This window comes from Medicago sativa, chromosome 2, assembly GCF_051527215.1.
Source record: "Medicago sativa cultivar Bolivia chromosome 2, Bolivia_mono, whole genome shotgun sequence".
Lineage (NCBI taxonomy): Eukaryota > Viridiplantae > Streptophyta > Magnoliopsida > Fabales > Fabaceae > Medicago > Medicago sativa.
The window spans coordinates 53,889,065-54,033,243 of record NC_140750.1 but is presented as its reverse complement, the minus strand read 5'-3'; the positions used below and the strand labels follow the sequence as shown (position 1 = coordinate 54,033,243).

The window sequence follows — 144,179 nt, the reverse complement described above, 5'->3', positions numbered from 1 at the left end:
GCCTTATTCTACCCTTTTTGTGCAGGAAAATACAAGCAAGGAGCACGAAACGTCAAAGTTCAAAGTCCTATGCCATTAGCGTGTCCTACGCTATTAGCGTGATGAAGAAATGCCAAAGTCCAGAGAGTTACGCCATTGGCGCACCTGGGGCGTGGATCTGGAGCACTCTTGAAGAATACGCTATTAGCGTATACTGAGCTATTAGCGTACAAGCTCCAGAGAGCTACGCCATTGGCGCACCTGGAGCGAAGCTGGTCATGAAGAAACACGCTATTAGCGTGGTTTACGCTATTAGCGTAAAAGCTCCAGAGGACCACGCTATTAGCGTAGCTGGAGCGTATAAGCAGGGCAAGGCCAACGTGGCACAAGCCCATTGGCCAGATTATAGGCCGACATACCACGCTATTAGCGTAATTTGCGCTATTGGCGTAGGTACAAAAACACAGGCCCTTTAAATAGCATTTTTACCTCTCTTTTAGGTCATTCACTGTTTTATTAAGATTTTTTCATACATTCTAAGAGAGAGGTTAGAGCTATTTCCAGAGAGAAACACAAAGCAAGTTGTTGAGGAGTAGATTCAACTCAAGATCACTTTGGACACGAAGGATCTTGACATGGAATCTTCATCTTTCCTTCATTACTTGCATAGTTTACATGTCTATGTGTAGCTATTATCTACTTTTGTAGTATTGAGGTAACTAAACAAGCTATTATGTAATCTTTTGATCTTTTAATATATAAGGTTCTGGCTTAATGATTCAATATTGTTGTTATTATTGTGTTTAATGCTTTCAAAGAGATTCAAGATGATTTGGACACAAACTCTTGAATCTAGAACTATAATAACAATCTATCTTAAGTTATATCACTCTTGACAATTTTGTAAACCTTTGATAATTACTTTTAAATCAAGAACTTAATGCTTTCAGATACTTAATCAGGCTGGACACGGTCGATTAAGTTATCCGATCGACTTTGTTATCGTTAAAGGGATTTGGACACGAATGTTTAAACGCTAAATTAGAAATAACGATATCACTTTGGACACGAAGGATGTAGTAGAAATGATTGTGATAATATTGGTTATAAAGCTAGAGTCTGTTAATCGATCGAGATATTGCTGCTGTTATGCTTGGTTGTTATCTTATACCGCAAGCGAAATAGTTCGATCTTCTCTCGTTTTTATTTGTATGTCATGTAGGAATATAGTTTTACAAACAAACAAATTATATCCAACCCCTTAATGTGAACTATTGTGAAAATGCTTATGATTAACGTAACTCCCTGTGGAAACGATCCTATACTATACTAACGTATATATAGATTTATGACATGTACAAAGAAACTACATCAATCAACAAGGGATCAAGATGCCCTAGATTGCAAGATGAATCACAAGTTTGAATGGTATGAACTTAGAAAGACAAGTTGATCAAGAGCTAGGGTTTTTCCATGCATGAGCTTAGGACTTGGAGCTGCTATGAGAAACTTGTTTAGGTGAGTTCCTTAGTTAGTTCTCTTACCCTTTGGGCTTATGTGATTATCTTTGTAAGAATAATATGAAAACCTAGGGTTTTTGTATATAATGGTTAGTTGCCCTTTATGCCATGCTTACATAGCTTGGCAATACTTGCCATACAAATGTTTTAGAGGTTTTCTATGATCACTAGAGTCACTATATGCTTTGGAATGCTTGGATTTGAGGTTTTTGAGTCAACAATATCAGTTTTAGGGATTCTAGACTATCATGACTCGCAGGGGCGAGCAATTACTCGCCATAGCGAGCAAGAAGGGACAAAACCAAGGTTCTGCTCGCCTCCTACTCGCCATGGCGAGCAGCACTCGCCTCCCACTCCCCACCAATCCTTATTTGTTTCGGATATCAGGATGGATTAGCAAGCTTGTAGCCGGATGGATGTTTCAGCAAGTGTTCGTTCGTACCAGCTGCAGCATGATATGGATATTCAAGGATGCCTTTATCATATTTTAGAAAAGTTGAGTTGTAATCTTATTGTACGAACACATTTGTTGTATACGTTATTCATTCGAAGTCTTTATGTTGTAAATTTTTAATGTATCGAGTACTAAACTAACGCACATGCTAGACTTTCTAGATACGTCTAGTATGGGGGTTACAGAACCTCACAGTTGTGTGAGTTTAATTTCATTGGTTTACCACTTCATATAAGACAAAAAAAAAGTCTAAATGTAGTCTAAATGTCAAACTATTTTCAGAAAATGAAATAAGGATAGTTTAACTTATCACTAGTTAAGTCCCACTACAATGATGCATATCTTGTAAATAATCAAAATATTGTAAAATCATTGGCTGACAAAGGTTCAACATTTCTTCTACATAGGATGAACTACATTGAGACTTAACATGTGAGACGACCCGTTATTATTTCATTTTATAACAAAAGTTCAATTATATTTTTTTTATATCAAATGAATTATAGGTGTCAAAATGGGCTACCTGACCTGTTTAGGGCTAACCCTAACAGGCTTCGAGTTTTATAGTGTTGGGCCAAAAAACTCTATTTAAATATAGGCTCAAAATTTACTATTCGAGCTTGGCTCTTTACGGGCTTGGGCTAAACTTGTCGGGACTTAATTATTTTGCATTTTTTTAAACATTAAAAGTTCTCGTGAGCTTAGCTCAGTTGATAGGGATATTGCATATTTATATGCAGGGACCGAGGTTCGAATCCCGGACACTTCTCCACATTAAAAATGTGTGAGCTCTAGCCATTAGGCTACTTGAGAAAGAAAAAAAAAATTACAAACAAATTTCTTATAAGCATTATTTTGTATTTATCAAAAAAAAGTAATAAAAAAATACAAAAAAGAAAAAAATGTTTAGAGTGGTGCAATATCATTCAAGTTTACAACTTTTATATTAAAATTAAGATCTTTCTAAGTTTTACAATTCATAAAATTTGAACTTTTTTGTCAAAAAAATAAAACTTGAACTTTTCCTTTCTAAAAGCAAAAAAAAAAAATTCTTGTGTTTTTTGGTATCTATGCATTGAAATTCCATGTAATTGATTCCATCAAGTAAAATATTTGTGGCTAAAGAAAAATAAAGCTTGTGGGCTTCATTTTTTGACAAAAGCTTCAACCTTTCTTCCGCATCAGGTAATCCGTAATGAGACTTAACATGCAATCAATCAAAATATGGTTAGTTCATTTTTATAACACATGTTCAACCATTTTTATGAATCAGATGAATTACAGTGCTCCTTCACTTGCGATTACTCACACCATGGTTATTTTATATTTTTCAACAACAGTTTTAGCTTTCTTCTGAATTAGATGAACTACTGTGAGACTTAACTCATTATCAATCGATCTTTAGTTAGTTAATTTTTTATCAATGGTCTGACCTTACTTTTAGATAAGATGAACTATAATGATCCTTTACTCATGGTCAATTAAACTGTGATTTATTCCTTTCTTTACAAATGTTTCACATTTATTCTTGATCATATGAGCTATTGTAAGACTTAAGTAGAGATCAGTTGAACTGTGGTTATTAAATTGACTACATTGTTAATGAATACATTTATATTTTTTATTGTAATGCAATAATATTTTTCTATATTTATCATATCTAATTTTATTTTTAAGTATATCTAATTTTAATTTATCATGTTTCCTTTCAAGATTTTATTTAATTTTCTCTTATACTAACATACTACTAAGAAATTATTTTATTTAATCAAATGATTAAGCTCAACTAGCTAATGAGAACGATTAAGCTCAACTGGCTAATGAGATTGTGCTATGATGAATCGTTTAGAAGAATTCAAGTTTGATTCCTGGTGGAAACAATTCTTGGCTATCGTTTACTTTTCTCCCAGCCGAACTCTTGATTACTATGACTTTCGTCCCATACGAACTGAGAGGTTAACACACACACACAAAACTCCTATTTTCACTTCATTTCCTTATCTTTTTTTCTTCAACCAAGCAAAATGTAAAGAAACTAGGGATGATATTCTCGGGGAATAAAGGTGACTTATATTCTTCACTATTTTTTTTAACTTATAATTTCTTTTAGGCTAATAGCATTTAGTCATATTCCTTTCACAAAAAAAAAAAGAAGCATATAGTCATATTATAAAAAAAAAAAATAACGTTTAGACTAATATTGATAAATACATGCATATGAGAATATATAATAATCTAGTTGATAAAACACAAATCAATTGATTTTAAAATATAACATTTAGAAATATTTTTTATTTTATTTAATGTTGAAATATATGTAGTTATATTCATATTAGAGTTAGTTAAGGGTACTAGTGTAGTCACTATATAAGTCACAAGTTGACTCTTTTGTAACTAACGTTTTCACTTTTGTATTTCTTCAACTATTATCAATACAATAACTTTATACGCTTTTTCTCTCCACTTTCATGGATGCCATATTTCTCAACATGGTATCGGAGCTAATCTGGTATCCTCCTTGAAGGATTTTCCGCTGCATTTTCTTGAGAAAAATTATTTTTCTCACGTCAGTTTCATTTTCCTTTTCTTTCTCATTATATTTTTTTCTTTCTCACTTTCTCGAGAAAATTCATTTTCTCTGTCTATGCGATCCTGTTTGCAGTTCGGTTACATCGATCCATTCGTCTTTCTTTTGTTTTCAATCTGATCCAATTTCATCTTTGATTCGAGTTTCTTTCTCAAGAATATTCTTGATTCATGATCAATCGCGTTTTCCAATCTATGAATAATTCGTTTTCTCGTTACGTTAATATTAGTTCTTGCGATTGCGATTGCACTTTTGAGTCTGTTTTGATCGCAATTTTACCCCAAATCCTAGGGTTTTGAGTTTTCTGTTCTCTTCATACACTAATTCATCTTCTTTTTGTTTCATTTCGGATTCAATTTCATGTTCAGTTAGCATTTCTTGTTCGAATTCTTGAACGATCGAATTTTTCAGTTTCTGAATCCTTCGTTCTTTCTTTCGTGATTGAGTCTTTTCACGTTCTTGAAGTTTCTGAATTCTTGAACGATATAATCATGTTTTCATCCCAATTTTCTTTTTCTCTCGATCCTGTTCATATTGTGAGAGTTCATCAACTGCTCACAAGGTGTTTGTTGATATTCTTCAGTGAAGACAAATTGATGTTTGTGTTCAATTCAGTTTCTCTGTTCAGAAGCTGTTTTGGTCCAGAAGCTGTTTTGGACAGAAGCTACTTTGGTTCAGAAGATGTTTTGGTCAGAAGCTGCTTTGGTTCAGAAGTTGTTTTGGTCAGAAGCGGTTTTGTGGTTCAGAAGCTGTTTTGGTCAGAAGCGGTTTCGTGGTTCAGAAGCTGTTTTTGTGTTTCTCTGTTCAGAAGCTGTACTCAGACTTTTTTCAGGAACCGTTACAAAAATTCCAGCCTCTGTTTTGTTCTTCCTGGATCGTTCATGATCTTTTCTTTCTTACTGATGAACTATGTACTACTGGAGTTTGGAACCTGCTTGTTATCTCTCTGTTCTGTGCTACTTTTGATTGCATTATGCAAGTGGTAGCACCCTTTGAAGGGAAATTTGGTTGCCAGTTTTTGAGCAGTCCTTTTACAGGTTGCTTTTGGTTCTTTTCTTGTCTCTTTTTATTTATTAGCTGGTTTATTGATGAGCTATCCACTTTTAGCACAATCTGCGTATTGATGCTTCACTTTATAGCCATCAACCAACACTCTCTTGATTTTCTGATGTTGAATTGTTGAGTCCTCTGATGTGCTAACTACCTTTTAGCACAACTTGAGTATTGTGCATCACTTTGTAGCCATCAAGACACTTTCTGATGTTAATTGTTGAGTCCTCTGATGTGCTAATTACCTTTTAGCACAACTTTAGTATTGTGCATCACTTTGTAGCCATCAAGACCCTTTAACATTCTTTCTCTTTCTTTCTTATCTTTGGCTTCTACCTATGGTAGTTAAGCATTTTGCCCTTTGTTGGCCTTATTGATGATTAGCTTCTGTTGAGTGGTTAAGCCTTAAGTTGTGGCTTCTGCTTAATGGTTAAGTATTTCTCTCTATGGTTTTCTATTGATGATTCGCCTTTGTAGTTTGTGATGGACCATTCTTACCTTCCTTTGTTTGAAGTTCTATTACTGGAAGTTTTCTACTGATGACATACTTGCTGGCTGTTCATACTTGGCTGGTGATGATCTTGTTTTTGTTAGTAGTTGGTCTACAGTGTTCCTTGCATGAAGATTTAAGAGCAGATTCTGTTTGGAAGCTTTCTCTTATGTTTTGAAGCTTTGTATTGGTCTTTTCTTTTTCTGTTTGGTGTTTGCTTTGTAATTCAAACTCAAGCTAAGAGTTCTCTTACCTTGAGTTTGAGGGAGGCTGTTGAAATATATGTAGTTATATTCATATTAGAGTTAGTTAAGGGTACTAGTGTAGTCACTATATAAGTCACAAGTTGACTCTTTTGTAACTAACTTTTTCACTTTTGTATTTCTTCAACTATTATCAATACAATAACTTTCTAAGCTTTTTCTCTCCACTTTCATGGATGCCATGTTTCTCAACATTTAATTTGTTGGGATGATCATGGGGTAGAAAACAATGAGTTTTGTGAATTGTTAGACTAGAAGAAGCAAACAAAAAACAGTAAAGAAAAAAGAATAACAAAATTCCTCTTAGCAATTGAAATGGGAAACAAAAAATCTCATTATGTGTTATTGAGTCTGTTATATTTGTGATTTAATAATTGATTAAACTCTTTTATTGCAATGGAAATGCGTGTGAACATTTTCTTAAAAGTATATAAATTCGTTGTATCTCTCTTATTTCTTTTTGATAAATTTTGATACTATCTATTTTATGAGTTTGATAAGTCAGCAGTATTTCAATGCTCATACAACAAGTATTTCAAAAGACACAGTTGGGAATCAAATCAAGAACTTGATTGAATTTGCATTATCCTAAGCTTTTTAGTTCCCAGCGAAGGTAATATAAAAAAGTTCAATTAATTAAGAAACGTTCCACCACACCATATAACCATTTTTCTTTAACTTGTTATTCTCAATTTATATGTTATATGATGATGCTCGTTAGTCCTTTCATCTGTTAGGTTAAAATGATGAGAGTTAGAATTATACAAGATGGAGTATGTTCTACAAAAGATAACTTATATAACTTTCACTAGGAGTTTTCTTCCATCATGATTGCTGCATTTTCTCATAGCAAAAGATAAATCATGATCTCTTTCTATGTACAACCACCATCACTATCACTATGCCGTTATATATCTTGATCAGAACTTTGATGAATAAATGTGTCAATCAATATTTTTATTCCAACAATAATACTAACTTCTTTTCTTCAGGAAAGTTGACACTAAATATACTATCATTTTTTTTACTCAAACTTGCTTATAACATTTCATTCATAAAAATATTGTTAATACAAACAGGACTGTCAATCAATATTTTTTACTCAAACTCTACCTTTTGCCCAAAAAAAAAAAAAAAAAAAACTCTACCTAAGAGTTTCAATTGAGAACTATGAAGGTGATTATATTGTTGAATGATTTGACCAAACTTGGGAATAAATGTAATTCATGAACTCGTTGCAGAGCCGATAAAGACCGAGAGCTTCGCCAATATCCACATCACAAATTTAAGTAAAACATTTGGTTTTAGCAAGAATGAATTGACCTTGATCATCCCGGATACAAATCCCAAAAACAACCTTAATAAAATTGATTGAAAAGGAGGCACCAATATTACACTTATGCTTACCTGCAGCAGGTTTTTTCCACCTCAATTTTGTCCGAAAACCTAAAACCGTGGCAGCAGCATCAGATGGGACTTCATCGGCTGCAAGAAACTATCCCATCTGTGACAGCAAATGCAGTAGAAGACCGGGCTTATGGGCGACAGCAGCAGCTCTTGTGCAGCGTGCAAGATTCCAATCATCTAATCAAACCTTTACTTGATCAATTGCTCGATAATTCGTATCCACAATGTTGTTCCACGATTTATTGTTTATTGTTACGTTGGTTCTGAAGGCTCCAAATCAAACAACAAAACAGTGCAGTCAAAAAAAAAAAAAAAAGATTTGCCCCAGAGCTACGATTGGTAATTAAAACAGAAACTATATTTTGATAAAAGTTTTGCCGACTCCAAATGATATTGCTACCTGAACACTGTTACAAAATGAGTATGCAATCTTCATCAAATGTATCACACATAACAGAGTTACATGGACAGTTTACTGCAAGATCACGCAACCAAGATCCGATTTTATCTATCTATCAAATCAGATTTTTGACTTTATTAGGCGGCGCCGATAACTTTCAAATGAGATTCCATCGGCAATGAACCCTAAGATGAGTTGGATCAATTAATTCATCAATACATTGTCGATAAGCACTTCGAACTGTATATTCTCCAGTCACCAAATACGCTTATCAATACAGTGTTGATATTCACTTCTAACTGAAAACAGCAATTCCTTTATTTTTATTATTTTTTAAACCATTGGTGTATGTATATAGTTACACTGGTTTTTAGTTTTATGGAATGAAGGTGAAAATTGTTGGTTTCTTATTTCTGGTGGTATCATAGTGAAATATTCATAGAATCCAATTCAAGTATATCATATAGCAGCAGTTTTGCAAAGCACTTGTAAGTAGCAACCTATGTATGTTATCTTAAGGTTGTACAACTTTTAATCTGATGGAGAGTTCTTATAAAATCGTTGCCCTCTAACAAACTATAGAATAACTAAAACTATTTAAACTAGACATAATCTATGATTTGTGTGATCAAATATCATTGTAGAAAACTAAAACTATCTCCTATTTATCCACTGAACATGTGAACTTTGGTTTTCAGTATAAAACTCTAATCCATGACACAAATGATTCCTATCCTTCAAATCACGCAATTACATCATTGAGTTCGTACACCGTAAATTTTAAGCTTGATTAATAAAACAATATCGAGCTGCATTGGCTGAACTTTGTGATCACATGTATATCGTGTGTTTTGTGTTCGCTTTTCTTTCGTATCTTTGAACCAGATTGATGTTCTAACACTAAATAAATTTTCTATTTGTTAAGATTAATGAAAAAAGGTCATAATACCATTGTAGAAAACAAAGAGTGATAGAGATTACGATAAGGATTTCAGTATTTGCATGATAACTCTAAAATTCCATAAGCATGATTCAGTAAATAAATAATTAGAGCACAAAACATAGCGCACAGAAAGCACATACAAGATGTACTGAAGTTCAAATTGATATACTATCATTAGAATACCAAAAACTCCTAGAATTATTTGTCTCGAAAGAAAATAGAGAACACGTGCATAATACATTTAAAATAGAAACCAACACAATCAAAATGTGCCATAGAAAGATTTATATTACACTAAAGAGAACTTAAACCTTAAAACTTGATAATAAAATGATAAATCATAGAAGCCATGCTCATAAATCTTGAGAGTGAAAACCCCTAATTCCTTATTCCTCTGATCGGAGTGATATTTTTATTGTAAACTACTGTCTGAGAACGAAATCTATCAGCTTTAACACCAATGTTCTCAATTACTCCAGTAGTTAAATCAAGACAAGCAAGTTCACTATCATCTTTTCTCAAAAATATATCACCCTTCTTCCCTGGTCCGATAGAATGCTTGATGCCGGACACGGGTCCAACATCGAAAAGCTTAGTCCATGATTCATTGACACCGGGTTCTCCCAAAATTGATATTGATATGTGGAAAGAAGGACTGGTCTTTGCATAAGTTACGATCATAGCAACAAAACCATTTAACACTGTCAAGTGTCTTTCAAACCAATCTAAATCGTGTGAATCAAAGGGAAAGAGAGTGGTAACAGGGACCTCATTGGCCAGGTTAAAAGAAACCACAAATGTTCCAGTTTGTTCTCCCATTAGATATGTGTTTCCCCACCAATGGCAAACCCCATTTAAATACACCATAGAACCTTCCGAGGTCAAATATCGTTGCCGCATATCAACATAAAGTTTCTTCCAACGGTTACTCCGTAGACTATATATTTCCCAATAGGGGCCGGGTGGTGCAACACTATAACAATCATCTCCAATATAAACTACATACTGAAGGACCTTATAATCATCTCTAACATGATCATAACCAAATCCGTGAATATTAAAATAAGTTTCTAATCCGTAAGACAAGCGATCCTTATTTTGAGGAATAATTTTTAATTCCCCAGTCGTCGGATTCCATAACGCATTAGTTAACCCACGGTCATTATCACAGATGCAAAGAGTGCCATTAATACCGGAACTTAAAATACTTACGTTCTGATAATAGTCACGGTTTCCGTCAAAAGGATGTGGCAACTTGATTTGAAGATTGTTCTCATATCTCTCACCAAAAAGCAAATACAACTTCCATTGATTCACAGTACTATCAAAATAGTTTAGAAGGAGACATGCTTCATCATACAGTGAATGATGTTTGGAAACAATATTTTTGTAAAACATGTTCATAAAATAAGGGTTTTCAAGTAAAGTAGACCAAGATTTGCCTAAACAAGTAAACCTATTCAGAGATTTCAAAGGTAGTTTTGAAAAAATAGAGAAGACGATATCATCAGGAACATGGTTACTAACCTTTTGGTTTGTTGGAGCCATAGTTTTCTTTTTTTTGAGGGGTGGAGCCATAGGTTTCTCAAAAGCAAACGGAAGGAACGTGAGAGGCTGTGAACAGAAAAATCAGAGATGCAAAAGATTGATGCGGTTAAAGAGTCGTATTTATATCCGTATGTTAACCTAATCTTTTCAATAAACAATGAAATTTACTCAATTTTCTAATTTTTTTTACTGAATTGAAATATTCACAAAATCAAGGAAATATTAACAATTTGTTAAAAAAAATAAAATATTAACAATTTTTTATTTTTAACTTGTGTTTAGAATTAGACAGGATGTCCTGTTTTTTTATTGCGATAATACTTATAAATTACAAAGAATATATTTTATGAAATTTTGATTAAAATTACAGGAATAGATAATACATATTTTATACTTTCATATTGTAACAAACTATACTCATATTTTTCAATTCCCTAAAAAATCTTATATTTTTAAATGATACTAATAATATAACAGTCTCCAATAGCATAACTCAGTTGGCAGAGACATGCATTGTTATATGCAGGGGCCGGGGTTTGAACCCCGGACACCCCACTTATTCACCTTGAAAAAGGTGAATTCTAGCCAAAAAATAACAAATATAATATGATTTTTCATAAAAATATAACAAGTATAACGTATATTCTTATCTTGTTGAATGACATCAACAAAATCAAGTGGGTGTCTGAAATTCAAGCTCTTATCTAAATATAATATGAGAAATGTTAACTTGTGCCCTTAAGGCACAAGTTAGGGAACTAAAGATAGAAACATTTGATTGAAAATTGTGCATTTTATGTTTTAGAAATTTAAATTCATATATTTTCAAGACAAAATTTATGTTTTAATTCTATTTTTACTTTCTTAACTTGTGTCTTAAGGGCACAAGTTAACATCACCCATATAATATTTGTTTTTGAAGGAATATTTATATTATTTTTTGACAGAAAGATCGATAAGTTAATTAATGATCAAATTCAAATGAAGTGGACCCTAAGTAGCTATAATTAGTTTACAAGTCTACAAAATTCTTACAATACTGCTCTCAATGGTTGTATTTAGAGTCTTTTTTAGCTTGTTTTCCTGCCTTGGACCCTAAGTAGCTTAGGCCCCAAGTTCAGTAGACGAGCGCTATAAAAGCTTCTAGAAGCTAGGAAAGGAGGTCTATGTCTCTTTAGGCCACGAGCACATTCTAAAGAGTTGATAAGCCTTTATTGATGGCTAGCGAACGCTTAACATAATATTGGTAGTCCACAACCCCCAATCACGAGTCTTGGGACAAGGTGAAGTGGCTAGGTTTGCTGGGCAAGAAGTACATATTTATTGGCGTGGTTCATTAGTCCTCTCATTTTGATCCGGCGGCTAACGTTTGGCAACCTTATAGTTCTATTGACGTGTCAAAATCTTGGCTCATTTCGACACGTGTCCCAAATTATGGAGCAGTCGTTCACAAAGCTTTTTTTTTTTTTTTTTATCTTCATTGGTGCGTTATTCTCGATGTGATTTCGCTTCTTCTTAGTTCGATCTACCTTGTATTTTTTGTCCAAGTAACCTTTTTTGTCCAAGTAGCTTGTGTCCAAAGTATTTTTTTTTGTCATAAAGCTTTCCTTTTTTTTTCTTTTCAATTTGTAGCTATGGTTCTATTACTGATTGATCCCATCGTCACTCGTCGTCACTTAACATCTTCATTTGGACTTGACCATGTATGCATGAACATATGACTCAACAATGCATATATTCATACAATATAACACGACATAAACATCATCACTTTATACATATATATTTTCATTGTCGCTAGTCAATATCATAATTTTTCGTCGTCACTTTATATATGTCACACATAATCATTAACATCAATAGAGCAACACCACTTCATTCATTCAACCAACGTCTTGGAAAATTCGCCACTTAAGCTTACTTAATCAATGATTCTTTCATTTATCCATTAACCTATTTCATCATCCTATATCATCTTATCACTATCATTTCATCATTTACAAGTTAACATGGCACAATTTATTATTCCATAAGTCTGTCACTTCCTTGTATTTCACCAAGTTCGTCTCTTTTCACAATTACACCTACTTCAATCAACTTCCATTCTAAGATAGGTATAATCATTCGTAAACATTCAATTGTACTACAATTAATTAAATTTAGGCATTTGGGACACATTCGTATGCGTTAGGAACCTTAAAAGTTGGAAAAATTGGAGTTTCCGAACACAGCAGGGGAAGCACGGTCGTGCTGACCAACATCGAGTGGCACATACGGTTCATGCTCCCCAGGCACATGGTCGTCCGCGACTACCAAGAGAGGGATTCTGCAATTTTTAGTTTTTCGTGCAAAACACTGTTTTATAATATCGTTTTCAATCCAAATCTCGCAAAATTAATCCTAAACACTTAAACCACTTATACTCAATTACATACACCTCAATTCTAACCTAATCAACTTAATTCCACTTCATTGCAATATCAATTAATTCAATTAATAACTTAAACAACTTAACTTATAAAACTCATTTTTCACCAACTTAATCCCACACCCAAACACAAGTCAACAACAACAACATCAAATCATATTCTCTTCAACATAACAACAACTTTACCAATTCTATCACATACTCCAATTCATCAAAACAACTTTCATGGTTTTCACCCATTTCTCACCAAATACACAACAACCCAACAATTTAATCCAAACACCACATTTAACATGTTAGCTTCATGAAATTCAACATAAACACATACCCAATAACATGGCAAGTAGTTAGAACATGGGTTGAGCAATAATTATTAACAACTTCATGATTTTCACATAATTATGTTAACATCTCAAAAGCACTTATTCCATATAACCAAACATGACTTTTAGCACAACAAAAACACAATTTCACAACTTTTATCATATCCAAAATTAACATAATTAGTGGAGCATGAAAATTAACTTAATCATCATTAATTCATGAAAACACAATAAACACAAAAACCAAGAGTCTCTCCTTAATGAACAATCATCCCTAGTGATTATGGGTGTTCGCAGTCTGGCTTGGATCGACTTTGAAGCGAAAACTCATCCCATCAAAAGATAAAATTATATGCGGTTCGTTTTGGTTGTGGATAATTAATTTTTAAAAACCGATCTGATCCGATCCAATTTAATGCGGTTTAATTTGGATCCATTTTTGGATATCCAAATTACAAATTATAACTTTCTTTTCTTATTAATAATAATCTTATAAATTTATTATAAAATAATAGGTTTGATACAAAATGTAACATATGATTTATAAAAAAAAATAATAGTATGAAATAAAATTGATTGATTATCTTTGAAACATATGAAATAGAAACAAAATTGATTAAATTAAACTCATATGTAGTATTAAGAGAATTAAAAATAAAAATAATAATAATTTAATATAATACTCCTATACCTATAAAAATGGAATTATATATTAAAATATATGTATTTGGTTTAGTTCGGTTTTGAAAAATCAATTCAAAATTCAATCCAATCCGAGCGGTTTTTAAAAAATGTCATCCAAACACATCCAATATTATTCAGTTGTGTGTGATTTTTTTATTTATTTGGATCAGTTTGCGGTTTTAATTTGGATCAGTTTGGATTTGAACACCCCTACTGTTTTATCTTGGTTTTCGGGTGTCAAACATTGATTACGTTTGAACCTTTTTAACCTTTGATATCTTATTTTTTCTTGGGAAGGGAAAAAATAAGCAAAACCCTTGAGAATCGATGTCCGGGAGTTGTTTTCGCTACGGGAAGGTGTTAGGCACCCATAACGACTATAGTATCCTATAGGAACCGTCTTTAATTTCTACGCGCGCGCTTTATTTTTAAATGCTATTTTGAAAGTGTTAATTTAAACATAAGAGTTTTCTAAGTGAAGAATTGGAGGGAGAAGAAGATGTTTGCATTTTTATTTTATTTGAATTGAAGGAATTTTGATTCCTTGCCTACGTACCCTTTTAAGGGATCAAATCCACCGTAGTTCTCTTCCAAAAAATGTTTTTGTTTTTGTTGATTGATTTTAAGTTTGGAAAATGAGATTTTGAAGAATGGAGATTGAGAGGCCTTAAAGGCATGAGATTGAAGAAAAAAGTGAGGTTTGATTAGTTATTTTTGAAAAAAAAGGTCAAGTATGATTAATTTTCATTGAAATTTGATTAAGAAAATGAAAAGGAAAATACAATGGGATTTTGATCCCAAGGTTTATTTAGAAAGTGATTTGAGTGATGTTATTCATATTTTTTGGGAAAATGATTTTTTCTAAGTGTAAAGCCTAAGCATTCATCTAAACATTCAATCCTAAACATGCATATCCTAGCCATACATCTAAAGTATCTATGTCATGTGTGTGCATGTGTCGGTGCTTGTGTCGGTGTACATCATTAGAGTCCATTGTCCTTTACATATGCCCTAGTTTACATTCTATGGTCTTGCAAGAAATTGAAAGCATAGAAAAAATATTACAAAAGCCCTAAATTTTTACATGCTAAGTCTTGGCATGAAAATTAAATTGCAAGAAAATTAGAATATGAGATGAGCTTATGGAATGTATGAAACATGAAATAAAAGTGGTTAGTGGCATAAGGTGTGATAGCATGAAAACTATAAGGAAAAAAAGAATCTTGACAAAAGGTAATAAAACTCTTAACCTAAAAGTGGCAAAATACACTTAAAATTTACCATGACATCAAGACACATGTATGACCTATAATCCTCATATCATGACAATTTTCTAAAGGTTTTGTTACAATTAATGATATGAGAATTATAAGAACACATTCAAGTCAAGATTCATGATATATCTAGGCATATTTGCATCATTTATTCACAAACATGCAAACCAAGCAATTAAACCCAATTCACACACATGCAACAAAAAACACATACGAACAGTAGCTAAAATTTCACAAAATCATATGGTATAGGTCACAAACTTTCATCAAAAAATTGGAACTAGAATCAAGCAATTTTCACAAATTTGAAATACCAAATATCACAAAATAACAAGAAAATTATCACATTATCTTTTATCAATTTTTTAATATGCAAAATCATCACAAAAATACCACAAAATTATCAAGACATTTGTGTGAAAATTTTTAGAAGTTTTAAGAATTTTTAGACACAAAAACATATAAAACTTCACAACTTTTAACAAATATAGTAAAGAATTAACAAGAAAATACTACATATTTTTAATCCAGTTTCAACACATAACACCATCACAAAAACATCAAGAAAGTGAACAAGAACCCATAGAAAATTTTTAGTAATTTTTATCAAAGCATTTGAGCATATAGGTGTGTAAATAGCAAGAAGCAGTGACAAAAATAGCAAAAAAACAAGGAAAACACGCAGGAAACCTAAGCCCAAACCCAAGCCCAAAGGGAAGTGGATCCTGGATCCCCCAGGAATCAAAGAAGGCCGTTGGATTGATCCAACTGGATCAAACCTTAGATCTAACGGCCAGGGCGCAAAACCAGTGAACCAAGACTGAACCAGACCGGTTCAGTCACTTATATAAAGGCTAGTGGACCGGTCCAACTCATTTTCACTATTCATTTCTCTCTCTTCTCTCAGACCTCTCTTCCTTCTCTCTAGGTTTCCGCCGTCTTCTCCGGCGGGTTTCACCGCCGCCGGAGACCTAACCACCACTCAAACTCACCAAAACTCTTCGATCTAAAGCTTTTCACCGTTTATTTTTCATTCTAAGCATGAATCCAACACTAGAAATTTCAAACGAAGCCTAGATCTATGTGGATTGGAACCTATTTCTTACGGCTTTTAGTTTTTTGGATCTTTTCGTAACTTCTTCGAATGAAACCCTAACCTGTGCTATTTTCTTCACTGATCATGGATTTAAACCTAGATTTACGAAATAAAAGGTGAATCTTGAAAGATCTACATTTTTAGGGTTTCGTTTCAAACTTTTTTGAATTTTTCAAAGTCTTCTTCGATTCACCGTTTATTTGTGATTGTGAACCTTCGTTGAGCTTTCGCGATGAAAAACGAAGAAGTTTTGATGGTTACCTGAGTTTGATCTGGAGATTCGAACGAAAAAAGATCCACGCAAGCTTCTGGTGAGTTCTTGAACTGAAAATAAATCAGTTGTTCTTCTCTCTTTCTTCTTCACTGGTTCAGAACTTGCTTCGATTCTCTCTTCTTCTCACTTCTCCGAACTGTGATCGCACAATTTCTTCGGATTTGTGCTTGAATTGCAATTCCTTCAATTCGATGATGAAGATTCGAACTCGAATCTCTGAGAATTGCAATAAATTTGTTGAAATTGTGCTGAATTTGTGATGCTGGAATTCTAGGGTTTGAGATTGGGGATGAACTTTCTGGAGAATTGTTTGTGTTTTGATCGTAACTGTTTAGAGAGAGAAAATGTGATTCTGTTTCTGGGACTTTTGATGAGTTGGCGTTGAATGATTGATTCTAGCCTTGTGTAATTGGTGATGTGGCCTTTATATAGGTGACATATGGACTTGAGACCCAATGGATTGTTGACACCTGTATTTGAACCTGTTTGATTCAAAACTGGACTGAATTTTGGACTTGAGGGCCTCTTTGCAATTTTTGAATTCGAAGGACTGACATGCAAAAAATTGTTAAGGACTAAAGGACCTAATTGCAATTGACCTAAAAAAAGGATTTAAAATAAAAGTTTGACCTAAAGGGACTAAAACCTAAATAAAAAAACTTTAAAAGAAATAAAATGAAAAAGGATTAAAGTGCAATTTTAAAAGTTTGAAGGACTGAAATGCAAAGTTTAGAAAGTTTTGAGGACTAAATGGAAAATTAAAATAAAAATTGAATTTAAAATTGGTAACTGGAAAATAACGTAAAGTGGAACCAATAAAAAACACAAAATGGACTAAAACGAACCAATTACTTAAATGAGGTACTTTAAAGTAACCTCTCTCTGTCGAAATTTTGTGTGAAATGACCAAAATGCCCCTGGGGACCAAAACGACTCAAAACAACTCAGATGCAATTTTAAGATGGATTTTATCATGAAATTAAAGCAAGAGCTTAATCAGACAAGTTGAAAAGACTCAGAGACAAATTTTTTAGAAATTAAACAGAGTTTTAACACATGAAAAGATTAAAATGCCCCCTAGGGGCTAAACTGACTCAAAATGGCTTCAAATGCAATTTTTGAAATGGACTTTGACATAGAATTGAAATAAAGACTTATTCAAACCAATTGAAGAGACTCAAACAACTTTTTAAGGACTAAAGTGAGTCTGGATACAGGAAATGACTAAAATACCCTTTTTCATGGATTTTGCAAATAACATTGAAATAAAATGCAGAGAAAGATGCAATTGATTAGAGACAAATTCAAATGACTTGAAATGCAAGAAAAGAAGAATTGAGCTAGTATTTTTAGGTCCAAAATTAGGGTATAACACCTACTAGTGATGAATAAATTTCACACCCATATCTTATAACTCAAACCTTAAGCTAAGCTTTCCTAGCTCCAAACTTCCCCTCTACTTTGATTCTCTTAAGCTTTCCTTATTTTCTCCCCTTGAGCTCTTCTTTCTTCTCTTCCTTTCCCTATTCGCTCTATAGCCTCCGATTTGTAAACTTGACAAGTGATTTAACAACCCTTGTTTGGGACTACTACTAGTCTTATATACTCTCACCAAATGGACTTAGTTTACTTACTCCTGTTGCGCTTAGTCTTATTCTCACTCTAATTCTCTTAATTCTACCTTTTTACCATTTACCTCTATTCTAGTAATTCCACCAAGTTACTACTAACCTCAAAAATATATATCCACCTCTAAATTACTAAAATAACCTTAATTCCTCTATATATAATAAATTTCAATTAACCCAACAATTCAAACACATCAAACAATTAGATAAATAATAAAACAATTAAATAAATAATATCCTAAAAAATTGGGTGGTTACATCGTTCTTGTGAAAGAAACGGGCAAATTGCTTTGGGACAGGAATTTGGACAATGCGGCGTTTGTTAAGGAACATTTTAACTGGTGTGAAGAAGACTTTGACGCTAGTCATAAGGGTACATTTGAAAGGGTAGCCTGGGGATGGGTGTGGCGTGCTTATGCTAATTCGTCATGTTGGTTGAGGTGTTGGGAGATAAATACGGAGCTTTAAGCGACAAGAAGAAGGGTAGGAGAAGTGGCAAAATAAGGCAAGTACTTTAGAGGGTCAGTTGAAGCTTGATCAGGAGGAGAAGAAGGATGTTGAGGATGCTAAGAAGGAAACTAACAAGGCTTTGGAGAGTTTAAAGTATGGTTCCAAAAAGAGTTCGTAGTACATTTCAGAGTTGGAGGTGGATTTAAAAGACGCCAAAATGGAGGTCACCGAGAGTTTTGATAGAGGCTTCGATCGAGCCAAGTCCCAAGTGGAGTTCTTGCATCCTGATGCTGATTTGAGTAGGTTGAATTCATTTAAGGTTGTTCAGGATAGAGACTTAGTGGATGAGCTCTGAGCAGCTTTTTTTTTCGCTTTTGTATTTCAATTTTGTAAGTTGTTGTAACTCGATGTTTTGTAACAACTCTAAGGCGGTGATGCTTCTATTTATATCTAAAATATTCCTTTGTTTTGGTGAATTTATGCTTGTTTTTTTCATCGTTTAGTTTTTTATGAATGTTGTATTTCCTACCGAGTTACTGGCACTGCTCTCCTTATCCCTCTAAGATAAGACGTCTTCCCCTTCCAGGAAGGAGATTATGAGATTCTTCTTTATGGCCTTTCTCTCCTTACCTCTCTAGGATAAGGCATCTTCCCTTTTGGGGAAGACATTTACGAGATTTCCTGCTCTCCTTACCCCTCTAGGATAAGGAGGCTTCCCCTTTAGGGAAGGAGTTTACGGGACTTCATTCTCTCCTCACCTCTCTAGGATAAGGTGGCTTCCTTTATGAGTCTTTACAAGACTTCTTCCTTTTCATACCTCATACTGGATTTTGGAATGTCGATTTTTTATGGAGTCTTGTTAGCAGTGAAGATACTGATCATATCCTTATTACTCCTATATTTGAACCTATTGATCATGATAAAAGAGTTTGGAAGTCGGAGACAAATGGTATACAGTCTGTTAGAAACATATATCAAATCAATCTCAGACAACATCTGGACTTAAGTGTTCAACGATGTGAAGGTAATTCAGAAGTTCTATGGAACCTAATGTGCCTCCGAAAGTGAATTGCTATTCCTACCAGAGTTCGGTTGCATGATAGGAGGTGAATTTCTCAAAGGCGTGTGCTTTACGTGAGGCAAGAGAGGAATATAGTATGGATATTTTTTTCTATTGCTCTAAGAGTAGGCAGTGTTGGCAGCGGATAGATTTGTGGAGCCGAATTCATCAAAAGATACAATTAAATCTAAACTTTGGTGACAATAGATTATGCAGGATTTGGATCATAATTAACAGTCTATTTGGGCTTGTGTTATGTGGTTTGTCTGGAAACAAAGGAATGATTTCATCTGGAGGAACAACGTAGTGACAAAACCCGTAAGAAATATGTAATAGAATTGTTGTAGAGCAACAACACAGTGACAACACAGTTTGGACAAAACTGAAGGTGAGAAAAACACAAGAAGGGGGGTTGAATTGTGTTTTGAAAAATTCTTCGTTTCTCCTAAAAACTGAACACACTGATCAGAAGCTAAGTGAGACAGCTTCTGAAGTGATGATCAGAATCTAAATGCAGCGGAATAAAACAGAGAGAGAAGAAGAACGACACAAAGCAATTATACTGGTTCCTTCCACAATCCGGAAGTAGTCCAGTCCCCCTTGCACTTCCAAGGAGATTTCACTAAGAGTAATATATGATTACAATTGCTCAAGCACACAAGCAAGAGACTTCCTTTGCTCAAGCACACAAGCTAGAGACTTCCTTTGCTCAAGAACACAATCAAGAGACTTCCTGCTCAAGCACAACTGCAAGAGACTTCCTAACTAAACAAAATTACACAGAAAATTGTTTAAGGTTGAACACTTGATATACAATCAGAGGTGCTCACAATATAAATCAGATACAGACTCAATGGACTTAAGAATTTCTAAGATATGACTTTGAGACACAGAAATTCTAAGTGAATGCTGAACAATTTCAGCAGAGGTTCGGCACTTGTAAAAATGTTGTGAGTCTTTCGTTCAGCGTTCTTGCATTACCAAAACTCTAAGTCTTCACTCCTTTATATAGAGGTGTGAAAGAGACGTTGTGAAATTGCCAGCACACCAAAGAGTCGTTGTTGAAGCTTGATCTTTCACCAATGATATTTTGCCTGATTTGGTTGTTGTCCTATGAAGAACAAATTTGAAATCCATTCCTTATCCAAAGGAACATCTTTGCAGGCGAAGCCGTATTCTGAAGCTGATTTCTTGTCTTGTAGCGTGGACACAAAACAGAGTAGTGGAGAAGGTGGTTGCACAGTTCGTACAGAGGTACAATGTCAACACTTTCATCCAAAATTGCAAGCACATGCCTTCAAACACCTTTGAAGTGACCGTTGCAATGTTCCACTAGTTTTCTGCTATGTTTTCGAATCCAATAGACAGCTTTTGCAATGTAGATTCTTCAATCTTTGAATCTTTTGCAAATCCAGTTGATCTTCAGCTTCTGGTGAAATGACTTCTGATGAGGCAGCTTCTTTTGATGCAGCTTCTGATAATGTGGCTTCTGGACCTCTTGTCTTCAGGAGCACTATTCTTCAGGAGCAGCTTGATTTCAGGAGCGCTTTTACTTTCAGGAGCATATTGCCTTCAGAATCATCTAAGCTTCATTTTCTTTTGCTCTTTATTTGTTCATTCAGAACCAATTAATGAAGTAACTTTTTAACTGTGGTCCTGTACACTTGAACAAATATTAGCTAGTCCAATTTACAATTTTTTAATACCTTGTTATCATCAAAACTCTTTGAGGTTCATTGTTAAACACATTTTGTTCCAACAATCTCCCCCTTTTTGATGATGACAAACAATAGTATTTAAAATTGGTCAATTGTTGTTAATCTAATTAACGAGTTGACTTTGGGGTTTCTGAGGTTTGTAAGCTCAGAGTCTGAGGTTTGTAAGCTCTAACTCCCCCTGAGTCTGATAGTTTTTTAAGGTGAGGTTTGTAAGCTCCACCTAAGTTCTATCCAGGTTAATTAAATTCATTTTTCGCACAATAATATCAGAGCTTAAAAAAATTGAAAGAATTGACTTATAGATAAGAAGAATGGTTCAATTAATTTTATTTGAAATTTGATACTTCACCCTTTTTGATACACACTTTTAAAGGTAAAACAAAAAGATAGAAATTTTTCAAAATTTTCAAATATTATTAATGGGGCTCAGAGCCTTTAAATACTATCACATATACGCCCCCTTTTGTCATTAGCAAAAAGACATAAACAAAAAGAAGAGATGAGAAAAACATAAGATTAAAGGTTCAGAGCATAATTCAAATCATTTTAAAGCATATTAACCATCTTCAAAGATTAAATAAACAAGCATAGCAAGCATTATTATCAAAGCAAATAATAACACACAAGGTATAAACAGTTAAATATTTTCAGAAGCAAGAAGAATTCAGAAGCTTATAATATCAGAAGCGAAAAGAACTAAATCAGAAGCAGAGATGATCAAAGAATATTAAAAGCCTAAAGAGACAAAAAAAATAAGCTAAAAGTGTGCAACTATGGGTTTGGCTTATTTCTCTAAAATCTTCTTCAGAAGCTCTTGAACATCAGCATACTTCTTGTCCATATCTTTTCTGTAGTTGTCTTCTCTGATCTTGGCTTCTTGCATATCAGCTTCCAATTTTGATATCTTCAGATTCTGCTCTAGTAGCTCTGTTTCAAGCCTGTCATTTTCTTCTTTGAGCACCTTGTTCTCCTGAGCTAGAGCCAGGTTAGGTGCATCAATCTTCTCCAGGATCTCAGAAGGAATAATCAGATGCAGCTCCTTAGGCAGGAATTCATCAGGTTCTTTGCCTCTGATACTGAGTGGATTCTTCACCCAAGTACCAAGAACTTCAACATCTCCAGTATTCTCTTCTATTCCATTCAACCAATCTTCCAGCTTCTGCTTGGCTTGCTCTTGAGCCTCAATGCAGGAATCATGCAAAGCTGAAATCAGGTTGACGACCCTTTCTTTTATCCTTCTCCATTGCTTCTGATAGCTAACTTGATGACCCAAGTCATTTCTTCCCGCTATCAGTCTGAGAACTTCAGAAGCAATATCTTCCCACACATCTTGTAGTACTTGAGAGTCCAGGTAAATGGTGGGAGGTGAAGGTTGTTTAGAGGGTTTTGGAGGGGCTAAGTGTACAATGGGTAGGTTTGATGATGATTGGTCATTTGTAGTTAAGGATTGGCTAGTTGATGGTTGGTCAGGAGTGGGGTCAACTACCATATCAGAGGCATGATCATTTTGATCATCCTCAGAGTCTGTGTCCATATCACATACACCAGTATGATGGGTGATCTTGATAACTTGTACTGGTGAAGGAGTTATGGAAGCAGAGGTTAGCTCAGGAACAATGTGTTCAGGAGCGGCAGTTTCAGGTGCAGGTTCAGGAATGGGTTTAGTAACTGGTTGTTCAGGAATAATATGTTCAGGAACGGTCTTTTGAGGAATTGGTTGCTCAGGAACAGATGGTTCAGGAACAATTGGTTGTTGTTGTGGGGGTGATGAAGTTGTAGGTGCAGATTGAGGGGGTGAAAAGGCTTTTTCTGGTGAAGGTTTTTGTTGAGGGGGGTCTTCTGAAACAACGTTATCATAAGCGGATGCTTCTGGAGTTGTCTCAGAGGCTTTCTCTGAGGTTGACTCAACATTTTCTGGTACAATCATGTTGAGGGGTTGAATGTTAAGAGGTTGAAGGTGATGGCGGAGGATAGTATCAATGACTCTGTCTCTCTGCTCAGCCATTTTTTTCTATCTTCTGATTGATTATATGACCAACTGGCTTAAAAGTGCTTGACTGAGAGGACTTTTTGTTGGTCTTGGTTGATGTTGAATGGCTTTTTATTGGCTTACGAAACAGAAGACTTATAGGTTTATCATCATCAGAATCAGAAGATGATGATGAGGATTTTGAAGAGGGTGAAGGAGAGTCACTGGATATCTCATGTACTATTTGTTCTGAATGCGTGAAGATATTACTTGTTGTAGAGGGTTCTGAACAATCAGCTGACTTTAATTGATCATCTTCAGCAGTGTCAGGAATTTTAAGAAGTTGTGATGCTTCTGTTATTACCCTCTCTTGAAGTTCAGAAGCAATCTCCATAGCTTTTCCAATAGCTTCTGACACATTAGTAGCAGCTTCTGCCTTCTTGGTAATAAGAGGAAAATCCTTGGTCCTCCTTACTACTTGCTTCCTTTTCTTCTTTGGTATTGCAGGTTGATCAAGAGCAATACCAATACTCAGGACCACGCTAGAGTTGATGTCTTCAGCCACTTCTTCAATTGATGGCTTTGCAGAACCACCAATGTTAAGCTTATCAGAAGTGACCTTAGACTTCTTCGCAGATTTTTCAACCTCTAGGTATTGCTCTGCATTCATCTTCCTTTTTGACTTTCTGCCTCTGGCTCGTGGCAGAGCACCACCATACATTTCCTCTGGTACATCTTCCAATCCGATTCTCTCATTGTTGCCTCAAAGTGTTCCTTGATATAGTACATCTGCACTTCAAGGGGATCCTTCTTGCAGATGGGTGGAAAGTCCTTCATAAGGTCAGACTTAGCAAGTGATTCACTCAAATCAGTTTGAAGCTTGGTGACAACAGTGATCAACTTCATATTCATGAGGGTTTGTGCATTTATGAACTTTCCAGTTTTAGTATCAAGCAGCTCATCTGTGAAGGCTTCAGCACTGCTTAGCTTGTCCAAGACTCCTCCTTGATAGAATATTTCTGACAAGAGTCTTCCATAAGGTACCCAGGTTCTATTCTGCAGCTGACTCTGTTTCAGACACTCTATCAAGTACTTGAACATATATTTTTGCACGTTCACTTTCTCCTTCTTAATGAAGTGCTGGAGAAAGACCTTCTGTGCCAAATTGGGTTTCTCACTTCCACCACATGGAAGTAAGTCCTCATTCTGAATCTTCAGAAGCAGCTTCTTATCCATGCTCAGATCAGCATACTTTCCTGCTTGCATGGAGTTGTACAGAGCCAAGTTTACTTTCTCTTTCCAGAAGCGTTCTTCAGCTGTACTTGAGAGATCAATTCCAGAGTATTTTCCAGAGGCCTCTCTACGGAGTACAGCTTCTATCTGCCATTCTGCAATTCTTACTGGAATACCACAAATGCTTGACCTGATTTCAACACCTGTAAATGGCTCAAGTCCCATTACTTCTCTGGTCTTCCCTTCCAGTTCGGGATAAATCAACACCATTTGACTTTCTTCAGCTATAGACGCAGCTTTGTCATAAATATTAGCTCTCACCCAGAAGTGTCTAACCAATGCTTCGTATGTTGGTCCATTCAACATCTTGAAGTAATACATAAGTTCCTGCTTTTCATAGTAGCTTCTGATCCAACACTCATGGAAGGCGAGTGATTCAAAATCCACCGGATTTTCTATTTGAACCTGTAGTTCCCATTCTTCCAGTTTCATACTTCTTCCTCTGTAGTCATATTCAGGAACCATTCGTGCAAAAGAGTCTGAAACTTCCTGTTGTGAGCTTGATGATGCCATTTGATGATGATTGAAGAAGATTTAGAGAATATAGGGTTCTAAGGTTTTTGCGCTTACTTCGCAAGAGGTTTGAGAGCAAAATGTGTTTGTTGTGAGTGAGTAGTGTGTGAATTGAAAAAGTGTTTAAGAGTAAAAACGTTTGCAATTAAAAAGAAACAAACAAACATAACATTAATGACAAAATTGGGGGCGCGTGAAAAGTACTCTCAAAGCTATTGAATCATCATTGCCCTTTTAGTTATACACCAATACATACAGGCCACGTAAGAAGTTCACAGAGTAACTACCAAGTTAGTGGGCCAGAAGTTACTTTTAAAAAGTAACTCCCAACGTTTCCACTAATTCAACTATTCAGAAGCAATAAATCCAGCTTCTGGACTTCAGATGCTGACGTCATCATCAGAAGCGAGTTTTCCTCAGAACCTCAATACAGAGCTTCTGATGGACTCCTGCTTCTGAACTAACTTCAGAACCTAAAATCCTATTCAGGAGCAAGCAAACTTTAATCAGACACGTAGTGCATGTTCAAATTTTTCTTTATAAAATCAAATCTTTCAACAGTTAAAGGCTTAGTAAATATATCAGCCCATTGATTTTCAGTATCAATGAATTGTATATCTAAAATTCCTTTTTGAACATAATCTCTGATAAAATGGTGTTTGATTTCAATGTGCTTGGCTCTTGAATGCAAAATTGGATTTTTAGACAAACAAATAGCAGCAGTATTATCACAATAAATGGGAATACTGTTAGCAATTATCTGATAGTCTTCCAACTGATGTTTCATCCAAAGTAGTTGTGTACAACAACTTGCAGCTGAAATGTATTCTGCTTCTGCTGTAGACATAACAATAGTTGTTTGTCTTTTGCTAGCCCAGGATATAAGATTATCACCCAGAAATTGACAATTGCCACTGGTTGACTTTCTTTCAATCCTATCACCAGCATAATCAGCATCACAGAATCCAATTAGCTTATAGTCTAAGGATTTCTTATAAAGGAGTCCAAGATTAGTTGTTCCTTTCAAATACCTGAAGATTCTCTTGACAGCAGTCATATGAGATTCTATAGGATTTGATTGGAATCTTGCACACAAGCATACACTGAATAAAATATCTGGCCTAGATGCAGTGAGGTATAACAAAGAACCAATCATACCTCTATACAGCTTCTGGTCAACTTTAGCTCCTTCAACTTCTTTGCTTAAGGTGCACGTAGGGTGCATTGGAGTGTTCATCACTTTACAATCTTCAAGCCTGAACTTCTTCAGAAGCTCCTTTGTATACTTAGACTGATGAACATAGACTCCATCTTTGCATTGATTAATTTGAATGCCCAGGAAGAACTTCAGCTCTCCCATCATGCTCATTTCAAATTCATCCTGCATTAACTCAGAAAATTCCTTGCAAAGAGATGCATTAGTAGAACCAAATATTATATCATCAACATATATTTGCACAACAAGAATATCTTTCCCAAGGGTCCTTCTGAAGAGTGTTGTATCAACCTGTCCTCTTTTAAAAGGTATCAACCTGTCCTCTTTTAAAAGGTATAGGGGACGTTTTCCAGGGGTCTCCTATACGAGCGTCGCCTATGGTCTATGGGGACGTTTTTTCATTATCTTTGGGCACACTTTTACCAAACGTCGCCTAAGCCCTAGGAATAGGGGACAGTTTTTTGGGGATTCTGAGGGGACGTTTTTAAATGTTCCCATAGGTTGCTTCAATTAATAAACGTTGCCTTAAATGTGAATCTTTAAGAAAACCAAAAAACGTCCCCATAGCTTACAGACAACATTTTTAGAGTGTCCCCGTAAAATTTTAGAATTTTCCAATTATTTTAGAAATGTAACTATAGCTTAAAGGCAATATTAAAATTGTCAATTATAACTCAATTAAGATCGAATTTAGAAATACAACCACCAAAGATGTAATATAATAAAATAGTTCAAACATTAATTCAAGACATAATAGTAATCAAAATGTCAAGCATTACTTGATAAGTTTAATGCTTCGAAGTATAAGCCTAGCAAAATAGCAAAACTATAGTTCGGACAAGTTTAGTGGTTTAACTACAATCCAAAATGTGGTTTAACTACCATCCAAAATAAAACACCATCCAACTCGATCATTCAAGTTTATCTTGTAATTCATCACCCATATCGTCCACTTCAAATTCATCACCGATGTCATCCTCTTGAAATTCATCATCTACGTCATCCTCTTGAAATTCATCACTTAAGTTGTCCTCAAGAAATTCGTCCTCAAGAAATTCATCATCTACGTCTTCCTCTTGAAATTCCTCATCTATGTCATCCTGTACAACATCTTCATTGATAACTTGCTGCATAAGAACAAAAAAATACATCAACCATAGATATTGTTGGTTCAAAGGACAATCAAAGACATCATCAAGTGTTGTACCTTGCACAAATAAAAACCAAAACAACAAGTAAAACATAGTCAACATAGCCGCAATTAGGAAACTTGTTTTACACATTTCCATTCCTTATTCTATCATTACAAGCTCATTTTTAAGTTTCTGCAACTTATGACATGTTATGCAACAGAGAAACAAACACAAAATGTAGAAAAATAAATCACGAGTATGCACAAACACCACAAATTGCATAAACAAAATTTATGCATAAAATTCTGCAACACAATCAAAATCCAACTTTGGACACGCATCTTAAACAATTCAGCCAAACGACATAATCATAAGTTCGCACAGCTCTAATTTAGACCCAACATACGCAAATTAACAATTTCAGACACTTGCCTACATTCCAAGTGATGTCATTACCAACAACGTTTTGCATATATAATAACAAGCAAAACAAAATATATGCATAAAATTCTACAACACAAACAGAATCCGACCCTGCACACACATCTTAAACAATTCAGCAAAACAACATAATCATAAATTCGCACAGCTCTAATTCAGACCCTACACACGTAACTTAACAGTTTCAGGCACTTGCCTACATTCCAAGTGATGTCACTACCAACAACTTTTTGCATATATTAACAAGTAAAATATAACTAGTTTAACTCAATTACAGTAACATAATGTTATACCCTAATTTTGGACCTAAAAATACTAATCAATTTCTTCTTTTCTTGCATTTCAAGTCATTTGAACTATCTCTGATCAATTGCATCTTTCCTTGCATTTTATTTCAATGTTATTTGCAAAATTTACATGTAAGGGCATTTTAGTCATTTCCTATGTCAAAATTACTTTCAGTTTTGTAAAAATTTGTTTGAGTCTTTCCATTTGGTTAAAATAAGTCCCTGTTTCATTCGATGTCAAAATCCATTTCAAAATTTGCATGAGAAGTCATTTTTATGCCAGTTTTGCCCCTAGGGGCATTTTAGTCATTTCAAGTGTCAAGTCACTGTTTAAATCTCAAAAATTGTCTCTGGGACTTTCAAATTGGTTTAAATAGGCTTTTGTCTCAATCCCTTGTTAAAAATCCATTTTAATCTGCATCTGAGTCTTTTTCAGTCGTTTTTAGCCCTAGGGGCATTTTAGTCATTTCACACGAAATTTCGGCAGAGAGGTACTTTAAAGTACCTCATTTAGGCCATTTGTTCGTTTTAGTCCGTTTTGTCAATTTTAGTCGTTTCACTTTACGTTGTTTTCCAATTATCATTTTTTTTAATTCATTTTTATTTTTATTTTTATTTTTTAGTCCTAAACTTCTAAAAATTGCATTTTTGGTCCTTTTTTCCAAGTCATCAGGTCTGTACACATGTCAGTTCCTCATTTGTCCACTTGTCCAAGAGTTTGTTACAAAGTTATGCCACATGTCATTTTTTTATTTGTCCAAATTGCACAAGTGTCAGCTATAAAGCCCAGTCATCTCAGTCAATGCCAACAGACCCATTCATTCAGTGCCAACTCACACAAACACATCACAATTTTCTCTCTCTTGTCAGTTAAGATCAAGATTCAGAAATCTGAAGAAAATCTTCGAAGTTCATCAAGAACTTCGCATGAAATTCATCTTCTCCGAACCCTAATCTCTTCAATCCTCCATCAAATCCTTCAATTCACACGCAATTCAATCCCACAGAATCCTCACAGTCCTCAAAACAGTTTCAATTTCACAGGGAACGCAAGAATGCACAAAATCACATAGGAACCCTAATTTTCCTGAATCAACAATTCGAGGCAGACTTATGGATTTCGTTACGATTCTCAGTGAATCCATTGCTGGATTCTCATCATTGAACTGTGCTTCGCAATTCTAGTGCGAATCCATCACCTACAGTGACGAATTCAAGCACGATCACGAAGTCTGGATAGCGCGAAGAGAAGAAGAAAGAACGAAGTGAATTCTGAAACGGCAAGAAGCATCAGAAAACTCAAAAGCTTTCTCAAGAATCTGTGTTCGAATCTCCACTAAAAAATCCAGGTAACTTCGAAAAGACCTTTTCGTTTCACCTCAAATCTTCATCAAAGGTCCATAAACAAAAAATAAACGGTGAATCCAGTGGATTAATAAGCCTTGAGACTCATTCAGTTGAAAAAGGTTGAAAGAAGTTCAAAAAACTTGAAACCGAAACCCTAAAGTACAAATCCACGAAGATTCACGGTTTATTTTACAAATACGAGTTCATGTTCATAATCAGTAGAGGAAATAGTCCAGATTAGAGCCTCATTTCAAGAGATTTCGAAAAGATTTGAAAAGCTTGAAACCGTAAGTTCGAATTGTAGATCTACAAAGATTCAATGAGTTTTAGAAAAAACGAAGTAGATCTTCAAACTCAGGAAGGAAAAACGAACACATCGGTGTAAAAAGCTTTCGAAAATAGTCAAGTATGGAGTTCCGGCACGGTGGTTCCGTCACCGGAAACCTAACCGTCGCCGGAAACTTCATCGGTGTTCATATTTTTCCAGAAAGTCATGAGGTTGAAGATGAAGGTTGGGTGAGAGCTTCTCTCACTAAACCACAATGTAGAGAGAGAAGTTAGGGTTAGAAATGAGGGAAAAACCGGTTCATGGCCTTATATAGGCCACTGAACCGGTTCACCCCATGGACCAACCCGTTTCCTACCCCTACCCGGTCCATTCATTTGGTTTTAAGCCCAATTCCCATGTCTGTGCATATGCTGCTCTTTGCGCCCCCCATCTCTGCATGCTTCTTGCTAATTTCTGCTGTTCATACCCCCTGCATGTTCAAAAATCTTAAAAAAAATTCCAATTAACTCTCCATGGGTTCTTGATGATGTTCTTGATGTTTTTATGACATTTTTGCATGATAAATTTTGTTAAAAAATATATGTAGCTTTTTCCTTGTTTTTTTGTTAGAATTAATCATTTTCTTGTCATTTTTAGTCCAAAAAAACCCTTTAAAAAATTCCTAAAAAATTCATGTAGATTTCTTGATATTTTTGTAGCATTTTGTGATAATTTTCATATGTTAAAATTGGTCAAAAAACAAAGTATTAATTTTCTTGCTATTCTTGTCATATTTTAGGCTAAAAAATAAGTGAAACTTTTGCTTGATTTCAATCCAAATTGCTTGTTAAATTTTAGTGACCTATGCCACTTGATTTCATAAGGTTTTAGCTACTGTTTGTGTTTAATTTTGTTGCATAATTGTGAATTTTGGTAGGTTACTTAGCTTACAAGTCATTAAGTAGTTAAATAATGTAAATATGCTCCAAATTTGTTTTAAAATGTCAAGCAAATCATGTAGCCTTAATTCCCATTCCAAAGCTTGTTTCTAAACCTTCAAAATGTAATTGGAATGTGAGAATTATAAGTCACTTGGTTCTTGCATTTTATGAACAAATTTTAGCCATGTTTGCACTTATTTTCTACCTTTTACACTCTAATATTTCTCTTACTTCACTTCTTTGATATTTGCCTTATGCTACTAACCATTTTCCTTTCATATTTCATATTCACCATAAGCATCATCATTGCATCCCATTTTCATCTCTATTTTCTTTCTTGCAACTTAATTTGTACCAAAAGTTAGAATGTAAACACTTAGGAAATTTTGTAATATTCTTTCATGCTTTTAATTTCTTGGCAAAGAGGCCATAGAATGTATCTAGGGTGTGATGTAAAGGACAATGGACTCTAATAATGTACACCGACACAAGCACCGACACATGCACACACATCACTATATAGCTAGAATATGCATGTTTAGATGTATGTTTAGGATTGTATGTTTAGATGAATGCCTAGGATTCATGCTTAGAAAAAACCAATTTTCCAAACAAATGTGAACAACCTCACTCAAACCTTTTCCAAACAAACCTTGGGATCCAATATCCCATTGTATTTTCTTTTCCATTTTCTTAATCAAATTTCAATGAAAATAATCAAACTTTGACTTCTTTTGCAATTCACTAATTCAACCTCACTATTTCCTAATCTCATGCCCTTGAGGCCTCTTTCTATTCTTCAAAATCTATTTTCAAACTTAAAATCAACCAATAAAAACAAAAACATTTTTGAAAGAGAACTACGGTGGATTTGATCCCTTAAACGGGTACGTAGGCAAGGAACAAAATTCCTTCAATTCAACTAAAATAAAAATCCAAAAACATTCTTCTCCCTCCAATTCTTCATTTAGTAACTCTTAGGTTCAATAACATCTTTCAAAATAGCATTTAAAAATAAAGCGCGCGCGTAGAAATTAAAGACGGTTCCTATAGGTTACTATAGTCGTTATGGGTGCCTAACACCTTCCCGTAGCGAAAACAACTCCCGGACCTCGATTCTCAAGGGTTTTGCTTACTTTTTCCCTTCCCAAGAAAAAATAAGATATCACCGGTTTAAAAGGTTCAAACGTAATCAATGTTTGACACCCGAAAACCAAGATAAAACAGCTGGCGACTTCACTGGGGAGATTCGAGAGTTACGCCTAGTCTTTATTTCCACGCTTGCGCTTGTGTTTTTACTTGCTTCCTTTACTTGCTTTCTTATGTGAATAAATGTTTAAATTCTTGCAAACGTGTGGGGTGAGAATATCAAAAGTCCTGCACCCGGGCTGAGTGAACTTAGGATTTAGGAGGGATATAATCGACAATTCATTCCGGGGGTTGCCTCGTGTTTTGGATTATGCGATCAATCCCACATAGCTGAGGCATTTTGGAGGTGATGTTGTCGGCGCGTGTACGTCGCGTTTAGGCACTTTGCTTCTAATTGTTCTATGACGCTATGAACCGTAGATAACCAAACCCATCCATGGCCATTTTCTAGGACGTAGTGCGGAGGCTAAACCGAGTGTCGTCTCGAGTGTTAGTCGTCACGCGATACTACACTCAAGTTAGACCTTCCACGTATAATCATGGAGCGAGGGTTGTCTCGTGACACCATGAGATACGTCGGAGAGGTTGCAACTTGGGAACCTTTTTAGAACCCGGTTACTATTATCCTAAAACCCTAGTTTCACCGGACGCCGTGTCCACCCATGACTCCTCGACTTTGAACTTCAAACCCACCATGTTTTCTCCGAACTTGAACATAATCATGCATACATGCATACATGCATAAACTTTTTGTCATGCATTGTTATCGAAGGGCTTAGACAAGTTGAATTTGTAAACATTGTAGGCATGAAGATGACTAAGTCCTACAAGTTCAAGGAAGTGGATTTGGCAAGTTTGAGGGATTTGGCACTCAAGATTGAGGATCCGACTGGTTTCCGACGCCGTTACGGGGCTTTACTTCCTATTCTCCAGACTAGTGTGGATGAGAAGCTTGTGCACACTCTAGTGCAATTCTATGATCCAGGGTATCGGTGCTTCACTTTTCCAGACTTTCAGTTGGTACCTACTCTAGAGGCTTATTCTTCCTTGATGGGTTTATCTATTGCTAAGGGGATACCTTTCTCAGGACCTGAAGATCCTCTTCCTCCATTGGTTATTGCTAAGGATCTCTATCTCAAGACCACCGATGTCTCCAAGAATCTTGTCACTAAGGCACATATCCGAGGGTTCACTTCAGAGTATCTTCTTGGGAAAGCCAACCTCAATACCACTTGTCAGGACACTCTTGAGGCTATTCTTGCACTTCTCATCTATGGGCTTATTCTCTTTCCGAATCTTGATGGCTTCGTGGACATGAATGCTATTATGATCTTCCACTCCAAGAATCCGGTTCCTACTTTACTAGCTGACACATACCATGCTATTCACGATCGTTCCAGCAAAGGTCGTGGATACATTCTTTGTTGTGTGCCTCTCCTCTATAGGTGGTTTATTTCGCACCTTCCGCAGTCTTTCCACGACAATCCGAGGAATTGGTGTATTTCACAAAGGATTATGGCTCTCACTCCTAATGAAGTGGTTTGGCTCACTCCCGCTTCTAGGGTCAAGGAAATCATCTTCGGTGGTGGAAAGTTTCTTAATGTACCTCTTCTTGGTACCCGGGGTGGAATCAACTATAACCCGGAGCTTGCTTTGCGACAATTTGGTTTCCCGATGAAAGATAAACCCATCAATCTTGCTACAGCTCCTTACTTCTTTCACTACTCCAATGCTCCCACCGGAATTAGAGAAGACTTCATGCAAGCTTGGACCAAGCTTCGGAAGAAAGAGGTAAAGCATATGGGTGTGAGGTCCGGTATCGCTCATGAGGCCTATACACAGTGGGTGATAAGCCGAGCTGAGGAGGCTGGTACGCCTTACCCCTCTATGAGATATGTGTCTGCATCTATTCCTACCAGGCCCTTGCCTCTACTCCCACCTACCCAGGAGATGTATCAGGAGCATCTAGCTATGGAGAGTCGGGAGAAGCATCAGTGGAGAGCTAGATACTATGAGGCTGAGAACTTGATCATGACTTTGGATGGAAAGGGTGAGCAGCAGACTCATGAGGTCTTGACACTGAAGAAAGAGTTAGCTAAAGCTAAGAGAGAGATTGAGGAGAAAGATAGACTGCTTATGAGGGACTCCAAGAGAGCTAGGGGGGCCCGTGACTTCTATGCACGATACTGCAGCTATGAGTCCGACTCTGAGGACGATGATTCCACTTCCTGTGCTTGAGGATTGCCATTTTCTGTTGTTATTTCCATTTGCTTATGTTGAAATTGTCTTGTAAAACTATATGTTGGTTGTTTGTTTCCCGTTTATGTTAATTGTTGTTTAGTAATGTTTACGAGTTCATAATTTGTCTAGAACCCTTCGATAACCTAAAAAGAGTCTTTTTTTGCATATACATCAGCACATTTCATGCATCATATGCATTCATTGACCACAAAAAACTTCTCTCGTGCTCATTGCCTCCTGGTTTTGTCCGCCGCAGTCTGAAAAGTGGCTCGTGTTCGCAAAGTCTACCAACCAGATAGAATTCATCAGACAAGATTTCACAAGAGAAGGATAATGGCTAACTTTGAAGAAGAAAATGCTCAGCTCCGTGCCGAATTGGCTGCCATGAAAGAAGATCTGGCTAAGGCTCATGACGCTATGTCCACCATGATGGCTGCACAGGAACAACCAGCCACTTCTATTCCAGTTACTGCTGAGGTGATTCCCTCTATCCCGCTATCTACTGTGGCTACTGATGCTCGTTTTGTTATGCCCAACGGCCGTCCTTATGGACTCCCACCATTCTATTCTCCTAATACTGCTGCTGGTGTCTCTGGTTTTGCTGGTCAAGGACAGATTCCTGTGTCTACTGCTATGCCTCAGGTAACCACTGTTGTTACCGACCCTATTGTACACACTGTGCAACAGGTGATTGATGTTGATACTCCGCGTGGACAAGATCCCGCAATGGAAGCTATGAAGAAACAGTTGAGGGAGTTGGCTGGAGAACTCCGTGAGGTCAAGGCTAGCCGGGGAAACAATGGTGCTCCTACTAAAGCTCGTGATCTATGCTTGGTATCCCGATTTGAGGTTCCTAAGAAATTCAAAGAGCCAGAATTTGACAAGTACAATGGGACTTCTTGCCCACATAACCATGTTATCCGGTATGTCAGAAAGATGGCTAACTATGCCGACAATGACGCACTGATGATCCACTGCTTTCAGAGTAGCTTGACAGATGATGCAGCAGATTGGTACACTAGTCTGAGCAAAGATAACATTCATACCTTTGAGGAACTCGCTGCTGCTTTTGAAGGTCAATATGAATTCAATACCCGTCTAAGGCCAAACAGGGACTCTCTTAAAGCCCTATCTCAGAAATCAGATGAAACCTTCCGAGAATATGCTCAGAGGTGGAGAGGGGCAGCTGCCCGTGTTTCTCCTCGACTTGATGAGGAAGAGTTAACACAGACATTCCTGAAGACTCTGAAGAAGGAATATAAGGAGAGAATGATAATCTCTGCTCCTAACAACTTCTCTGATATGGTTACAATGGGAACCCGTCTTGAAGAGGCTGTCCGAGATGGTATTATTGTCCTAGAAAAAGGTGAATCTTCAAACAGTGCACCAAAGAAGTACGGTAACGGACATCACAAGAGGAAAGAATCTGACGTGGGGATGGTGTCTGGTAACCCGTCTGCAGCAGCCATGCAACTACCTCTGCCTTACCACTACATGCAATACTCTCAACACCCTTTCTTCCCACCATTCTACCAGCAATATCCTCTGCCACCGGGTCAACCACCAATGCCCGTCAATGCTATTCCTCAGCCAGCGCAACAACAACCTCCTGCTCAACAGCAACGGCAGCAACAACAGGGTCCCCGACCCAAACCTTCTTTTCCAACAATACCAATGCTTTATGGTGAGCTGCTCCCAACTCTACTTGCTAAGGGGCACTGTGTCACCAGACCAGGCAAGCCTCCGCCTAATCCATTACCTCCCAGGTTCCGTCAGGACCTAACATGTGAATTCCATCAGGGTGCTCAAGGCCATGATGTCGAAGGTTGCTTTGCTCTGAAATATATTGTGAAAGATCTGATAGAAAAGGGACGGTTGACTTTTGAGAACAGTGTTCCTCATGTCCTTGACAACCCGCTTCCAAACCATGCTGCTGTCAATATGATTGAGGCCTTTGAAAGGGTTCATGTCCATCAAGAGGATCCCAGGCTGGATGTCCGCAATGTCGTTACTCCCTTGGTGCCATTACATGTCAAACTTTGCCAGGCTTCTCTGTTCAATCATGATCATGATTCTTGTTCAGAATGTCTGCAGAATTCTATGGGCTGTTGTGTTGTGCAAAATGATATCCAGAGCCTGATGGATGACAAGTACTTGATTGCCAGTGATATATGTGTGATTGTGCCAGTGTTCCATGACTCTCCTGTTGAAAGTGTATCTCAGGTAAAGAATGTTGAGCCTTTGGTGATCAGGCTACCTGGTCCGGTATCTTATACCTCTACCAAAGCAATCCCCTACAAATACAACGCCACCATGGTTGAAAATGGAATGGAAGTGCCTCTGGTATGCCCAGCTACAGTGGATAATGTTGCTAGTGAAGTTACAGCTCTCAGAAGTGGGAAAGTCCGTCCACCCTTGTTTCAAAAGAAGGTGGTGACACCTATTGCCGCGGTAACTCCACCAGTTGCTCCTCCTGTTGACAAGAACACCGGCCCAGCAGGCCAATCTATTGAAGAGTCCAATCTGGACGAAATTCTGAGGCTTATCAAGAAAAGTGACTACAAGATCGTTGACCAGCTGCTACAAACTCCTTCAAAGATATCCATCTTATCTCTACTCATGAGCTCTGAGGCTCATAGGAAAGTGTTAATGAAGATACTTGAGCAAGCTTATGTCGACCACGAAGTCTCTGTGGATCAATTTGATGGGATAGTGAGCAATATTACTGCCTGCAACAACCTAGGGTTTGGAGATGATGAGCTCCCCGAAGCAGGGAAACGCCACAACTTGGCTCTACATATTTCAGTACATTGTGGGTCTGATATGATATCCAACGTATTGGTAGACACTGGATCATCTCTGAATGTAATGCCCGAATCCACGCTAAGGCAATTGAGCCATCATGGAATTTCTCTGAGGGGTAGCAGTTATCTGGTTAAAGCTTTTGATGGATCCCGCAAAGATGTTCTCGGGGAAGTGGACTTGCCCATTACCATTGGTCCTGAGACCTTTCAAATTACTTTCCAAGTCATGGATATCAATGCCTCTTACAGCTGTCTCCTTGGAAGACCATGGATCCACGACGCCGGAGCAGTCACATCCACTTTGCATCAGAAGCTCAAGTTCATGAGAAACGGTAAGGTTGTCACCGTATATGGTGAGGAGGCATTTCTGGTTAGCCAAATATCATCGTTCTCTTGTGTTGAAGCAGGGTCCGCAGAAGGGACGTCATTCCAAGGCTTGACTGTTGAGGGTGCAGAGCCCCGGAGGGCTGGCGCTAGCATGGCCTCACTGAAAGACGCCCAGAAGGCTGTTCAAGCAGGACAAGCTACTGGCTGGGGCAAGGTGATTCAGATCTTGGAAAACAAGCGTAAAGAGGGCCTTGGATTCTCCCCGACATCTGCTGTTTCAAAGGGAACCTTCTACAGTGCTGGGTTCATCAATGCTATTGCTGAAGACGCTGCTGGAAGTAGTCACGTGCCTACATTTGTTATACCAGGAGGCACCGTGAGAAATTGGGAAGCCATTGATGTTCCTTTAGTCATGCATGCTTCCATGTAATGTGTCTTGTTGCTCATGTGTTTCTTGTTTTCAAAATAACAATCCTTTCGCTCTGCCCAAGGCGAAAGTGATATCTTTGTAAGGGCGTGTTTGTTTCGGCATTGCCGTTAATCAATAAAAAGTTGTCGTCTTTCTCACGACTCTTTGTTTTTTACTTTTAGTGCCTTTTTCTTGGAAATAATGGTAATGCCAGAAAAAACCAAAACATCTGTATTTTTCTTATTAATTTCAAAAATCTGCATAGAAAAACATTTTTCTAAAAAATCATCCCAATCATATTATGCAGATTGAACCATAATAAACCCGTTGAACACAGTGACCCTATGGTTCCTCCAAATTTTGAATTTCCTGTATATGAAGCTGAAGATGAGGATGATGAAGAGATACCGTATGAGATCACTCGACTGCTTGAGCAAGAAAGAAGAGCCATTCAGCCTCACCAGGAAGAGATTGAACTCGTCAACCTGGGTACTGAAGAGAACAAGCAAGAGATCAAGATTGGTGCTGCACTTGAGCCAGAAGTGAAAAGGAAGATCATTCAGCTTCTCCATGATTATCCAGATGTCTTTGCATGGTCCTATGAAGATATGCCGGGTCTAGATCCCAAGATTGTGGAACATCGGATACCGACAAGACCTGAATGCCCTCCTGTCAAACAGAAATTGAGAAGGTCTCGTCCAGACATGGCTCTTAAGATCAAGGCTGAGGTACAGAAGCAAATTGATGCGGGCTTCCTCATGACAGCTGAATATCCTGAGTGGATTGCCAACATCGTACCAGTACCAAAGAAAGATGGGAAAGTTCGAATGTGTGTTGATTACAGAGATTTGAATAAAGCTAGTCCAAAAGACAACTTCCCATTGCCTCATATTGATGTGCTTGTTGACAGTACTGCTCAATCCAAAGTGTTCTCCTTCATGGATGGTTTCTCTGGTTATAATCAAATACGAATGTCTCCTGAAGATAGAGAAAAAACATCTTTCATCACTCCGTGGGGAACGTTCTGTTATAAAGTTATGCCATTTGGCCTGATAAATGCTGGTGCTACCTATCAAAGGGGTATGACAACTCTGTTTCACGATATGATTCACAAAGAGATTGAAGTATATGTTGATGATATGATTGTGAAGTCAAGTGATGAAGAGCAGCATGTCGTGTATTTGAAAAAGATGTTTGAAAGACTGAGAAAGTACAAGCTGCGGTTGAATCCTAATAAGTGCACATTTGGTGTAAGATCGGGAAAGTTGCTAGGCTTCATTGTCAGTCAAAAAGGCATTGAAGTTGATCCTGATAAAGTCCGAGCCATCAGAGAGATGCCGGCCCCTCAAACTGAGAAGCAAGTCAGAGGTTTCCTCGGACGTCTGAATTATATTTCAAGATTCATATCTCACATGACTACTACTTGTGGTCCAATTTTCAAATTGCTCAGAAAGAATCAGCCTGTTGTATGGAATGATGAATGCCAAGCAGCTTTTGATAGCATTAAAGAATACCTGTTGGAGCCACCTATCCTTGTCCCGCCAGTGGAAGGAAGGCCTTTGATTATGTATCTGTCAGTGTTAGATGATTCAGTGGGCTGTGTTCTCGGTCAGCAAGATGAGACTGGTAAGAAAGAGCATGCTATCTACTATCTGAGCAAGAAGTTCACCGACTGCGAGACTCGGTATACGATGCTTGAAAAAACTTGTTGTGCTTTAGCTTGGGCTGCCAAACGCCTGCGTCATTATATGGTGAATCATACAACTTGGTTGATATCCCGAATGGATCCAATCAAGTACATCTTTGAAAAGCCTGCTGTTACTGGAAAGATCGCACGTTGGCAGATGTTGTTGTCTGAATATGATATTGTGTACAAAGCTCAGAAAGCAATCAAAGGAAGCATCCTTGCTGAGCATCTTGCTTGCCAACCTCTTGATGATTACCAGTCAATTAAGTTTGATTTCCCTGATGAAGAGATCATGTATCTGAAAGCAAAAGACTGTGAAGAGCCACTGATCAATGAAGGGCCGGATCCCAATAGTAAATGGGGCTTAGTGTTTGATGGTGCTGTTAATGTTTATGGTAAAGGAATTGGGGCCATCATTGTAACTCCACAGGGGCACCACATTCCTTTCACCGCTCGAATAACTTTTGAATGCACGAACAACATAGCTGAATATGAAGCATGCATTTTGGGCATCGAAGAAGCCCTGGACCTGAGAATCAAACACCTTGACATCTACGGAGATTCTGCACTTGTTATTAATCAGATAAAGGGTGAATGGGAGACTCATCATGAGAAGCTGATCCCTTACCGTGACTATGCAAGACGTCTGTTGACATACTTTACAAAGGTTGAGCTACACCATATCCCTCGGGATGAAAATCAGATGGCTGATGCTCTTGCTACTTTGTCTTCTATGTTTCGTGTCAATCACTGGAATGACGTGCCTGTGATCAAAGTACAACGTCTCGATAGACCCGCTCATGTGTTTACTATTGAAAATATGCTAGATCAAGCTGATGAGGTTGTGAATGACAAAAAGCCTTGGTATTACAACATCAAACAATTCTTGCAAAAGCGTGAATATCCATCCGGTGCTTCCAACAGGGATAAAAAGACTTTGAGACGATGGGCTAGTAGATTCCTTCTGGACGGAGAAATCCTATACAAGAGGAACTATGACATGGTCTTATTGAGATGTGTTGACAAACAAGAAGCTGAGAGATTGATGCATGATGTACATGATGGTACTTTTGGGACCCATGCTTCGGGTCATACCATGTCAAGGAAACTGTTAAGAGCCGGCTATTACTGGATAACTATGGAGCGTGACTGCCACAAACATGCTAAGAGATGCCACAAGTGTCAAATTTATGCTGACAAGATCCACGTGCCTCCACACGCTCTCAATGTTATCTCTTCCCCATGGCCTTTCTCTATGTGGGGCATTGACATGATCGGAAGAATTGAACCCAAAGCTTCCAACGGACATCGTTTCATTCTAGTGGCAATTGACTATTTCACCAAGTGGGTTGAGGCTGCTTCCTATGCAAATGTGACCAAGCAAGTGGTTGTCAAGTTTATCAAGAATAACATCATCTGTCGATATGGTGTTCCCAACAAAATCATCACTGACAATGGTTCCAATCTTAATAATAGCATGATGCAAGCTTTATGTGAGGAATTCAAGATTGAACATCACAACTCTTCTCCTTATAGACCTCAGATGAATGGTGCAGTTGAGGCCGCTAACAAGAATATCAAGAAGATTGTCCAGAAGATGGTCACTACTTACAAAGACTGGCATGAAATGCTACCGTTTGCCTTGCATGGTTACCGTACTACAGTGCGCAGTTCAACCGGGGCAACCCCTTTCTCTCTGGTATATGGCATGGAAGCAGTTCTCCCTCTAGAAGTGGAGATTCCATCTCTTCGAGTAATCATGGAAGCAAAGTTAACCGAGGCTGAATGGTGTCAAAGTCGGTACGATCAATTGAATCTGATTGAAGAGAAACGTATGGATGCTATGGCCCATGGACAGTTGTATCAAGTGCGAATGAAGAATGCTTTTGACAAGAAAGTCCGACCTCGAGAATTCAAGGAAGGCGAACTTGTATTGAAAAGAAGGATAAGTCAGCAACCCGACCCAAGGGGCAAGTGGACACCTAACTATGAAGGTCCTTATGTTGTCAAGAAGGCCTTCTCTGGTGGCGCTTTGATTCTTACACACATGGATGGTGTTGAGCTTCCAAATCCTGTTAATGCCGATATAGTCAAGAAATACTTTGTCTAAAAAGAAAAGAACAGCGTGGTAGGTCGAAAACCCGAAAGGGCGGCCTAGGCAAAAATGCGCTTCCCGGTGGATCGAAAACCCGAAAGGGCGATCCAGGCAAAAGTTAGGGACAAAAAAAAAATGAATATGAAAAAGCTCGCTGAGATTGTACGCAACTCAGGCAAGAATGAGCGCCTCGATGAGCCGAAAACCCGAAAGGGCGGTTCATGCAAAAATGAGGTTGACAATAAAAGACGAGTAACTATATCTGGCAAATCACCATCACCCCTTGGGGCATCTGCAACTGTCAATGATCGTCTTCATCAGAGGCTTCTGTACTTGTGAATTCAAAATTTCTATGAAATGTAGCGGTCATCGTGTTCAATGTATCACCAACCAATAAAATTACCATTTTCCAAGCTTTGTAAATCCGTGAAGTCATGCCTTTGGCTGACTCTCACTCTCCTACATCAATTTGAGCCTGTGCTATTGTTTGAAATTCTATTTTTCTTTCTACTTTCAATGCTTTATACAAAATATTTCCTTTCCATTTGATAAACATCAATACCGGAAACAAACATCTTTTGAAAATTGAAAAAAATCTTTTTCTGTCTATTTTGAAAGCAAACCTGAGCAACAGGGTATATTTCAATGAAACATGCATGAATGAATGAATGTCAATGTCTATTTCAATACGTGTTACAAGCAGGTTACTCCCCAGGATGATCTGTGGTCAATGGCAAGAATGAAAAAACAGAATGAAAATGAAAAATGAAAAGAATACAAATAAAGAGCTCGCTAATGTCATACCCCAAATTTTGACCACTTTTTCTTTGTTTTTAAAGTTTTATTCGTATTTCAAACGTCGAGTAATTTCTTCGTCTCGGACGAAATTTCAGCAGAGAAGTATTTTAAAATACCTCATTTTTTTTTTTTGGTTCCGAAAGGGACAGCTTTAAGTGTTTATTATTTTATTCCGTATCTTTATTATCTATTAACTTCCCAGTCATGTTTATTTTATTGTGTTATGTTATTTTAGTTGACTTCTTATCTTTTACTATTATTGTATTTTCGCTTCTCTTAGTTCTCTTTTTTTAGGTGTCTAATTTTTTAGTCCAGTCTTGTTGTCTTTTTATTCTATTGGGCCAAAGTTGGTATCCAATGCTGCAGGATTTCAGTCCAGTCACAAGAGTACACCTCATCAGAAATTCATACAAGGGAACCCTAATTCAGCACTATAAGTAGCAAGCATTTATTGCTCACTGTTCACGGACTGACACTACCCCAATCATTGGCTCAGCCGCAGCCCTCATTCGAAAACCCTAATTTCTCTTCTCTTTCACCCAAATTCAAAATCAAATACACAAAATTAACAAAAAAATAGATGAACATATTAAGAACACAATGAATATGAATATCACTTTCCAGTAACTCATCCCTTCTCAAATCTTCATTGCGAATCCATTAAAATAACCCCATCACCATTCTAAATCGAGTTAAACTTGGTTCGTAGCTGCACCTTTTCATTCATTTTCGAATCCAAACCAGTTCAAACATTCCGATCTGAAGCTTATCTCGTCATAGGGATTGATTGTGATCCGGGTTCGCGAAGAATAACAGCGTGAAACGTTGAAAACAAACCAGATCGATTCGCCCAGCAAGGAATAACAACTGCAGATTTAGTCCTCAACACAAATCGGACCAGAAGCCGAAGCTGAGAACAAAGAAGGAGTTCAAATCAAAGTCAGATCGAGCCTTGCAGGAAGTGTTCAGCTCGAATCCATCGTTCTTTCCATTTGTCTAATTCAGGTATCCGTCCTCTTCAACTCTTTGTGCGTGTGTGCTCTGTTTGATGTTTGTTGCTTTATGTTTCTTTTTATGCGGTGAATCTGTTCTGTTTAGAGAGATGAAGAAGTGTATGAAAAAGAATAGGGTCGATTTGAAGTGGGGTTTGCATCTTTGATTTAATTGTTTGTTGTGTTTGTGCGGTTGAACATTTGAAAGAAGGAGAAAAGTGAAGAGGAACGTTTAAGAGAAGGAAAGAATTGAGCGGCTGATGTTTAGATTAGGTTTATGTGAGTCTAAGTTGTGTTTTAAGCTTATATACCTCTGTTCAATCCAGTGTGTGCGCGTCTAGCAAGCTTATCATGCGCCCTCCCTGTGAATCGTTAGATCTTCGATCTAACGGCTACTGTTAACCCTCACTTTAGTTGGTGTGTGTTTGTCCTTGTTAGTTTTGGTGCGCCTTGTTTCTTAACCGTCAGATCTATGATCTGACGGTCCCTGAATAATCTGCTTTAATGTGTAGTGTTTCCTTATTTTTATACACTCTTTGATTCATCTAGGGGCTATGATGAATTTTCTGTTGTTTAATTTTGGACCCTCTGATCCATCAGACGGTCTAAATTAACTCAGGCTGAGCCAATTTGCTTTGTTTGCATTTTAATCCTTTCTTTATGCCTTATTTGCATTCTAGTCCTTCTTTTAAAATTTAAACCTATTTCTTTTAAACTCATAAATTGTTTTTTCACTATGTGTCATGCATTTTTTTTTATACTTTAATCCTTATAACATGCATCTTGTAGTTAATTTTGCTTTAATGTTTGTTCTTAAAATTCGCATTTCATGCATTATTTTTATACCTAATCTCATGCATTTTTTTTTACTCTATAATGTCTTTTGTAAATTTTGCTTTAGTGTTTCAATTTCCACTTTGTGCTCTATTTCGATTTTAAGCTTTTTTATTATCTTGATTTAATTCGTTTTTTATCATCTTGATTGCTTTAATGTGCTTTTTTTATTATCTTGTTTGCTTTAATTCTAGTATCATCTCATGCATTTTTATTATTGCAATTTATTTAAATTCCATGATGATTAGTGTGTATAACTAGGAAATGGATGTATATTCTTACCATTGGTTTGTAGCTTGGCAAAGAGGCCATAGAATGTATCTAGGAATTTTTTGTAATAATGTAGGTAACACAAGCACCGACACTTGCACCGACACTTTATTTACCGCTTTATCTCGCTTTATTTTTCCGTTACTACGTTAGCTTTCCGTTAGTTAGAAAACTTTTTTATCTCAAAAATCAAATAAGCGAAAGTCAAATTATTTTCTTAATAAACCTTGGGTCCAAATCCAAGTTGTTTTCCCTTTATTTTCTTAATCAAATTCCTAAATGAACTTTAATTAAACTTAGACTAAATTTCTCAAATAAAATGAAACAACCTCACTTCTATTTTATTTCTAGTGCCTTGAGGCCCCTCAATCCCCTTCTAAAAAATCATTTTCAAAAATAATTAAAATCAACCAAACCCACAAAAAAATATTTTGAGAACGAACTACGGCGGTTTTGATCCCTTTTAAGGGTACGTAGGCAGAGGCTTTATTCCTTTCAAATCGATCAATTAAAAATAACCAAAAACTCCAACTTCTTCTCCCTCCATTCTTTCACTTATACTTTAAACAATAAATTTTCAAATAAAAATAAAGTTAGAAAGAGGTTCTCACGGAGTACCGTGAACGACGCGGGTGCCTAACACCTTCCCGAATCGTAACCAACCCCCGGATCCAAAAAAGGGTTTTTCAATCTCTTTTTCCCTTCCCAAGAATAAAATCGAGCAAGTCCGGTAGATTGAAGGTTCAAGTCCAATCAATGGCTTGACACCCGAAAATCTTGGTCTACAAAAATGGCGACTTCACTGGGGATCCTACGCGGGTTTAGCCCACCTTTCTTTCTTTATTACTTTTGCTTTATCATTTGTATATACTTTGTAAATACTTTTACGTGAGTGGTGAGACAAAGTCCTATACCCGGACTCGAGTGAAACATAAGATAGGGGTGGTAGACTCATAGTGGCATACCGAGGGTATTCTCGTGTCTTGTCACACGTGAGATAACCACACTTAGCGGAGGAGCTTAAAGTGATATATGTCGGCGGGTGTTGTCACGCTTAGACTCTATTGCTTTTAAGTTTCCGTTGAACGCTAAGGACCTTAGTAACCCTTAACCCATCTTGGCCTTTTTAGGATGTAGTGCGGTGGCTAAGCCGGGTGATGTCTCGGTATTAGTCTACTTGCGATGCTACACTCGAACTAGACTTTCCTACGAACGTTGTTGGACCGGGTGTTGTCTCGGTATCCGATAAAGTTCTGTGGCGGTTGTAATTCGGGAACCTTGGTAGAACCTTTGTTACTTATGCAATTGGAAACCATAGTCCTTACCAAATGGCGTTATTGTCCTTAAGCTCCAACATTGTATATCTTAAACCTCATCATGTTTTCTATGCATAATCATGCATACATGCATTCATCCATAAACCTTTTTTCATCCAAAAAAAAATATATATTGAAGGATTTAGCCAAGCTTTTTATAAACATCAAAGGAATGGGCCTTGCAAGAATGAACACCAAGCAATACAAATTCAAAAATCTCAACTAAGCTTTTGCTTTTGTTAAGGGAACCTATTGCAATATCTTTACAAATCTTCAAAATGAAACCATGTTCACCTGCAGTGTTTACAATTTACCTTGATAAATCCTTCGATAACAAAAAGATTGTACATTTTTTTGCATAAACATATCATGCATCATGTTGCATTCATAGTTCTAGTCTGTGTCTCATACTTTATCTCTATGTACAAAAGGTCAATCCATCAGTCTACCCGCATCTACAACACTCGAGCAAATCAGGATGGATCATCTTGAACAAGAGAACCACAAGCTTCGGGAAGAGGTGACAACCCTCCGGGCCGAGAATGAGATTTTGAGGAACTTAGTGTCTTTAATGACGGTTGCGCAGAGTCAGCCACTATCTCTTCCAGTTGGCAGCACTCAAGCTCAGACGATTGCTTCCACAACTCCGATTTCAACAGTGTTTTCTAGTACTCCTCAACATGCTATGCTGGAAGGTTATCTCTGGAGTACACCTCTAAGTTCTGGTGAAGTGTTCCGTCCTGGTGTCTCTAAGGTTCAAGCTCCTTTTGTGCAACAGACAACGCCTATCCCTCAATCAGGCCCTTTGATCCCTCAAGCCACTATGACTTACTCATCACCGTTGATTCATACTACTCAGCAGGGCCCTGGGCCAATCTATCACTCAGAAAATGTGGTTGCATACGACCGGATAGCTGAATTGGAAGAAAAGTTTGACAGAATACAGTTGGAATTGAAAGCTCTTCGTGGGAAAGAACTGTTTGGGAAAAATGCTTATGATCTTTGCTTGGTTCCCAATGTCGTAATACCACTCAAATTCAAGGTCCCTAATTTTGAGAAGTACAAAGGGAACACTTGCCCTGAGCTTCATTTGGTGATGTACGTGAGAAAGATGTCTGCTCAAGTAGGTAATGATGAGCTCCTTATCCACTATTTCCAAGATAGTTTGACTGGTGCCGCACTGATATGGTACATGGGTCTGAGCAAGGATGATGTCAAAACTTTCAGTAATTTGTGTGAGGCTTTCGTCCAGCGATATAACTACAACTTGCACTTGGCCCCAAACAGAAAGGAACTGCAGGCCATGACTCAGAATGATAATGAATCCTTCAAAGCTTATGCCCAACGTTGGAGAGATTTCGCTGAACAAGTCCGTCCACGTCTAGAAGAGAAAGAGTTGACCGAGATTTTCCTGGAAACTCTGGATCCGTTCTATTTTGAGCATATGCTTGCAAGTGCATCTGGCGATTTCGTGGATATGATGACCGCGGGCATGCGTATTGAAGATTGGGTTCTAAAAGGACATTTGATCAAAGAAGTTGTTCCCATTAATGGTTCAGAAGAAGAAGACCAGGAAATGAGTGTGGCAGAAAGTCAGCCTCAACAACAGTATCCGGCTTATCACCATGTTGCCGCTGTTATGCCTGTCACAAATGCTCTGCAAAGTTCGGGTTATCAACCCCAGTTTCAGCAATATCAACAACAGCCTCGACAACGGACTTCAAGGAAACAGATTGATCCTATTCCCATGACGTATGCAGAGTTGCTTCCAAAGTTGCTTGAAAGGAATTTGGTCTATACCAAGGCACCTCTGCCAGTGCCAGCAAAATTGTCAGCCCGGAACAGGCCCGACCTCTTTTGTGCTTTCCATCAAGGGGCACCAGGTCATGATATTGAGCACTGTTGTGCATTGCAGAAGATAGTTCAGAAGTTGATCCAGAAAAATCTCATACCTTTTGAAGAGTTTTGAATTTGAAGGTGCAAGCTAATCCGTTATCAGATCTTGGCGTCTAATGTTGTTACATGGAATGTTTAGCTGCAACTGGGTCATCGTTGATGTTTATTTCTACTGCTCATTTGGTCAATTAATATGTTTGTTTGTTGCTTTATGTTTTTCAAAAAAAAAAAATCCTTTCGTCCCACCCGAGACGGAAGTGAACTTATTTAGGGCTTTTTGCTTTATGTAGTTTCATCATTAATTAAAAGGTCGCTTTGATCCCGACTTTGTTTTTATTTTGTGCTTTTTCTGGAAAGATGGTAATACAAAAAACCAAAAATTCTTTACTTTAAATCTTTTCCACATATTTGCATAATCATAATGTTTATATCAATAATCAAATCATGCATTAATAAACCCGTTGAACACTTAAACCCTGTATATTCTCTCGACTTTGAGTTCCTTGTATCCGAGGCTGAAAGGAAGGATGATGAAAAAGTTTCCAATAAGATTTCTCGCCTACTGGGGCATCTTGGTCGTCGAAGCTGCAAGTATCAAGAAAGATTGTCCAGAAGAGGACTTTCATGTGCAAAGACTGGCACGAGATGCTTCCACCTGCCTTGCAGGGATATTGTACTTCAAGTGCACACTTTAACAGGGGCAACCCCCCACCTTCCCTCAGTACACAGTATAAAGGCAGTGCCCCCACATGGAGGTCAAAGTCCTATCAACGGAAGTTCCAATGAAAGCCAAGCTTGATTGAATTCAAAAGTGTTTTTGTCGTGTGCCACCGACAGTTATATCAAGTATTCGACAAAGAAGGCTCGTCCCCGTGAATGTCAAGAAAGTGGCTTTGTGCTCAAAAGTATGTTGACCGATTCGAGGGGCAAAGGAATGCCTAATTACAAAGAACGGTGACAAAATTGTATGTCCTGTGAATGCCAATGCAATCAAGAAATACTTTGTTAAAATGAAAAGCTCGATAAGTCGCAAACTTGAAAAAGCGGTTTAGGCAAAAAAGAGCGTCTTGATGGATTGAAAACCCGAAAGGGCGGTCCATGCAAAAATTAGAGACATGAACAAAGAAAATCAAAAATCAGCTCGATAAGTCGCAAACATTAAAAAGCGGCTTAGGCAAAAAAAAGCGTCTCGATGGATTGAAAACCCGAAAGGGCGGTCCATGCAAAAGTTAGAGACAAAAAAAAATGTGTTTATCCTGATAGGTTGAAACCCGCAAGGGCAACCTATGCAAAAGTTAAGGATTATGACAAAGTAACTGCATCTGGTCGGACATGGCTCACTTGGGGCATTCCAGTCGTCAAAAGACTTCCGACTTATGGCAAGGCATCTTCATCAAATCAAGTATGATTCATCTGGGGCATCTTAACTGTCAAAGGACTCCCAATATAAAGCATCTGCAGGTCAAAGACTCGGAACAGTGGAATTTAAAGTTGTTAGGGGGCACAATGGTTATTGTGTTCAATGTACCTTTTCCAATATAATTACCATTTTCCAAACTTTTTAAATCCGTGGAACCACGCCTTTGGCAGGTCACCACTCTATTTACATTAATTTGAGCCTGTGCCCATTTATTTGAAATTCTCATTTATTCTGTTTGCATAATTTTCTTCTATTTTTGATGTGAATACTTAAAGTAAAAAAAAAAAAAAATCTTTTTTAATGTCTTTTGAAAAGCATAAACAACAGATACATCTTCTTTGAACTTATGAGTAGTAGAAACATACATCAACATTCGTCCCAAGGACAGTTAAACTCTGCAAGATAGTTATGGACAAGTGCTGTGCAATGACCTCTGTCAAAAAAAAAAAAGAAGAAAAAAATACAAAAAAAAGGAAGAGCTCGCTAAGTCGAAAACCCGAAAGGGCGGCTTAAGCCAAAAATGAGCGTCCCGGTGGACTGAAAACCCGAAAAGGGCGGTCCAGGCAAAAATTAGGGGCATAAAAAATATATATATATATATATACTCCCGGTGGATTGAAAACCTGAAAGGGCGATCCAGGCAAAAGTTAGGGACTTTCAAAAAAAAAAAACAATACAAAAAATGAAAAAAAGACAGAGGTATCCCAGTTCAAGTGGGCCAAATGGAAAAAATGCACTTTGTGCTGGCTTACGAGTGACGACTTTTGCTAGAATGGTTGATTGATGGGTTTTATCCCGAGAAATGGCGACTTTTGCCGGTGGTTTGATGAATGGTGACTCCTGCCTATGGTTTAATTGACGGTGTCTCCCACCTGTGGCTTGATTGATGTATTTTATCCCTTAGAGATGGCGACTTCTGCCAAAATTGTTGATTGATGAGCTGTTTCCCCAAGAGGATTGATTATTGGGCTTTCTCCCCTCAAGTGGTTTGATTATGGGGCATTCTGTCTCCAAGCGGTTTGATTATGGGGCATTCTCCCTTCAGTGGTGTGGTTATGGGTTGTTCCCCCACCAGTGGTCTGAGTATGAGCTTTACCCTGACAGTGTTTAACTCATCTCCAGTAATGTTATCCCCAATTAAGATTGCCGAGTGTTTGTACTGCGGTGTCAGTCCATCTCTCATCTTACCTATCCTCTTTTGTTTCATCAAGTTCACCTGTCATATACAGTCATATATTCTTACATTCATATTCTCATACATTCATTCATACATATAATAATGCATATAAACATTCATGCAAATATTGCTTGCATACAAATATCATTTATACATGATTGCATTTACCACCTCGTGTCTTATTTCAACTGTATCTCATAAAAGCGTCTACCCTAGTGTGTCTGGTCCAGAGATGTCATTCATTGTAAGCCCGGTGGATTCCGGCGAACTCTTACCAAGCCCGGTGGATTCCGGCAAACTTATCAAAAGCCGAGTGGATTCTCGCAAAATTCTTATGAAGCCCAGTGGATTCTGGCCAACTTTCATCAAAAGCCGAGTGTATTCTCGCAAACCTTTCATCAAAAGCTGAGTGTATTCTCGCAAACCTTTCATCAAAAGCCGAGTGGATTCTCGTAAACTTCATCAAAAGCCGAGTGGATTCTCGCAACCTTTCATCAAAAGCCGAGTGTATTCTCGCAAACCTCTTATCAGAAGCCGAGTGGATTCTCGCAAACCCTTCATCAAAAGCCGAGTGGATTCTCGCAAACCCTTCATCAAAAGCCGAGTGTATTCTCGCAAACCTTTCATCAAAAGCCGAGTGTATTCTCGCAAACCTTTCATCAAAAGCCGAGTGTATGCTCGCAAACCTTTCATCAAAAGCCGAGTGGATTTCTCTCAAACATTTCATCAAAAGTCGAGTGGATTCTCGCAAACTTTTATTTTGCTTCAAATGGTCAGTCCCAAACCACGGACAGCTTGTGTTTACCTGTCATTCCCTTAATATGTCATCCCCAGCTTGTGTTCAAGAGGCGTCACTAATCCAATACATAAAAAGGTCATCCTCAAGGTGTTTAATTCATAAATGTCACCAATCAATTTGTGTTCAAGTGGTAGATCCCATCCAATAATCACTTTATCAATACTAATCAATATAGACAAGCTTTATCTTCTGTACTTTCGTCCTTACCACCGGGCTGTTGGTAATGGACAAGCTTTACTTTCCGTCTTAAGCTTTATTTTCCGTCTCAAGCTTTATTTGCCGGCTCAAGCTTTATTTTCCTTCTCAAGCTTTATCTTCCGTCTGAGCTTTATCTTCAGTCCAAGCTTTATATCCCGTCTGAGCTTTATGTTCCGTCTGAGCTTTATGTTCCGTTCAAGCTTTATCTCCTGTGGTAATTGGTAATAGGCAGGCTTTATCTCCCCAATGATACTTATCAGTTTGTTCCCCAGTCAGTTTATTTTTGTCGTCTTTGTATTCATGCTTGCATTGTTTGCATCCATATCATTATATTCATTGCATTCTCAGCTTTTCAACTGGTCAAAATTCGGTGTACTTAGTATTTAAGTCTCTTCGACCCATCGATTTAAAAGTCTTCTTTCAAATCTTCGTGACGAAGAAACTTAAATAGGGGCATCTGTCATACCCCAAATTTTGACCACTTTTTCTTTGTTTTTAAAGTTTTATTCGTATTTCAAACGTCGAGTAATTTCTTCGTCTCGGACGAAATTTCAGCAGAGAAGTATTTTAAAATACCTCATTTTTTTTTTTTGGTTCCGAAAGGGACAGCTTTAAGTGTTTATTATTTTATTCCGTATCTTTATTATCTATTAACTTCCCAGTCATGTTTATTTTATTGTGTTATGTTATTTTAGTTGACTTCTTATCTTTTACTATTATTGTATTTTCGCTTCTCTTAGTTCTCTTTTTTTAGGTGTCTAATTTTTTAGTCCAGTCTTGTTGTCTTTTTATTCTATTGGGCCAAAGTTGGTATCCAATGCTGCAGGATTTCAGTCCAGTCACAAGAGTACACCTCATCAGAAATTCATACAAGGGAACCCTAATTCAGCACTATAAGTAGCAAGCATTTATTGCTCACTGTTCACGGACTGACACTACCCCAATCATTGGCTCAGCCGCAGCCCTCATTCGAAAACCCTAATTTCTCTTCTCTTTCACCCAAATTCAAAATCAAATACACAAAATTAACAAAAAAATAGATGAACATATTAAGAACACAATGAATATGAATATCACTTTCCAGTAACTCATCCCTTCTCAAATCTTCATTGCGAATCCATTAAAATAACCCCATCACCATTCTAAATCGAGTTAAACTTGGTTCGTAGCTGCACCTTTTCATTCATTTTCGAATCCAAACCAGTTCAAACATTCCGATCTGAAGCTTATCTCGTCATAGGGATTGATTGTGATCCGGGTTCGCGAAGAATAACAGCGTGAAACGTTGAAAACAAACCAGATCGATTCGCCCAGCAAGGAATAACAACTGCAGATTTAGTCCTCAACACAAATCGGACCAGAAGCCGAAGCTGAGAACAAAGAAGGAGTTCAAATCAAAGTCAGATCGAGCCTTGCAGGAAGTGTTCAGCTCGAATCCATCGTTCTTTCCATTTGTCTAATTCAGGTATCCGTCCTCTTCAACTCTTTGTGCGTGTGTGCTCTGTTTGATGTTTGTTGCTTTATGTTTCTTTTTATGCGGTGAATCTGTTCTGTTTAGAGAGATGAAGAAGTGTATGAAAAAGAATAGGGTCGATTTGAAGTGGGGTTTGCATCTTTGATTTAATTGTTTGTTGTGTTTGTGCGGTTGAACATTTGAAAGAAGGAGAAAAGTGAAGAGGAACGTTTAAGAGAAGGAAAGAATTGAGCGGCTGATGTTTAGATTAGGTTTATGTGAGTCTAAGTTGTGTTTTAAGCTTATATACCTCTGTTCAATCCAGTGTGTGCGCGTCTAGCAAGCTTATCATGCGCCCTCCCTGTGAATCGTTAGATCTTCGATCTAACGGCTACTGTTAACCCTCACTTTAGTTGGTGTGTGTTTGTCCTTGTTAGTTTTGGTGCGCCTTGTTTCTTAACCGTCAGATCTATGATCTGACGGTCCCTGAATAATCTGCTTTAATGTGTAGTGTTTCCTTATTTTTATACACTCTTTGATTCATCTAGGGGCTATGATGAATTTTCTGTTGTTTAATTTTGGACCCTCTGATCCATCAGACGGTCTAAATTAACTCAGGCTGAGCCAATTTGCTTTGTTTGCATTTTAATCCTTTCTTTATGCCTTATTTGCATTCTAGTCCTTCTTTTAAAATTTAAACCTATTTCTTTTAAACTCATAAATTGTTTTTTCACTATGTGTCATGCATTTTTTTTTATACTTTAATCCTTATAACATGCATCTTGTAGTTAATTTTGCTTTAATGTTTGTTCTTAAAATTCGCATTTCATGCATTATTTTTATACCTAATCTCATGCATTTTTTTTTACTCTATAATGTCTTTTGTAAATTTTGCTTTAGTGTTTCAATTTCCACTTTGTGCTCTATTTCGATTTTAAGCTTTTTTATTATCTTGATTTAATTCGTTTTTTATCATCTTGATTGCTTTAATGTGCTTTTTTTATTATCTTGTTTGCTTTAATTCTAGTATCATCTCATGCATTTTTATTATTGCAATTTATTTAAATTCCATGATGATTAGTGTGTATAACTAGGAAATGGATGTATATTCTTACCATTGGTTTGTAGCTTGGCAAAGAGGCCATAGAATGTATCTAGGAATTTTTTGTAATAATGTAGGTAACACAAGCACCGACACTTGCACCGACACTTTATTTACCGCTTTATCTCGCTTTATTTTTCCGTTACTACGTTAGCTTTCCGTTAGTTAGAAAACTTTTTTATCTCAAAAATCAAATAAGCGAAAGTCAAATTATTTTCTTAATAAACCTTGGGTCCAAATCCAAGTTGTTTTCCCTTTATTTTCTTAATCAAATTCCTAAATGAACTTTAATTAAACTTAGACTAAATTTCTCAAATAAAATGAAACAACCTCACTTCTATTTTATTTCTAGTGCCTTGAGGCCCCTCAATCCCCTTCTAAAAAATCATTTTCAAAAATAATTAAAATCAACCAAACCCACAAAAAAATATTTTGAGAACGAACTACGGCGGTTTTGATCCCTTTTAAGGGTACGTAGGCAGAGGCTTTATTCCTTTCAAATCGATCAATTAAAAATAACCAAAAACTCCAACTTCTTCTCCCTCCATTCTTTCACTTATACTTTAAACAATAAATTTTCAAATAAAAATAAAGTTAGAAAGAGGTTCTCACGGAGTACCGTGAACGACGCGGGTGCCTAACACCTTCCCGAATCGTAACCAACCCCCGGATCCAAAAAAGGGTTTTTCAATCTCTTTTTCCCTTCCCAAGAATAAAATCGAGCAAGTCCGGTAGATTGAAGGTTCAAGTCCAATCAATGGCTTGACACCCGAAAATCTTGGTCTACAGCTAAGTTGAAAACCCGAAAGGGCGGCTTAGGCAAAAATGAGCACCCCGCTGATTGACAACCTATGAAGGCAATTCAGGCAAAAATGGGGCAATGAAGAGAATCTATTCCCCGGTGAATCGAAAACCCGAAAGGGCGGTTCAGGCAAAAATGGGGTTGAAAATGAAAGAATGAAAGAATGAAAAGAATATTGAAAAGCATTGACCACAGATGCGAACATCCAATGATTACCCAGCACTGACACGCCTAGCAACGGCGACCTGTATCCAAGAACCTTCCAAGGGTCCCTCCTTTACAAGTTTTATTGCCCTCAGCCATGGTTTTGATACGTCTCAACGACGGTCTCTCCAAAGAGGTTTTTTCCCCTGTGAATATGTTGCAGCACGAGCCACTACGTGCCCAATCTTCCAATGTTTTGTCTATCTTTGTGAAACTTCTCTGTCAAACTGCCAATCAATCATGCATTTCAAGCATTCATACATGCATAATCATGCATTTTATGTGCTCATACATCCAATAATCTTGCTATACCATACATACATGTTGCATATCCAACTTTCAACTGCCAAATTCAATGCAAGTTTCAACTCTCCAACTTCAATTCCAATCTCAATTTCAATGTCAAACTGTCAAATTCAACCCAAGTTCAATTGTCAAATTCGAAGCAATCTCAACTTCAATCTCCAATTCCAATATTGACATCCAATGACAATGTCAATGTCAATCTCCAGTTCCAATGTTGACATCCAATGACAATGTCAATGTCAATCTCCAATTCCAATTCCAATGCTAATCTCTAATTCCAATTCCAATGCCAATTTCCAATTCCAATGTCAAATTCCAATTTCAATCCAATTCCAATGTCAAATTCCAATTTCAATCCAATTCCAATGTCAAATTCCAATTTCAATCCAATTTCAATGTCAAATTCCAATTTCAATCCAATTCCAATGTCAATTTCCAATTTCAATTCCAATTTCAATGTCAATGTCAATATCCAATGTCAATGCCAATGTCAATGTCAATGTCAATTTCAATTTCCAAGCCAATGTCAATGTCAATGTCAATTTCAATGTCAATGTCAATGTCAACTTTCAATTCAATCCAAACCAATGTCAATTTACTCTTGGGCCAACAAAAATGGTCATGTCTACGTTCAAATCAAGTCAATGACAATTTACCCTCAATTGGTATCTTGTTAAGCCAGACTTTCAATTGGTATCTTGTTACTGGTCAAGTGCCAGGTTCGACCCAAAAAGAACCACTTGTACCTACTTGTATACCTATGCCTCCGGACAAACGGCAAGTTCGATTTGCAGAACAGTTTGTACCCAGCTTATACTCTGTTATCGGTCAAACGGCAAGTTCGATTTGAAGAACAGTTTGTACCCAACTCATACTCTGTTATCAGTCAGACGGCAAGTTCAAATCTGAAGAACAGTTTGTACCCAGCTTATGCTTTGTTAGCGGTCAAACGACGAGTTCGTTCTAAGAGAACAGTCTGCACTCTCCCACATGATGTGGTGATAATCCAACAAGCAAGTTCGATCCAAAGAAGCAGCTTGTATCAACCCTTTTGTCTGTGTCTCCAGCCAAACAGCCAGTTCAATCCAAAAGAACAGTTTGTGTCTGTCTATCTGCTTAACCAAGTGTCAAGTTCGATCCAAAAGAACCGCTTGTATCTGCCTATATGTCTATGTTTCCGGTCAAGTGCCAAGTTCAATTCCACGAACAGCTTGCGCCTATCTTTTGTTTTGTATTTCTTGGTCAAGTGACTAGTTCGACCCAAAGAACAACTTGCACCTTATTATTCTACTCCCTGGTTTGTCTACCCTGTCAATGTCCACCTAAATCCCCAGTGACATCACAGGTTCCATAGACTCCAGTCGTTCGTCTTGCATTCATAATCAAAAGTATTGCATAGCATTCATAACTTTGAAAATCTGAAAGCGTATTTTTACGTCCAAAAACAGTGCAAATGTTAATATTTAAGTATCTTCGTCCCGTCAACTCTAAGACTTCGTCTCTTGACTCTCCGGACAAAGAAACTTAAATAGGGGCAGCTGTTATACCCTAATTTTGGACCTAAAAATACTAATCAATTTCTTCTTTTCTTGCATTTCAAGTCATTTGAACTATCTCTGATCAATTGCATCTTTCCTTGCATTTTATTTCAATGTTATTTGCAAAATTTACATGTAAGGGCATTTTAGTCATTTCCTATGTCAAAATTACTTTCAGTTTTGTAAAAATTTGTTTGAGTCTTTCCATTTGGTTAAAATAAGTCCCTGTTTCATTCGATGTCAAAATCCATTTCAAAATTTGCATGAGAAGTCATTTTTATGCCAGTTTTGCCCCTAGGGGCATTTTAGTCATTTCAAGTGTCAAGTCACTGTTTAAATCTCAAAAATTGTCTCTGGGACTTTCAAATTGGTTTAAATAGGCTTTTGTCTCAATCCCTTGTTAAAAATCCATTTTAATCTGCATCTGAGTCTTTTTCAGTCGTTTTTAGCCCTAGGGGCATTTTAGTCATTTCACACGAAATTTCGGCAGAGAGGTACTTTAAAGTACCTCATTTAGGCCATTTGTTCGTTTTAGTCCGTTTTGTCAATTTTAGTCGTTTCACTTTACGTTGTTTTCCAATTATCATTTTTTTTAATTCATTTTTATTTTTATTTTTATTTTTTAGTCCTAAACTTCTAAAAATTGCATTTTTGGTCCTTTTTTCCAAGTCATCAGGTCTGTACACATGTCAGTTCCTCATTTGTCCACTTGTCCAAGAGTTTGTTACAAAGTTATGCCACATGTCATTTTTTTATTTGTCCAAATTGCACAAGTGTCAGCTATAAAGCCCAGTCATCTCAGTCAATGCCAACAGACCCATTCATTCAGTGCCAACTCACACAAACACATCACAATTTTCTCTCTCTTGTCAGTTAAGATCAAGATTCAGAAATCTGAAGAAAATCTTCGAAGTTCATCAAGAACTTCGCATGAAATTCATCTTCTCCGAACCCTAATCTCTTCAATCCTCCATCAAATCCTTCAATTCACACGCAATTCAATCCCACAGAATCCTCACAGTCCTCAAAACAGTTTCAATTTCACAGGGAACGCAAGAATGCACAAAATCACATAGGAACCCTAATTTTCCTGAATCAACAATTCGAGGCAGACTTATGGATTTCGTTACGATTCTCAGTGAATCCATTGCTGGATTCTCATCATTGAACTGTGCTTCGCAATTCTAGTGCGAATCCATCACCTACAGTGACGAATTCAAGCACGATCACGAAGTCTGGATAGCGCGAAGAGAAGAAGAAAGAACGAAGTGAATTCTGGAACGGCAAGAAGCATCAGAAAACTCAAAAGCTTTCTCAAGAATCTGTGTTCGAATCTCCACTAAAAAATCCAGGTAACTTCGAAAAGACCTTTTCGTTTCACCTCAAATCTTCATCAAAGGTCCATAAACAAAAAATAAACGGTGAATCCAGTGGATTAATAAGCCTTGAGACTCATTCAGTTGAAAAAGGTTGAAAGAAGTTCAAAAAACTTGAAACCGAAACCCTAAAGTACAAATCCACGAAGATTCACGGTTTATTTTACAAATACGAGTTCATGTTCATAATCAGTAGAGGAAATAGTCCAGATTAGAGCCTCATTTCAAGAGATTTCGAAAAGATTTGAAAAGCTTGAAACCGTAAGTTCGAATTGTAGATCTACAAAGATTCAATGAGTTTTAGAAAAAACGAAGTAGATCTTCAAACTCAGGAAGGAAAAACGAACACATCGGTGTAAAAAGCTTTCGAAAATAGTCAAGTATGGAGTTCCGGCACGGTGGTTCCGTCACCGGAAACCTAACCGTCGCCGGAAACTTCATCGGTGTTCATATTTTTCCAGAAAGTCATGAGGTTGAAGATGAAGGTTGGGTGAGAGCTTCTCTCACTAAACCACAATGTAGAGAGAGAAGTTAGGGTTAGAAATGAGGGAAAAACCGGTTCATGGCCTTATATAGGCCACTGAACCGGTTCACCCCATGGACCAACCCGTTTCCTACCCCTACCCGGTCCATTCATTTGGTTTTAAGCCCAATTCCCATGTCTGTGCATATGCTGCTCTTTGCGCCCCCCATCTCTGCATGCTTCTTGCTAATTTCTGCTGTTCATACCCCCTGCATGTTCAAAAATCTTAAAAAAAATTCCAATTAACTCTCCATGGGTTCTTGATGATGTTCTTGATGTTTTTATGACATTTTTGCATGATAAATTTTGTTAAAAAATATATGTAGCTTTTTCCTTGTTTTTTTGTTAGAATTAATCATTTTCTTGTCATTTTTAGTCCAAAAAAACCCTTTAAAAAATTCCTAAAAAATTCATGTAGATTTCTTGATATTTTTGTAGCATTTTGTGATAATTTTCATATGTTAAAATTGGTCAAAAAACAAAGTATTAATTTTCTTGCTATTCTTGTCATATTTTAGGCTAAAAAATAAGTGAAACTTTTGCTTGATTTCAATCCAAATTGCTTGTTAAATTTTAGTGACCTATGCCACTTGATTTCATAAGGTTTTAGCTACTGTTTGTGTTTAATTTTGTTGCATAATTGTGAATTTTGGTAGGTTACTTAGCTTACAAGTCATTAAGTAGTTAAATAATGTAAATATGCTCCAAATTTGTTTTAAAATGTCAAGCAAATCATGTAGCCTTAATTCCCATTCCAAAGCTTGTTTCTAAACCTTCAAAATGTAATTGGAATGTGAGAATTATAAGTCACTTGGTTCTTGCATTTTATGAACAAATTTTAGCCATGTTTGCACTTATTTTCTACCTTTTACACTCTAATATTTCTCTTACTTCACTTCTTTGATATTTGCCTTATGCTACTAACCATTTTCCTTTCATATTTCATATTCACCATAAGCATCATCATTGCATCCCATTTTCATCTCTATTTTCTTTCTTGCAACTTAATTTGTACCAAAAGTTAGAATGTAAACACTTAGGAAATTTTGTAATATTCTTTCATGCTTTTAATTTCTTGGCAAAGAGGCCATAGAATGTATCTAGGGTGTGATGTAAAGGACAATGGACTCTAATAATGTACACCGACACAAGCACCGACACATGCACACACATCACTATATAGCTAGAATATGCATGTTTAGATGTATGTTTAGGATTGTATGTTTAGATGAATGCCTAGGATTCATGCTTAGAAAAAACCAATTTTCCAAACAAATGTGAACAACCTCACTCAAACCTTTTCCAAACAAACCTTGGGATCCAATATCCCATTGTATTTTCTTTTCCATTTTCTTAATCAAATTTCAATGAAAATAATCAAACTTTGACTTCTTTTGCAATTCACTAATTCAACCTCACTATTTCCTAATCTCATGCCCTTGAGGCCTCTTTCTATTCTTCAAAATCTATTTTCAAACTTAAAATCAACCAATAAAAACAAAAACATTTTTGAAAGAGAACTACGGTGGATTTGATCCCTTAAACGGGTACGTAGGCAAGGAACAAAATTCCTTCAATTCAACTAAAATAAAAATCCAAAAACATTCTTCTCCCTCCAATTCTTCATTTAGTAACTCTTAGGTTCAATAACATCTTTCAAAATAGCATTTAAAAATAAAGCGCGCGCGTAGAAATTAAAGACGGTTCCTATAGGTTACTATAGTCGTTATGGGTGCCTAACACCTTCCCGTAGCGAAAACAACTCCCGGACCTCGATTCTCAAGGGTTTTGCTTACTTTTTCCCTTCCCAAGAAAAAATAAGATATCACCGGTTTAAAAGGTTCAAACGTAATCAATGTTTGACACCCGAAAACCAAGATAAAACACATAATCAATAATATTTCTATATATGGTTACCTTTCCATGACATGGAGTATGAATTGAAGCAGAGGAATGCATTTGTGCTCTACTATCCTTTGGGGAACTGTTAGCATCTACATGAGATAATCCTAGCAAATGTTCTATTGACTCCATATTTAATTGAGGATTGCATTGTTGTATGACGGTCTTAAACGCATTTTGCAATTTATCAATCTGATGTTGAAATTCATGCCTTAAAGTAGATACTATGTGCTTGTTTCAAAGCATTAATCTCAACCTTTCGCTTTAAGGAAGTTTTAGTTACTGTTCTCCCATAACAACGTAACCTGCCGGGACGCTCCTTTCCCATAACAGCTTTAAAAGCTTCAGTATCACTTCCTTTCTTTTCAACCATTTCTTGAAGTTGGGACTAGCAAAAAAATATATTCAAGAAAACATTAATTAATATTATAAATAATGTTTGCCGGCAATATTAAGTAAACACAATTTAACGTAACTGTAAATTTTTACTTACAAATACTTTTCCAGTTTCCTCATCCAATTGCTTTCCTCTACTTCCTTTTCGAGTTTCAAAAAACATTTCTGATTGAGTGGGCTCTCTTTTTTCCTTTTCACGCTGCACGAATCAAAATAAAACATCTCATGAATTAAAATGCCTCTCGTAGAAACTAGATATGAATTAAAAAAATGCTCAAAGAAACCAATCATCCAAGGAATACTTTAATTGAGCACGAAATTTACCAGTTTTTCACGAGTTAGAGAGAAGCTTTGGGGACCCATTCGATGCAGCCACTTCAGTTGACCTCTATTTTTAGCGTTACTTTCAGCCAATGCCTGCATTGAAGTTTTACGGAATTATTATAATAAATCTTACTTGATTATGACATACATAGAAAGGTGAAAAATTATGCACATACATTAAAAAATATTAATCTTACCTGTATAGGCTCCTTACTCCAGAATTCACAAAGCTCCCTAAAATGAGCTATTGGCACCTTTGCAGGACGATGTTTAAGTCTTTCGGTCATGTTGGGATACTTCAGAAAATGATACTTCTTAATCTTGTGCTTATATCTTCTCCATGCATCTCTAACAGTAGTCTCAACCCAATCTCGTGATTCAACCGACAAGATAAACTTCCGCTAAAAAAAAGTATAAGAGAACAGGAGATCAATAAATTAAAGATTATAATAATTATACATTCAAATTCATAGATACACCCACATACATTAGCATATAAGGCATTATAAACCTAATAAATGCATCATAAAAGTATTTTAACTAAACATAAGATTATATATTTTATACATTTTAGAGTTTCTCAAATGAAACCAACATACATGTAACTATTAAAAAATAAAACTACTACAATATAGTAGGAAACCCTTTCAATTTTTAACTAAAATACAAGCTGCCGAGGCAAAATCAAATTGAAGCAAACATTTCTATTTTTAGTAAAATAATATCTTAAGCATGTATGAAACATATATATCAGCAAAGAAGTTAAAAAACTTGAAAATAATACCTGAACACACCAACGCAGGAAGCAGGAACGCAGCAACACAGAGAAGCAAGAACGCAACAACCCCGAAAATGCCGTAAACGTAGAACAGTGCTGCAACCATATGTATATGTCATGATTATTAATAAACTTGAGCTATATTATTTGTCAAAAAGGTGCTGCTAGTCGATGGTATTTTGCTCAAAAACATGGACAAATGATAGTTAATATGTGTGCTAGATGATATACAAAATCCAAACCAGTGATAAATTCATAGATTTCAAAATTCTCTAAACAAAATCTAAAGGCTATGAACCTACGAAGCACGGATACGGATACCGACACCGGACAAGGACACTGACACAGACACGCTACTAATTTAAAAAAATCATATAATTATGTTTAATTATATATGTCGGTGTCGAACACAACGCGTGTCCAACAACGGGACACACCTAATCCAAGCATGGTTCATAGACCAAGTTTCAATACAAGAATATTTTAGATGTTTGGAATTATAATAAGTCATTATGAAGGTCTAAAGGATGTGCTGATTCACTAATATAGTGTGTGATATATGTATAGATAAGCACAAGGTTGTTAATTATACTCTAGATAAGCACAAAATTGTTAGTTAGTTAGTATTGGAGAAGTTACTTGCATAATCATATGTGTTAGTTAGAAAGTATTGGGCCTATGTATGATATACCACTGAAGTATATATACCACTGAAGTCAATGAATAATACACGTGTGTAGAAGTTGTATACACCAAAAATTAAATCAGAACGTTTTCTATTCTCCTTTTCTCTCCTCTCATAATCCATTTTTCTCTCCTTTATTCGCCCAGTAATCCTAAACAACAGGGACTCAAACCAACATTTATTTAACTTTTGAAAAACAAGTTATATGGGAAGGAAAAAAGAACGAATTAAATAACAAAACTGGAGTCAATATCTGAAGTGAACTCAAAAACAAAGAATCAATCACCATAAACAAAGATAGGTCCCAAAACTGATGATTTTTTTTTTTGAAGGAAAATGATGACAGATTATATGTAAATATCTACGAACAAAATAAACAGATTAGTGAAGAGATAAAAGTAGAAGGCAGAAAATATTCAATTCAAATAAGAGCAAGGTAGTAAAATAAATTGGGTTAGGGTTTCACATAAAAATTTGGGGCTTTTTTTAATGGTGAAATCTGAGAAGGTAATAAAGCAAGATCACTTACCCTTGAAGAATTACATGGATCTTTTTGAGTCGCCGGATCTGAGAAATGTTTGATTGCTGGAAGAATGAATGAATGGCGGAGTGAACGAGAGAAATGTTTGTGTGAATGGCGGAGTGAATTTGGGAAAGTTACATTTTCTAAAGATAAGGTACATGTACTCTTATGTTATATTATTATTATTATTTATTATGTTTTTTGTCTAAAAAAATTATTATTATATCATTTTTTTATTTTACAAAATAAAGATATATTATTATTATACAAATAAAGATACTCTTATATCACACTACCAAAAAAAGAAAAATACTCTTATATTATGTTATATTATATTATTATTATGTTTTTTGTCAAAAAAAAAAGAGTAATCACCGAATTGGTCCATGTCTTTGTACTAAATTTTCAAATTGGTCCTTGAGTTTATTAATAACTCAAAATAGTCCTTGTCTTTGTCAAACGTTTCTCAGATTGACCACCGACTCTATTAATTGTTTTGTATTTTAAGTCATTAACGTACCAAATAAGATCCAAAATGCATTATGTCACTAACCACTAAATAATATGCAAAAGACATTGAGCCATTAGCACTAAAAATACAAAACAACTAATAGAGTCAAGGACCACTCTAAGAAACATTTGATAAAAACATGAACCATTTTGAGTTATTAATAGAGTCATGGACTAATTTGAGAATTTGGTACAAAGACAGGGACCAAATTAATAGTTTACTAAAAAAATTATAATTATGTTCTTTTTAATTTTTTTACATAATAAAGATATATTATTATTATTATTATTACTATATATGTGATACAAAAGAAAAAACTATATACTCAAAAAAAAAAAACTATATTATTCTTTAACGTGATGTGTTAGCAATATTTTTTTTTATTTTTTTATTTTTTAAAGAATGATTGGAGGGAAAATTATTTTGATGAACAAGTTTAGAGGGAAGTTTGCCACCAAAAATTTGATGTTGTTAAAATTTTTATGAAATAATAGAGTAACGCTCCAAAAATGTCCCCAAAAATATTTAAGGGGACAATTAATGATTGTCACCAAAGAAATAACAGAGTGACGCTCCAAAAATGTCCCAGAAGTCTTTAAGGGGACGATTTCTAGGGGTTGCGAATTTATTTCTACTGACAATCAAAAAACGTTGCCTTAGGCACTTTTAGGGGACAATTTTTGCACGTCCCCTAAAAAAGTGTTGCCAGAGACAACAAATGGTGTAGTGATTCTTGATTAAGAAATTACTTAGTCTATCATACCAAGCTCTGGGAGCTTGTTTCAAGCCATATAGTGATTTCTTCAGTTTAAAAACATGGTCAGGATATTTAATATCCTCAAATCCAGGAGGTTGCTTGACATACACTTCTTCTTCTATGACACCATTTAGAAATGCACTCTTGACATCCATTTGATATAATATTATGCCATGATTAACTGCATAGGAAAGAAGTAACCTGATTGCTTCCAATCTTGCAACTGGAGCAAACGTTTCAGTGTAATCAATGCCTTCTTGTTGACTATACCCTTGTGCAACAAGCCTGGCTTTGTTTCTTGTTACTTCACCTTGCTCATTCAGCTTGTTTCTGAATACCCATTTTGTTCCAATAATGTTCTTGTGCTAAGGTTTGGGTACCAGATCCCACACATCATTTCTTTGGAATTGATTCAACTCTTCTTGCATAGCTAGGATCCATCCATCATCTGAAAGTGCTTCATCAACTGTTGTAGGTTCAATCATTGAGATTAGTCCAATCATTGACTCTATTTGTCTGAAATGTGATCTTGTTCTTCTTGGACTATCTTTGTTTCCAATGATTAGCTCCTCAGGATGTAAAGACTTGTGTTTGAATGTGTTTATGGGAGGATCTGCTTGATGTGAGCCATCTTGTGCTTCATCAGAAGCAGCTTCATCTTGCGCTTCTGATGTGGGTTCAGCTTCTGGACTATTTTTAGATTCAGCTATCTGATCAGGTTCTGGAGTAACTTCAGGAACCTGTATCTCTGCAAAACTTTCACCTTGCTTTGAAGTTTTATCTTCGAGCTCTTTGTCATCAAATCTAACGTGCATAGATTCTTCAACATAGAGTGTCTCTGAATTATACACTCTGTATGCCTTTGACCTTTCAGAGTAACCTAAGAAGATTCCTCTTTGGGCCTTGGCATCAAATTTCTTTAGGTAGAGCTTGTTGTTCAGAATGTAACATGTACATCCAAATTGATGAAAGTAAGAGATATTGGGTTTTCTTCCTTTAAAAAGTTCATATGCTGTTTTCTCCAAAATAGGTCTAATATAAATCCTGTTTTGAACATAACATGCTGTATTCACTGCTTCTGCCCAAAAATGTTTAGCCAAATTGTTTTCATGGATCATGGTTCTGGCCATTTCTTGTAAAGTTCTATTCTTTCTCTCTACAACCCCATTTTGTTGTGGAGTTCTAGGAGAAGAGAATTCATGAATGATTCCATGTTTTTCACAAAAAGCTTCAAATGGCTCATTTTCAAATTCTCCACCATGATCACTTCTGATTTTCAAAAATTTTGACTCTTTTTCAGTTTGAATTTGTGTGCAGAAGTTACTGAATACCTCATATGCATAATCCTTACTTTTCGGGAATTTCACCCAAGTCCATCTGCTGTAATAATCAACAATGACTAATCCATATTTACTTCCATATAAGGATGTAGTACTCACTGGTCCAAATAAATCAATATGGAGTAATTCTAAAGGTCTTGAGGTTGAAACAATGTCTTTGGTTTTAAAAGATGATTTCACAATTTTCCCTCTCTGACATGCACCACAGAGTGCATCTGAATGATAGTCAATGCACTACAAGAAAATATGCATTTTGCGACACTTCATCTGCGACCCTTACTTTTTAACTGCCTCAAATGCATTTTTGCAACAGTTGTTGCGACTGTTTGTGTCAACCGTCGCAGCTTTTCTTTGTAAAATTGATTAGAAGGCGTGTGTTGTACCAATTTTTCATTCTCACATTCTCACTCTTACTTTCCCAAATTTTTCATTCCCAACTCTCATCTCCCGCTTTCTCCCCCAAATTTTTTCATCTCACACTCAAATTTTTTCAAATCAGTCTAAACCTTTCCCCCAAAGTTTTCATCTCGCACTAATCTTCTCAATCGCACTTGCTTCCGTCTCTGCTTCCGTCTCTCCGCCGTCATCTCAATCGCTTCCATCTCCGTCGAGTTCAGTTTCCGCCGTCATTCTACTCCATCGATCTCCACCGCTTTACTCCTCCGACGTCTCCTCCATCACGGATCTGAACTTTTAACGAACACTTCCTGTACCAGTCGCCACTTCGTCTCCTCCGGCAACGAGGATCTTCTCACAGGTTCATCTCTCTCTCTCTCTCTCTCTCTCTCTCTAGTTTCTTTTGTATGAAGTCCACACATGCTGATTAGGTTCATTTCACCTTTATGCTACGATTATAAACCTCTTAACCTCTTTCTCGTTCTTCAATTCCAATTGGGTTGAAACAAACAAGGGGACTTTTGTTGATCGAAATCAGATTGTGTTTGAAGGGTGAGTAGAGACTTTACTACCATTGCTACTTGGTTTTGCTGTGAAACATGGCCTGAATTGAATTGAAATTTGAGGTTGGTCTTGATATAACTAGTTTAGTGTTGAAGGGAAAGGGAAAATGCTTCTGTATTTAGCAATCCTATTAGGGGTGTGTCTAGTAAAGAACTTGTGGTATAAACACAAAACTTAACTGCACTTTTTATGTTATTATTCTTTATCTAAAAAAATAATTTCAAACTATGATAATTGTAAAACCTAATTTTCAGCATTAATGTTTGTGTGTTTTTATATATTTTGTTGTTATGAAAAGTTGAAATAGTGATGAATGTCATATTGCATTAGCTAGATGAGTAGTTTCATGAGATTGGATTAGTTAAAATTTTGTAGTGAATGATCCTTATGTGATGAATGTGCTGAGTCGTGAAGAATTTATGCACATGATTTTGGGATTTTTGCACTGGTATAGTTCTGTTTTGACAAGTTGTACTAGTGTAATTCTATCAAGGGGCATTTGTTTGTCACATATTTGTTGTAGCTGTTCTTATTCGATTAAGTGGCATTTGTTCTTATTTGTTTATAACTACAAAAGTTTGCGCCTAGGAGCAACTGTCAAGTTGGCTATATGTGTAATCATACCTATTATAACAAAAACTCCTATTGGTCCAAAACTATAGCATTAGCCATGATGGTCATTTGCTCCTTGGCAGGTTTTAAGGCTTGGACAAAAAGCTCGCACGAAAGAAGCACTTGGCTGATATTTTATTCTAGGTACTCAACGGTATGTACTAAAGTTGGTGTTTGTGTACCTCACATGTTTCTCTTAAGCTGTCTTCATTTGTAGTTGATGTACTTTGTGATTGGGAAAATCAAAATTATCATGATTTTAATATTTTATTTTACAGGATATCTAGAAAAAGAAACTCTACTTGTAGAAGAAGCTACATATGCATCAACCTTTGATGGATATATTAGCCTTGTGTTTTTTCTTTCTCTATAAATATCCTGTTTTTGTTAAATGTACATACATTTATAATATTAAATATTGGTATGCAGAGTCAAATTTGTGGTTCTATTTGGTCATGCTCTTCTGAAGGAGTTTTGAGCTTTTCTGCTTTCTCAGTTTTCTCATTCTGTCACAATCACCATATACTTCTGGTACTAACAAAAACATTTGACTCTCTTTCAGATTTATATAGTGATTATATCCAAATGAATGAAAGATTACTTATTTATTCACTTGTTCTTCTTTTTAGCTCTTTGGCAGACCACAATGGCTCACATAATAACGTTAGGAAAGTAAAGGAAGAGCTTCAGAGGAATGATAGTCAAACAATAGCACTTAGTTTCAGCCGCGAGTAAATAATTCCAATTCCCAACCCCTGTTATTTTTTCCATTTCCTCCCCCTTTAAAAAAGGAAAGTAGATTTGATGTTCTTCTAGTCACAACTCTTTTGCAAGATGTGTAGTGTATTGCAAATATGGTAATGAAGAAATGTATGGTGGATGCATAATAGCAGTACATGCTCCGGATGGTTTGAGATTATGAGGAGATGAAGCAATATATGATGAGAGAAATCAATCCAACAGATAAGGCTGGTTGTGGAGCGTTAATTCCAGAGGTACGAAGAAATCAAAATCAACTATTTTATTAATTTTTATGTATGTTTCTGATTCTGGTTTAGTGTTTTGTGTTCTAAATCAACTACTTTGTAGCTTTCAAGTTTTTGCTCTATGTCAAGTATTTGGCTATACTCTGAAGCCTTTATTACAAGTTGATCATTGGCTCAGACCTCTAAATATGCAAGAGCTTGTGTGTGTCTCTCTATTCCATTCACTGATTCCATTTTGCTCCTTCGTCCTAGTAACCAACCTACCCATTTTCTATTCTGCAATTTTGAGTCTAAACTCCGTATCTTTTTTATTGATTTTTTTTAAGAGGTATCATTTTTTATTGACCACTGTCGCTTCTTGTGGCATAACGGTAGTTTGTACCTTTTTTGTATGTTTATGAATGGTGCTTGATGCTTAGTTTTAAGATTACATATATAGCTTTAATTTTAGCTTTAATTTTAGCTCTAAGTTTACCTTTTCAGATTATTTGGAAGGAGTGACAAACTGACATTATCACATGCTCTCTTATAGCCATCAAATCCATATGAAGGTTTCTTTACTTATGGAATGAAACTTGTATTAATCAATATTAACAAATATGTGCTTAAGAATCTGTTAAATGGTTATAACATGATAGAAAAGTGAAAGAAAATATGACAAAGTTTAATCATGTCGCTGAGTTATGATTACTTTATTCTGAATAAAAAGTATAGAAGTTATTTGCTTTGACAGGATTTAAGAATAGATATTTCATAATAATATTTGTCCACTTTCTATGTCATTTTTGATTCTAGCATGAGTCTGTAGTACTTTACCTTCCATTTTTTAGTTTAGACATCAGAATGTATAGGATATACATTGACGTGTATATTTATGAACATATGAACATTAAGATTGTTGTGCCTGCACTCTCTATCATATAAAATATGAACATTGACGTGTATATGAACAAGAATTGATGTATTTAGTCTAAACTTTATCTTAGTCTAAACTTTATAAAATAGAAAAGTATGCCCTCCCCTCCAAAATCCTCTATCCAAACATACCCTTATACTTAGGACCAGGCAGAGTATTAGGTTAAAGCAGTGACTTACACATTTATTCTGAGATGTTATTGATTTGTATGAAATTAGTTTCTTGATAGAAGACACAATGGGGCAGTGATGTTGCTTTCAGCTTTTAGATCAGACAATATGTTGAAGAGTCTTAGTATTGGCAAGGTTTTTAAGTATGCAACCATGTTGAGATTCTTTTTGTATGCCTATTGTTTGAGAAACGGTGATTCTGAGCCTTCCTTTGAAACCCAGAATTAAGGTTTTTTTAACTCATTAGTTGTTAGTTTAAGTGTGAAGCTCATCCACACTCGGAGAAATAAGGTTGTTTTAAGTGTTGTTGCTTTTCTGTGTTGTTGTGGTTGCCGATGATCCGTCTCAATGAAATTTACAAACAACTTCAACATATACATTCTATTACTTCTGCTATGCAATAGTGCTATAGCGCCACTATAGCTGCTATTTGACAATATTTTGTACTGAATAGCATATCTCAGAATAATAGTGGTTTGTTCAAATATCTCTCCGTTATAGTGCTACAGCGCCACTATAGCTGCTATTTAACAACACAGATATTAACCTCTTTTTTTTCTTCTTCTTTTTAAATAACAAAGCAATGTTAACCCCTTCATTTTCTTCTTCTTCTTCTTTGGTAACAAGGCAATGATGATGTTTTCTTTCGTTAATTTCTTGATTTTTTAAATTTTGTGCAATTTCTTATTTGACTTTTGCGTTCTTAGATTTGTGCAATTGGGTTTCGCCGTCGTTCGCAATTCTTCAGCTATCCCTTATGGTTACTAATTGGTGCAAACATCTTTGATTTTCTTTTTATTGTTTTGTGCAATTCTCATCTGAAATATGCGGACTTTGTTCTCAAGGCCTAAAAGAGCTTCCTTGCATATGACATGTCTCTTTCTAAATAGTGTTGTACTACTAACTTGTTACTTTGTGTGGTCAAAGTTGTACAGCAGCAATATGATTGAATTTGATGTTAATTTAATAGTTAGAATTAGAAATAGATGAAGGAAAATTACTGTGATTTGCATGCTACTTTTTGTATTAAACTTCTCTAGTTTGTTGAAGCTGAAATAGTGTGTGCGTGTATGCGCACATGCCGCTAGACTGTTACTTTTCTCCTGTTTTTTTTGCTGGTCTGTTACAATAAACTTATCTGTTTTTCAGTTAGCAGCTTCTGTTTATGCAGAATGGTTCTTGTTATGTTAGTTTGTGGAATTTGATTTTGTGTGTATGTTATATTGTGTCACATCATGTGGTAGTAGCGTCACCCTCTTATGCCCATAGGTTCTGGCATTTTTCACACTATTATTTAAAAAAAAAAAAAAACTCGAGCATTTTGAAACTGAATGGTTAGTGTGATCTTAATATTACTCATTTTTTATGATATGTTCTTTGTTATAATACACTATTAAATATGAAGGCCCTGAATCCTATTACAGACATTTTACATGATTTCTTTTATCTCTTGTTTGTAACCATCCTTTGGAAATGCATAGGAGAAGGAGCACGTTGTTGTTTTAATCATGTTTGTAGCCCTTCTTTTTTTGTTAATTTCTTGATTTGTGTTGTGTTCTCAGTTTTGTGCAATCGGGTTTCGCCTTCGAGTTTTGCTGTCGTTCGCACTTCATCCCGTCTACTTAACTTTCTCAAGGTAAAACTTTGTTCTGAATCTCAATTAAGGTCACGTACTTGGTGATTTTGTATATTGTGGGTGTTCTACTAGTTTTTTATGAGTTTAGATACAATAACTTGCATTGTGCCTTGTTCTTTAGGTGAATCTTATGATTTGGACTATTGTGAATATATAGCAATGCTGTTTATTTACTTGGTATTAAAATGTTGTCACACCACTAGTATATTTGGAGAGAATTATTAATAACATGGTGAATTGCATCGTTAAAGTAACTCTTTACCTTGTGGTATGTTTGGATATGTAGCTTAAGAGTTCATTGGTGTAAATAGCAGTAACTTGTATAGTTAATCCTGTTACAGAGTGCCATTTTAGCATTAGGAGTTATAATTGTGAGTTATTGGCTAGGAATCTAGGATAGTCTAGGATTTTATATGTACTTGTTGTGTGGCATCGATTGTCTAGGATTTGGTAATGTACTACTGCTAGTTTTCGTAGGCGAGTTTTGAAAGGTATTCTGGCATAGTTTATTTTGTTAGTAATTGAAACATTTGTATTGGCGAGTTTGGCTTCTACTTTGATTTGGATTTTCTTTTTTCGTGTTTTCAGTTAATTTGATTTTTTACATTCAATGGTACCAATAATCAAGCTGCTGAACTGAATATGGATAATAGTGATTGGAGAGGTCAATTTCCGCCTGAATCACGCCAAAGAATTGTCAAAAAAATGTAAGCTTAAGTTTTAATACTCACAGATATCCTCACGGACACTTCACTTAGAAGTCACTATTTGCATTATATCTGTTTTGGTCAGATATGTAATATGCAAATCAAATCTGATCACATATGTTACTGCATTGATTTTTAAGTGAATTGTGTCTATTGGATTCAATTGTATCTTCAGATTTGATTACATATGATATTGCATTGATTTTCTTTTTGCTGAATTGCGTTCCATAGGACTTGGGAATGGATAACACCATCTCAAATCTCTACTCACTCTACTAGATTAGCATCATCTTCTTTTGAGGGATTTACATTTGGCATTAGCTTTCTTCTCAAGAGGCAGGTTGATTCCTAAAGCAAAGGTTGATTCTGTTCTTTTACCTTCTATGATTATTTCTAGCTGATCATGAAGTGGGTGACCTCCCCCACAGTCTGTTGTTGAGGATAGCAGCAGATGCGGTACCAATAGAAGTGCATGGATCGTGTTTGTGCGGTCAGATATATCTATTGTAATGAGGCTCTTCAACTTTTCCGGCCAACAATATTTAGGAATATTACTTAATCTAATTTTTGGTAATATTATTTTGAATGATTACCCACTAGTGTATTGGTTTTTCAATGTTTAAACTATGTACTTTATCTATTGTTTTGATTGTTACTCTTGAAAGAATTATATGAATGAGATTTTGATATTTTTAGTTATATATTTATGTATTTTAAGTATTTAATAATATATTTATTTAAATTGGCAACAAAAACTGCCCCATTCAATTATTTTTTTTTTTTTAAAAAACTTAACATTTGCGACTGTTGTGAAGGGTCGCAAGCCCCTTAAAAACCATTTTTTTAAAAAAAAATTAACATTTGCGACTGTTGTGAAGGGTCGCAAGCCACCATTTTTTTAAAAAAAAATTTAACATCTGCGACTGTTGTGAAGGGTCGCAAGCCCCTTCAAAACCAAGTGAAAACTCTTCATTTGCGACTGTTAGGAACTGTCGCAATAACATTTGCGACGGTTGGAGCGGCTGTTCTACGAAGGGTCGCAAATGACTGCTGCGACCCCAACATTAGCGCCTGTTGGGGAACAGTCGCAAATGTACATTTGCGACCTTTCTAACAGTCGCAATCGTCAATTTTAAAGGTCGCAAAATGCGTTTTTTCTTGTAGTGATGTCTGGTAGCCCTTTCACAAGTTGTAACTTACTAAGCTTAGAGATTAACCTCCAGTTAGCATGTCCCAACCTTCTATGCCACATCCATTTCTTATCATTCACTGATAGTAGGCAAATCACCTTCTGATCAGCCAGTTCAGAAAAATTGATTTTATAGACATTGTCAACTCTCTTTCCCTTGAACACAATGGATTTGTCTTCCTTGTTGATTACTATACAGTTGGGTTTTTCAAAAAGCACGTCATAACCATTATCACAAAATTGACTAATGCTCAAAAGGTTATGTTCAAGACCATCTACCAACCATACATTATTAATTGAGGTAGAGGAATTACCAATAGTTCCTGTACCTATGATCTTGCCTGTCTGGTTTCCTCCAAACTTCACATTTCCTCCCTCTTTCATTGTTAGGCTGAGGAACATGGACTTGTCTCCTGTCATGTGTCTTGAGCAACCGCTGTCTAGGTACCGTGATCTTTGCTTTGGCACTGCTCTTAGACATACCTGCATCATTGACATTTTTAGATTTAGGTACCCATTGTCCTATGGGTCCTGGAAGGTTAGTACTTAAGGCTTTACTCTTCACTTCTTGTACCTTGTGCTGTGACTTGGGTTGCTTCTGATTAACCATCACCTTAGGTTTTGGTACTTCAGAAGCAGTAACTGTCTTCTTCTGAAACTTAGATTTCAGAGCCTCAGATTTTGGTTTCACCAGACTCTGAGGAATAGGTTCTGATCTTTTCAGGATCCTAACCTCTGAAGTCTTGGAATCAGATTTGATCATAGCCTTTGACTTAGAGTTCTTTGGCTTTGAAGTAATCTTAGCCTTAGAACTAGAAGCTTGAGGTTCTGATTGAACAACAGTTTCCAACTCAGCCCCTTCTGGTACAAAGAAGGTTTTCAGACCTTCATTGATGCATTCACAACAAGATTTTAGGTTGGTTTTCTCAAGTTTCACTTCTGGAAAATCAATTCCTCTGCCATTGTTCTTGTAAATGCTATAAATCATAGAAGCTACTCTGCTTCTGTCAATGCCAGATATAATAAAATCTTCAAGAGCAATTTCATGGTTACTTAAAGGTTTTTCATTATACTTTTCTTGTAGCAGCGACTTTTTCTCAGCGACAATCAATTTGTTGTCAATAATATGCCTATAGCAACGACTTATTTAAGTCGTTGTATTAAGTTGTTTTTTTTCACAGCAATTTCGTTATCGCTGGGAAAAATGACTTATTCCAACAACAATTATTATCGTTGGAAATAATACAATTTTTTGATATGCATATAGCAACGACTTATTTAAGTCGTTGTAATAAGTTAATTTTTGTCACAACAATTTTGTTATCGCTGCGAAAAATGACTTATCCCAACAAAAAATATTATCGTTGGAAATAATACAATTTTTTAATATGCATACAGCAACGACTTATTTAAGTCGTTGTAATAAGTTTTGTTTTTCCTAAAATAAGTATTTTTTTTTCACAACAATTTCGCTATCGTTGGAAAAAATAACTTATCCCAACAACAATTATTATTGTTGGAAATAATATAATTTTGTAAAGTCTATTAAGTTTATCCGAATTTGTAGACTTTTTTTTTATTTTTTAAAGGAATCCAAGTTTGTAGACTTGTTCATTGCCACTTAGTTTTAAACTGTAATTTTGTTCTATAAAAAAGGATATGGAGGAAACGCATTACATATGTTGCAACTAGTTAATATTAAAAAAAAAATCAAAGAACACCAAGTATTAGGAAGAAAAGAAAAAAAAAACTAAAATTCACCATTTGGCCAACAAACATTGAGAAAAAAAAGTTTCACGTGACATAAAAACAAAAGAAAAAGAACTAAGACTTCTCCCTCTTTCTCTTCTTTCTCGCCAACCATCTCTAACCCCAACCCTCAACCCATTCATTCACTCAAATTTCTCCATGTCTTTTATTCAAGCTTCTTCTCCACCTAATTGAAGGAATCAAAGGGTAAGTTGAAGGAATTTTTCTATCCCCTTTTCTTCTCTCATGTGGCAGAATTTTCTTTCTTCCTTTCTTCTTTAAGTGGTCGAGCCACTTCCCTTCCATATCTCTCTCAACTTTTCCCTCAAAATCTCATGATTTGATGTTGAATTTTTGTTGGATTAACTGAAAATTGCGATGACAGGGATCAGTATAGAAGGAATTGGAAAAGGCAAGGAGGTTTTAGAGAAAAAAGTAGAAGTTGGAGGCCTTAGACATCAAGAGAAGCTAATTTGAGGTGAGTTCCTTAATTAGGCTTAAATTTCTTAGTTAGGGGATGTAGATTGGATTATGATGAAGAGATGTACGATAACTAAAATCTCATGAGCAAATATTAGATTATGTGAATAATCCTTACATTTGAAGGCTTGAATCAAAAGTAGACAATTATTAGATAATTGGTGATTGGATTATTAATTTAATTTCCTGGACTATATATGTATATATAGTGAGTTGTTGTGTGCTTTTAGAGGGCTGTTGTTTTGGCTTTTGTGGTTCTGTTTTTCTGTTTTGGCAGCGTAGTGCCCTTGGCAATCATGCTAGAGGTGCATTGTGCTTTCTGGCTGGGCAGCACGGCCTGTTTTCATGAGGCTATATTGTTGGTGTTGGTTTTTTGTCTTGGGCCACCCTTTAGCTCATACGCTTGGGTGTTGTATTGCGTTTTTTGGACCAAATTATGAGAAATTCTTAGATGGGAACGTAAGTAACATGTCAGCATTTACAAACAACCAACAAAAACATTACACCTCATTTAATTTATTAAAACAATTAAAAATAAAATAAAGATGAAACGTGACCTCCTTATTACTACTCTCCTTCCACATTGTTTTGGTGCAAGTATTTTGTCCAAGGATTCATTCCATGTGTGTGAAGAAGAAAAATGAATCAATTTTAAACAAACAAATGATGTATTAATTATGACTGGATTGCCATAATAGAAACTGAATCAGATTAATCACCAAAAAGAAGGAAAAAAACTGAAAAAAAAACTACATCAGATTTGTAACCATGAACTTCCATGTGTGTGAAGGACTTCAGTGATTTTATTTAAAATCAAACCTTATTATGTCGCTAACTTCAGAACCTATTGAATTCAACACGTTAAAATTTGAGAATTAATCTCCTCAAGGTCATATATAAACTCTGCAGTTGGAGAAACAATTCCTCAAGATAATGGCGGAAGAAGAGCAAGCAATACGGAGAACACGTTTCATCTTTATTTTATTTTTAATTTTTTTTAATAAATTAAATGAGGTGTAATGTTTTTATTGGTTGTTTGTAAATGCTGACATGTTACTTACGTTCCCATCTAAGATTTTCTCCCAAATTATTTTATGAGAATTAGTTTTGAATATTTTAAGTTAAATTTATGATTTGTTTCCATTAGATTTATAACGCATTGAAATAAAAACAAGCTTTGAATGCATTGAATTTGTCACATATTTTTAATGTTGTGCATATTTTATGATTGAGAATTATATTTTTTTTATGGTGAATTTGTCACATTCTTATGAGAATTATATTTTGTATAGTCAATGTTTCATTTGTCACATATTTTTAATGTTGTGCATATTTTATTTTTGAATCGCAGGATCGTGTGATAATGCCTAAACAAAATAAAAGATGGATCAACCTTAAAGATAGAAGTTTACCGGAGTATTTAAAAGGAATGGATGACTTTTTAGACTTTGCTTTTTCTGGGCCCAACCCTCCAAACACTATCAGGTGTCCCTGTTGTAGATGCAATAATATTAAATTTAAGACAAGAAGTGAAGTGGATCGTCATTTACTTGATTTTGGATTTGAACCAAGTTATGATAATTGGGAGTATCATGGAGAATCGTCGGATGATTCATCAAGTGACAGTGATTTGAAGGATGCAGATAACATTGGCTATGGTGCTGATCATGAAAGGAGCGATGATGCTCAGACGTTCAACATGCTTTATGACATGCATCAGTCATTTAATGCAAATAGAGAAAATGTGTTTGATCATCCTACATCTAGTAATAGCAATTAAGAGCCAAATAAGGAAGCTAAAAGATTTTATGGATTGGTAAAAGATGCTGAACAAACATTATATCCAGGTTGTAAAAAATTCTCCAAATTATCTTTTATTATACGCCTTTTTCAAATGAAATGTCTGTATGGATGGAGCAATACCTCACTTGACTCACTTCTAAAGCTATTGGCTGAAGCTTTTCCCGAAGGTAATGTGCTTCCTGACTCAATGTATGAGGTTAGAAAGATTATCAAGGATCTTGGACTTGATTATGTCAAGATAGATGCTTGTGATAATGATTGTATTTTGTATAGAGGAGAAGACTATGAAAATCTTAATGAGTGTCCTATTTGTAAGAAAAGTAGATGGCGAGAAGATAAGAAGAAAAATGTCCCTAATAAGATACTTCGCTACTTTCCCATAAAACCAAGACTACAAAGGTTATTCATGTCAAAACAAATTGCAGAAGACATGACTTGGCATAAGAAGAAGAAAATTGATGATGGAGTTTTAAGACACCCAGCTGACTCTTTGACTTGGAAAAGATTTGATGATCAACATAGATCTTTCTCTAAAGATGCACGTAATGTGAGACTTGGCCTATCATCAGATGGTTTTAACCCTTTTGGTATGATGAGCACCAATTATAGTATGTGGCATGTGGTTTTAGTTCCTTACAATTTACCTCCTTGGTTATGCATGAAACAACCCAATCTTATGTTATCGTTACTTATTCCCGGTAAAAATAGTCCTGGAAATGACATTGATGTTTACCTTCAGCCACTAATTGATGACTTAAAAGAGTTATGGGATGTGGGTATTGAAACATATGATGCTTTTTCAAGATGTAATTTCCAATTGCGTGCAGCCTTGTTATGGACCATTAGTGATTTTCCAGGTTATGCGATGCTTTCGGGATGGAGTACTAAAGGAGCACTAGCTTGTCCATATTGCAATAAAGAAACTACCTCTTGTCATTTAAAATATAGTTTCAAGCAATGCTACATGGGCAACCGTAAATTTTTACCCAGTGACCACCCTTGGCGTAAAAATAAGAGCTCATTTGATAATACAAGGGAGGTTAGACAGGCACCACAACCATTGACTGGAGAGGAGGTCATAGCACAACATGAAAAAATACAGCCAGTTATCTTTGGTAAAACTATAAAAAAACGAAAGAGAGAGGAAGGGGAAAAGCATAATTGGAAGAAAAAAAGTATATTTTTCGAATTACCTTATTGGAGGACTGTATTGTTAAGACACAATCTAGATGTGATGCACATAGAAAAAAATATTTGTGAAAGTGTTATTGGAACATTGTTGAATATTGAAGGCAAAACAAAAGATACTTTCAAGTCTAGAATGGATTTGAAGCACATGGGATTCAAGAAGCCACTTCATCTTATTAGGAATGGAGATAAGTATACCATGCCCCCAGCACGTTACACAATGTCAGCGGCAGAAAAGATTAAATTTTGTCAAGTGTTGAAAGATACCAGGTTTCCCGATGCTTATGCCTCAAATATTAGTCGTCGTGTAAATGTAAATGAATGCAAGATTTCAGGACTTAAAAGTCATGATTACCATGTCCTTCTTGAGAGAATCATTCCACTTGCCATAAGAGGATTACTTCCAAAAGATGCGTGTGACCCATTAATTGAATTGTCTTTTTTCTTTGGTGAGTTGTGCTCTACAGAGTTAAAAGTGGATGAATTGGAGAGGTTAGAAAAGAATATTGCAGTCACTCTTTGTAAACTAGAGCGCATTTTTCCACCGTCTTTTTTTGATGTTATGGTTCATTTATCGATTCATTTGGCAAATGAAGCAAAGCTCGGAGGTCCAGTTCAATATAGATGGATGTATCCTGTTGAAAGGTTAGTTTACATAACATTTTGATGTCTGCATTTTAATATATTGGTGTGTGTGTATGTATGTATATGTATAATTATGTATTTACCTGTAGATTTTTACGAGTACTAAAAAACTATGTGCGTAACAAAGCACGTCCAGAAGGTTCCATAGCAGAAGGGTATGTAGCTGAAGAGTGTATGGCATTATTATGTGCAAGATATTTGATTGATATGGATTCTAGATTAAATCGACCAGATAGATATATGGACTATGTAAGTGATGATTGCACAAATTTATCCGTGTTTAAAACCAATGGCCGACACATTGGAGGAGATTCCTGGGAAAATATGAGCCTTTCTGAAATTCAACAAGCTCATTTTTACATATTACAAAATTGCGAGGAAGTTAGACCTTGGATCGAGTAAGTATGTTTACTCTAATTTTTAATTAATATAAAAATTATAATTAATAGTATTTCTAATTAAGTTGTATATTTTAACAACGCTAGGGAGCACATGATGAAGGTAAGAAATGAAAATAATAGAAATGTTGAAAAGAGGCACATGGAGCAATTTCCCAAATGGTTTGAAAATGAGGTAACATTCATCTATTATGAGAATTTGATGGCATTAATGTTATATTGCTAACTTAAACATCCTTTTATCAATTGAATTTTTTTAAACAATATTATGCAGGTTATTCGATTACAACAATTACAAGATGGAAGGATCAATGACCAACTAGTTGCATTATCAAGAGGGACAGATTCTCGGGTACTAAATCATAATGGGTACATTCTTAATGGTTTCAAATTTCGTACACAGAGTGTTGAACAACACTTAAAAACCCAAAATAGTGGTGTGATGGTGAAAGGTGATGAGTTGACAGGAAATATTGAATATTATGGCATGATTCAAAAAATCACCGAAATAAGATATTTAGATAATAACTTTGTGATATTATTTAAATGTGGCTGGTTCGAGGCTCCTTCTCAAGTTCGAAATCAAGGCAGGGGATATAAAAAAGATGAGTATGGATTTATTAGTGTCGATATCACAAAGTTATATTACGCAAATGATCCATTTGTCCTAGGTTCTCAAGCTGAGTTGGTTTATTATGTGAAGGAGAATGCCAATAAAAATTGGTATACAGTGGTAAAAGTCAAACCCAGAAATTTTTTTGATTTTCCACAAGAAGAAGATGGCTCAGATGCATATCAGTTGAATGAGTTCACCAATACAGATATAGCAATAGAAGCATCTTTAATGGACCAAGGAGATGTTTTAAATAGAGATGATATTGGTGGAACATGCTTAGATGAACATATTGTTATCAAAGAAGAAGAGTCCAAAGAATCAGTCAATGCAAATGCAAGTGATTCTGATAGTGATGATTTTGAAGTTGAATATTCCACGGATGAGGATGATTACTCAGAGAATGTAGATTCTGACTCAGAATAAAAAGATATTTTTACGCAATAAAAGAATTTTTCGGGATTATCTATTTTGTATATCTTGTATTGCTTAATTACAATTTCAGTTGACATGATTTATGTATTGCTTATTTCGTCAAACAAATATTATGAATATCATAAACCATAAAAACAAAATGAGGTATATTTGCAAATACAAATCGAAGAAATGATTTTTATAATCAGACACTTTGTGTTGGGTACGCCACTCGGCAGTGATACTTTTGGCTTTGCTTTCGAATTTTGTCTCTGTTTTTTAACTCGACTTTGATCCATTCTAGGCACATCTTGGACTTCTTAGGGATTTTTGATTGATATTTAATTTGGGTTCTTAGAAAAAAACAGATATATTAAATTCTATTTATAGTTCCTTTAAATATCTTAAATCAAAAATGGTTAAGTAGGTTTTTTTTAAAGGAGGTTAAGTAAGGTTTGCTCCTTATTAATATCTTAAATGCTATCTATAGTTCCTTTAAAAAATTCATTAAGTTTTGGTCATCTAAATGTTTTTCATCACGACTTTTGTTTTCTGTTTTTAAGTAAACTCATGTACGATTCATATTTTTTAAAGAAATTTTATAAAGATGTTTAGAATATTATAACAATTTTTCTAATGAAAATTCATATTTAATCCATCCATTGTTAAAAAAAATAAAACTTGTGAAAAAAATCCAATAATATGGAAAGATCTTTTTACGCAATAATTTTTTTTTATCGGGATTATCTGTTTTGTAAATCTTGTATTGCTCAATTACAATTTCAATTGACATGATTTATGTATTACTTATTTCTTCAAACAAATATTATGAATAGCATAAACCATAATAGCGAAATGAGGTATATTTGCAATGACTAAAATCGAAGAAAAGATTTTTGTATTATAAATACTAAAATCAAAAATTGATATATTAATGAGGGAGTGGGAGCAGTTGACGCTATTTAGTTTTGGGAAGGAATGCGGTGTAAAGTCGGTAACACGTAAAGTATCTCTTTTTGGAGTGTTCCTTGGTTAGTGAAGTTCTTTTGTGGAGTAGATTTAGGCGCCAGAGGGTTAGGAAGTTCTTTTGTTAAGTTCTTTTATGGTAGCTGAAGTGAGTAGGTTAGGTTGGAGGGTTGATGGAAGGGGTTGGAAGTGGCGACGGAGATTGTTCGCTAGGGAAGAGGAGCAGGTGGTGCAGTGTGATTCTCTATTCGATAACATTTTTTTCTTGCATGATAATGATTTGCATAAGTGGATTCGGAAACATGATCATGATGTTGACTATTGTGTAAATTGTATTTATAGCATTCTCAATCAGAATGAGGAAATGGGTAACGATTTGCATAACGACATAATTTGAAACAAAGCAGTGCCTCCAAGTGCCGCTTCTTGCTTTTTTTAATAAACAGATTCCTACCATGTGGAATAATTTGACTCATCGGGAAGTTGTTTTGTTAGTCTCGTTGTTGCATTCACGTGGCTATGGGAATGAGTAATCAATTAAATATCTATCTATTTATGGAGTGTAATTTTAATAAAGTATTTGGCATCTTCATATCTTTGATGGTTGTTGATTTATGTAATTCATCCTTATGATATTGGTCGTTGATTTATGCAATTCAAGATGTTTGATGTTTGATTTTCATTATTAATGGTTTAATAGGTGTCTTTGTATTAGGTATATGCCACTTCGGAGTGATGCTTTTGGCTTTGCTTTTGAATTTTGCCTTTGTTTGTTTTTTTACTTGACTTTGATCCATTCTAGGCACATCTTGTACTTCATAAGGATTTTTTAATTATTTTAATTTGGGTTCTCAAAAAAACAGATATATTAAATTCTATTTATAGTTCCTTTAAATATCTTAAATAAAAAATGGTTAAATAGGTTTTTTTTTAGAGGAGGTTAAGTAAGTTTTGCTCCCTATAAACATCTTAAATTCTATTTATAGTTCCTTTAAAAAATTCAGCAAAGTTTTGGTCCTCTAAATGTTCTTCATCACGGCTTTTGTTGTTTGTTTTTAAGTAAACTCTTATGTACCATTCATATATTATAAAGATGTTTTATAAAAATGTTGAATATCATAATAATTGCTCCGACAAAATCATATTTAATTCATCCATTGTTAAAAAAATTAAATTTATGCAAAAAAAATCTATAATATCCAAAACAAAACTCCAGAAAATAATTTAAAATTTCAAAAAATACATATGATTTTATTTAAAAGTAGGGAGTAAGAAAAAATTGTGATAAAAAACATTTGGGAGCCAATATATATATATATATATATATATATATATATAGAGAGAGAGACAGGATCCGTTGACACCAGGTGTCAACGAATTCGTTGACACCAAATGTTAACCGTCGATCTCTTTTGATCTAAGGGCTTATGTTTGTTCATTTAAAATACTACGTGAACTACTCTCACAGGATTATCCTTCCGTATTTTCCTGAATGAGATCTCAGTCTTTGTATTTGTCTTCCATTTTTTCTCTAATAATCAAGAACAATACCATCCCACCAGAACTTCACGATTCAGATTAATGTAATTTAAATTCATACGAATTAGGAATTGGCAGTCAATTAGGTTCAGGAATTTGGCTTTAAACTAGGTCAAAATGACCCATCTTGCCTTTGTTCTCAATCTCATGAAACTGTGATGTCAGTAGATCCTAACAACCACAACTTGTTTTGGTTGATGGCACTGAAGATGCAATTGTAGATATTCATGGCATATATATGATTTTAAAAATTCCAACATTTAAGTTCCGAAGATCCAATCCAAAATCCTCCTTGACTCACTACCTTCTTCTAATGAAAAAAATTAAGATACTAGGTTTTAATATAGTGATGATGGTGTAACTGATTAGGGGACCCAATATATGCCTATGATGAAATATACTCCTGCACATATAAATTGGATTGAGCAAAAGCCATGGATGGGGCAGCTACGGGAGAAAGAAAAAAAGATTCATGAGATTTAACAAACTGTGAAATAAAGAGATTCAGTTGAGCGATGAACACAGCCAATTGAGGGTTTAGGAAGAAAGAAATACTAAGGTGCTAAAAATACATTTGACTCACGGTGCACTTTTAAGTAAATAATTATTAGCCTTTAGATTAAACCAAATTAATGGATGAGATTTGGTGTCAATGAATCCGTTGACACCTGGTGTCAACGGATCCTAACTCATATATATATATATATATATATATATATATATATATATATATATATATATATATATATATATATATATGTAACCAAAATATCATCTATGGAAAAAGTTAACGATTGCTCCCGGGACACTTTATAAACACTTAAAGTGGTAAGATTTTATGAAAGTTTGTGCATTTATTATATTGGAAATTAAAGCCTTTTTTTTAATAATTTCTTTAATAAAAATGCTTAAAAAGTGTCCTGGGACTATGAGAAATGCTTCTTTTTTTTATTTTTTCAAGAAAGGACTATGAGAAATGTTAAGGAGTGTCCCAGACACTTTTTAAACACCTAATAGCCATAAACTTATTTAACAAAAAAAACTTAATAGAATTATAATTTTTAACAAAAAATTGGCGGCATTGTTTAGCCTAAAATAATTGAGCACTTTCTCTAACTCTTCGGTAACTGATACCCATTATCTCCTTCTACTCAAACATATACCCACTAACGTTTCTTCAATGAAAGCAAGAAACTCTGCACAATATGGAGGTAATGAGAGAGACCAAGCAACGCTAAAGTATTTTGCAGATTCAGATAAATAGCCTTCAAATCTCTTTCAATTTCTTGCAGATTCATAGTTCCCATTCGAATTTCTTTCACATTCAGAATTCAAATTTCTTCCCCAGGTAAGTATTTTGTTGCCTCTGAAATATAGTTTGATTTCTTGAATCATTTACATGCTACGTTTTTCCTTTGATCAATTTTGGTAAAATGTTTGACTGCATGAATGGGTTGTTTATGGGTTTGTCAATGATTTGTTTCCGCTGGCTTTCTCTCTCAATCAAAATCTAGGGTTATTTTTGTTTGACCATGAATGTTGCTAAAAGGGGAAGAATTGGGGATATGAATGAATTGTGGGATCCGGGGGATTGCCTTCAAGGTAGTGGAGTCCGAAGGATTGCCTATTGCGGTTATTTAAGTGTAGTGGGGTTTGTTTGGTTCAAGGGATTGGGGGCTGTTGCTGTTTTATTTCTGCAGGGTCTGTTAGCAGTTTCTATTGTTTGCTGCTACTGCTTTTGTTAACTTGATGCGGTGAATCGGCAAGGCCTGCGGTTTTTTGCTCCTTCTGGTGGAATGTTCAGCTGTTACTAGGCTGCAATCCTGGGTTTCAGCTGCTGTTCTGTTATTTAAGTGGTGGCTAATGATTAGTTTTAGCTATGGTTGTGTATTTTAGTGGGTTTCATCAGATTACAAGGCCATAACTTGTTACTGTCACAGTTTCATTTATTTGGGGGATTGTTTTCTGCCCCTGTTGTTTCTCTATTACCACTGCTTGTATTTTTCATTACTTGGATGTGCTGTTGAATAAATTTTGCAGTTATGAAAAACAAATTATTGATGTCGCAATATCAACTTTAGTGTTGTGTTCGGTGTTTGTATATCTATGTGTCTTTAATTGCTTCATAGACAAGTTGTGCTGATATGGTTTTGTTCGTGATAATTATTTGATGATTTAATATAATGTTATTTATTTTATTTAGTTATGGCACCCCCAAATCATGATTCAGAGACACAACTTCCAAATTCTTCAAATAACAATACAAGTCAACATCAAGAAGGTACTTAATTGATTTTCTTACTTTAATTTTTATTATTCATGAAATTTCACATTATACTTCTCTTCATTTTCTTTTTTGATTAAAAATGTTATAGAATGTTCTAATGCACAAAAAGTTGGAAGGGGAAGAACTATTGGCTTAAGTGTTGCAAAAAAGAAAAAGAAAAGCGCTACTGGAAAATTGCATGTTGTTATTCCGACAGATAAAATGGTAGCTGTTGGATCAGGAGCTGCTAATTTTGTGACTGAGATCTCTATTGTTGTCCTAAAAAATGCACCTTTTAATGTCAAGAAATGGAGAAAAATTCCACAAGAGACAGAAAACAAGATAGTAGCAAAAGTTTTGGTAAATCATAATCCTTTGCCTTTTTATTTTATTTGATTGCTTTTACAGAGTACTCACTATAGTTTTCATTTTAATTGTTGAGTGCAGGATACTTTTGATATTGATAATACAAAGCATAACAGAGATGTTATTATTGATACTGCTAAAAGACTATATCGAAATCATAGATGCAGATTTCATAAACACTTTAGCCAATACAAGACAAATGAGATAGCTTTGGAACATAAACCAGATGATTTAAGTGACGAAGACTGGAAGTACTTGGTAGATTATTTTTCAAGTCCTGAATTCAAGGTATGTTTGTGTTAGATTTACTATATAAATATAGGTAATTTAATTCTATACGTAAACATTTACTATGTTTCTACTTGTGTTATTTACAGGAAATTAGTAACAGGAACAAATCAAATAAATCTAAACAAGTTATTAATCATAGATGTGGAAGGAAGTCATTTCAAGCTGTTAGCTATGACGCGGTAAAATATAAAATATCGAATCTTCTTGTTTTTTTTTTTGGTATATTTGTCATTGACTTGATAACTTATATGTATTTATATTTTGTGATGATGAAAATTTGCTTTTAGAGAGATCCTGAAACCAAAAAGGAGCCCAACTATAAGGATTTATGGAGAATGACTCACACAAACAGCAATGGAGAATGGATAAATGATGCTTCTAAGGAAGTTCATGTATGACATCCTTTTTTGATTTGTTAAACATATATAATTGTGATTAATTTTTTATTCTAGTTTTAATTTATAATTTACATTTTTAAATAGATGAAGGTTGAAGAAACTTCTTCAGCTTACTTAGAAGCTGGATATGGGGACACTGATGCCATTGCGAATACTGCTTTTGAAGCAGTTGTGGGAGAGCGATCGGGATATTGTCGTGGCTTAGGAGCTGGAATTAAACCCCAAAAGGGAAAGTCTGTCACAGGTTTGCAAGAACAATTAGAAAAGGAGTGTGAAAAAAGACAAGATATAGAGATGAAGTTAAAAGAAGTAGAGACTCAACTCGAAAAGAAGCGAAACATGAGGGAAGAAATGACAGCAAAATTTGAAGAGAGTCAAAGGCAACTAGAAGAAAAGATGGAGAAACAATTTGAGGAAAAAATGGCAAATATGTTTAGTCAAATGATGAATTTCCAAGTAAGTATATGAATAACCGTAGTTGGTACAAAAATATAATAAATTTTTAATTTTGTATTATATATTAAAATCTCTTTGTTTATTTTATTAAATTTGTCATGGGTGTTATTTTGAACATTTTTACAGGGTATCGGTGGACAATTTTCTAGTGCACTTAATATAATGTCTGGACTTGTTCACAAGGATAATAACACGACTTCAGAGAAATTGTAAGTAATTTTTCTTGACTTTTAGCATACAATTTTGTCCAAATTTTATTTTGAGTTGAGATGGATTGGTGGAGACACGACTTGATGCATTTGTGAAGATATTCTAATTGAGAATTCGTTTTAGCAATTCGTTTTTGTGCTTAACTGTGATGTTGATTTTGGTGTGGTAGTGGTTATTGTTATCGTGCAGTAGTGATTACTTTGGCCACTGTTTTCCTTGTTTTTAGTGGTGTTCTGCTGTTTAGTTTTTCTGCTCAACTAGCTTTGGCCTTTTATGTGTACTGCCCTCTTGCCCTGTAGGAGCTGCTTGTGCCGAGCAAGCACGCGTAAACTTGCTTCCATTGTCTGACAGTGTGTGGTTTATGATTTTAGTTAGATGCTATTGTAACTATCTATGTGAGTTAAAATTTGAAAAGTTATATTTGGTAATAGTTCATAATGCCTAGATTTCGGTAAATGGTGATGCTGTTATGTTATGAATTGAACACATCTATGTTGGATAGTTAGTGTTGAAGCTTATACTGAATAATAGTAAATTCAAGTCTGTGTAATGTTAAGTAAATTTGTTGGACTATCAAAGTTGAATCGTTGTGGTATCATGTACTTTTTTCCTAAGAATCAATGGCTTATTTTGGAAGTATAATGTAGTAAGCATTTGTGGATGCTGCATCACACACTACTATGCTTTGTAATGAATCTTAAAACTTGGTGTTTGTTTGTGCACTCCTACGTTATTTTTGTTTGCTGGTTTGACATAGCTAAATACAAGTTTGGATTTGTTTAAGATACACATAATGAATATATGCTGAAGTTGGTGGATTAATGCTTCAGTTTGTTATTGTTTTTTGGGTTTTGCTAATTTGACAGACACATTTGAAACATATGCTATATGATATTTGTTTTATGTTTTTCTTCCATTCATTAATTGTATAGGAAAAAACACATTAAATATTAATTCCACTATGTTGAAATTGCAGGTCAAGTAAGGATGATTCAACTGCTTCACAAAAAAAGATTCAAAGAAAAGCTACAAAAAAGAAGAATTAATATTGTTGTGGAGCCACAATTTTATTTGTTATATTTGTTAATTTTTGGAATTTTTAGTTTTTCTTTTTTATGAGAAAACCATTTATGATTATTAGTTTTTGTGTTAAGGATAATTTATGGCATTTTATATTTTTAATGTTATAGTACTTTGCATCTACATTAAACTTGTTCATTTTTTACATTAAAAATATTGTGACTTCTAATGTAATTTACTCTTGAATAGTTATGACGATTTAAATTACAAATGTGATTGACACTAATTTTATTAGAAAATAAAAGTCAAAAATAATAATTTTTATTAAATGCCATAAGTCGTTGGGAAATGTAATTTATACCAACTACTCTGGCTGTTGCGATTAATAGAAAATAGCAGCAATTTGTATTGTTGACAAAAGTTGTTGCGGAAAATACTTAATCGCAACGAATAATCATTGTGACATTAATAAAAAAATAGTAGCAATTTGTATTGTTGGCAAAAAAGAACTTATCACAACAACTTTAGTTGTTGAAGAAAATACTTTGTCGCAACGAGTATAGTCATTGTGACATGTGACATAAGTCAACAATAATTGTCGTTGCAAAAGCATTAGTTTTCACAGCGACATCAGGTGTCGTTGCAAAACTTTTCGCAACAGCACTTATGCCAACGACATGCAGCGATATTTTTTTCGCTGGGAAAAGCACATTTCGCAGCAACTTTTCATTTTTCTCAACGACACATGTCGCTGTCAAAAACCTTTTTTCTTGTAGTGAGCTCCCAAAAGAAAGATTTACAAATTTAAGCTAGATCATTAGATTGATATTTGTTTGTGAGCATATTTGTACAAGACTGTGTATATGATGAGACATAGATGGGTTCAAGTATTAAAAGGGAAAACAATAACATGATGATAATCAGTAAACTATCTAGTATATATAATATTGAACTGTTGGTGAGACTTGCATGACTTTATTGTCTATACTACTGTTCGTTAAGCATATAGTAGTGTATAACTTTGATGCTCAAGTGAAACCTAAATGTAAAGTACTTAGCACACTTTTGGAAACACAGTGGAAACATAGAACCACGCCTCAAATCAAAGCAAGAAGTTATTATAACTTCAGCACAATCATGAGGTGACACATCGAATTTTAAGGTTTCATAACACTATTAGGACTATATATCAATCTCATTATACTTACAAAGATGGATTTGAGGAAAATATTTCCTATGCTAAACAAGAGAATATATGAAATTCATCCCAAGTTGATTTTGGTTTAAACTTTGGTTAATCTACTTCTGGATTTCTATTATATAATTCTTAAATTACTTCTTTCCCGTATTATTTCCTTAATTCTTGTGAAGTTTCTAAACTTCTACTTTTCTCTTGCTAAATAATTGGTTCATAAAGTTGATGTTATATTTTATTTTTAAAGCAACTCTAGAATCCGAGTTACCAATACCTCACACCTTCCAATAAAAAATATTCATTGAGCAGTTAGAGAGGAGTCCCCCCTAGAACGGGTTCGATACGGCGGCTGACTGCCTAAGAGTTACTTAAAATAAATTTGATTATACTTCAAATTATTTCAATAAAATGTACAAAACTTTTTCATTTAATATGATGCTATTTTTCCAGAATTTGGTATCATAAAAATATTCAAAAATGGCTTTGTTGTTGCTATGCCTTATAGTAACTACGATGATTTTTATTTTGAAGTCCTTCGCAAGCTTAAATAATGTGAATTATGTCACAAATTTATTTCAAAATACCAGAGCCCCTCTCTCCAGCTCTCCATCATTTCCATGAGGCAGCGATTGTACATCACAGGAAGCGCAGCATTGTCAACCACCAATCACACTGCCATTTTTGTACTTCTCATGCATCATTCGCTGTCCTGTTAACAGCCTTCGTTCGCTCCCATTTGCAGAAGTGTCAATGAACACTATCGCACACAATCTACCACAACCTTCAGCCAACTTCCACCAGTTATCAACCGCCAGAGGTCTTGGATCTACCACTGCATATATCCATGACACTAGTGGCACACAGAGAAACTACTAAGTAATTAATGAACATAGTTACCGACTTGTAAACATAGTTACCGACTTGTATGTGCAAAAGTTGATTGGTTTTAATGATACCGAGTTTTCTTATGGTATTTACGCTCATTGATGGTGGGGATATAAACATGGAAAGTCAGTTTAAATATATTGAGAATAAGTAGTTATGTTGAAGTTTTTCTATAATATGGTAAGTATTGTATTCTAGTGTAAACATAATGAAAGAGACTAGATATGTTTAAATTTTGCTATGTCGTGGGCAGTCGTGTATTCTAGCCTCATGAAATTGTGTTTATGAATTAGCTTTTATAGAATCAAAATGGTTACAATCTCAGTCTTTAAAACTTTGCTTTACACGTCATCTAATGAGAGTTCATCATCTTGCCAAATACTGTATTTTTATTAGACGTCATTTGAAACTTAGTTTACACTGATTGTGTAAATAAGTTTATATTTTTGAACTGATTACAACCTATGTGGATTTATATCGAGGTGATTGAAATTAAAAGAACGAAAACTGCAATGATGGTTTCCCTTCCTTCAAAACTGTGTGCCAAACCCCTTACCCAAGCAGCACCATGAGGAGTAAGGTACCATGCTCTGTGAATGAACAATACGAAATATATGACTCAAATTTTTGTTTGTGTCTGCTACTTTAAACTTCTAGAAAAGGAAGTGATGGTAACGCGACAGAAGGCTTTTGCAAATTCTTTTCATTGTTTTTTTCCTTGTTTTATGAGAAACAACAAAAAAAGAAGCACAAAAAGCCAAAATTCAGAGACGTTACCGTCAATACACCAACTGTATCATCCGTTACACGCAATTTCTAAGCTTCTACTTCATCTTTTATCCCATCCCATCCCATCTCATCACCTCTTATATATATACATACACCTTCATTTCATTTACCTGCAAAATTTCTTCAAGTTCATTTCAGTCACCAGCATTAAGGTATGTCCAACTTTCCATTCAATTGTCTTTGGTTATCAATGATTCTATTCTATTATCTGCATATGTATGTGTTTATTTTTTTGGAAAATGCTAATTTGCAAGAAAATTTGCAGGCAAGAAACACAAGAATAAATCCAAACCATTAATTTAAATCTCACTATATCCCATGTATTCCGCCAAATATTTATTATATCACCAACTATTTGTTTAAGATCCTTCCACATGTATATTCTTGCAATTCTTGCAAAATCCTTCGTAACATATCATAGGGCTAGACTAGATCATAGGGTTATAACCATGCAAAACTTTATTATGCCCATGACCACAAGGGAACAACCTTATGGTAACATCATTGATGGAAAGTTTGCATAACAATGCATCTACATTTGCAGATCATGCATGTAAAATGGAATATTGATGATGATTGAGAAGTATTATGAGAATTTAAATAAAATGAATGGAGGAGTCAAAATAAAATAACGTAGAGTCGGGGGTGTAGAATATAAGTTTTAAATAAGTGGGGGAGGGGAGGAGTAAAAGAATAGTGACTAAAAGCTTCTTCAGATTCTGACTTAACTGTCCACTTGACTACACCTGGTGGTTTGCGCAACCTGCTAAAGTCGTTGTTTGCCTTCTTAGGCTGTTTTCTTTTTCTTGTTTATGTTGCTCTCTTTTCTTTCCTACTCTTATTCCTTCGTAACAAAAAAAAAAAAAAACAAACTATTTTTTTTTTTGGAAAAGATATATTTTTATTACTATAAATAAACGACAAATAGATTTTTTTTTGTATAGTCACTACAAAATAATCTTTAAATTATTTAATGTCAAAATCACTTTTATTTTAATCCGCAAAAAACTAACCCTTAATTGAAAATAGAAGTACTCACTTTATGTTGAATGTGCTTACTTGCTAGAAACTTTTGTTTCCTAGGGTAATGTTGTTGACAAATGGATTTGAAAATATGATTCGGATGTTGGCTATTCGTTAAAATTACCACATTCTAAATAAAAGTGTGCATCATGAACATTAATCCCTTTCAGACTTTATTTTTGTATTAAAGTTGTACCTCTCAAAGTCTTGTTATTGGCCAGGAAAACTCTTAATACGGGGATTCCAATGAAAGACAACTTGGTTAGTCTCGGCGTGATTTCTGCAGGTTCTTTGTTGTGCCCAAGTGGTTGCGGAAAGAAAGAAATTATTAATCATATTTTTATGGAATCCACTTTCTTTGGTATAATTTGGTCTTCAATCTTGCATTGGTTGGGAATCTTGTGTTCAACCATTATATGTTTGCTTTCATACCTTGAAATTTTGCGGTTCACATTTATATCGCAAGGATATTCGTTATTTCTTATAGGTGATTTGGTTGACTTCTATATGAGTCATTTGGAAGGAGTGTAACTCTCAATTTTTTTTGTATCAAGGAGCAGAATCTTGATTACTTAATAGATTGCGTCAAACTTTTCTATTGGTGATAAAGGAGCAGAATCTTGATCACTTACTAGATTGTATCAAACTCTTCTCCTAGTGGTGGTTGAAATCCAAAACTGATCTCTTTTAATGATTTTCATTCTCGGTGGAATGACCCTTTCGATTTGCATTGGTTTTGTCATCATGTAATGTTGTGTTTGAATCTTTGTTTCTTGTTTAGACTTTGTATTCTATGACCTTGTTATCTTATAGGCGCACCTTGTGCCTAATTGAAAATCCAATTTTTTATTATACTGCAATTGTCTTCTTCTTAAAAAAAATATATTTTAATATATGGTATACTTGAAGATTTTTTTTTTAATTAATGGTGCAATGAAAACTGGAAAAAAAAACTAATTTTAAAACAATTTTTCTTTGTAAAGTGTGACATTCGTTATGAGACGGATAATGTATCGCCCCCAAATTTTGATCCCAAGTGTTACTCAACGGTGTTTATAATTTAAAAAAAAAAATCATTTTTTTAAAAATAATTACTACGTAGTGAATAAAAGTTGTGTTATTTCTAACTTATTATCTTTCTTTCAAGAACATAACACAATTTACTATTTATTTTTAAAAGCTAAATCAATGTCAAACATACGGTACAATATTATACAATAAATCAAACAAATTATCATTGATCAGAAGGAAAGGTATGCATCAAAAATCATTTTTTAAATACATGATTTTGTATGCAAAATTATGCATTCTCTTACTACATGGTCTGGATATAGTCATATAGCATCACCCATACCAATAGAAAATTTCACACAAAGCCATAACCAAAATATATTCCGTGATTGAAAACTAGTGGCCTAGCTTTACGATCATATACTCATAGTAGTGTTTAGAATGTTGATATTTTATGTACTTAAACTTCTGTTCATTTGTTAAGTTTCAAGAGACACAGTTGGGATCAAATCAAGAACTTGATTGAACTTGCGTGATCCTAAGCTTTTAATTCCTAGCAAAGTTAATATAAAAAAGTTCAATAAATTAGGAAACATTCCACCACACTATATAACCATTTTTCAACTACTAGGTTAAAATAATGAGAACTTAAATAAAATACCAACTACCAAGTGAACCTTCTGTTACTCTACAAAGGAAGATGTGTATATCGTTTCCTTTAACAAACATATGCTTCTACTTAGAATTCATAAATTTGTTTGACCATGATAAGAACTTTGATTAATAAATGTAACAAACATATGCTTCTACTGAAAGATTATTATTTTTTTCCAAAAATAATACCAACTTCTTTTCTTCAGGAAAGTTGACACACTAACTATACCATCACTTTTCTTACTCACTTGCTTATAGCATTTCGTTCATAAGAATATTGTTAATAGAAGCAGGATTGTCGATCAATATTTTTAAAACAGAAACTAAAATTGGATAAAAGTTTTGCCGACTCCAAATGACATTGCTACCTGAACAATGTGACAAAATGAGTATGCAATCTTCATCAAAGGTATCACACATAACAGAGTTTACATAAACAGTTTACTGCAAGGTCACGCAACCGAGATCTGGAAGGCAACCATTTACGACATATCTATCAAATCAGATTTTTGACTTTAGGCAGTGCCCCTAACTTCCAAATGAGATTCCATCGACCATGAATTCTAAGATGAGTTGGATCAATTAATTCATCATTACAGTGTCAATAAGCACTTCTAACTGTATATTCTCCAGTCACCAAATACGCTTATCAAGACAGTTTCGATATTCGCTTCTAACTGAAAACAGCAATTCCTTTATTTTTATTTTTTTAATACCATTTGTGTATGTATATAGTTACCTAGGTTTTTAGTTTTATGAGATGGAAATGCCGGTTGTTGGTTTGTTATTTCTGGTGGGGTCATAGTGAAATAATCATAAAATCCAATTCAAATATTATCATATAGCAGCAGTTTTGTAAACCACTTGTGTGATCAAAATATAGAATAACTAAAACTATTTAAACTAGACATAATCTAGGATTTGTGTGATCAAATATCATTGTAGAAAACTAAAACTGTCTCCTATTTATCCACCGAACATGTCAATTTTGATTTTAAATATAAATCTCTAATCTATGACACACATGACTCCTCTCCGTCAAATCATGCAATTACATCATCGAGTTCGTACTATTTAAAAATAAGTTCTGCACTGTAAATCTTAAAACTTGATTAATAGTACAATATCGAGCTGCATTGGCTAAACTCTGATCACATGTATGTCGTGGGTTCTGTGTCCGCTTTTCTTTTGTATCTTTTTTATCTTTGAACTAGATTGATGTTCTGACACTAAATAAATTCTCTATTTGTCAAGATTAAGCAAAAAAGGTCATAAAACCTTTGTAGAATACTTAAGAATTAAAGAACAAAGGGAAAGAAACAGACGGAGAGCGAGAGAGATTACGATAGGGATTTCCATTAAGGATCTTGACGGTTTCGTTTAACAAATATTTTATGCTTTCTCATTCAACATAATATTTCTTATTTTAAATGAGTCGTTTGATTTTCAAAATTTGTACAAGATGTTTGGTGTATGAGATAATATTTTATGCTTTCTCATTCAACATAATATTTCTTATTTTAAATGAGTCGTTTGATTTTCAAAATTTGTACAAGATGTTTGGTGTATGAGATAACTTAGCAAAACATAATCTACTACCGACTGTCGTTTGATGGAATCTTCGGTACTTAGCTTACATTTTGCATCTTGTCGGTATTTGCATGATAACTCTAAAATTCCATAAGCATGATTCAGTAAATAAATAATTACAGCACAAAACATAGTTCGCAGAAAGCACAAACAAGATGTATAGAAGTTCAAACTGATATACTATCATTAGAATACCAAAAAACTCCCAAAATTTGTTGTCCCAACAGAAAATAGAGAACACATGCATAATATAATTAAAATAGCAACCAACATAATGAAAATGTGCCATAGAAATATTTATCTTTCACTAAAGAGAACTTAAACCTTAAAACTAGATAATAAAATGATAAACAAAGAAGCTATGCTCATAAATCTTGAGAGCGAAAACGTTAAGCTTAGGCAACAAATACCTAATTCTTTATTCCTCTGATCGGAATGATATTTTTCTTGTAAAGTACTATTTGAGAACGAAATTCTGCTGCTTTTGCACCAATGTTCTCCGTTACTCCGGTAGTTAAATCAAGACAAGCAAGTTCACCATCATCTTTTCTCAAAAATATATCACCCTTCTTCCCTGTTCCGATAGGATGGTCGATGCCAGACATGGGTCCAACATCGAAAAGCTTAGTCCACGATTTATTGACACCGGGTTCTCCCAAAATTGATATTGATATGTGGAAAAAAGGAGTGGTCTTTGCATAAGTTACGATCATAGCAACAAAACCATTTAACATTGTCAAGTGTCTATCAAACCGTTTTAAATCGTGAAAATCAAAGGGAAAGAGAGTGGTAACAGGCACCTCAGTGGCCAGGTTAAAAGACACCACAAATGTTTCACTTGGTTGACGATATGTGTTTCCCCACCAATGGCAAACCCCATTTAAGTACACCATAGAACCTTTCGAAGTCAAATCACGGTGTGGCATATTAACATATAGTTTCTTCCAAGAGTTACTTCTTAGACTATATATATCCCAAGAGGGGCCGGGCAGTGCAAGTTGCCACCAATCTTCAAAACATCCATTATAAACAACATGTTGAATGATCTTATAGTCATTTCGAACATGGTCATATCCAAATCCATGAATATTAAAATTAGCTTTAAATCCATAGTACATCCTAGCTTTATTTTGAGGAACACTATTTAATTTCCCGGTAGCTGGATTCCATAACTCAATAATTGAATTATGATCATTATCATAGATACAAAGAGTGCCATTAATACCAGAACCTAAAATATTCGGATAATAGCCATAGTTTTTGTCAAAAGGATGTGGCCACTTCATTTGAACTTTGTTTTCGAATCTCCCACCAGAAAGCAAATACAAGTTCCATCGATTCTCAGCACTCTCAAAATAGTTTAGAAGGAGACATGCTTCATCATACATTGAATGATATTTGGAAACAATATTTTTGTAAAACAAGTTCATGAAATAAGGGTTTTCAAATAAAGTAGACCAAGATTTTCCTAAACAAGTAAACCGATTGACAGATTTCAAAGGTAGTTTTGAAAAAATAGAGAAGACGATATCATCAGGAACATGATTACTAACCTTTTGGTTTGTTGGAGCCATAGGTTTCTCAAAAGCAAATGGAAAGAATGTGAAGGCTGTGTTGTGAGAGGCAGATTTACTTTGGAAAAATATACAAGGATTGATGCGGTTAAGGAGTCGTATTTATATCCGAATGTTACTGCGTTTTAATCTTAATTACCTTACCTAGAAAAATGTTAACCTAATCTTTTCCATAAACAACGAAATTTACTCAATTCTCTCTGAAAAAAAAAACAAATTTTACTGAATTGAAATATTCACAAAATCAAGGAAATATTAACAATTTGTTAAAAAAGAAAATATTAACAATTTTTTAATTTTAACCAATGTTTAGACAGTATCTCCTGCCTTTTTATTGCGATAATACGTAGAAATTAAACAATACTCCCTCCGGTCCTATATATAAGAAAAAATTCTTTTTTTAGATATATTTAATAATCAATGTATCTAGTCTTCATTGTAAACGAGATACATTAACTATTCAATGTATCTAAAAAAAGAATCTTTTCTTATATATAGGACAGGAGTTTTTATGAAATTTTGATTAAAATTATTTTGATTTTAATTAAAATTACACGAATAGATAATACATATTTTATACTTTCACTAGCGAAAAGATTGGCACTCATTTGCCCGTTTTTCCGTTTTTTTATTGCGTGCTAACGTTTGAAAACTATTAACAATGTTTTTTGTATGAAATTTTGATTTAGGTTAAAACTAAAAACATAAATGTTGTTGCTTTGAAGTTATAACAAACCAAAATAATCATGATTACTTATTTCAATGACACCAATAATATAACAAAAAAAATATAATCTAATTTTTTTTAATGAAACCAACTACGATCTTTATTATAGAAAAAGTTTTTAAGGGTATAACTGGGATAATGAAAACGTAAATATAAATATATTCATCTTGTTTGTTACACTTTTTAAATGATAAAGGAAAAAAAACTGACATACATATATCCATATCGTGTTTTTTACATTTTTGTAATATTTAGTATTTTATCTATTTGTTATATGTGTTATTTGTATTAAAAATTGATGGCCTTTTTGGAAAGAAAAATCCAGCCCAAAAGAGCTGAAATAAGTTGTTTTCTTTATATATAGTATAGAAGTATAGATATTGTAACAAACTATACTCATATTTTTCAATTCCCTAAAAAATCATATATTTTTCAATGATACTAATAATAAATGTAATATTTTTCAAAAAAGTATAACAAATATTACATATATTCTTATCATATTGAATGACATCAACAAAATCAAGTGGGGTGTCCGAAATTCGAACTTTCATCTAGATATAATATTTGTTTTTGAAGGAATATTTATATTATTTGTAGACTTGTAAGCTATTACTATATTAAACTTTTGAGTTGTCATGATGAGATGAGACTTAAACTATACTCATATTGAATATTTCATCTATCGGGAGGGAAGAAGACGTCGTCTTAGAGGCATGCCATTAGGGCGAGAAGGTATGCCTTCAACATTCTCGAGGAGCAAAAGACGAGATTTTTCATATGTATGTCATCGTTTTTGAAGACTTAGGCGTAAGGTTCCTTTTCACTCCGTTCGAAGCTGACATACTGAAGTATTTAAACATGGCCCCTTCCCAGCATCAGCCTAATAATTGGGCCTTTACGAGGGGTTTTGAGATCTTATGTGATGGTATGGGGTTTCAGCCTTTTGTGGGCGTGGTATTCTATTTCTATGGTATGAAGGGGGTGGAGAGCTCTCTTGGGTGTCTATCGGCACTCATCCTAATAGGAGTCAGTTCCCAACTTATGTTTCTCACCACAAAAACTGGAGGGAAACATATCTAAGGGTTGTTTTAAGGCCGCCATCAAGGTGGATGGCGAGCAAAAGTTTCCATTGTCATGGACTAACAATCAAGAAGTTGTGTGCATATGAGAAAGATGTGGATTGTTTTTTTTTTTTTTGGAGAAGATGCTCACTGTGAATATCCGAGAGCTGTTGGATTATGTGGGGGATTTTGTAGGGCTCGATAATTACTTGCGTGAGTATTTCTTGTTTCAGATTTGCGCCTCTTGTCTTTACTTTACTTGTTCTTTTTTTGGCACTTGTTCTAATCTATATTCTCGTTTGCTGCTTTATACCTAGAGAGGCTATGACCCCTATAACTGTTGTATAGCGGAAACAATATTTGAAGGCTGCTACGGCTAAGAAGGCCGCCGAAGGACATTCAGAGTGACTCTTCTGGTGTCGTCCATAGGAAGCCAAAATGAAAGGCTGAAAATACTTCAAAGGAGGGGTTGTTTGAGATACCACATGATGTGGGGGGAAATAAATCTTCGGTTAACAAGAAAGGGAAGGCGGGGGCCGAGGAGGCGAGCATGAAGGACGCCATTTGTAACACCCTCAAACCCCATCATGATATGACATATGCATTTCTGTGTGGTGCCTAAGCAACGGGTTAATCGAAATAAAATTTCCTTTGTGGTGCCTTAGTGGTGGGCTAATTACATCCAGATCATGTAGTGTTTAGAAGCATGCATCATACACATAATTGCATTGAGTTTGTTATATATTTGTGATTTGATAATTGATTAAACTCTTTTATCGCAAAGGAAATGCATGTGAATTTTTTCTTAAAGTATATAAATTCGTTGTATTTATTTCTTTTTGATTGATAAATTTTGATACTATCTATTTTATGAGATTGATGAGTCTGTAGTATTTCAATGCTAATACAACCAGTGTTTAAAAAGACAAAGTTGGGATCAAATCAAGAACTTGATTGAATTTGCGTTATCCTAAGCTTTTAGTTCCCAGCGAAGTTAATATAAAAATGTTCAATTAATTAGGAAACGTTCTACCACACCATATAACCATTTTTCTTTAACTTGATATTCTCAATTTATATGTTATATGATGTGCTCGTTAGTCCTTTCATCTGTTAGGTTAAAATGATGAGAGTTAGAATTATACAAGATGGAGTACGTTCTACAAAAGATAACTTATATAACTTTCACTAGGAGTTTTCTTCCATCATGATTGCTGCATTTTCTCCTAGCAAAAGATAAATCATGATCGCTTTCTATGTACTATCACCATCACTATCACTATGCCGTTATCTTGATCAGAACTTTGATGAATAAATGTGTCAATCAATATTTTTATTCCAACAATAATAGTATAATTTTTTTTTACTCAAACTTGCTTATAGCATTTCATTCATAAATATATTGTTAATACAAACAGGACTGTCAATCAATATTTTTTACTCAAACTCTACCTTTTGTCCAAAAAAAAAAAACTCTACTAAGAGTTTCTATAGAGAACTATGAAGGCGATTGTATTGTTTAATTATTTGACCAAACTCGACATAAATGTAATTCATGAACCCGTTGCAGAGCTGATAATGACCGAGAGCTTCGCCGATATCCACATCACAAATTCGAGTAAAACATTCGGTTTTAGCAAGCATGAATTGACCTTGATCATCCCGGATACAAATCCCAATATCAACCTTATTCAAATTGATTGAAAAAGAGGCACTGATATTACACTCATACTTACCGGGGCCGGTTTTTTCAACTTCAATTTTGTCCCTGCACCTAAAACCGTGGCAGCAGCATCAGATGAGACTGCATCGGCTGCAAGAAACTATCCCATCTGTGACAGCAAATGCAGTAGCAGAGCAGCAGCTTTGCTGCAGCTTTCAAGATTCCAATTATCTAATCAAACCTTTGCTTGATCAAACCTTTTCCACAGTTTATTGTTACGTTGTTTCCAAAGGCTCCAAATCAAATATTAACACAGTTTTCTGACCACATATCGAAAAAAAGATTTGCCACAGAGCTACTATATTGCTAATTAAAACAAACTAAATTTGGATAAAAATTTTGCCGACTCCAAATGATATTGCTTCCTGAACAATGTTACAAAATGAGTATGCAATCTTCATCAAATGTATCACACATAACAGAGTTACATGGACAGTTTACTGCAAGATCACGCAACAGATATCTGGTAAGCAAACATTTACGACATATCAATCAAATCAGGTTTTTGACTTTGGGCGGTGCTCGTAACTTTCAAATGAGATTCCATCGACCATGAATTCTAAGGTGAGTTGGATCAATTAATTCATAAATACAGTTTCAATGAGCACTTCTAACTGTATATTCTCCAGTTACCAAATACGCTTATCAATAATGTTGATATTCACTTCTAACTGAAAACAACAATTCCTTTATTTTTATTTTTATTTAAGTATATCATATAGCAGCAGTTTTGCAAAGCACTTGTAAGTAGCAACCTGTAGATGTTATCTTAAGGTTGTACAACTTTTAATATGATGGAGTGTTCTGATAAAATCGGTGCCCTCTAACAAACTATAGAATAACTAAAACTATTTAAACTAGACATAATCTATGATTTGTGTGATCAAATATCATTGTAGAAAACTAAAACTGTCTCCGATTTATCCACTGAACATGTCAACTTTGGTTTTCAATATAAAACTCTAATCCATGACACAAATGATTTCTATCCTTCAAATCACGCAATTACATCATTGAGTTCGTACACCATAAATTTTAAGCTTGATTAATAGAACAATATCGAGCTGCATTGGCTGAACTTTGTGATCACATGTATATCGTGTGTTCTGTGTTCGCTTTTCTTTCGTATCTTTGAACCAGATTGATGTTCTAACACTAAATAAATTTTCTGTTTGTTAAGATTAATGAAAAAAGGTCATAATACCATTGTAGAAAACAAAGAGTGAGAGAGATTACGATAAGGATTTCCAATAATGATCTTGATGGTTTCTTTTAACAAATTTATACCTTCTCGTTCAACATAATATTTCTTATTTTAAATGAGTCATTTGATTTTCAAAGTTTTAATAAGATGTTTGGAGTAAAAATAACTTGGCAAAACGTAATCTACTACAACTCATCTTGTAGGTATTTGCATGATAACTCTAAAATTCCATAATCTTGATTCAGTAAATAAATAATTAGAGAACACGTGCATAATACATTTAAAATAGAAACCAACACAATCAAAATGTGCCATAGAAAGATTTATATTACACTAAAGAGAACTTAAACCTTAAAACTTAATAAAATGATAAATCATAGAAGCCATGCTCATAAATCTTGAGAGTGAAAACCCCTAATTCCTTATTCCTCTGATCGGAGTGATATTTTTATTGTAAACTACTGTCTGAGAACGAAATCTATCAGCTTTAACACCAATGTTCTCAATGACTCCAGTAGTTAAATCAAGACAAGCAAGTTCACTATCATCTTTTCTCAAAAATATATCACCCTTCTTCCCTGGTCCGATAGAATGCTGGATGCCGGACACGGGACCAACATCGAAAAGCTTAGTCCATGATTCATTGACACCGGGTTCTCCCAAAATTGATATTGATATGTGGAAAGAAGGACTGGTCTTTGCATAAGTTACGATCATAGCAACAAAACCATTTAACATTGTCAAGTGTCTTTCAAACCAATCTAAATCGTGTGAATCAAAGGGAAAGAGAGTGGTAACAGGGACCTCATTGGCCAGGTTAAAAGAAACCACAAATGTTCCAGTTTGTTCTCCCATTAGATATGTGTTTCCCCACCAATGGCAAACCCCATTTAAATACACCATAGAACCTTCCGAAGTCAAATATCGTTGCCGCATATCAACATAAAGTTTCTTCCAACGGTTACTTCGTAGACTATATATTTCCCAATAGGGGCCGGGTGGTGCAACACTATAACAATCATCTCCAATATAAACAACATACTGAAGGACCTTATAATCATCTCTAACATGGTCATAACCAAATCCATGAATATTAAAATGAGTTTCTAATCCATAAGACAAGCGATCCTTATTATGAGGAATAATTTTTAATTCCCCAGTCGTCGGATTCCATAACGCATTAGTTAACCCACGGTTATTATCACAGATGCAAAGAGTGCCATTAATACCGGAACTTAAAATACTTACGGTCTGATAATAGCCACGGTTTCCGTCAAAAGGATGTGGCAACTTCATTTGAACTTTGTTCTCAGATCTCTCACCAGAAAGCAAATACAACTTCCATTGATTCTCAGTAGTATCAAAATAGTTTAGAAGGAGACATGCTTCATCGTACAATGAATGATATTTGGAAACAATATTTTTGTAAAACATGTTCATAAAATAAGGGTTTTCAAGTAAAGTAGACCAAGATTTGCCTAAACAAGTAAACCTATTCAGAGATTTCAAAGGTAGTTTTGAAAAAATAGAGAAGACGATATCATCAGGAACATGGTTACTAACCTTTTGGTTTGTTGAAGCCATAGTTTTCTTTTTTTTGAGGGGTGGAGCCATAGGTTTCTCAAAAGCAAATGGAAGGAACGTGAAGGCTGTGATGTGAGAGGCAGATTACTTTGGAAAAATCAGATGCAAAAGATTGATGCGGTTAAGGAGTCGTATTTATATCCGTATGTTACTGCGTTTTAATCTTAAACCTAATCACTTAGAAAAATGTTAACCTAATCTTTTCAATAAACAATTAAATTTACTCAATTTTCTATTTTTTTTTACTGAATTGAAATATTCACAAAATCAAGGAAATATTAACAATTTGTTAAAAAAAGAAAAGAAAATATTAACAATTTTATATTTTTAACTTGTGTTTAGACAGTATGTCCCGCCTTTTTAACTTGTTAAAATTATTTTGATTTTGTTTAAAATTACATAAATAGATGATACATATTTTATACTTTGTAAGAAACTATACTCATATTTTTCAATTCCCTAAAAAATCTTATATTTTTCAATTATACTAAAAATATAACAAATATAATATTATTTTTCAAAAAAATATAACAAATATAACGTATATTCTTATCTTGTTGAATGACATCAATAATAAAACCAAGTGGGGCTCTGGAATTCAAACTCTTATCTAAATATAATATTTGTTTTTGAAGGAGTATTTATATTATTTTTTGACAGAATGATCGATAATTTTTTTAGAAAAAGCAAAAGTAAATAGTATTACATTAACTTAAAAAAAAACATCTCAAAACACAAGATATGCTATAAGAATGTTAAATAAAGGGCCAAATCAACGAAAGATCGATAAGTTAATTAGTGATCAAATTCAAATGAAGTGGAAGCAAATATGACGGTTGATTTTCCTTTAAAAAATTATATGACGGTTGATTTTAGTAAAAAGGATATGACCATTGATTGGAAGAGAAAAGAGTAATCAGCAATTAATTTTGATAATGGTGATTGAATGTCTCGATGTAGTCGGTTGTACCTGCATTTGATTATAATTAAAGAAAATTAAATCGAAAAACGAAAAATTGAATGTGGTGATTATTGCACCAGCTTTTAATTGCGATAGGTGTACTCAAGTGCAATTAAGATTGCCTAATTGCTGGAGAGACGACTTTGACCATTTTTTTGTTAAACAAATGACCAATATTGTGAATACATATCCATTGTGAATACATATTTATAATTAGTTTGTTACAATATTGTCTCAAGGTTATATTTATAGTCTTCCTTTGGCTTACAATATTGTAACAAACTATAAAATATACCCTTGGTTGTATTTATAGCCTTTCTTACAATTTTTTTTTTTTTTATAAAATATCTTTAATTAGTTTACAAGTCTACAAAATTCTTACGATATTGCTCTCAAGGGTTGTATTTAGAGTCTTTTTTAGCTTGTTTTCCTGCCTTGGACCCTAAGTAGCTTAGGCCCCAAGTTCAGTAGGCGAGCGCTATAAAAGCTTCTAGAAGCTAGGAAAGGCGGTCTATGTCTCTTCAGGCCACGAGCACATTCTAAAGGCTATAAAAGCTTCTAGAAGCTAGGAAAGGCGGTCTATGTCTCTTCAGGCCACGGGCACATTCTAAAGAGTTGATGAGCCTTTATTGACGGCTAGCGAACGCTTAACATAATATTGGTGGTCCACAATCCCCCAAGCAGGAGTCTTGGGACAAGGTGAAGTGGCTAGGTTTGCTGGGCACGAAGTACATATTTATTGACGTGGTTCATTAGTCCTCTCATTTTGATCCGGAGGCTAACGTTTGGCGACCTTATAGTTCTATTGACGTGTCAAAATCTTGGCTCATTTTGACACGTGTCCCAAATTATGGAGCAGTCGTTCACAAAGCTTTTTTTTATCTTCATTGGTGCGTTATTCTCGATGCGATTTCGCTTCTTCTTAGTTCGATCTACCTTGTATTTTATGTCCAAGTAACCTTTTTGTGTGCTCGCGTTTTGTCATAAAGCTTTCCTTTTCTTTTTTCAATTTGTAGCTATGGTTCTATTACTGATTGATCCCATCGTCACTCGTCGTCACTTAACATCTTCATTTGAACTTTACCATGTATGCATGAACATATGACTCAACAATGCATATATTCATACAATATAACACGACATAAACATTATCACTTTATACATATATATTTTCATTGTCACTAGTCAATATCATAATTTTTCATCGTCACTTTATTTATGTCACACATAATCATTAGCATCAATATAGCAACACCACTTCATTCATTCAACCTACATCTTGGACAATTCGCCACTTAAGCTTACTTAATCAATGATTCTTTCATTTATCCATTAACCTATTTCATCATCCTATATCATCTTATCACTAGCATGTCATCATTTACAAGTTAACATGGCATAGTTTATTATTCCATAAGTACGCCACTTCCGTGTATTTCACCAAGTTCGTCTCTTTTCACAATTACACCTAATTCAGTCAACTTCCATTCTAGGATAGGTATAATCATTCGTAAACATTCAATTGTATTACAATTAATTAAATTTAGGCATTTGGGACCCATTCGTATGCGTTAGGAACCTTAAAAGTTGGAAAAATTGGAGTTTCCGAACACAGCAGGGGAAGCATGCTCGTGCTGACGAACATCGAGTGGCACATACGGTTCGTGCTTCCCAGGCGCATGGTCTTCCACGACTACCAAGAGAGGGATTCTGCATTTTTTTCGTTTTTCACGCAAAACACTGTTTTTTTAATATCGTTTTCGATCCAAATCTCGCAAAATTGATCCCAAACACTTAAACCATTTATACTCAATTACATACACCTCAATTCTAACCTAATCAACTTAATTCCACTTCGTTGCAATATCAATTAATTCAATTAATTAATAACTTAAACAACTTAACTTATAAAACTCATTTTTCACCAACTTAATCCCACACCCAAACACAAGTCAACAACAACATCAAATCATATTTTCTTCAACATAACAACAACTTTACCAATTCTATCACATACTCCAATTCATCAAAACAACTTTCATGGTTATCACCCATTTCTCACCAAATGCACAACAACCCAACAATTTAATCCAAACACTACATTTAACATGTTAGCTTCATGAAAATCAACATAAACACATACCCAATAACATGGTAAGTAGTTAGAACATGGGTTGAGCAATAATTATTAACAACTTCATGATTTTCACATAATTATGTTAGCATCTTAAAAGCACTTATTCCATATATGTATTCGGTTTAGTTCGGTTTTGAAAAATCAATTCAAAATTCGATCCAATGCGAGCGGTTTTTAAAAAATGTCATCCAAACACATCCAATATTATTCGATTGTGTGTGATTTTTGATTTATTTGGATGCGATTTTAATTTGGATCAGTTTGGATTTGAACACCTCTACTAGTGATGAATAAATTTCATACCCATATCTTATAACTCAAACCTTAAGCTAAGCTTTCCTAGCTCCAATCTTCCCCTCTACTTTGATTCTCTTAAGCTTTCCTTCTTTTCTCCCCTTGATCTCTTCTTTCTTCTCTTCCTTTCCCTATTCGCTCTCTAGCCTCCGATTTGTAAACTTGACAAAATGATTTAACAACCCTTGTTTGGGACTACTACTAGTCTTATATACTCTCACCAAATGGACTTAGTTTACTTACTCCTATTGGGCTTAATCTTATTCTTAGTAACAAATAACACTACTCACTCTAATTCTCTTAATTCTACCTTTTCACCATTTACCTCTATTCTAGTAATTCCACCAAGTTACTACTAACGTCAAAAATATTTATCCACCTCTAAATTACTAAAATAGCCTTAATTCCTCTATATATAATAAATTTCAATTAACCCAACAATTCAAACACATCAAACAATTAGATAAATAAGAAAACAATTAAATAAATAATATCCTAAAAAATCGGGTGGTTACATCATTCTTGTGGAAGAAACGGGAAAATTGCTCTGGGACAGGAATTTGGACAATGCGGCGTTTGTTAAGGAACATTTTAACTATTGTGAAGAAGACTTTGACGCTAGTCATAAGGGTACAATTGAAAGGGTAGCCTGGGGATGGGTGTGGCGTGCTTATGCTTCGTGGTGTTTGTTGAGGTGTTGGGAGATAAATATTTTTATGGTACTGGGAATGATGTATTTAATTTAGTAGCTATCATCCGAGAATGCAAGATTATATTCTCATCCTTTTTTACAAACTTGAAGGTATAGTTTATTAGCAGACAAACTAATGAGGTTACCCATAGACTTGCTAGGGGGGCCACATCTTAAGCTAATATCCACTATTTCACTGAATAATGTGATTGTATTCATGATGTTTTTTTGAATGAAATGAAGAAGTAGAATAGTGGTTAAAAATTCACTTTTTTTAAAGTGACTAAGTGGAACGTCTGGGGTTTGAACCCTGACGCTTGCATATATTATACAATATCTATAACAATTGAGATAAACTCGTGTGAACATATAAAATAGGTGTTAGTTATGTAAAACTAGCGTTCAAAAAGCCACTTTGTGCTCATCTGTCCGCTCTACTTATTGAGATAATGCATACTAGGTTAGAGACCCGACGCTGCCCGAGTTAGACATATTAAATAAGGTCGTTTGCACAGACACATTTATAAGCATATTTGATTTAGAATGATTTAAATTTAGGTTAAATTGTTGCTAACCTAATGCAGCATTTTAGAGGGAAATTATTAGGTTAAGTTGCTGCAGACATAATAAAATTAATAAATAAGGATAAGTGTACAAAATATTGTCAAAAAAGGCAACAGAATAGGAATGAAATTGGTGCGATGCATTTTTTTAGTATTAAATAAGTATATAAAATATTGTCAAAAAAAGGAATGAAATTGGTGCGATGAATTGTTTTAGTATTAAATAAGAGTACAAAATATTGTCAAAAAAAGGCATGAAATTGTGCGATGCATTTTTTTTGTAAATAAGTGTACAAAATGCATTTTTTTAGTATTAAATAAGTGTACAAAATATTGCCAAAAAAAAGGAATGAAATTGGTGCGATGAATTTTTTTAGTATTAAATAAGAGTACAAAATATTGTCAAAAAAAAGGCATGAAATTGTGCGATGCATTTTTTTAGTATCAAATAAGAGTACAAAATATTGACAAAAAAAGGCAAGAGAATAGGAATGAAATTGGTGTGATGCATTTTTTTAGATGAAATTTGTTAGGTTAAATTATTGCTAACCTAATACAGCAAATTAGAGGGAAAAAATATTAGGTTAAGTTACTGCAGACTTAACAAAATTAATAAATAAGGATAAATCTATACTATATATAAAGAAAATAGCATATGTCGGCTCTTTTAGGCTAGATTTTTTATTATTCCAGTTTTACCCCTTAAACATATTTTCTATAATAATGTTATATTGTTGGTGTTATTAAAAAAGATAATTTTTTTATTATATTTGTTATATTATTGTTGTCAATATGAAAAGATAAATATGGTTTGTTGAGTTTGTTACATTTGAAAGCCACAAATATCTATACTTTTAAAAAATTATATAAAATATTGTTTGTAATTTACACGCAAATTTCGATAAAATATCATTGATAATATACACGGATTAGCGCGATAAAAAAAGCAGAAAGATGGGCACGTGAATGTCCGTCTTTTCGCTAGTTATGAGTAATATTTTTTATGAAATTTTGTTTAAAATTATTTTGATTTTAATTAAAATTATAGGTATAGAAAATAAAAAATAATATTCTTATTGTAAGAAATTATACTTATCTTTCTCAATGATATAAATAATATAACAAATATAAGATAAATTCTTACCTTATTGAATGACACTAATAAAATAACATTCTTATAGTCAATTTTCTTTAAGGGTATGAATGACACTAATAAAATAACATTCTTATAGTCAATTTTCTTTAAGGGTATAGTTGAAATTGAAAGTCAGTGCAAAACCGTATATATTCTGTTTATATTTAGTATAGATAAGTAATATATATATATATATATATATATATATATATATATATATATATATATATATTAAAGAAGATAAGTAATATATATGATATTGTATATATATATGAGATTTTAATGAGATTTTACTATTTTTTTAATTAATATTTTAAATGAAGGGTAAAATTAGAAAAGAGAAAAAGTCAAAAAACCAACCAAAATTGTTGTATTTTTTTTTTTTTGGGGTATAGTATACATACAATTTTATGTTTGACTTAATCTTATTTACTAAAGCTTAACCCGTAAAGCTAACCCTAAACCTAATTTTTCCCCCCATTTTTTCATCCACTTTTCTAAGCCATTGGATCTTGTGCATTTAGGCGCCATTCAATTTTAGCCATTGATCATATTATACTTATCTCTTCTATTTTCCGAAACAACTATTTCGTATTTATCTCTTCTATTTTCCGAAACAACTATTTCATATTTATCTCTAATTATAATTTTGGTCATATCCGAAATTTGTTATCAATTCACTTAAATCCAAAATTTGTTTTCCTATAGTTTTGGCCATCCGAATCCTTATTTATTAATTAACCTAACAAATTTCCCTTTCAAAAAAAAAATTAACCTAACAAATCTTATATAATCTTATTTACTAAAGCTTAACCCGTAAAGCTAACCCTAAACCTAATTTTTCCCCCCATTTTTTCATCCACTTTTCTAAGCCATTGGATCTTGTGCATTTAGGCGCCATTCAATTTTAGCCATTGATCATATTATATTTATCTCTTCTATTTTCCGAAACAACTATTTCGTATTTATCTATTCTATTTTCCGAAACAACTATTTCATATTTATCTCTAATTATAATTTTGGTCATATCCGAAATTTGTTATCAATTCACTTAAATCCGAAATTTGTTTTCCTATAGTTTTGGCCATCCGAATCCTTATTTATTAATTAACCTAACAAATTTCCCTTTCAAAAAAAAAAAAATTAACCTAACAAATTTCATTCGTATCCTCCTTTTTTTTTTTGAAACAAATATTTTCTACACTTTTACGATTGCAATTTAACATAACAAATTCCATCTAAAAAAATGCATCGCACAAATTTTATTCTTATCCTCACCTTTTTTTTTATGAAGCAAATATTTTGGTTATATATACGAAGCCCTAAACCTGTTTATATACGAAGCCCTAAACCTGTTTCTCTCAATAAAAATAAACCCTAAACCGTGGTAAATGCTTAATCCGTAAAGCTAACCCTAAACCTAATTTTTTCCCCCCATTTTTTCATCCACTTTTCTAAGCCATTGGATCTTGCGCATTTAGGCGCCATTCAATTTTAGCCATTGATCATATTATATTTATCTCTTCTATTTTCCAAAACAACTATTTCGTATTTATCTCTTCTATTTTCCGAAACAACTATTTCATATTCATCTCTAATTATAATTTTGGTCATATCCGAAATTTGTTATCAATTCACTTAAATCCAAAATTTGTTTTCCTATAGTTTTGGCCATCCGAATTAACCTAACAAATCTTATATAATAAAGCTTAACCCCTAAAACTATTTCTAACCCTAATATTTTCCCCCCATTTCTCCCTCCACTTTTCTGAGCCATTGGATCTTGCACATTTAGGCGCTATTCAATTTTAGCCATTGATCATCTTACTTAATTAATGCTAGCCGAATTTTGTTATCAATTTTGCTATAATTTTGGCCATCCGAATCCTTATTTTTATTTTTATTTTGAATTCCTATCCCCCTTTTTTTTATTCCTATCCTCCTTTTTTTACGAATCCTTTTTTTTTAATTCCTATCCTCCTTTTTTTTTATTCCTATCCTCCTTTTGGCCAACCGAATCCTTATTATTTTTTTTTAATTCCTATCCTCCTTTTTTTTTTATTCCTATCCTTCTTTTTTTTAAGCACATATTTTCTACACTTTTAAGTTTGCAATTATTTAACATAACAAATTCCATCTAAAAAAATTCATAGCACCAATTTTATTCCTATAAGTTAACCCGAAAGCTTATTTTAGCTCTAATTTTAACCTAAACCCTATTGCTAAAATTTACTGTTTTAACCCTAAAACTTAATTCCGATTTGTTTAACCCTATTAACCCTATTTTTTTGCAAGCCAAAAATCGTATTGTTCCTAATCGTTTCCTACTAAACAGATAAACATAAAAAAAATCACTCCTATTAACAAATTGTTCCTATCCACTCCTATTAACAAAATATTATTAACAATAAAAACAACAAATATGTTGCGTATCCACTCTTATCTGTCGCTACAGTCCTTCTTAACAAATTCCACTCCCATTTATCTGTTGCATATCCACTCCTATTTTTTTGACAATACAGATTGCTCCAACCTTTGTTAACAAAATTAACAAAATTTTCTTGCATTAATTTCGGTCATTCTTGCCAACTACCCACTGATCCATTAAACATTTAATGTGGCCTTCCATATCTCTCCATGCAGCAAGTGAATTTGTATTCCACGAGAAGTCTCTCCAACTCCCCAATTCATTGTGTACACATGTCACCATGATTCAAATTCATTTTGTCTATGAGTCCGGTTTAAATAGTGGCGTGCACATACCTTTGTGGTACAGTTAATCTTAATGGATTTCCATACAATTTCTGTTCAAATCAATCTAATCATGAATATTTTGTCGTTGAGGTAATTTTCTCTCATCATTTTTATTCATGTGCAATTCCTTTTCTTTCGAGGATAGTTGGTTTATCTTGAATTGTTGACCTTTTTCTTAATGTGTATCTGAATGGCTAAAATGGATTATTGATTCATTCGAGGTACAAATTGTTTTCTTAATTTGCTTTGGAATAGTGAGTTTTAGGACAGTTCTTCATCGACAACATGGTTTGGGCTACAATTACATTGATGTTGTCCCTCCTCACTATTGCAGTTTCAAGTGTGTATTGTCTTTAATATTCATCCAAATTCCCTCCTCTACAAATTATGTAAGTTGAATCATCTTTCATTTTCATTTTTTATTTTGTTTTATGGATTTGATTAGAAACAGTTTAATAATCTTTTGGGTGATTTTTACCAAAAAAATTCTTCAACAATGATTGATAAGGAGGATAATACTTCAGAGCCTTTTGATGCAGAGACAAAAGGTTGGGTATATTGTGTTATTTGAAGCCATCCGAATAGAGTGATCACTCATGACTCTGACATTGAGAAGGGCATATATAACTCCATTTTGCATATTAGTTTTAGTCCTTTTTATTTTTGAAATAATATTAGCTTTAGTCCTTGATATCTAAGTTCTTTGTATATTCCACAACATTTTTTCCCCAATATAATGGAATTGGGGAGCCAAAAAACTACATGTAATAGCACTAATCCTCATTTGAAATATATGAATCTTTTTTTTTTTTTTTTTGCAAAAAAAGCTTAATTATGTTTTATTGGATGAATATGAATCTTTTGTTGTTTTTTTTATGCATAAACTTTTGATCATAAAGATAAAATAGGGTGTTGATTAAGTGTTAGGGAATATGAGATGTGTACATGTATCATTGTGTTGTTGCTTCTTACAAGTTAAAGCTGTTTCTTTTTTACTGGTATTAATTTTTTTTCTTTCACATTGACAGATTCATATTGTAGCATTCCAGAAAGAGAATGTAACCAAAAAACTTTTCAGAAAGAGAAAAGAAATAGGATACTCATAGCATGATTCTCAATGGAAGAAAGATAGTAGCAATGACCAAAAAATAGAAAGTTTAAGTCACTCCACATTATTATTGTTGAGATTCTGAAATGGAAAATTCTATTGTTTAATGGTAAAAAATGGGAAATTCTTTGTATATATCTCTAAACTTAATACATATATTTAACTTATATATAAATAATTATTCTTCTGGATTATATAATTGACTTTAAGCCTCAATGTGGAATCTCTAACAATCGGTTTAGTCATCATCCAAAAAAGTACATGGGTGCCATACCACCTATTGTAAACTGAAAAAAGGACATCACCAATTTTACTTCAAATTTTAGTTAATATCAGTAAAATATGTGGTTTTTTTTATAGTTAACGGGTCTTAATTATTAGTTATAGTTCTACTTATTTTGATTTTCGAGATCATGCTAACATGTGTGTTAATTTTCCTTTTAAAAAGAATATTTTCCTAACTTTTGTTATCAAAAAGCAAACAAATAAGCTTAATAAATTACTCCCTCCGGTTACATTTATAAGCAAAAAATCACTTTTTAGATTCATTCAATACTTAATGTATTTGGTCAATACATAGACCAAATTCATTATTTATTCAATGAACCTAAAAAGTGCATTTTTGCTTATAAATGTGATCGGAGGGAATATGTTTTTGGATCTGCTAAAAGTAAATAGATGTTTTGGTAAGATTCAAATGTTATGAAGATTTTTATTTTTATTGCAACATTTATCTCTGTTAATTTCTTTTGTAATTTTTAATAGTGTCAACCTGTTTTGTAATTTTAAATTTTTGACATTTCACCATCAAATAATGGCCATAACCGATGAACTCAATTTTCAATTCATTTTATTTTTTAATTTTTATATGACTTCTATTAAACTATATATGTTTACATTGTTGCGACTTATTCGTTTAACTTCTTCTTGGAAAGACCCGTGCGGTAGCACGGGTCAAGAGTCTAGTAAGTGTAATATACATGGCTCATTCTAATTGGTGGCACGTCAATTGGGTAATTTGCCCATAATTTCGTAACCCTATTTTTAAGATACATGGCCTATTTTTTTTTAACAAATTTAGGTTATGATATTTAAACACGTCTTGGACAAATTTCGTAACCCACCGTTTCGTTTTATTTGCTCTGCTTTCCACACGGCACTCGCGTTATTGTTCAGAAGTTTGAGATATCAATCATGGCTGCGATCAATGAAAAGGTTAGTATCTATGTTCCTGAAGATATCGTCTTCTCTATTCTTTCAAAACTACCTTTGAAATCTGTGAAGCGGTTTACTTGTATAAACAAACATTGGACTCTTTTATTTGAAAACCCTTATTTTGTGAATATGTTTTACAAAAATATGGTTTCCAAATATAATTCATTGTACGATGAACCATGTTTCCTCCTAAACCATGAGAGTAGCAATTGGGGATGGAAGTTGCATTTGCTTTCTTGTAAGAGAATTGAGAACAAAGTGCCATTGAACTGGCCACGTCCTTTTATTCGAGACCCTGGATATAATCATCCTTTTCCTTTTATTGCAAGTTCATCTGTTAATGGCACTATTTGTATTTACGATAACGTTGATAGTCATGCAACTGTTGTATTGTGGAATCCCACTACCGATGAATTACATATTGTTGCTGAGGAGCATTATTACTGTGTTATTTCTGGATTTTATGATGATAGAGAAATTACCTATACTGTTCATGGATTCGGTTATGACAATGTTAGTGATGATTATAAGATTATTCGATATGTTGATTATGATGGAAAGCTTGACACTCTTTGGGAAGGCCCCTATTGGGAAATATATAGTTTAAAATGTAACTGTTGGGATAGACTCAATGTTGATATGCGAAAGCGTACTCTTTGGCGTTCGGTAGGTATTGGGGTTCACTTGGATGGAGTGTGCCATTGGTGGGGCAAAACAGACTGTGAAACATATGTGGTATCATTTAACTTGAGCACTGAAGTGCCTGCTACCACTGTACTGCCCTCAGAATTGCATGATGTAGATCTACAACGTGTTGATAGAGACTTGGCAGTGTTAAATGGGCATGTAATTATGATCTCCCAGTATGAAAAGACCACTTCTTTCCACATATCAATATCAATGTTGGGTGAGCCCGGGATCAATGAATCATGGATTAAGCTCTTCGATGTTGGACCCTTATTTGGCATTCAGGAGTATATTGGAGCAGGGAGGAAGGCCGATATATTTTTAAAAAAAGCTGATGATGAACTCGCATATTTTGATTTAACTACCGGAGTAATTCAGAACATTGGTGTTAAAGGAAAATCATTTCCTTCTCAAGTTGTATTTTATAAGAAAAACATTCTTCCAATCAGAGGAATCCAAAATTAGTATCTTTTGTCAACTAGATTTAATGTCTAGTTTTAATTCTCAAGGTTTATCAGAATACTTATTAGGATTTAACATTTTTTCATCAAATTGAATGTCTTGGTTCTTTTTAATGAAACTCAGATTGTCAGTTGGCTATGTTATATTTTTTTTTAGGTTGAGCAGCCTAAATAATGGATGGACTCAAACATTTGAAGTGTGGAGAAGTGGATAATCCGGAGTTTTAACCCCGACCCCTAAATATTATTGTCCTTGCAGCTATCATTGAGATGTGCATATAGAACAATCTATGTTATATTTGTTATCAAGTATAAGTGAAATCTTAATTTCTATAGTATCCTCGTATTGTTTTATAGTTTTTATGGTTCTGATTTCTATTTTGATTGTATTAGTGATATCTTCTCTGTATATAGATCGAACGTTCTTTTCTATTTATGTTGGAAAAAAAAATTATTTTGGAAACCTTTGGTGGCGTTCTAATTAAACTATATACCAGTTTAAACTTCAATACATCTTGCTCGTATTTTCTATGCACTATATTTCTAAATATATTGGTTTGAATTAAAATATATCATATCCTCTCCCTGCTTCTCCCAAAAAAAGAAAAAAAGGCAATGAAGCTGTCGTTACTATAATTATGAGAGCTCCACAAAACTGATTTGATATTGAAGAATAATCATTTTATTGTGCCGAAATGAGCGAAACCAGAATATTACACATCAGTCCTGCCACATGAGCGAAAATGAACTCAAACGTGGTGGAGGGAGCAAAATTCTGAAAAATATAAAATAGAGGGGGGTAAATTTCGAGTTTTAAAATAGGGGTTAAAATCAAAATTAAGGCAAAATAGGGGAGGTAAAACTGCGTTTAAGCCTATTTTATTTGATTATGTGTGTGTATGTGTGTATATTTTATATGAGAAATGCTAGGGTCACACCCTATAACACTCTCTTTGACACACTCCAATAAGAATATGCCACATCACCCACTTTTATTGCTCCTTTAACCTGTTAACAGGCTGTTCTGGTTGCTTAAAAAAATTATAAAATAAGCAATATTTTTCTCTGCATCTCTCTACCCAGAACTTCTTTCCATTGCCAAATGACCTTGTAGTGACCATATATGGTTGTGATAATCTATCATTATCATCATACCATTCTCAATTTCAAAACCATCCAATTGTTCTAATTCACTTTCTTTCTCAATTTCAATTTCTAACACCAACCCCTCTTCTCAATTTCATGAAAGAAAGATGGGTGGCGCTGAATCTGGTGATGAGGGTGGAAGCAGGTAACTGGAGTCATGGTGCTGAATCTAACGAATAAGTGCTTCGTCTTCCCAATTACAATGTCGTTGTCGCCGAATTGGCATTCCATCAAAACCAATGCTACCTATTGTTACAACACCGTTCACCATTGACATGGATTTTCAAAGTCCTGTACACGAAGCAAAAAATGGCGGGTACGGCGGAAGCAAAATATAGTGTTTTTTTTAACAACTTGAAGAACCGGTAGCTGGTTAATGAAATAAAAAGAGTGTGCCATGTGGCAAATTCTTATTGGAGTGTGTCAAAGAGAGTGTCAGAGGGTGTGACCCTAACATTTCTCATTTTATATATATATTTTACATTTTTTTTACCTTAATTACTTTGGTTCAGATAAGGATAACTATCTTGCATTTGATTTTGGGAGGAGGCATGATGGGATACTAGTTGAACACTCTAAATATATTTTGTGTCTATAGACGAGACGACAATCACCAACTGAAACTCACTCACGGATATGCATAGCCGGAGTTCGAACTCGGATTTACTGATAATAGTCTAAATATTTTGGACCTTTTAACTATCACTGTATAGAATGCCTCCCAAAAGAAAGATTTACAAATTTAAGTTAGACCATTAGATTGATATTTGTTTATGAGTATTTTTGATTTGTACAAGATTAATTGTTTATATGATGAGACATAAATGGGTTCGAGTGTTAAAAGGGAAAACAATGACATGATAATGAGTAAACTATCTAGTATATATAATATTGAATTGTTGGTGAGTCTTGCATGACCTTTCTGTCTATGCTACTGTTCGATTAAGCATATAGTAGTGTATAACACATTTTGATTCCTTAAGCCTAACGCATTTTTATTCATCTCTCGACCGAACCAATACCTTTTCTACCATGTCTCACCCTTTCTGATATGCACACGATTGTTTTCTCCTTCACATTTGAAATTTGGAAGTCGGGAGAGGAAACTGGACACAATGGCAACAGCAAAACTCTTAACAGGCATTTACACATCTTAAATCCTTTCTAATAGTAAACATTATTTTCTTCATTTTTCTAAATTTATTGAGAATCTATTGATTCCTTCACGTCAATAACGATAGTCTCCTTAAGACGTAATTTATAATTCTTAAATTACTTCTTTCCTGTATTATTTCCTTAATTCGTGTGAAGTTTCTAAACTTCTAGTTTTCTTTTGCTAAATAACTGGTTCATAAAGTTGATGTTATATTTTATTTTTAAGAATTGTTTGTATGTAACTAGAATGGACACTCGTGCGAAGCATGAACTATAATTTCGTTTTACTTGAGGAATCTACGGACTAAATTATGCTACCATGTGTTTTAGGTGTGGATGAAGAAGCATGAGGATAATTTGAAACTGGAGCAAAGATTCAATTTAGTTTCAATTGGAAATCTCTTGCAGAATAAAGAGTGATGAAAAACAAAACACAAATTGAACATATTTGTCAAAGTTCTGAAAGTGCTCAAACAATTCCATTGCACATTCTTTGGTCAAAGCCATTTCTCATTATATCAGTATGCAAAAAATTTGGTATTTCTAAGATCATGCTAACATTGTGTGGTGGGAAGGATACTCTGTCCACTCTTTCCATGAATATCATGCTACCTTTTTCATGAAATTTTTTTCCGTTGATTCCTAAGTTAAAAAATTGTAATATATCATCATCATTATCTCATTTGTCTTATTTTTCCGTTGATTCCTAAGTTAAAAAATTGTAATATATCATCATCGAGAATTAGGAGGGGAGGGGAGGGGAGGGATTTTAACGGAGGGGAGGGGAGGGGAGATATTTTTAATTAAAAGTGTGTTTGGTTCACAAGGGGAGGGGAGGGGAGGGGAGGGATTTTAAAAGTATTTTACCGTTTTACCCTTATATTTAATTAAATAAAAGAAACTGCTTGTTTTTACGATTTTAGAAACCGACAAAAGACAAGCACACATCTAAGCTGCTATTTTATCTTAAACGGCTCATGTATTTTGCTCCATGCATCATATTGTTTTTTTTTGTCGTTTTTATAGGAGCAATTCTTTGTAGTATTTTTTTTATAAAAGCAATTCTTTGTAATTTTTTTTATAAGAGTAATTCTTTGTAATCCTTGCATTTTTTGCCAATTACTTTCGTAAAAAATAGCATAGCTCTTAAATATATGACATAAGAATATTCAAAATCATGGATAGTGCTTATTAATTAACAAGTGTAAGATAAATGAAATTTGTTGCATATGAACAAATAAGACAAATGAAAGTGACTACTTACTCAAAAAAAAAGACACATGAAAGTGACTATGACTACGATTAACTATTTCTCCTTAAAAAAAAATAATGATAATAAAAAACAAAATATTCAGTGTTCCAAATATTCAGAAACATTATAAAGTGCAAATAAAATACTCATAAACATTCCCTAAAAAAACTCATAAACATCATAACACCATCATAGTATGATTAATCAGAAGAGCCAAAGACAGTTTCCATTATCACGGCTTTGCGTGCTTTGGGTGGACACTGAAGAATCATTCTAAGTATGTCTACATCTTTCATGACAACACGATATATCTTAGGCAATGAATTTGGGTCACATCCACACTCCTCTAATAAATTCCAAGTTTCTTCTCCTGAAATTGGAGGCAACTCATGTTTATGACGTTCTCTCGTTATTTCATTTCCTTCCCGTATTGCAGCATTTCCTTCTCTGAGTGCCTCTGCAACCACTTTCATTGACTCTTTAAGTTCAATAATATCATTGTATGTCTCTTTATTCTTAGCCGCTTTCAATTTCTTCCTTTTTCCACCACTTGCCATGGTTGAAGGATCATATGATTGTGTTTCAGGTAAAGTAAAGTCATAATCAGGAGCATCAAAGCTCTCCAAAGTTACCTCATTCCGAGCAACACGGTCATCAATATCTTGAATAGTTTCAACAAAATCTTCCTCGGTGATCGATGCCCCTCGTTTTCTAGTCTCTTTAAAAGTTCCAGATTCATCTCCATCAGCTCGGTTAGGCCCATGAAGTATTGTCATCTTTTTATAGTTTGGAAATGAATCAACTCTCCAATGTGCTGCTTTTGGTTTCGACTAAAAAGTAAGTTTGACACAAGTTGTAAAATTTTTGATCAATCAAAAAATATTTTAAAATACAAGATTTACAAAATTTACCTCAATTAGAGCAGCCCAAACTGGTTCTTCCGCATCCCATAACTGTGTATTTGAATTCCAAGAAAACCCACTCATACCACCTTTAAAAATTTCGTGATACTCACTGTAGTTTCTTTTCAAAGTTTTCCAACAATTTTGTATCTTCACCTTATCAATTTTGTCACCAAACAATCTCACGAGTTCATCTGTAACATTGTTATATGCTATTGTCGTAAAGGTGCCGTTAACTTTGTTACCTTTTTCAAATTCTTCCATGAGAGCATCAACAAGAGCATCATCCATGGCTTGGTTCCAGGTCAAAGCCCCAGAATTACCATTGTTGGTTGACAATTGCTTTTTCGATGTCATAATCTATGAAAATGGTCAATTATAACATATTTACATTAATAAATATAATTAACATGAAGTTCCAATATCATTCACTTGACATCAATTTCAAATATACATTTAGTCCAAACACACACATATATAATAAACACCATAATTCAATAAATTCAGTACTACTTCATTAAAGAACAACCAAAATCAAAATAATAATATAAATTGCAATGTAATCCATTTAGGTTTGACCATTATTTTCATAATTTGACCACATTTGATGCGCTGCACCATTTTTTATAATTCCACCTTGAGCAAATTCATCCATATCACTTCTTGATGCCTCATGATTTTCATGGGATGCATTTTGATTTGCAAGTTCGGCATCTACTTCAGCTATAAGGTCTTCATTTGGTTCTGCGCTCATTAGATAATTGTGAAGAATGCAACATGCAAAAATGATTAATTTCTGAGCTTTGACTCCATAAGTGGGTTCTGTTGAATTTGATAAAATCTCAAATCTTTTTTTTAATACACCAAAGGCTCTTTCAATTGCATTTCGTAAAGACGCATGCCGAAGATTAAACAATTCTTTATAATTTAGGGGTGGATTTCTTGCCGAAAATTCTTTCAAGTGATACCGAACTCCTCTATAAGGCGTAATAAGTCCACTTGTCAACATGAAGCCAGCATCAACTAGATAATATTTTCCTACAGTAAAGGTAAATAATAAATGTGATAGTTTGAAGTATATAATATAAGTAGTTATAACTTTATGTTGATTCTTATATTACCTTGAGGAATTTTAAGTTTATCTTCTCGTGTTAATGCATTCTTTATTATTCTTGAGTCAGAGGTGGAGCCTTCCCATCCCGCAAGCACATACGTGAACTTTAAATCAAAAGTGCACGCTGCTAAAACATTTTGTGTTGGATACTCTTTCCTACCACGATAATGAGGGGCGTCTTTTGCAGATACCTTGACTCGTATATGTGTTCCATCTATAGCACCAACACAACCCTGACACAATATAGTATTTTTCTATCAATATATATAATTTATTCAAGTCTTGCTAATATTTTATTAATATAAAAATGTACCTTAAAATATGGGTAGAATCTAGTGCTACTAGAAATTTCCAAGGGGATCGTTGATCCATCAGGTTGTACAATAAACTTTTCTTCCAATTCAAGAATAGCTTTCAAAACTTGATGGAGATGACGGCTAATTGTCTCACCCGAACGACGAAACCAAAAGTTGACTTCACGATTTTTAGCATTATGGGTTAGTATGTAAAGTGATTTTGCAACTTGTTCTTCCACACTTGACCATCTTGTAGGTCGTAAGCCCCCTTCTTTTTCTAACATATCACATAACTTTAAAAAAGTTTGAGGACCCATTCTTATTATATTTCTACTAGTTTCACTATTTCTAAGTCGATACATTACTTCTTCACGCACCCTTTCTCTCTGAGAGCTCATACTATAGCTTATTTTTTTTTTTACGAGAGATTCGAAAATAACAGAAGACAACAGAACACATAAGCTGAGCTATAGCTCTTCGGCGCAAATCAAACCATCTATTGATAGCAATTTCTTGATCTTGATGATCCATCTAATCGCATAAAATTAATTTCTAGATTATATAACTCTTATACTACAATTACATGTAGACATGTAATAAACTACAACAAACATATTTATATATAAAACAAGGCCATGATCAATATATGGAAGAAAAAAAAATGAAACAAAGCATATAGAAAGAAAAGCAGAACGTAAAAAAGAAAGAAAAAAAAATTATGATTAATGTATAGATATATGGAAGAAAAAAAAAATGAAACAAAGCATATAGATTAATGTACAGAAAAATAAAGCCAAGATTTTACACAGCAAGACATGCAGGATCGGTGAATTAACAGTGAAAAAAACACTACTAGGTTGTGATTATCCTATTTTAGCTAGAAGTGAAGATTTGCATTTTATATAAGCTGTATCTGATACTCCAACAACAATAAGTATCAATAAAATAATGCACAGCTTTGAGGATGGATAATGTAGTGTGCCAACAGGAACAAGTTCAATAGCCAGCATCAGCCTTTAAAAAAAAAAATAATAAATGGCCTGCATGCTTGAGAGAGGTTTTAAGTGGGAACATGTGAAGTGTAAACATGTCCCGAGTTTTTACTGTTCGTTTGCCTGTAGGCTGTAGCTATTTTATGCAAATTTTGATTTGTATATTTCTGTTCTCATGGTAAATTATTTTATTTTTTTAAAACTATGTGCGTTTTTAGTGAATTTCATTTTCAATTTGATTCAATGATTACGAGTTATATTCAGCTAATCCGGTAATAGTAAGGTTGTGTAGTGAAAAAAAATTCCGGTCAAGATTTTACACAACAAGACATGGATAGGTGAATTGACCATGAAAGAAAAAAACAAGCAACAACAAGTAATAATAAGCTGAATTAAAATATAATAATAATAATAATAATAATAATAATAATAATAATAATAATAATAATAATAATAATAATAAAACTTCAACGATTTCATTAACAAAAAAAAAAAAAGACTTCAACGATTTGAAAACTGAAAAAAAAAAAAATACTCTCAAATGAATGGATCAATACTATAAGAAAAAACACACTATGAAACAAACAAGCCACCGTAAGGATAAAGCAACAATTTAAACAATAAAGTTCCAACAACAATAACGATTAAACAAGGATAATAAAGTAGCGAATCAATAACGATGTAATTAATAATACTACGATATAGACAATGAGATGATGAAATTACTCACAATTCACTTTGGAGGAAGTCTCAAGCAGTCGTTGACAACAACAAAGTAGTAGTAAGAGTGGTTTGTACATGTAACAAATAAGAGTGGTAGATTATATAATAATAAAAGTTGTTACAAGGAAAATATAACAAAATAATAATAATAATTGTTACAAGAATAAGATAACATAATAATAATAATAATAATAATAATAATAATAATAATAATAATAATAATAATAATAATAATAATAATAAGATTGTTACAAAAATAATATAATCTAATCTAGTAATAATAATAAAAGTTGTTACAAGTTAATATTGAGATTTGAAATTAATTTAAGGATAATCATGGCAATACAATAAAATTTTAAAAAGATTTGCTCCCCTCCCCTCCCCTCCCCTCCCCTTCTAAAAATTGAACCAAACACTTCAAATTAAAAATCTCCCCTCCCCTCCCCTCCCCTCCCCTCCAAAACACTCGAACCAAACGGACCCTTAGCTTCAGCTTTATTAGATGATATGAAAAATAACTTATAATATCTTGGTCTTATCTTAGATATTAGTTTATCAAGTATCTGAGATTCTGTTTTAGGGTTACTTTTCATATTGGTTAGTTATTATCATGATTTGTTTTCCCAATCGATGATAAATAGTGGTAGGAATACAGGGCAATATCTTTATTTCCTTTCTGCTCGTCCATCCTTTAACCTATTCCATTGTTTTCTTAATGTGTTCCCTGAAATCCAGAACTACATTATAATAGTACCATTCTCTATATACTTACTTTCTTTTGGTGATCTCCACACTCCTAAAATTTCGCTCTGAAACGTCAAGCCACAGACATATTTGCACTGTTTCTTCAAGGTGCTTCATTAATCTGATATACGGTTGGACATCTTAACACAGATCTGTCCTTTTGTAATCCATCAAGCAATCTTGTTGCCTGGCCTAAAACTATCCAAGGCACAGCCTGGCCTCACAGTTTCAGACAAATCAAACAAGTCCTACAGCTATCTACATTCAGCCTAGTTCCTTGGCAATGTCAAAGATAAGAGATCAGAGTGGACACAAAATCCTCGAGGATTCTTGACACTGCAGCAGTTAGAGAAAGCAGCCTGACTTTACAGTACGGTAGTGTAAAATTTTTGTTTCCTAAAGGAGTATATATTTATAACAAACTCAAATCTTAATAAGATTTAGCTTGAGGAGGAGTGTTAGAAGATGTGAAAAACATTTGATAGTTATCTATATTTATAGTTTCTTTTTATTTTAGCAAATATTTATAGTATCTTATGTGTTATCTCTAGAGTCAGTTATATATATTTAGGGTCACTAAGTTAAAAACATGTATCTTATTTTTTGAATTAACATGAGAATTTAAACTAAATTCTACAAGAAACTTAATAATTTTAATATACAAATTTCAAAACATATTTCATTAAGTTCAGTTAGAATATAATTAGCTATTAAAGATGGACAGTACCTAGGTTAATGTTCACCAAAATTCCCGGCAGGAGCATAGCCCATTTTTAAAATGGTGGAACCTTTTAGCATCTCGGACGATGAGTTCTCTTCCTACAAGATGAGAAATAATCTTTAGTGCAGTATGACAATCACGACAAACACGGAGATTCTTCATTATTCTGATGGGATTACGAGCAGCGCTGTTAAGGAGACCGTAGGCAAGAGCCAGTCTCTCACTGTGGCCAATGAGAGCATCTTCTTTCTCTTCCTTGTCTATGTCATGCAAACAATATTTCGTCTCTGCAACATAGCCTGCTTCTTAAATTTGCACCATCAAACCTCTAAGCAAAAGCATTAATCTTGATATTTTCTGGACAGGAAGTATCTCCTGCTCGATATGCATGGGCTAGGCTCCAAACATCTATATGATCTTTGTCTTGTCTCGTAATTTGTTATGCGTTCTGTTTTTTACTATGTCAGAAGTTTCTCTGAGTAAGAGACCAGTTTTTGATTTCTCATTGAAACGAGATGGATCCAACTTCTCAACTAGTTCAGCACAACAATCCCCTTGCTCGGTGTTTCCATGAACTCTGCAACTATTCATCAAAGTCTCCCATACCTCTACACCTGGTTCCACTGGCATCTTTTCAATGAACTCCAAGGCTTCATCAAGATGCCCAATACTACCAATCATGTCTACTAGACTTACATAATGTGTCATAGTCGGTACAATGCCATAGTCCCTGCTCATGGATTCAAAGTGCAGCATTCCCTCAACAAAATCTCCCAACATACTACATGCACCAAAAACCCCAATAAACATTTGGCCATCAGGTTTTAGTCCCAGTCTTTTAAATTGAGTAAATAAATCAATTGAATCTTCTGCAAACCCATTTTTAGCGAGCTGTGTTATCATAGTATACATAGTAGTCAAATCGCACTCAGTCATTTCCTTGAACATGTTAACTGCATCATCTACAGAACCACATTGAAAATACATCTCCAATATTCCATTGCATGTGCTGACTTTGAGAGGTGACAAATGTTGTAAAGCATATCTGTATACAACTTTTGCCTCTTTAAGAGACTTAGCTTTCCACATTGTTGCATTAATCGCAAACAACGATCCAAATCCACAGGAATATGAAGGTTTTCCAACACTTGCAAAACAGAAATTGCTTCCTTCACTTCACCCTCCATGCAAAAACTATCTAGTTCCTCAAGTGTACCTTTATATGCTTTATCTTTAGATGCATAAACTGATTTGTCATCAGGTTTTGCATTACTTGATAAAAGAGATCCAAGCGTTGATTTCTGTGCAGTATTCAAAATTGGAGGAGATCCAGTTGCTGATTTCTGTTGAGATTGTCCATAAGTAGAATTTGCAGTATTCAAACTTGAAGCCTGCTGGGGTTGTCCATAAGCAGAGTTTTGAGTAAGGTTCCCATGAAGTCCCTGATACTCTATAGGCCTAGGTAATCTATGTGAATTGAGATACTTCATCTTTTCTCCAGATTCTGGTGTCCAATCATGTCTTTCAAAAGAACCATTAGGCATCCCAAAGCCCCTTGAATTATCAACACCTACCCGAACTTTATGTTGCATTTTGAGGTTTCTTTGACCAAAGTCCCCATTTACACTTCCATTATGCTTTGGCAAATTATTTGAACTACATTCTGAGTGATATTATGATTTACATGTCCTCCACCTGCAGTTTGACCAGATTTGTAAGAAATCCGCTCTGAACTAGCATGATTATTCCAATAAGATCCACTTGCATTTTGCTGATGAAACCTAGGACAATTTGGCTGGTAACCCAAAGAATCATTTGCTTGAAAATCCGACCTTTCAGCAGCAGTGCAAATAGCCCTTGATGTATTACAACCTTTGATACAATTTGCAACATAGTGAGAACAACATCCATTCCACAATCTCAAAAGATAACTAACAGTAACTAATGAGGCTTTCTTTGAAGACATCATTTGGGACTTGGCATAATCTGACAATAGACAAATTGGAAGAATAATGTAAATTCATTTTATGGATGAAAACAACAGGTTTCTGCAAAATTGAGTGAACAAATAAAGGAAGAGGGTCTAGTACTCAACTAAACAAAAAACCCCATTTTTATAACCACATAAAAAGGTTACTAATTTCTCATTTCAACTCACATTCTCTCATTTTCTTTCTTTCTTTTGTTTTGTTTTTTTTTTTTTTGGGGGGGGGGGGGGGGTTATTATATTTTTATTGTTTAGATTCCTCAATCAAATATCTGGTCTAATATATGGCGATATGATATATTTTAAATGAAGTGCTCCTGAAAAATTTCTTACAATTTCATCTCTTTTGATCTTTTCTCATCATTATATCATATACCTCGTCATTTAAAACAACACATCACCAAATTTTAGTTAAATGAGTAATATGGAGAGATCAAAATTGTTCGATTTAAAATAGGAAGACCAATTCTATAAATATATTTTGTACTATATATATAAAAAAAAAACCTCTTTCAGCTCTTTTGGACCGACTTTTTCTCTTTTCAAAAAGGCGCTCAATTTTCAATACAAATAACACATGTAACAAATAGATAAGAATGAGTATATATATGTCCATTTTTTTTCTTTTATCCTTCAAAAAGTGTAACAAACTAGATGTGTATATATATACTTAGTTCTTCATTATCCCAATTATACCCTTAAACAATTTTTTTTTCTATAATAAAGATTGTTGTTGGTGCCATTAAAAAAAATAAGAATTTAAATTATTTTTTTTTTTGTTATATTGCTAGTTCGAATTTTTTGTTATATTGTTGTCAAACCAATTCTATGTGGTGGAGGTCTTTATGTTTAGTCAGAGGGGGAGTAGGTGAGGGAGTAGGAAGTTGGTTTGACAACAATGTCCGCCAGTTAGTGGGTGATGGCAAGACAACCTTATTTTGGTTCGATCGTTAGGTCGGGGAAACGCCTTTGCGATTCAAATTTCCTAGGCTTTTTGATCTAGCCTTAAATAAGGATTGGTCAGTGGCAGAGATGAAGCGTTTAGGTTGGGAGGTTGAGGGAAGGGCTTGGAAGTGGAGGCGGCGTTCATTAGCATGGGAGGAGGAAAGTGTGAGAGAGTGCTCCGGAGTGTTACATAACATTGTTTTGCAGGTTGATGTTACTGATTCGTGGAGATGGCTCTTAGATCCCGTGCTTGGTTATACGGTGTGGGATTCCTATCGCTTTCTCACAAATTTAGGTGAACAGGTGGATAGGAGTTTGGTTGATGATGTTTGGCATAGGAATATTCCTGTGAAAGTGTCTTTGTTCGTGTGGCATCTCTTGCGTAACCGGCTGCCTACTAAAGATAATTTATTGCGGCGGAATATTATTCATGCAAATGACTTGGCTTGCGTAAATGGGCGTGGAATAGCCGAAACAACTACTCATATCTTTCTAGACTGCGAATTGTCCTCTTCCTTGTGGCTTCTTGTCTGGAATTGGATAGGGATCTCGGTGGTTGCTCCGTGTCAGATTCGTGATCATTGCATTCAGGTTTCTTTCATGGCAGGGATGACGCGTGGTACTCACTCGTTTTTCAAGGTCATCTGGTTTGTTTGTAATTTGCAAGGAGCGTAATAATCGTATTTTCAAAAATATGGTGTCTACTCCTTCGGTTCTTATTGAGAAAGTAAAACTTCTCTCTTTTTTGTGGTTGAAAGCTAAACAGGCATCCTTTGGTTATTGTTATCAAGATTGGTGGAGACATCCGCTCCCTTGTATGGGTGTCCACTGATTTTGTCTGTTTTGCTGGTGTTTTTGTTTGGCTCTGTGTCTGTAAACTTTGATTGGTGGTGTTCTTTGCACTCCTTGTGCGTGGAGCTTCCTCGTTGTTGATTTAATATATATATATATATATATATATATAGCATTTTGATTTGTGCAAAAAATATATACTAACAAAAAATGATTTTGGTTATAAAATATTTCAAAGCAGAGTTTTTTTTTTTTTTTTTTGGGAACAAAGTAGAGTGTTAGAAGCACTATCTTAACGTTCACTCTTTTATAAGTTTAAATTGTTTTACATTTTAGAAATAAGTCCAACATTAAAAAGGATTTATTTCTAAAATGTAGAACTCGCATTGATTTCAACTTATAAAAGAGTGAATGTACTTCAACCTCTAACAAAAAAGAAGAACAAAAGTGTCAAACTACAGAACTGTCAATGTTGATTGTTTATTTAACTTTGTAATTTGATTATTTATCCTATCATTTCATTCATCTTCTTATTTGATTGTTAAATTAACCTTGTGATTTGTTTGCAATTTTATTTCCAATGAAATTGGAGTTTCAATGCTGATTGATTTCAATATGAATCTAGAAATGTGGTGCCGGATCATGAGTAACAAAACTTCTATTTTCTTTCAATCTTTACTGCTTTTTGAAGTTGGAATAGCAGGTGATGTTGGTGTTTATATTGCTCATGCATATGAAAATGACTCAAAAGTTATTTAAGGAGCTTAGCTTATGCGAGAAGTAATGCTTCATTTGCAAAAGCAAGGTAGATTCCTGCACCAAGTGATCTCATATTGTGTGGAGCTTGTGTCCTGGAAATATTATTGATGGTGGATGGTAGTCTATGGTGGAAAACCAAAAATTCACCATTTCTGGAGGCGATATTGGCCATTAAATGCCATAACACCGCAATCATTGACAAATTGGCCATGTCAGTTGTCAAAAAACCAGCCATGAACTTGGAACTTATTGATGCAAGGAGTATTGTTTCATGTGTTTTTACTAATTGCTTTTCGGCTTCCTTGATCTTTCTATTTGCTGAAGTTGTTCAAGCACATTTTAGTATAATTATAGTTTATTTTCATTTCGTATTTAGTTGGCATCAGCTTAGATGTACTTCGGTTGTTTTTAATTAATTTCATAATGTAATTATAGATTCTGAATTTTGATGGATTGAAAGATCTGGAGTTGGTGATTAACATGTAATCGATTCTATTCAGTCATGTGAGATTCCTTTTTATGTGTCAACGTAATCCTTTATTTTGTTCATCATATGAGAATATTTCAGGATCGACTCATAAGGTGTATGTAACAAGAAGAAAAAGCACTTGTTCTGGAAAAGATGTACGAGATCTGGATCTAAACTTTCCCTTGCTTTCAGACTCTTCTATGCCTAAAACCGATGGCTATCGTGAAATTGGAAATGACGGTGTAAGTTTAGTTTTTCTTTTCCTTTACACGTCATCTAACGAGACTCCATCATCTTGCCATACAAGTCTATTATGTAATTTGTATCTTAAATAAGACTGCCAAATACTCTACTTTTATTATACGTCATTTTGAAAGTTAGTTTACACTGATTGTGTAAAAAATGTTTATATTTTGAACTGATTACAGCCAATTTGGATTTATAAAGAGGTGATTGAAATTCAAAGAACGAAAACTGCAATTATGGTTTCGTTTCCTTCAAAACTGTGTGTGACAAACCACTTAACCAAGCAGCCCCTTCAGGAGTAAGGTAGCGTGCTCCGTGAATGAACAGTACGAAATATATGACTCAAATTTTTGTTTGTGTCTGCTACTTTAAGCTTCAAGAAAAGGAGGGGATGGTAACGCAACAGAAGGCTTTTGCAGTTTCTTTTCATTGTTTTTTTCCTTGGTTTAAGTTGTTTTATGATAAAACAACAAAAAAGAAGGAGAAAAAAGCCAAAATTCAGTTACGTTACCGTCAATACACCCACTCTATCATCCGTTACACGGAATTCCTAAGCTTCCTCTTCTTCTTCTTTTATCCCATCCCATCCTATTTCATCTCATCTTATATATATATATATATATATATATATATATAGACACACACACATATACATACACCCTCATTTCACTTACCTGCAAAATTTCTCTGAGTTCATTTCAGTCACCGGCATTCAGGTATGTCCAACTTTCCATTCAATTCTCTTTGGTTTTCAATGACTCTATTCTATTATTTGCATATGTCTGTGTTTATTTTATTCTTCTTCATATTTGATTGTTTTCTTAAGCATCTTTATAGTTGTTTCAAATGATTAATTTTATGGTAATCTAGAAATGTGGCCTAATCATGAGTAAGATGTGTGTTTAATTTAAAGTGGATTTTGTAAATCCTGATTCTTGTTAATTGTATTTAACGTTAAAATCTGGTTTGATGATCTTTCTTTTTACATTGAAGTTTCTTCTCGAGTACGGATTCGAAGTGTTTTTTTTTTTTTTTGTGTTTGAAGAGGATTTTGTAAATCCTAAATTTTATGTTATATGTATTTAATGTTATTATCTAGTATCATCATCTTTCCTTTTACATTGATGCTGTTTTTGGAGTGAGTTGCTAATAAATGTAATTGTTGCTTGGTTTTAATTCATATTTGATTTTTGTTTTCTCCAGAAAGTAACTTTATAATGATCATGTACTAGATTTTGCATTTTGATGGATCTAAAGATTTGAAATGGGTGATTAGTATGTAATTAGTTCACTCATTATCAACTCAGTTACATGATAATTTATTTTGTTCATTATTTGATAGTATTTCAGGATGGATTCATCTGGGGTTATGAAAATGGATTCAACTAGAAACGTTGTTCGAGATTTTGATTTAAACATTCCCTTTTATGCTGGAAACGTTGTTCGAGATTTTGATTTAAACATTCCCTTTTCTTCCGATTCTTGTATGCCTATATCTGAGGGCTCATGTGAAGTTGGACATGATGGTGTAAGTTTAGTTTTACTTTTCCTGTGTCTGCCGTAAATATTTTTTATTTCTTTCTATATAACTGTAGTGAGGTTTCAAATTATCACAGTCTCTATCTCCTGGTGTCCAACTAATGTCATTAGCACCGGTCATCCACCGTCGGAAGCGCAGCCATATGAACCGCCAGCCACGCCTCCACCTGCAGCCATTCAACCCTCCACCACTCAATGTTTGTGACCTTTCTCGCATTGTTGGCACTGGCAGTGCAATGGAATGCCACCATTCATGCCCATTCGTCACACCATCTCTCCAACTAATGCCTGTAGCACCGGTCATCCACCGCCGGAAGCGCAGCCATATGAATCGCCGACCACTCCTCCACCCGCAGCCATCCAGCCCTCCACAACTCCAAGTTTGTGACCAATCTAGCATTGTTTGCAGTGTTGTGGAAAGCCACCCTTCACGCCCATTCGTCACACCATCTCTCAAACTAATGCCAGTAGCACCGGCCATCCACCGTCGGAAGCGCAACCATATGAACCGCCAGGCGCGCCGCCAGCCACAGCCACCCACCCCTCCACCACTCCTAGTTTTTGATCGACCTCGCATTGCTGACAGTGCTGTGGAAAGCCACCCTTCGCGCCCATTCGTTACACCATCTATCAAACTAAAGCCAGCAGCATCGGCCATCCTCCGTCGGAAGCGCAGCCATATAAACTGCCAACCACAGCCACCCATCCATTCACCACTCCTAGTTTGTGACCAACCTCGCATCGTTGGCAGTGCTGTTGAAAGTCACCATTGGAGCCCATTCGTTACACTATCAACAGCCAGTACCACATGCAGTCCACAACCATCTTCGGCTGACCACAAGTCATCAGCTGTTGCGGTATGTATGAAAATAATTTGACCAATTATTTATATAAGTTTTCCAAAGGTCTTACTTGGATCTACTTCTGCATATATCCATGACACGAGTAGCACGCAAAGCAACAAATAAGTAATGAACATTGTATGTAACATGCTTGTTTGGGCAAAAGTTGTTTGGTTTAAAGACATTGTATTTACCATTTAACATGAATTTACTTTATGACATGCATACTTTTTTGTGTTTAGTATATTCTGCTACCTCTTTACTTAGACCTTAAGGTATGCATGCTTATATATTGTTTTACTTTAAGTTTGCTCCTGGCGACGAACGGCGCTGCCCTACTTCCTTAAGAATTGATGTTGATGAGCTTTTCACTCCCATCAAAAAAGGGAAATTCATCAGCCTCACCTTAAATTTCTACAAAGAGTAACGAGGAAGCAAAACTTGCAGGTATCCTTAACAGTCTTAGCCTCTTTATTTCTAGTACCAATAAAAAGTTTAAGTACTTTTATAACCATTTTTAAATATCCAACCTCTAATGCTATGTCTTAGCCTCTTTGTTTCTTATTCCATTAACAGGTCTGAAGGGTGAAGGAGGCATCATCCTTGTGCATGATGTTTAAGTAAAGGATTATGGTCTAATTATTTGGTGGTTAAGACTAAATTATTAGATTATCATTGTAATGTATCAGCTTTACGAATCTGTTGGAATATGTACTTAATACTAGAGGATGTTTAACTTTGATGTGGCTCTGCTGGTATATATAATAAATAAATAAACAATTTTTTGCAGCCCTATTTGATGATTATTAGCCTGATTAAGTTTGTGTTAAGCACTCAAGGCTAAAACAGCCAAGTTGGTTAGGCTAATCTATGTATTTATGAAGCTTTTTTTTTTTAATGAAAAATGTTAGTATGATAATTGTTTTGTTAGTTTTTTCTCCTTGTCACGTTTGAACCTTAGACCTCTAACTCCTTAAACATTGACTCAAACAAGTTGAGTTATCCAATCTTAACCAAACACGATGTTGATGTCTATATTAGTCTTAACAATTTTTTTTTTCTTCTATAAAATTTAACTTGATATATTTCGATACAAACTTATAGAAGATATTTCTTTAACAAAACTGATAAGGACTTTTGATACAAAAGTTAGACATATCATTTTCTATAAAAGTTAGTTTGAGTTTAAGTGAGATAGAAAAGGATTCGCAAGTTCATTAAAAATCGTTAGTTTGTGTTTGTTTAAGTGAGATAGAAAAGGATTCGCAAGTTCATTAAAAATCTACATGGTTTGAATTAGATGTCCATCTATTTCTCACGCGCTTTATTTTTTTCCTCAGAATACCCTTTGTTCATTACAGATTATATAATTCGAATGATTTTTTTATATTTCGTATTATATAATCCGAAATGTTATTACAACAACTTGCACTGATTGTAGCAAAAAACAAAACTCCTTGCATTGCACTCATTTCATGTCTTGTGGACTTGACAAATTTTCAATATATAATAGTATATGAGACAACGAGGCTATAATCATATCAAGAAATCATTATATATATCATTATATCAAAAAAATTGAATTTATATCATTATACATTTCAACTAATGATATACATTTCAACCCTTATTTTCAACTAATAATATATCAAAAAAAATTAATATATCATTATATAAATCTTGAGATTTATGTCTTCGATCTTTGAAGCTATTTGCATGGACTAAGGACTTCAACCATAGTTTTCAACAACATGCAACAACTCAAGTTTGGGTTTGTTAAGTGTCTCACATCAGATAGGAGATGGTCTGACAATGTGTTTATAAGTGGGGCAATCCTCACCTCACAAGCCGATTTTGTGGGGTTGTGTTAGGCCCAAATGTGATTTTTAAGATGGTATCAGAGCGATGAAGTTGAGAGCCAACAAGTGCACCAACATTGGATAATTGTCAGGGAGGGATTTGATGTGTTGGCAATAAGAGGATGCGACTTGGAATTGTTCCATGGTTACCCAGAAAAATTTTGTTTAACATAGAAGGTTGAGTGTATAAGAGGATGCGTCTGGGAATTATTCCATGGTTACCTAGGAAAATTCTTGTTCGAGATAAAGAGCACAAGAGTTTTTGTTATCGAAGAAAATATCAAAAAGATGATCCTAAGGCTAGTTTTGCGGTAGAGTTGCGTTCAATTATGGTATAAAGAAGGTCAGTAGAGATGGTTTCACAGATCCATTGCAAAACAATAACATCAAGGCGTTTCCATATGGCTGGGTCGGTTTCTTTGAGAGACGGGGAGGAAGAAAGGTCATCGGTCATGGAAGGGGGAAGGATGTGGTCAAGGACCTCATAGCCTTGAGCATGAATTTTGAACAACTCAGACCAAATATTGTACTGACTATTTTCAATATCAAAGGTTATTTTGATGAAATTGGTGATATTTATGACAGTAAGAGCGGGATGAATGGAGGGCGTGTTGGTTTTGACAACCGGAGGTTCAATTGTGGTTGTTTTGGTGTTTTTGTTGGAGAAAAGGGAGAAGACTAAGACATGATTGTATTTTGGTGAAATGCTTGAAAGAAAACAAGAAGAAGGGAGTGAGGTGGGTGGCGGCGCGGCTAGGGTTTAGAGCCTCGTGATACCATAATAGAATTTGGCATCAGAGTCTCTTCAAGATCCATTGGGCCACCTGCTATCAGGTTTCCGCTATCGGGCCACCCACCATTTATGTCCACGAAACAAGCCCGATAGTGCTGACCGTGAGGGGGGGTGTTAAGAGTCCCACTTCGGATATGAGATGGTCTGACAATGTCTTTATAAATGGGGCCAATCCTCACCTCACAAGCCAGTTTTGTGAGGCTGTGTTACGCCCAACCATGATTTTCAAAGAATATTGGAGACCTAACATAATATTTGTAATTACAAATAGTGTTGGTTCTTCAATATGCGCTGATTCGATCACCATAAAACCTATTTTTGACATGACTTTTAATCATTTTGTAAGAGTTCTTTTTGACATGGATTTTTCTGTTCCTTTCAAACATTATGGTTTGGGTTTAAAGAAAAGGTTTACCTTTCTTTGTGGAAATGGATTATGAAAACTTACCACACTATCGAACTCTTTGCAAAAGTATTGGTAATTATGTTTAGATTTGTAAGAAGAACAAATCAAATGAAATAGAAAATTACGAAAAGGAGGAAGCAGTAAAGAGAAAATTAGCGAAAAAAGCTATGAATGTGTTTGTTCAGACCAAAGGTGGAAGGATACAAGCAGAGAATCCAATTGATTTGGTTGATCTAGACAAGACTGATTCTTTGAAGGATGCTTTGAAACAAAAGAAGAATTCAAGTTGCAAGGATAAAAATCATACCCAAGGTCATAATGATCTGAATATGGATCAAAATAGCTAGATAAAGGAAAGAACAAGTCTCATGTTGCTGCTGGAACTAGTAAACTTCTTGTGCAAGTAACTAAAGACAACTTAAAAAAAGAACATCAAGCTGAGGATGCAATCTCTCATAAGCAACTGAAAGCACCCATGTTAGAGTCCAGAAAGATATGCAGTTTATGAGTGAAACGTGGGAAATCTTGTTGAGAAGGAACAAGATGTAGTGAATAAGTTTGAAAATTCCAATACTAGACAAGATGAAAATGTTGATAATAATGATAAATAACTAGTTGAATCATTTGTAGAACAATAGGGCATGATGGTTTCAAGCTAGGGAAACATAGAGGAAAGAAGAAATCAAAGAATAAGCAGAATCAAGCTAGCAAAGCTATGTTACCATATCTGTAACACCCATACTAGACGTATCTAGAAAGTCTAGCATGTGTATTAGTTTAGTACTGGATACATTAAAAATTTACAAAATAAAAACTTCGAATGAATATCGTATACAACAAATGCGTTCGTAAAATAAGATTACAACTCAACTTTTCTAAAATATGATAAATGCATCCTTGAACATCCATGACATACTGCCGCTGGTACGAACGAACACTTGCTGAAACATCCATCCGGCTTCTAGCTTGCTAAACCATCCTGATATCTGAAACAAATAAGGACTGGGATGAGACATAATGTCTCAGTGAGTTCCACCTAACCCTAGGCTATAGGCAACCACGGGGAAACCTACGGTCGCCACGTGTCTACAATACAACTTGCCGGTTGATTATACGTGTGTGGGGACTTGCTTTCTTAGACGGCGGTGCTTGCTAGGGCCGTCATAATATTCTTCTCACCTTGTTATAGGCTTCTCTCCTTATATGTGTCATGGCGGTTAAGGGAAATCTAAAACCGCAATGCCAAGATACGCTCTATGCATCAAGGCATAACTTTCTTTACTTGCTAAGATTGTCATCGGCATAACTTTCTTTACTTGCTTCTACTTGCTTAATATGTTGTATCTACAACGTACCATCTCTTATCACAAAAGTGATTCTTGATATCTTACTACTTCTCGACGAACTACGCCAAGTCTCTACTTGTTCTTGACGATCTACGTCAAGGCTCTATGACATGACATATAAATGTACAATAAATATGCATAGTCAGCTTCATTGATTATGTTCGCATGTAACAAACAATCATTATCTTGGTTCATTTTACGGATTAGTCCCGAGTGGAGTAACCCCGGAAGTTAATCCCTTACTACCGATGAAATGCTTAGCAAGAGCGCACCGGACTCCCTTAGTGACGTGCGGGTCCCTTACGGCTTACCCCGTTCCCCCTGGAGAACCTTTTATATCCAACCTTGGATGGAATACAAAAGACACGACACCTTAACTTAGTGAAATGAGGCTCCCTTGCGGCTTAACCATTCCCCTTGGGGAACCCCTTGAATCCAATTTGGATAACAAGAGACATGACACTCTTTCTTTCTTTCTTATAAGTCTTAATCTTATGCATGAAAAAAAAAATAAACTTAAACATGTTATCTCTTTACCTCGGACCCTTAACGATCCTACTAGAGGTAAGCTTAATGCTTGCTTAATTTACTTTGTGAATAGATATCAATCGATTCACGTCTTGCCATACTCGTATGGCACTTAACTTCTATGCGAAGATAATACTCTTATCATCCCGCGTCTTAGCAGAAATTGCTCTATTCTTAACTCTATGCTTAACTATCTAGTTCTCGACAAGCTATGTCCAGGCTCTATATTCTTTCCCTTGCTTAATGATTATCTTGCTACCCCAGCTTATATTATATTAGCCATATCATTCTTATCATGTACCATGCATAACCAAACATATCAAATACTTGCTTCATTCATGAGAAAACTCATTAAAAGACCATCATATAAGACCTTGGTTTGAGGGGTTTGTTTTATAAAAGATTGCACGGGTAACACCAGCTCAAAAGATAACAAAGGGGCCTGAGGCGAGCAAGCTGTGCTCTTGTGCACAAACTTACTCGTGAGGCGAGTAGCATCACTCGCCGTGGCGAGTTGTCTTACTCGCGAGGCGAGCTTGGGGCAAGCAACACCCCCCATTCGACATTCATACTCGCCTAGCGAGCAGCTTACTCGCGAGGCGAGTTATGACAGTCTAGCACCTGCATAAATGGTGTTTTTGACCCAAAAACCTCAAAACCGAACATCCATATGCATATTATAACACTAGAGGCCATAGAAAACTTGTAATAACATTCATATGGCAAGTATAAACATGTTTAGCATGCATGGCATAAAAGGGGTAATCAATTCATTCATAAACCTTAGAATTTTCACGTTATCCTACAAGGTATAAACATAGACCCGAAGGGTAGGATAGCTATCTATGGAACTCACATAATAATCTTCTTGTGACATCTCCAAGTTCCAAGCTCAAACAAGTCCAAACCTTAGCTTTTGTCCCACTTGCTTCCTTTGCTCAAACCATTACCCTCTTGATGTTTTCTTGCAATTTAACATCTTGATCCTTGCTTGACCTTCTTTAATCCAACCCCAAGCTCTCTTAGACAAAAGCCTAATCTCATAATCCTTTCCTTATGATGATTGAGTTGGAAAACAAGCTCAATAGAAGCTTCTACTTGTTCATAAATCTTGGTAGTACCATAACATAAGCTTAATCTTTAAGAAGAATATAGGTTTTGGAAGATTGATGAAGAGGAGAAGAGATGGTGGCGTGGGAGTAGAGAGAGAAGGGAGAGAAGTTCCCAAATCCAACCCTAGAGAGAGAAAGGAAAAAGATTATGAAGATATTTGTGTCCAAAGTCAAATAAATATCCCTTAGCGTGTAATTACCATAATACCCTTACCTCAAGCGTGTTAAATATGACACTGATACTTAACTAGTATTTAGCTGACATCTCATAATAAACATTCTCCATGCTTACTTTCCATAAACTTTAATCCTCTGGCACGATCGACTGGTAATATTCCGATACTGACAGACGAGATATTACAATATCAAAGGTTGGAAAATCCAATCCTTTACAACGAACTGCATACATTGGAATATAAGGGATATTGCCAATTTCCCAACAAACATATTCTAACATTTCTTTCCAACATGTGCTTAGAGAGGGAAACTGTTGTACGAATTTTTTCGGCCAAGATTGGCAGTTATTCAAGGTTAAATGTGATATTTTGGTACACTCTTGCTTCGGAGTTGGAGTCAGTGTTGAGACTTGATGCCCCAAATTGAATCCTATTTTGTGGGTTTTTCCTTTGTTATTCTACCCAAAAAAACTATGTGTAAAAGAATTTTATAGTACAACCACTTTTTTTAGTATCATTGTCACAAACAAGCAAGTTCGTCTTTCAACTTTTATCGATAAAAACTATAGAAATTAATTTTTTTCCTATTATTTTAAAAAATGCAAGTTTTTTTATTGGTAAAGAATAATAAAGAGATAAAAATAAAATAAAGGAGGGCATAAAATTCAAAGAAATAATATTAAGCAGAAGGCCTTGATCAGGATCTAACACCACTACTAAGGTGTATGAGTTTCAATAGTTTTACCATTTCATCTATTAAAAAATAATTCTGAGTCAAACTTTAGATTAATTTCTCCTTACAACTAGAATGTTCCTTCAAAAAAAAAAAACTATTTAGATTAATTTCTCCTTACAACTAGAATGTTCCTTCAAAAAAACTATAATGTGAACAGCACAAAAAAATATTTTTTTTATAAATATAAATGGTAAAATTGAAAAGGGAAAAGTCACACGACTTTTTTATCCTCTTTATATAGTATAAATTAAATGCATTTAATATATAATATCTTTGGTCAAATATATATTTTTTCGTACTATATATTTCTCATCTCATCTTTATCCTTTGGTTTATTTCTTTATGTTGAAGCTGATTTGATTTTCCTCATGTTTGGCTTATTTCTTAGTGTTGAAGCCGATTCGATTTTCCTCAGGTATATAATGATCCTTTTCTACTTATATTATAATCCTTTTTTATTTTATTTTTTGTATTTTATGTTTGTAGTTCTCAAAATTAGTCCTCCTTGTTGTAGACTAATATACCTGATTCATAAAATGTGGTTGATTTATCCATAAATATGTTGATAATGTTTGATTCATGTATTATTTATTTTTAAAAGAATATGGGTCAAATGTTTCAGCTGATCAAGTAAATAAGTTTCTTCCATGATTTTGATGTGAATATTTTAATTTTTCTTTCACATATGATACTAATCAGAAAATCACATCCAAATTGTTGTTTATGTGCCGTGATCATTGCATGTGTTAAATTGATAAACCATGGACTATTTCTATTGGACTTTTTTTTGGGTACTTAACAATTGAAACTTTGGTTTTAAATTGTGTCTGTAATATAAAAGATTTTGACGTTTTACAATGACGTGACATCCACAGTTTTGGTTACATTTTGATACAGCATAAAGATTCACGATGTAACCATAATTGCAAAAGGAATCACATTTAAAATCATGATTGAAACCATGGGTGTGTTTTTTTCCTTCTCTAAGTAGCCTTAGCTCTAGCGGCCGGAACTCACATATTTTAAATGTGGAGAATTGAGGTGTCTGGAGTTCAAACCCCAGCTCCTACATATAATATCCGATATCCTATCACCTGAGTCAAGCTCACGGATACTATGTATTGTTTTAATTGGCTTGAACATGTCTAATTTGTTTTTATTTTCTTTCTTCAGGATACTCTGGCCTTGGTACTTGTAAATCACATTCAACTCCAGCTAATCCAAATTGAATATTGCTTGGACCAACGTGAGTTAGTATTATCCAATATTTAACGTTCCTTCAATTGAATCATATGTCACAAGCTTCTCAACCCAAATTTAGGTTTCAATTAGGAGAGGTGCAATATTTATTGTTCAACTATGTCTTGAACAAGAGTACCTTCAGCGGAGTTAGCCTATAAAAAACCAAAAAGAAAGTTATGTGATAATATTAAAAAGTTTCATAAAACGAGTCAAATGAATAAATGAAATTCCAAAAGTTTCACACCTCCGTTTTTTGGTTGAATACCTTTGTCTTAATTAATCTTGATAGGTTTTTGTACACACCAATATACAACCTGGGACAGAGAAAACGAATGTTTGTTTATAGTTTTGAATGAAGCAACTTTTGATATTTGGTCAAACTCTCGCTAAAATCTTTATTTGCTCTCTATCCCCGACTCCCTATGACTTCTCATCTCTAAATGTTGATTTTTAGCCTAAGCATAAGGACTAGCCTCCTAATCTGTCATTTAGAGATGAGAAGTAATAAGGAGTCGGGGATAGAGAGCAAATAAAGATTTTAGCGAGAGTTTGACCAAATATCAAAAGTTGCTTCCTTCAAAACTGTATCCAAACATTCGTTTTCTATGTGTCAGGTTGTATATTGGTGTGTACAAAAACCTATCAAGATTAACACAAAGGTATTCAACCAAAAAATGGAGGTGTGAAACTTTTGGAATTTCATTTATTCATTTGACTCGTTTTATGAAACATTTTAATATTATCACGTAACTTTCTTTTTGGTTTTTTTATAGGCTAATGCCGCTGAAGGTACTCTTGTTCAAGACATAGTCGAACAATAAATATTGCACCTTTGCTAGTTGAAACCTAAATTTGGGTTGAGAAGCTTGTTTTTTATAACTCTCTTATGGTTCAGGCCTCTCCTGATGTTTAATACATTTCTTGCTTGATATAAGAAAATGCATTTAGTCTGATTTTTAGGGACAGCCGTGCGGAGTGTACTGGAGCGCTGGTTCAGAATATAGGCTATGCTACGGCCATTGAAGTGGAATTTTGTGCTCTAATGTTGGCCATTGAGACAGCTCGGGATATGCAATTAACCAATATTTGGCTGGAGAGTGACTCTCAACTTGTGGTTAAAGCCTGCCTCAAGAATGAAGGGGTCCCGTGGAGAATGACTAACAGATGGCTCAACAGCATGCATTTTGCCCGCCAAATTAGTTTCAAATGCACCCACACTCCGAGGGAAGGGAACATGGTTGCGGACGCCTTGGCTAAGAATGGCATGGGTCTGGCTCCTTCTTCATCTCAGTGGTGGCATTCCACCCCTCCGTTTCTGCAGTCCCTTTTTGACAGAGATAAACTTGGTTTATCATTTCTTAGGCTTGCTATGACTTAATTTTGTTTTCTTTCTGGGCTTGTATTTTGCTCGCAGACTTGTTTTTTCTTTCGAACTCTGTCATGTAAGCGGTTCAGGCAGCACCTGATTTTTATATTCTATTTTGCTATTTGATCAAAAAAAAGCATTTAGTCCAAACAAATTCACACCTGTTTTTTTGTTTCTAGTTCTTGCAATTGTTTTGTCGTCTTTGCAAATATATAATGTTTTACTTTTGTGCGAATTAATTTGTTTTAGTCCCCACAAAATGTGTTCATATAAGAGTTGGTCTTTGTAATATTAATTCTATATCCCCCTATTATTGGAGGTTTAAAATCAAATATTCTTTGTTGCGGGAATCGATTTCAATATATACAAATTTTGCAAAAATTTAGTAAAAAAAGGGCTAAAACGGGGTATTTCTACAAAGACCGGAAAAATAAAAATTACAAGAACATAAAATTAAACAGTATATTTGCAATGACCAAATACATATTTATTAAAGGTTTTAATATATGTGTTAGTTTGTTTTGGATTTATCTTCATGCTTGAATATAGCTCACGTTGCTTGTAAATATAATGTGTGCAATTAAAAATATAATTAATTATTTCATTCAATAGTTAAATGACTAGAAATTTATCCTTTAAATCTTTAAAAAAAAAAAAAAAAATTCACCCTTTAAGGTGAATTGGTGGAGAATGCGGGGTCCAAGCCCCGACCGTTGCATAAAATGTAACTTATTTTACTTGAATGATTTTTTTTCTTCAAATTAATGCATTTTTACAATGGTTTTGTATGTAACCGTGTTTGATCTATCAAAAAATATAATATATATATTTTAATGAATCTTTCAAAACACTTTTAAAATTTAGTTAGTATACTATCTTGTAATAGATTGAGTTGGTATAATATCTTGAAAAAATGTCTTTAAATAGACTGATATTTTATTTCATATGAAATTACTAAAAGTCTTGAGTATCATTTACTTTATTTTTGACAAATGTGTGCTATTTACTTTTGTTAGAGCTCTAATTTCTGTATTAAAATATCTTTTATGGATTTCAAATTTTAAATAGAATCATTAAGAATGGAATCACAAATCAAGAATCACTTGGAGAAGGTTGATGAACTCATACACGGAAGAGAAATAGAGCTGCTTCTGAAACTATGACCAATTCAGATTACTTTGATGCAGAACATTAAAGCTTCAGATTCTACCACCACACGACAAGTTTTCAATCATACCGTTGGCAAGCTTATGATGTTTAGGTACTTCTCTTCTTATTTGTTTACTTTCTTCAAATATTTTTTAATTTGGAGTAACTCAATTTATCAATGGAGAATTTGTTTATATAGATAGCTTTGGTGACAAATTGTTTCAAACTATTTTCATAGTTCGACAAATTTACATTGTTTACAAAATTACCACTGACTATTTGATATTGTACGAAGAAAAATCGTTAATATTCCATGGACTGAATAAGAACTACTCAAATCCGCAACAAGGCAAGTGATAAATTGAACTAATATGTATTTTCATTCAGAATTAAACTAAAAAAGTATATGCTCGCGATGTTGATCTCAATCGTGTCATCAATGTTTCTTATGTCTTCAGAACCACAGCCCAATTGTGATTGATCAAAGTTGCATAAAAAACAGTTGACGACAATTCAAAATTCAACTTGCAATTGTCACTGCGAGATTTTAAACCTTGATTGCACTTAAAAATAAGCAAAAACTGTATAAACGAAGTGACAGAAAAAAGAAAAAGAAAATAAAACTTACCACATCCATAAGTAATTCAACTAGTTTAGTTGGACTTATCATAATCAATGCCATGTACCAAGAAGTTTCAATCTGCAAACCTTGTCCAAAAACTTCCATTGTGTATGTTGTGAATTCGGACTCAAAACTCACACCAATGAAAACTATGATGTGTGGAGCAAAGGAAAGTAGTAACCAATTTCAAAGTAAACACAAGCAATAACAACAATAACATCACCTAGATCAAATCTAGGAATCAAAGTGAAAAGCACAAAACCACAAGCAAAAATATAAAGGGAGAAGAGAAACAAAACACACCAAAAAATGTTCACCCAGTTCGGTCCAACTTGACCTACTCTGGGGGGGGGGGGGGGGGGGGGGGGATTGATCTCTCCAATCCACTATCAATGAGTTCTTACAAAGAGATACAAATGTGTTACAAGAAATTAGCTTCAACAAGCTCACAAAGAACAACCCTAATTTCTACCCATTTTCCCAATCTCACACATGAACAAGACACTCAATGATTTTCACTCACTCAAGGTGTTTACAATGTTTCCCAACCCAAGAGAACTCTAATCAAAGACCCTCAACCCTAAAGTTACCTCCTTTGATTTCCCAAGTTTTCCTCTCTTTAAGCTCTCCCTCAAAATAGTGTTAAATAGTGTTAAATAGTGTTCAGAATTTTGCAGCATTGTACTACGATGCCTTCCATCGTACTACGATGGAGCAGGTAACAGTACAGTACCATGCCTTAACCAACCAAATCATACTATGATATATCCCATCGTACTATGACTTTTCCTGTGCCAAACCAAAACCTAAACCATCCAAAATCGTACTACGATGCCTGCCATCGTACTACGATTTTTCCAGAACTTCAACATCCAAATTTTGAGTCAATTTTCAACAGTGTACATGGATTTCGGTTTCGACAAAAATCAAAACTAGGTAAAGTTTGAGGCTCTCCAACTTCAACCAACCTAACAATCTCCACTAATGTTTCATCAACCCGACCAAATTGTTTCAAATATTTAATATCATCGAGAATTTCGTACCTATGTTCCTTATGTTGATGTCATAGTTTTCTAAAAGTCCTATTTAGCATAGTTCGTTCATAGCTAAACGTGCACGATCAATGATTTTATTCTTGATCGGTGCAGCACATATTGAGACTCCAAGAAGGTCACTTGCTCGTTGCATGTTGAGTGATGCGGCGGAGTTTGGGTAGAATGTTCAAAATTCCTAACCCTAGGGTTTGGTTGGTATAAACATCCACGGAACGTATAAGGTGAGAACTAAACTCCGCCGC

General features: G+C 34.7%; 7 protein-coding genes, 3 long non-coding RNA genes and 3 pseudogenes across 28 annotated transcripts; 7 read left to right on the top strand and 6 right to left on the bottom strand.

The window, feature by feature from the left end:
* Nucleotides 1–9,167: 9,167 nt before the first annotated feature.
* On the bottom strand, nt 9,168–10,641 carry LOC146948923 (F-box/kelch-repeat protein At3g06240-like). Its single transcript, XM_085741478.1, has one exon. It carries the CDS (start codon nt 10,639–10,641, stop codon nt 9,472–9,474), a length of 1,170 nt encoding a protein of 389 aa, XP_085597604.1. The 3' UTR covers nt 9,168–9,471.
* A 16,640-nt stretch (nt 10,642–27,281) lies between these two features.
* On the bottom strand, nt 27,282–63,446 carry LOC146948922 (uncharacterized; annotated as a pseudogene). The gene is made up of 7 exons (XR_015027081.1): nt 63,315–63,446; nt 62,107–62,196; nt 61,520–61,723; nt 61,323–61,415; nt 61,096–61,197; nt 60,618–60,990; nt 27,282–27,694 (listed from the first exon to the last, which is right to left on the bottom strand). The product of XR_015027081.1 is annotated as an uncharacterized LOC146948922 (transcript).
* Nucleotides 63,447–66,153: 2,707 nt separating this feature from the next.
* On the top strand, nt 66,154–72,602 carry LOC146948921 (uncharacterized). Of its 17 annotated transcripts, none has more exons than XR_015027078.1 (9): nt 66,168–66,673; nt 67,572–67,642; nt 67,918–68,019; nt 68,118–68,219; nt 68,331–68,483; nt 68,578–69,025; nt 71,123–71,196; nt 71,785–71,903; nt 72,135–72,602. It is a non-coding gene; the product is annotated as an uncharacterized LOC146948921 (long non-coding RNA). The 17 variants fall into 17 exon arrangements; XR_015027079.1 differs by having other exon boundaries at nt 66,172–66,673; nt 68,958–69,025; nt 71,825–71,903; XR_015027076.1 differs by having other exon boundaries at nt 66,175–66,673; nt 68,958–69,025.
* Nucleotides 72,603–74,689: 2,087 nt separating this feature from the next.
* On the top strand, nt 74,690–78,979 carry LOC146948920 (uncharacterized; annotated as a pseudogene). Its single transcript, XR_015027063.1, has 3 exons — nt 74,690–75,048; nt 75,227–75,319; nt 76,673–78,979. The product of XR_015027063.1 is annotated as an uncharacterized LOC146948920 (transcript).
* A 288-nt stretch (nt 78,980–79,267) lies between these two features.
* On the top strand, nt 79,268–79,893 carry LOC146948919 (uncharacterized). Its single transcript, XR_015025369.1, has 3 exons — nt 79,268–79,355; nt 79,443–79,530; nt 79,630–79,893. It is a non-coding gene; the product is annotated as an uncharacterized LOC146948919 (long non-coding RNA).
* A 4,200-nt stretch (nt 79,894–84,093) lies between these two features.
* LOC146948918 (uncharacterized) lies at nt 84,094–88,084 on the top strand. Its single transcript, XM_085741477.1, has 9 exons — nt 84,094–84,235; nt 85,091–85,168; nt 85,263–85,513; nt 85,601–85,807; nt 85,897–85,989; nt 86,098–86,202; nt 86,293–86,664; nt 86,791–86,873; nt 87,851–88,084. Exons 2-9 carry the CDS (start codon nt 85,093–85,095, stop codon nt 87,918–87,920), a joined length of 1,257 nt encoding a protein of 418 aa, XP_085597603.1. The 5' UTR covers nt 84,094–84,235; nt 85,091–85,092; the 3' UTR covers nt 87,921–88,084.
* A 7,247-nt stretch (nt 88,085–95,331) lies between these two features.
* LOC146948917 (F-box/kelch-repeat protein At3g06240-like) lies at nt 95,332–96,642 on the bottom strand. Its single transcript, XM_085741475.1, has one exon. It carries the CDS (start codon nt 96,613–96,615, stop codon nt 95,452–95,454), a length of 1,164 nt encoding a protein of 387 aa, XP_085597601.1. The 5' UTR covers nt 96,616–96,642; the 3' UTR covers nt 95,332–95,451.
* Nucleotides 96,643–101,589: 4,947 nt separating this feature from the next.
* Nucleotides 101,590–103,007, bottom strand: LOC146948916 (F-box/kelch-repeat protein At3g06240-like). Its single transcript, XM_085741474.1, has one exon. It carries the CDS (start codon nt 102,945–102,947, stop codon nt 101,748–101,750), a length of 1,200 nt encoding a protein of 399 aa, XP_085597600.1. The 5' UTR covers nt 102,948–103,007; the 3' UTR covers nt 101,590–101,747.
* A 10,747-nt stretch (nt 103,008–113,754) lies between these two features.
* Nucleotides 113,755–114,927, top strand: LOC146948915 (F-box/kelch-repeat protein At3g06240-like). Its single transcript, XM_085741473.1, has one exon. It carries the CDS (start codon nt 113,755–113,757, stop codon nt 114,925–114,927), a length of 1,173 nt encoding a protein of 390 aa, XP_085597599.1.
* A 3,686-nt stretch (nt 114,928–118,613) lies between these two features.
* Nucleotides 118,614–119,735, bottom strand: LOC146948914 (uncharacterized). The gene is made up of 2 exons (XM_085741472.1): nt 119,388–119,735; nt 118,614–119,306 (listed from the first exon to the last, which is right to left on the bottom strand). Exons 1-2 carry the CDS (start codon nt 119,733–119,735, stop codon nt 118,677–118,679), a joined length of 978 nt encoding a protein of 325 aa, XP_085597598.1. The 3' UTR covers nt 118,614–118,676.
* Nucleotides 119,736–123,986: 4,251 nt separating this feature from the next.
* LOC146948913 (pentatricopeptide repeat-containing protein At2g34370, mitochondrial pseudogene) lies at nt 123,987–125,937 on the bottom strand (annotated as a pseudogene).
* Nucleotides 125,938–131,790: 5,853 nt separating this feature from the next.
* Nucleotides 131,791–132,342, top strand: LOC146948912 (uncharacterized). Its single transcript, XR_015025368.1, has 2 exons — nt 131,791–131,994; nt 132,124–132,342. It is a non-coding gene; the product is annotated as an uncharacterized LOC146948912 (long non-coding RNA).
* Nucleotides 132,343–140,419: 8,077 nt separating this feature from the next.
* LOC146948911 (uncharacterized) lies at nt 140,420–141,123 on the top strand. The gene is made up of 3 exons (XM_085748453.1): nt 140,420–140,425; nt 140,519–140,534; nt 140,681–141,123. The coding sequence occupies exons 1-3, from the start codon at nt 140,420–140,422 to the stop codon at nt 141,121–141,123; spliced, it is 465 nt and encodes a 154-aa protein (XP_085604579.1).
* Nucleotides 141,124–144,179: the final 3,056 nt, after the last annotated feature.

What these genes read in the sequence shown, in the direction of transcription:
- LOC146948923 (XM_085741478.1), bottom strand. Translation starts at nt 10,641, where the DNA reads ATGGCTCCAACAAACCAAAAGGTTAGTAACCATGTTCCTGATGATATC.
- LOC146948918 (XM_085741477.1), top strand. Translation starts at nt 85,093, where the DNA reads ATGGCACCCCCAAATCATGATTCAGAGACACAACTTCCAAATTCTTCA. An exon ending in AAGCTGTTAGCTATGACGCG is followed by an intron (nt 85,990 to 86,097) that starts GTAAAATATAAA and finishes ATTTGCTTTTAG; the next exon opens with AGAGATCCTGAAACCAAAAA. An exon ending in ATGCTTCTAAGGAAGTTCAT is followed by an intron (nt 86,203 to 86,292) that starts GTATGACATCCT and finishes ATTTTTAAATAG; the next exon opens with ATGAAGGTTGAAGAAACTTC.
- LOC146948917 (XM_085741475.1), bottom strand. Translation starts at nt 96,615, where the DNA reads ATGGCTCCAACAAACCAAAAGGTTAGTAATCATGTTCCTGATGATATC.
- LOC146948916 (XM_085741474.1), bottom strand. Translation starts at nt 102,947, where the DNA reads ATGGCTCCACCCCTCAAAAAAAAGAAAACTATGGCTTCAACAAACCAA.
- LOC146948915 (XM_085741473.1), top strand. Translation starts at nt 113,755, where the DNA reads ATGGCTGCGATCAATGAAAAGGTTAGTATCTATGTTCCTGAAGATATC.
- LOC146948914 (XM_085741472.1), bottom strand. Translation starts at nt 119,735, where the DNA reads ATGACATCGAAAAAGCAATTGTCAACCAACAATGGTAATTCTGGGGCT. An exon ending in TTTGGGCTGCTCTAATTGAG is followed by an intron (nt 119,307 to 119,387) that starts GTAAATTTTGTA and finishes CTTACTTTTTAG; the next exon opens with TCGAAACCAAAAGCAGCACA.